The 121,896-nt window shown below is 40.7% G+C and overlaps 6 protein-coding genes and 1 long non-coding RNA gene across 13 annotated transcripts in view; 6 read left to right on the top strand and 1 right to left on the bottom strand.

Annotated features, from left to right (window-relative positions):
- The first annotated feature begins 4,697 nt into the window (after nt 1–4,697).
- ip6k2b (inositol hexakisphosphate kinase 2b) lies at nt 4,698–11,035 on the top strand. The gene is made up of 5 exons (XM_035382388.1): nt 4,698–5,288; nt 7,807–8,038; nt 8,420–8,577; nt 9,006–9,181; nt 9,418–11,035. The coding sequence occupies exons 1-5, from the start codon at nt 5,075–5,077 to the stop codon at nt 9,979–9,981; spliced, it is 1,344 nt and encodes a 447-aa protein (XP_035238279.1). The 5' UTR covers nt 4,698–5,074; the 3' UTR covers nt 9,982–11,035.
- A 14,741-nt stretch (nt 11,036–25,776) lies between these two features.
- chchd4b (coiled-coil-helix-coiled-coil-helix domain containing 4b) lies at nt 25,777–29,312 on the top strand. The gene is made up of 3 exons (XM_035381195.1): nt 25,777–25,930; nt 28,416–28,514; nt 28,707–29,312. The coding sequence occupies exons 1-3, from the start codon at nt 25,909–25,911 to the stop codon at nt 29,057–29,059; spliced, it is 474 nt and encodes a 157-aa protein (XP_035237086.1). The 5' UTR covers nt 25,777–25,908; the 3' UTR covers nt 29,060–29,312.
- Nucleotides 29,313–31,197: 1,885 nt separating this feature from the next.
- On the top strand, nt 31,198–42,439 carry uroc1 (urocanate hydratase 1). 2 transcript variants are annotated; one of them, XM_035380593.1, is made up of 20 exons: nt 31,198–31,489; nt 32,521–32,651; nt 33,343–33,436; nt 33,771–33,830; nt 34,236–34,364; nt 34,670–34,731; nt 34,980–35,046; nt 35,365–35,508; nt 35,963–36,051; nt 36,204–36,266; nt 36,568–36,747; nt 37,076–37,173; nt 37,575–37,647; nt 37,905–38,029; nt 38,153–38,223; nt 38,735–38,833; nt 39,914–40,013; nt 40,502–40,583; nt 41,284–41,383; nt 41,774–42,439. In XM_035380593.1, exons 1-20 carry the CDS (start codon nt 31,364–31,366, stop codon nt 41,912–41,914), a joined length of 2,034 nt encoding a protein of 677 aa, XP_035236484.1. In that variant the 5' UTR covers nt 31,198–31,363; the 3' UTR covers nt 41,915–42,439. The 2 variants fall into 2 exon arrangements, with proteins under 2 accessions (XP_035236484.1, XP_035236485.1); XM_035380594.1 differs by having other exon boundaries at nt 31,210–31,489; nt 37,905–38,023.
- A 7,173-nt stretch (nt 42,440–49,612) lies between these two features.
- Nucleotides 49,613–93,571, top strand: nkain4 (sodium/potassium transporting ATPase interacting 4). Of its 2 annotated transcripts, XM_035383224.1 has the most exons (7): nt 49,613–50,006; nt 67,629–67,766; nt 70,661–70,741; nt 76,184–76,381; nt 84,485–84,545; nt 89,137–89,221; nt 90,958–93,571. In XM_035383224.1, the coding sequence occupies exons 1-7, from the start codon at nt 49,953–49,955 to the stop codon at nt 90,965–90,967; spliced, it is 627 nt and encodes a 208-aa protein (XP_035239115.1). In that variant the 5' UTR covers nt 49,613–49,952; the 3' UTR covers nt 90,968–93,571. The 2 variants fall into 2 exon arrangements, with proteins under 2 accessions (XP_035239115.1, XP_035239116.1); XM_035383225.1 differs by lacking the exon at nt 89,137–89,221.
- A 238-nt stretch (nt 93,572–93,809) lies between these two features.
- On the bottom strand, nt 93,810–100,177 carry birc7 (baculoviral IAP repeat containing 7). The gene is made up of 8 exons (XM_035383223.1): nt 99,479–100,177; nt 98,665–98,764; nt 98,068–98,149; nt 97,933–97,978; nt 96,409–96,618; nt 95,792–95,857; nt 94,486–94,704; nt 93,810–94,142 (listed from the first exon to the last, which is right to left on the bottom strand). Exons 1-7 carry the CDS (start codon nt 100,023–100,025, stop codon nt 94,505–94,507), a joined length of 1,251 nt encoding a protein of 416 aa, XP_035239114.1. The 5' UTR covers nt 100,026–100,177; the 3' UTR covers nt 93,810–94,142; nt 94,486–94,504.
- Nucleotides 100,178–102,793: 2,616 nt separating this feature from the next.
- LOC118208111 (YTH domain-containing family protein 1-like) lies at nt 102,794–116,884 on the top strand. Of its 3 annotated transcripts, XR_004761515.1 has the most exons (7): nt 102,794–103,193; nt 103,866–103,890; nt 105,429–105,508; nt 110,869–112,425; nt 113,009–114,935; nt 115,339–115,383; nt 115,709–116,884. XR_004761515.1 is itself a non-coding variant. In XM_035382421.1 (6 exons), exons 1-6 carry the CDS (start codon nt 103,167–103,169, stop codon nt 115,733–115,735), a joined length of 1,761 nt encoding a protein of 586 aa, XP_035238312.1. In that variant the 5' UTR covers nt 102,794–103,166; the 3' UTR covers nt 115,736–116,884. The 3 variants fall into 3 exon arrangements, 2 of the variants coding, with proteins under 2 accessions (XP_035238312.1, XP_035238311.1); XM_035382421.1 differs by lacking the exon at nt 113,009–114,935; XM_035382420.1 differs by lacking the exons at nt 113,009–114,935; nt 115,339–115,383; nt 115,709–116,884 and having other exon boundaries at nt 110,869–112,974.
- A 4,791-nt stretch (nt 116,885–121,675) lies between these two features.
- The window catches only part of LOC118208642, a 33,748-nt gene continuing 33,527 nt past the window's right edge, over nt 121,676–121,896 (top strand). For 2 of the 3 annotated variants that reach the window (XR_004761606.1, XR_004761607.1), the window contains exon 1: nt 121,685–121,896. This exon is cut by the window's right edge and continues 213 nt beyond it. This is a non-coding gene — a long non-coding RNA (uncharacterized LOC118208642). The other variant, XR_004761608.1, reaches the window with a different exon arrangement.

The following is a 121,896-nucleotide window of genomic DNA, read 5'->3' as shown; positions in this document are numbered from 1 at the left end:
TTTCCATTACATTACAACAGTCCCAATAAAAGAAATGGGCTGATGTGGCACCCCCTTGTCTTGCACCGCACCTCCAGTTGGCCTGCATGTTTCAGTGCTAGCTGGATTCAGCTTTGTTTTATTTGGAGAGCTTGTATCTTGGGACATGTGTACTCCCTATTTTAGTCCTCGTGTGCAGTTACCTCCGCCTGATGATGCCCCGGCCACCGAATTGTCATGCGTGGAGAAGTTCAGTCTGCCTGTATTGTGTCAACGTCCCATAATGACCTCACTGTTTTGGGCTTTGCACAATTCTAAACCCGTGACATACCAACACATCAACACTGACAACCTTCCAATGTGTTGTGGCTCCTGAAGGGCACTTTTTTGGCAAAAACAATGTAAGGGTCTTAGTGAATATTCCGCCATGCACTGCCGAAGTCTGCGTCCATTTAATGGATTCATCTAGTTGTGGAAAATATCTTTGATAAGCATAGCTTTCTAAAGGTGGGGGTGGGGCACTTAAAAACTGATTTGTCAGGAAACTAGTTATATTAAAATTAAGAATCACAGCTTGGTGTGACGTTCTGTATTTGTATAATATTTCATATCATTTGGCCTCCAGTGCTAAAAATAATCAAAAGTACCTGTCTCAAAATTATTTACTCCAGATGCAGAACAAGGTGTGCATGTACTAGTGCAATGATAGCGTTTAAGTGTTTATTGTTATGCAACAGGCACGGCAGTAGAAATGCTGGTGAAAAGAAAATGTCCTTGACATTGTTTTCAGGAATGGGTTTTTTAGTTTTGTGAGGAATAAACAAAGGAGACTTAAGAAAAGCTAGGAGTCAATATTGTATATGCGAGAGGCAGGAGTACACCCTGGACCGGCTGCCAGTCTATCGCAGGGCACACACACCATTCACACACCATTCACGCACCATTCACTCCCACACTCATACCTATGGGCAGACAGAAACTCCACACAGAAAGGCCCAGGCCAAGATTTGAACCCAAGACCTTCTTTCTGTGAGGCAACAGTGCTAGTGACAGTGCTTTGTCGCTAGCACTGTAGCTTTGTTTGTTTTTGTTGTTTTTTTTTAGCCAAATGTATCCTAGCTCATCTTTGTTCAGTCCCCTCATGTTTTAGCTCATGGTCATATTCTTAACCCAGGGCATAGACACTGAGAACAGGAAAAAATGTGCATTTATGTGTTATTAAGACAGGTATAGCTACATTCTATTGTGGTCTCACCCTTTTCTATACAATTCAGTTTGGGCTAAAATTATAACGTGGAGACTATCTAGGAGCAGAGAATGCCTTCTAAGTGCAATATGTCATGCATACTTTAACGGGGAGTGCCTGCAAGGTTTGACAGCTTGATTCAGTTTTGACTATGAGATCATAACCTCACCACACCTGTGTAACTTTCTGAGCAATGTCAATCTTGGCATTGCTCGAGGGCTCGCCAGCAAATTGGCATGTTAAAAAATTGTAGCAATGTCATGAGTTATTGAGAGTTTAACATAAACAAATACGAAATGTGCTCCTGTTCTCAGTTTCAGGGTTGTATACACAAGGAAATCTTAAAGGAGACAAAATCAAAAATTTTTGTTCTCAACTGAAATTCTCAGTGCCGAATATTCAGACAATATTCAGATAACAAAATGTCTGCCACTCTGGGGCTTATGCCAGGTGAGTCACTGAATGACTCAGTACCTCCTTACTTTAAGTATCTGTTTCCTTCCCAATGTCAAAAAATTGCTCACAGCCCTGACAAGGGGTCACAAGATGATTGTAAAACTAACCGGCTAAGCCTGATTTGAAGGCCTAAAAGAAGGCCTTCAAAGTCACACCATTGATTTCAGGTCGAGTTAGGGTCAAAGAGTATAAGAAATGAACAGGACTGATTCATAACTGGCAAAATACAACTCTATGGTATGTATGTCCTGCAAAAGTTGTTGCAGTTTTATTTTGCCTAACTTTTAAAGCTTAAATAAGTGTATTAACTTGTGCTGTCAAAAATAACTTAAGATGACATGCAAGGGGACAAACAGTTTGGAATACTGTTGGAAACACTGTGATCCAAAATGGTTTGTGCTTTCTGGTACACTTTCTCACACCTGCCTATCAGTCATTCTCCCGGAAAAACGCCATTGATTGAAAAACATATTTAAATCTCTTGTTCTCAGTCAGTGGGTGTTTATTTAAGCTTTTTCTGTCACTTCTGACAGCATTATCTGCTCCTGGTGTAGGGCCTAGCAAATAAACCTGGGAAACTAACCAGCAGGTGAAATTTGCAGAGAAAAATATGTAGTTCTTAGCTTGGGGTGAATTTAGGCAATGCATGTAAATTCATATTCTGTGTTAACTGAATTGAACTCAAGCCTGAGTCTAATCCTTCACCTACCTGTCAACTTGTCAGTTGCTGTACCTCCTACAATAAGATTTTTTGTATTTTTATACGCTGTTTCAAGTCTCTTATTTTATAAAGGCTTCAAAAGGTTTCGAAATGTATTTTTGGGATTTATGTTTTTTGGAAACTCCCTAGATGACATTTGGCCATATAAAAAAAAATTATTCTGGATCATTTCATTTTCTTTGAAATGTTTCATAAATAAAATATCGTGGATTGAAATCTGGCCCGAACTTGTCTGGCTCGCTCTGTGTGAATGTGGTGTAGTCTGTGTGTGTACGTGTGTACGGTTTCATGCGCATGTGTGTGCATGCGTGGTGGTGGCGTCAGATGGGGGTCATGTTACATGGACAGTCTGTACAGCTCGTCAAGATCACAGCGCGCTGGTGGTGAATGAAGTTGACGTGAGGGGAATATCCCTGTTATACAGGAAGTAATGCTAACACTAATTCTCTATTTCAGCCCCAACTGAAGGGTGTTTCTGTTCCATCCCTCAGGTCAATTTCACTGTGTTTTTCCCTAAAATGTTATTGCTGTCTGTCCTGTTCAGTAGTTTTCCTGATCTACACCCACGCACCGTCCAATAGAATCTGTCAATGTGGCCGTTTTTCCTGAGAAGTTATAGAAATTGGGAGGCATAGAAAACATGTTTCAGACCCAGAATTCATTACGGCATTGGTGCATATTGGTATCGCTATGAATCGGTGCTGTGGAAACCTCCAATCAGGTCACCTCCGGTACTCCCGCCGTCCAGTGATGTGTAAACCCTCTTATTACCCACCTGCGTCAGGAGGCTTTGTCTGAAAGACAAAGACTATCAATCCGCCGTACCTGTGATTGCTTCAATCATGGTGGTGGTTCCTAGGAGGTTTCTTGTGGTGTAAAGATTGTGGGCACAGATTGGCTGCCCTGTCATAACAGGGCCGTGACTGCGAAGGTGGCTGCCATTGTTTGTGTGCGCCCAGTTGTGTAATCGCGTGTCAGACGGTGCCAGTGGTTATAATAGAAGATGTCTCATTGGATTGGATGTACAGTAGGGGCCCACATGACTCAGTGACATGCATAGCTCAACCCATTGTTGCTTGCTGCATCTAGGTTAGGCGAATTAACCTTTTCTTCTCCTTCCAGTGTTTCAGCAGGCAGGATTAGAGCGATTTGTGTGCCATTGTGCGGCTGGGTCCGAGGATCAGAGCTTTGGGAATTCCAGAGACTCCCTCCTCCTGGCCCTTTAACCCCCAGTGGGGACACTGCAATCGGCCTTCTCTGGCTCTTCTGCTGGAGAGTTCCGTGTATAAGAGCACACAGTCCGTTGGTTTGTACATGTGTTGTTGATCCCTCCTGTGAATGGAAACGGCTTTCTTTAAATCTAATCCCCATTGAGCACTAGAACATAGGCGCTTAGGCTGTCCTGAGTTTTCAGGCAGTCTGGCGGGCTTCCTGTTGTCTCATGCAGCGCTCCTTCATGGCCTGTCTCTCCTTGTTTTGTTCGGGGTGTGAAATGCTCGCACCCTCTGCTCCGTGTTATTTCCACCATTTGTTTGTAACGTGTGCATGTGTTTGTGTGTGTGCATATATTTTTTCTTGTGCAGGCCAGTGTGTATGTGCGTGTGTGTATGTCATCTCTTCGAGATACTGTGCTTCTAGTGTAAGTAATAAACTGATTTCATGTGCAGTTTCTGTCCCCATTGAAGTTTTGTTTGTGTTGTTGCATCTATTAGAGTAACTGAGATTGCTGATAGAGTTGGATCAGAGTTGCTGACATGCCCGCAACATTTAAATTTGGGCACATTAGAGCTCTTCCCTAACATTTATCCTACATTCTAAATTGAAACCTACTAATTAGTGTCAGTTCCCCACCAGTGTAAGCAGCTCCTTAAGGCCAAGATAATCACAGAGCGCCCTCTATCTTACATCCTCTCAGTGCTCAAAGAGGTCGTCTTCCTCTCCATCTCTGTCTTTTTCTTTGTCCCTCTGATTGTTTTTAACTGCAAATGGACTGCTGAAATCACATTAGCTGTGTGCCAGGTCATCAGACTGTGGCCCAGTAGGCCAAAGAGACAGCAGTCTCACTGGAGAAAGGAGAACAGCTGAGGACAGCAATGTTCTCTTTTCTTTCTGTTTTTGTACTTCTTTCTTCCTTTTCCCCTCCCCCACCTCTCTCCCTCCCTCTTTGTTTGCTAGCTCCCTTCAATCAGTTGGTTCCCACCCGACAACAGTTCCCGGCCTGTGATTGGCTGAGAGGAAAGCCGGGGGAGGGCCAGGCTGGCTTGTTGTGATATTTTTCTAGTCTCCAGCTCGCTCAGGGCTTCAGTTCCAGAATCGACCAGAGAGAGTCAGACACGTAGTCGCAGTCGCACAAAAATTACAGCGACGATTATAGCTGAAACATTTTTTTTGTGCCCACCGTAACGTGAGACACATAGGGAGATCAATCTGAGAGCTGGGAAAGCTCGACTGGGGCTGTTTTTATTTACAGGGTAAAGGAATAAAAACGGCGAGCCACTTTCTCTTTCCTTTCCTGTCCTCCCCTTTGTCTAGTCGTGCCGTGGCCTGGAGATTTCAGTATCGCTGACAGAGCGAGGCACTTCCTCTTAGTCTCTCAGCCGCCTCCCTGCGCCTCCGTACCGGATCCCAGCGTGGCCTCGGTCCCTGCACCTGGAGTCTAATGCTTGTGGAGGATGAGTCCCGCACTAGAAGCTATCATGCAGGCGGAGCAACAGAGATATTCTAGCAAAGGGGTGCTGCTTGAACCCTTTGTACACCAGGTGGGGGGTCACTCCTGTGTGCTCCGCTTCGGCGAGCAGACCATCTGTAAGCCCCTCATCCCACGGGAGCACCAGTTCTACAAGAGCCTCCCGGCCGAAATGAGGAAGTTCACCCCGCAGTACAGAGGTAAGTTCCCCCCGCCATGATGCTGTGTGTTCCTGCTGCTGTCTTCTCTCTACCCCCCCTTCTCTTCCTCCTTCTCTCTATTTCCAGTAATGCGCTCTACTGGGGGTTAGGGACTGTTGGGTATTGCGGTGTTGTTTGATGAAGGGAGATTATATCAGGGTTTGTTGGGTGGTGTCATTGTTTCTGTGAGCCACAGTACCAGGTAAGGTTCGAGCGGAGGGTCGGCTTTTTGTGAGCAGGTGTGACTATCTTTAAAGGTAGCGGGCATTTATCTGGATTGGCGATTTGGGAAAACCATGTTAACACACTAGGCTGCCTTCCCACCCTTCCACAAGAAGTGTAGCTGTAGTATGATGACCATACTTCATCATGAAGGTGGCTATATGTAGGACAGCAGGTAAGTCACAGAGACAGGTGGGATTTTTAAAACATCTTATTTTGTCAAGTTCCATTGGCACATTGCATCATGTCTTCTTAGACTTACACAGAGGCCTAAATCCCACTGTGTGTAACTATGATACAGTCCTTCAAGACTGGGCTCTGTAGTATTCCATAATGGATCACGGAATACTACAGAGCACTGGAACCGCTGTCTGACACCATCCTGGGCCATAGCCTAATGGGATCTGGGCCATAGAGCCGGGATAGTGGCACACTGTGCTGCCAGTGTTCTGAAGGAGTCTCTGGTTGTGGGAAAGGAGAGACAGCGAGAGAGTGCCGGAGAGATTAATGTATAAGCCGGATAGGAGCTGGATTACAGGACTCTGACTAGTGTACCGCAAGGGCATGTTGTGCCTGGACATTGGTCAAGTCAGAGCCACTTACTGTAGATCTCCTGTTAATGGACCTGAAAGCAGGGGCATATCTCCTGTGTGTTTCAGGGTCTCAACCACACACACACACACACACACAAATGCCCCACATGCACTGACGTACAAACAGACCCCCATGCCTACACGTCATTCCTGCGCCATGCGATAAGGCAGTGAAGTCGCTGCCTAAGCACCTGACCCCATAGCAATGTCTTGGGTGTCTATAAAAAGAATACAGTGATGTGGAGTATTAGTGAGAAAGGCCAGCGCATTGAGGGTGTTTCTAATGAATATGGGACAGGACAGTTTGTTCCCAAGCCTTCCAATTCAGCATTTGGAGTTTTCAGTGACAGAGGGTCTCGGGTCCACTGAGATGCAGCAGCTACCCCAGGAAAGGGTTAACTGAACATACAAAAGGCAATGACATCACTGTCTCTGACATCACTCTCAAGGGAAGAAGCTGCAGAAGGCTACAAACTGATGGGTCCTAAAGCTCAAAGATTCTTCAAATTTGAGTCATTTTTTGTCCCTTCACTGAGCAAGCTTGTATTTGCAATCCTTACTCTTTTCACATACGTTTATTGTGATAAGTACTTTTTTTTGACTTATCAATTAATGAATGGCTGACCTTGCCAGACAGTTTTGCATTTTTGTGTGAAAATGAGTTTGATTTTCATACGTTGATGCTGTTGTAAGAAAGAAATTGAAACTGTGTTGCTGTCAGGGTTGGGCCTTGTGAATCATGTGTTGAGACCCAGTTTTCTCTCTCATTCCCTGGTTTGCTTTTGTGCCAATGACCCCCCCCCCACTCCCCCCCCCCCCCCCAAAAAAAAAGATCTCAGTGTCCCTCTAACACCCCCATCTATGGACATGACCTTGCTGCTGTTACATTGCTTTCACACCACGGAAGAGACTTTCATAAAGGACATTTGTTATCCTTGCATTTTCGATAAGAGACTCCTGCTGCTTTAATATGAATTGCACAGCAAACAGGCTGGAACAAATGGACATGCGTCTATGAACAGAGGCGCTGAGGCTGGGACATGACATGATTGTGCTTGCATTCAGACGCTTCAGTTATGTGCAGTTGTGTTGTTTTAAAATTCTGTCTATAGATGCCTCCATGTATGGTCTATCTATGGTGTGGTCTATGGCACTATGTATGTATCACTATGTTTTCTCTGGAATTCTGTGTCTGGTGTTGTCACAATGTGGGGTCCAGAAAAGCATATGTATACATATATTCTTGTGTCTGTGCGGCTTTGTGATACATTGCTGTAATGAACAGTTGTTCATTGCAAATAAAGCTGAGATTTTCATCCACTAAAGCTTCTTGTGGTTTTTGGGGGTCTCTTTCTGCTTGTTGCACTAATATTTGTTCTCTGCTACACACGTTGCATACATAAAAACATTCTCTGGAGTTGTTGTCTTCCCATCCCCAATCCTCTCTGAGCTGGAGTCTGTGTGTCCTTGTGTTGTGTGTCTGTAATGGTCTTCAAATCCCTGCCAGGGTTAAGATGTACCTGTGCAGGCAGAACATAAGCTATGTCAGGCTGCAGGCTGGAGGGGTAAGAGCTGTTCAGTTCCCAGCTTCAGTCTTTTTGGATGTGATGTGTGATTTTGAGTTTCTCTTGCAGGCAGTGCCTTTGTGTTGTTGCGGTTGATGGTACTCAATCTCCCTCCCCCTCTTTATTGCATTTTTTTAGGTGTTGTATCAGTCGGCTTCGAGGAGGATGAGGAGGGGAACCTGTGCCTTATCGCGTACCCCCTGCACAGCGAGCCAGGGAACCTCGAGAACATGGACCCCACTTCCGACTGCGAACCCAAAAACAAGATGGTGAAGTGGGGCAACAAGAAGCCATCGGGTCTGCTCCTGGAGAGCGACAACTATGGCAAAGACAGAGCCAGGCTGATGCGCAAAGATGACAAAATGAAGAGGTGAGGGGCCGGGGACCCACAGAGTCGACAGACCAGAAAGGAACACAGAGTTCAGACGCATTAAGCTGAAGTGTGTCCGACTGATTTGTGTAGTGAGAAGCAGCTGTTAGGAATCAGGGTTAACGTGAGATTGCAGGTTGCATAACTTTTCTAGAATTTCAGACTGACGCAGGCATGACCTGCAGGGGGCATGTCGGCCAATTTTGGGAGTGCTCTGGTGCTGATGGTATTGGATGAGAAACAATGACCTACTAGGTCATGTACCCTATATATATGTATGTGGAAGTCAGGCATGTACCAAGCCCCTTGCTGTCACCCACCACATGGCTAGGTATTGCATTTTACTGCTGCCACTGATCACTTTACTCCCCCTCTCTGCAGTCACAACCGTGAGGACCTGCAGCAGGCTGAGGTTCTGTACTACAGCCTGGAAAAGGGCAATGTGGTATCACAAATCAAGCACAACCCCTGGAGCCTCAAATGCCACCAGCAGCACTTACAGAGGATGAAGGAGAACTCCAAACACCGTAACCAGCACAGTATCCTTTCTGTCATAAACCATCATGTCCTCTCTGAGGAAACATAACACTGTGTCTCAGTTTTTACGTGGAAACTTATCTGGGCCTTCCCAGAGGCAAATCAGCACATTGACTTATTCACTTGGAAACCATATATTTGAACATTTAAGAACAGTAAAGATTATTTAATTATTCTTAAATAGTCATACTTTGAATGCAGTTCTTAATTTAAACCTCATGTAATTTGAATTCCACCATTTTTACTTGGAGAAAACCTCTAAAATGCAGTAGATTCCAAAGTCCACAAAGTTTCAAAAGGTTGCCGCAGTATCCATCAGAAGCGTAGAAGCTGATACTGTAGATTCATATCCGCATAGGCTTCAGAGAGATGAGAGGTGATGGTTTCAGTTTTCTGTCGATCACTCTCCTTGACTCACTGGCCTTTCAAGAATTCATCCTACTGGAGAACCTGACGTGGCGGCACACAATGCCCTGCGTGCTGGACCTGAAGATGGGAACACGTCAGCATGGGGACGATGCCACGGAAGAGAAGAAGGCCAACCAGATTCGAAAGTGCCAACAGAGCACGTCAGCCTCCATTGGAGTACGGCTTTGCGGCATGCAGGTAAGTTCGGGGAGCAAGGGATGGGAGCATGGAGGAGAAAAACAGTGCAGTCCCACAATTCTTTCTTTACCGGGTGAATCAGGAAATCATTTCAGGTTATTTGCGCATATCTGTCCCTTTGATATTACGTGAGCCTGCACTGTAAATCTAAATACTGAGTTATGAGGTAAATGAGTGGGACCATAGAAGCTTGGCAACTAAATCAGAGCAGTAACCCCTCCCCTTCTTCCTCACAGGTATATCAGTCAGAGTCAGGGCAGCTCATGTTCATGAACAAGTACCAGGGGCGCAAGCTGACACTGGCGGGCTTCAAGGAGGCACTCTTCCAGTTCTTTCACGACGGGAGCCGCCTGCGACGGGAGCTGCTGTCCCCGGTGCTGCGGCGGCTGCGTGAGATGAAGGCCGTGCTGGAGTCCTGCGAGTCGTACCGCTTCTATTCCAGCTCGCTGCTCATCATCTATGACGGCCAGCCGCCCCGCGCGCGTCACCCGCGCCACCGAGGGGGCGAGGAGGGCGAGGAGGACGAGCTCTCTGAAGAGGAGGAAGAGGAGGGGCCAGGCTTCCCCTGCGGCGGCGCGGCAGCCGGCGGGGGCGGAGGCGGGGTGGGCGTGGCCGGCCGCTCCCCCATCGGGGAGGGGAGCCCCTCGGTGGACGTGCGCATGATTGACTTTGCCCACACCACCTGCCGACATTACGGTGAGGACAGCGTGGTGCACGAAGGCCTGGACAGCGGCTACATCTTCGGCCTGCAGAACCTCATCACCATCATTTCTCAGCTGGAGGAGCACAGCGCGGACTAGGCCCCACTCCGTCTCTGAACTAACTTATGACATGTGGTCACATACCCACTTCTCCGTGTGTGAGTTCACAAATCACGGATTTCCCGCCTTCCCCCGAGTGGGCCTGCGTGCGGGACGCAAGAGCATTTAGGAGAGCGAGAGGGGATGTCCCTAAGCCCTGGTGGCCGACCCAAAGGGACAGAACTGCTAGAGCTCTGCCAGTGCTCTGCCAGGTTTCTATGACAGCACTTGCTGCTCATTATGTGCAAGGGATGGCAGCAGCAGCGATTTTAAGAGACTACAATCTATGGTGTCTTCACTTGTTTACTGACTGCTCTTCCTCTACTGTTACAAATTTCAGGTCCTTGGTAAAAAATGACGGAGTTGACGTCAAGTAGCAAGCAAAAGCTTAAACTAAAAAATAAAATAGAAGCCAGTTATGAGCTCTGTGACCCTTGAACCTTTGCTCACGCTGGCCATTCTGAAAAAAATGGTACAGTGGAGGTTCATCAATCAGACATTTTGCATGTGTTTTCATCAGCTTCCAGAGCTGTGCAGACATATACAGACTGGTCTGTACTGCTGAAGAGTCTGGAAGTAAAAAGACCAAGTGAGAGAACGAATGTTGAACTGAAAGGAGAAGCAAGATTGAGAGGCTCAAGGGAGAAATAAACTTCACTTCAACTCAGCTCTCCCACTTCCTTATCCCTTGTAAACCGATGAAGGGATAATCCTAAGGTGAATGAGAGACTAAAATATTTAGTATTTACAAGGGACAGCATCAGCACAGTTTATTTTTCCTGATATTCTGTCCCAGCTCTTCATTCCTGCAATGGTGGAAAAGGAAGAAGATATATTGAAATTAATAATAGAACTATATACAGATTTTTATTTATTTGACATATTTCTTAAAACAAACTAATTGAATGAAGACCAACTACATTCCATATTACTGTTATTCGTGTTATAATAATAATATTAATTAATATTGTTATATGACTGATACCTTTGTCTTATATACCTGTGTCGACAGTATGTTGGGAGAAAAATAAAAATATGATATGTTTCCTGTAAATGGCCTTCTCTGTTCATTTGTGTGTGGGGTATGTATTAAAGCAGTGAGAGGAGTGGAATGAAGCATTTGGGGGGGGGGGGGGGGGTCAGTGAGTCTCAGAAGAGAGACCGGGGGGCCAAGGAGGGGGGAGTAGTTAAAAATGGTGCATGAAGACACCACAAATAGCATTCAAGATTTTCCAGCAGCCTGAAGTCTGCCCCAAATAATTAATTCTTGGGAGCAGAGGGAGGTGGTGGGTGGAATTAACACACCCATCCGTTTTCAACTTATCAATAAAAATTATTTTCAAAGTTTTCTTTATATGTTATATAGCATAGATTCATCTAAAAAATGCCTCGTGAGTTGCTGTTTATGTAATTCTGCAAAAGCAACAATTATCCTTACTGTTTGACTCTCTGAGAAAATCTATGCTTAAACCAGCTTAGGTTGCCTGGGCCGGTATTAAGCTTGTATCGGAAGCAGCTATTTCCCTCCAACAGCTCTGTGTGTGGCTCAATGAATTTTGTCCTATTTACCGGTATCCATCTGTGACTAACACGGGTGGTCCAGCACGTTCCATGAATGATAATCCACAGGATTAATTCCTGAGTTGTTTAAAAGTACTAACATTGGAAGAAACGAGAAATGAGAAGGTGGTGTTTGGGGCACGAGGCATCGAGCATCGTGAGGTGACGCTGCAGGATGCCATTGCCATTTGATCCTGTTGGCGGTGCATTCTGAACTCTGAGCTATTGGCTCCTTGATGGTGGAACGCTGAATTGCAATGTGATTCATTCCACTGATTAAAATGGAAAGTATGAGAGGAATCCAGCTCGATTCCATTCTTCCACCCAGGGCCTGTTGTGATGTGATTAAATCCCCAATGAAAAGGCAGAGCAGAAAATATGTAAAGTAGGAGCCTGATGTGTACTGAGAGAGGAAATGACTGTAACAGGGTGTGCACAGTGAAACTACAGGAGCCCAGCTTTTGAAGAGTGTGAAAGGCCTATAGCTTCTGAATAGGTTAGGGCAGGACAATTGATGTCTCACAATCATCAAACGCTGGTCAGTTTCACTTGTGGTTCATCCAGTTTCCACAACCAGAATATTCAGTTCTTTTGTGTAGAGTGCACACTGCCATAGCAGAGTATAAAGCAGTGGTTAAGGCCCTGAGCCAGAAGGCTAGGTCAGTTTCATTAGAACTCAATTCAGGAAATGAAATGAAATTCAGTTAATGAATTGGAAAATACCTAAAATCTTATGTGGGTATGTTTAACTCTTGAGTGCAATTTCACTTAATTTCTGAAAAATGCCTTGAAATGGAATTGACACTAACACTGTTGAACCGAGAGCTTATACTTGATTGCTTCAATCAAATGCTGTTTAACCCCTTCTGTATCTGCCCCTTTTTTAAACACAAGCCTGAAAATAACATAGCCATAACAAAGCCAATAAAGTGGTTACTTGAACCCTTTGGACTACAGGCATAATCCTGCTCTCTTCTGAAAGGTAACCATTAGGAGTTTTCCAAGAGACAGAATTACTCCAAATGTTTCTGAAAAAAAGTAACAGAAGCGCAAGCATAGTGGAAGTGAAAGTTTTTCTTACGTAAAATATTATTTTTTGATGGATACAGATGCTTGTGGAGCCAATGATGCCACAGCCATAGCACTGGAAAAATCCTGGTTCAAATTTGAGAACAATACCACTAAAATGAGCATTCTGCATTGTTAAGTTATGCACTGAAATTATGTCTAGGCGGGTTTCAAAAAATGCCATTTGGAGAAGTTAGCAGAAAATGAGGTCACTTTCTCCCTGCCTGTCACTCTACCCACTTCTCCCCCATCTCCACCTCCCTCTCCTTGCTCTCCCTTTCCCACTGGCAGCAACAGGTCTGGAAGATTGTAGAAAATAACTAAATAACTATGTTAGCTAATTGATTACTAATCCATTGATTGAGGTTTATTGATTGAAGTTTTCACCAAATACCCCACCCCCATCAAACATGTCCCACAGTTTCATACACCACATTTATTATTCAAAATCAGGCCTACTCTTTATTTATAATCCTACTGAATAATAATAACTGAAGATAATGGCATTCATATGTAGGCTACACAATACTTTCAGCATATTTATAACTGTGAAACAGACAAAAATAATAATAGTTTATAAAGATAGAATCGTGACACTTTCAAATGGTATATTGTGTGACCAGACTAATTGAAAATGTCACCATAAAAAACGCAAATGAATGCAAATAATCCACTTCGGATAGCTGTTTAAAGCCTTTAAGGGGTGAGCTACCCTTGCCAGTAACTGACCTACATTCAGGAACTGTAACTGTCCTGGTACACTACAGCACTCATCTGATTATTATCAAGGCATATTAAATGTTCCCATGAGTAATCACCAATAATCCACCTATTGTATGCACTATCAGTTATGCAGGCTTGTGGAACTCATGGTGCAACAATGGATTCAATCATGTAGTGCATCAATGGTTGTTTTTCATCATTTTTCTTATCTCTTGCCTTTTCTCCCACTCATCAGCCTGTATTAGTGCTTCCTGTCATAAGCCTTTGAGGATTTTAGCAGTCTGTCCGTCCTTGAGCCAGACAGCTTTCATCGCATAACCCTGTGGATTGACCCAGCTCTGGCAGCTGCAGGGATGTTATGGGTATTTGTCATTTGTGAGAAAAGAGCAGGGGAAATGAAATCAGGATTACTCAGGATAAATCGTAATCACAGTACAATCCCTAAATTTTTATTTTTGTCTTAATCCTTAGTGCACGCTCAATCTCTCTTAAATTCCAATGATGAGCTTTTTTGTTAGTAGTGTTGACATTTCTCTTGCTAATATGTGTTGAACAAAAGTTAGGCATGATATCCAAAACTTCAAGTCTTGTCATTCCTCTTGACAGCTTCCCTATATTACCCTCCACTCAGGTGAAAAGTCTTGACATCATCCTTGACCCCTCTCTCTAATTTCAGCCACACATAAAATATATAAACTGCCATCTTTGATCTCTGTAAAATATCCTAACTCAGGGCCTCCCTATTTTACATTGCAGACATGCCTTTGCTACATCTTCTCTGGTGTAACCTTTACCCATTCTCACTGTCCTTCTTGTCAGATCCATCAACAAACTACTTCAGTTAACCCAAAATCAGCAGTTTGAATACTGACCCATTAAAAATCACATGATCATATCTCTCCAATTATTTAAGTCCCATGGGAGGCCTCAATCTGCCGTAGTGACCTACAGTAATCTTGGACTGGTCACCTGCTCACTCACTGTGCTTTACCTCTGTGAAGGTTTTAACCATCCAGCCTCTCCACTCAAGGTGATCAAGCTTTCTCTTGTACAGCACCAATGCTTTAGAACTCTGTCCCCACGTCCATAATGGTGAGTCATTCCAATGTAAGAAGCATATAAAAACAAACCTTTTCACTCTAGCATATATGCGAACAGTACATAATCCCCCCACCCAACCCGCCGCCCCTTCTCTGTACTTGTAGGCGGTTAATCCTTTCCTGTGCAGTGTATTAGCATAATCCTGTCTGATTGGGGATCATTTGTACAGTGTTATTCGTACCTTACAGTGATGTTTGTATGTGTTATTTGTAGTCCCGTAAGGTGACTTTGAGTAGCTAGTAAGGCATTGGATAAATACTGTACATGCATTATTATTATTATTATTATTATTATTATTATTATTATTATTAGTAGTAGTAGTAGTAGTAGTAGTAGTAGTAGTTGTTGTAGTAGTAGTAGCAGCAGCAGCAGCAGAGGCTGCAGTAGTAGTAATACTATTGACAGTACAGTTATCACTCTAGAAATTCCACCTGTAGTTTTATAATGCATCTTCACAAGGACATAGAAGACATTGTGTCCCAAATAAACAGATGTTTCAGTGCCTTTGTTGGGAAACATATACTGGAGTCTTTTAACCTGTTTGCATTTTTAAAAATCCTATTGGCCAATTTCTGTATTCATCACTGCCATAATAATGCAGACTTGATTTCTGTACCATAATCAGTTACCATATCTTAATCTCTGATGGTGTCATTAGTGTACAGATTATAAAGACTGTAGCACAAAATATAAATTATTTTTTTATAAAGAAATTATAGATACTCTGATACAATTATAGCTGCACTGTATATTTGTGTATAAGGAAACATACCTATACAAGTAACAGGTGTTGGCCTACAAATGGAGTAGGTAGAGCATGTACCATTTTTCATAATTGTTCTAAACATGACTGTTTTACATTAATATGTGTGCCAGTTTAAATGAGATACAAATACTGGCAGCTGATTCCTTTTTAATTTGATTGCATGTGGTATGTTAGCCTTTGTCCAATTGACAGGGAATGTTATTTGCAAAAACATAAAACAGAATAATCAATATAAAGGGATTTCTATTCTCTTTGCTAAAATAAAACTTGTAACCCAATCTCCCTCATTTTGTTATTAAAATGGAAAGAGAAATTGCTGCTGAAATATTTTTAATGAGAAAAATCCCACTGAGCCACTAAATGTAAAGTTTCTGCTCAATGGGCGCCTCTGAAACAAGCTTTTACATTACATATCTTTCTGTACTCTTTAGAGCTAATCCCTTAATCCTCATTACACTCAACGAATGCACAGTACACTCTAGCAAGTTCAGTATTTATGCTTTTAAAAAATATTGACATTATACTCCACAACAGACGATTCACACCATGCCCTATCAAATGCGTCATTCACACTACATCTTTGCCAATGAACCATTTAGTCCACACTGCAAACAAACTAGCTAGTGTTAAAAATGTTCCATTACTTTGTTCACTAAGACTGCAATCTTGCTTTAAGATTTGTCTTGAGCTTTAGGTCACTGGAAATGAATTGCTCAAAGTTCCTTAAAACTTTATCTTTCCACTGGATTGACGTCATTGTATTTGAGGACTTTATCACATGCTGAGGATCAGATTCTTTGCATTGCTAACTGCAAATTCAGGTGTGTGCACGAGCACGTACACTTACAGATAAACTTAGAAATTTTTATAATATAACCTCAGTTTATACAAAATTTCACCAAAAATTGTGCTCCACTTTAGGCACACGTGTACCCTGATTCAGTAAGAACGCTGCAGCGATAACATTTGTATTGTATTTGTATTTCAACATCTAACAGTAAGATGATCAGGTTTTCCACAGACCGCCATCCCTCTGGAGAACAACCTTTGCACAGCACATGACAGCCGCTCTCACCAGTGGGGCACCAACATACAGTAGCTAAAGGCAAAACAGCCAGATCCATGTATGGCAAACACAGAGGGCTACACCACAAAAATAAGCACTATCAGCTAATAGCTTATCGGCCGCCTCTGTGGGCTGCATGGAAAGCTGCTTGTCGTCCCTATTCAGTCATTTCAACCTTCGTACCAGCACCAGTGCCCTGATTAGCATTATGTAATCAGCTAATTGATGGCCTGACCAGCTGGTTAATGAGTTTACTTAATAATGGTGGAGTGCTGAGGGATATGACTATCAGTTTGAAGTTTGGACCACAGTTCAGGTGGCTTGACAGAACCAGGAACATATCTCAAACCATATTGATTATTCTCAGAATGTAGGTTATTCGCCCATAGGACAAGTTTTGCTGTGCTACCCTGCTTGTTTCACTTAATTACAGTTCTGTATATCTGACAGTTAGTCACATATACAAATACACATCTACATTACATAAAGCCACCTCTGCTGTATATGGAGGCCACAGCCAGGTACACTGGAAATGTAGCATTTAAAAGGTGTAATTTCATCAGGTGTGTGTGTGTGTGTGTGAGAGAGAGAGAGAGAGAGAGAGAGAGTGTGTGCGTGTGGCTCAGTTGGCAGTGATACTGAATGCTCAGCCTTGTACATTTTGTTGAGCAAAGTGCAACAGATTTGTGCTGACGGAGATCTGCTGCTCTGTAGCATTCAGCCTTTGAGTCAAGGATCAAAGTGTGATCTGATGAAAGAAGATTAAATAAAAATGAGCAACCCTGTGCTGTAATTTCATACAAAAACAACACTGTAACCATTTCTCACAGACAGAATAAAGTATATGCATTGCTACACTTCCACATAGAGAAGAGAAATGCAGAATAAAACAGGCAGTGCATTATGCTGCCATGTGGCTCAAGGTCATGAGATTTACTTTTGCGAACTGCCCAGAGCAAATGTCATAAGTGTACTGTACTGTAGCAGCACGACCATTAACTCAGAGATGGCAAAAAAAAAAAAAAAAAAAAAAAAAAATTTAATAGGGGTTTAAATGAACTGCCAAATTTTCCGTTAATTTGCCAAAAGCTGCTGAGGATTAAACAAATACACCTGGGAAGTTTTGTTTGTTTTGTTATTTTTAAAATGTACTTATTTTTAATCCATTTAAAGATTAACCTGAATTTCTGATTTAGCAAACACAGGCTCGGATGGCACTGTTTGCCTGAAAGTCCAGTCGGCTGGCCAGGGAGATAGATATAACAGTGCCCTGCCACAGGCTCAAATGCCCCGAGCATAGCGAGGTTGTGTCCATAAGGATGGGCTGAATGACCAAAGAGAAAGCAGAAAAGAAAAACTTTTGTGTAATGTTCATTTTGAAGTTGGTTTTGCTGGGACAGAAAGCCAATGGCCACTATCTACTCAACACCAAAAAGGTTATTAAAATTTCAAGTATTTAACTGACATAATTTATGTGATAAAATCAAAATAATAATATCTTGTCCCCCACTGTACATACACTCTTACTATGGCTGAAGAGGGTTAATGCAATAGGGTGGTAACAGTGTCAGAGCAAGCAGACTGAAGAGAGAAGTACCCAACAGCCTCTTGAACATTTATCAACGGAACAGGGAAAGTCTTCTGACCACTCTTATGCTACAAAACAGATACGGTAAATCTGGCACCACAAATAACAACACAGAAACCCTAAAGATATTTATGGGATCCTGTCACTGGCTTGGTTCCATTCCAGCGGCTTTCCCTTTTCAGTGGAAATCTCACTTAAGGAACAAGCCTAATTTCCTGAACTGATTGTAGATTCATAACAGGAAAAGGTGTGCAAAGGAAGCTGAACTTTGAGCAGCACTGGAATGAGAAGACAGCTGCTGACAGTGAAAGGGGAAGTTGTTCGTATTTTTAATTTTCTTTTTTTAATTTGTATGAAACCTGGACGAATAGTTCTAACTAATTCATTGTTTTCTAAATAAATATATTTTTTTATGTTATTTGGGATAGAATGAAGGTGAATTCAATGTTGAACATTCTGAAATGTGAGCAGTCCTGGAACTGATAAAGGAGATCTTGCTGAATGCCAAATCATTTTGGGATGAATTCCAAAATATCACAATGCCAGCATAGCGGTAGAGCACAGTATATTTAGTTGCCACTAAAAATAAGAAACAATGGAGAAAAACAGTTAATCCATTTGAGATAGCTGGGTGTCTTCGTCATACCAGGTTGCAAGTCAGCACCCACGCTTCATCCCTGAGAAGTCATCTGCGTATTTCTCTGCATGCATGTTGCTTCATGTGTGAGCGTACTTGTGCGGGAGTGTATGAGCCAGATGTCAATGAGCTCGATGTAGCTTATGGTATTTGTTGAACTTGGCTGCTTTTAGAAACTTCACCTTGCATCTCAAATGACTAATACCTGAGTGGCTTTCTTTCAGTGACATCACACCACTGCTCCTTTATCTCACATTACATCTATTCCTGCATAATCAGTGCTGATGTCACACTAGATTTCCTGTGAAATGGGGTATTGTGCCTCTCGGTGATAAATACTTAGTGATTCATTCCTGCGGGTAAATCTGCATGGGCATTTACTCGGTGTGAAAGTAGCCCAGGTGATCTGATGTACAGGACAAACCGTGTTCATATGACAGCATAGTGTAGTATCACAGTCAAACAACTCTAATTCCTGTTGGAATTTGTTAAGTACATGTCATCTGTTACAGAATTCGTTGGGGTGTCTAACATTTTCCTCAAACTCTTCTCTTCATCATTCCTCCGTTACCTACATCTTTCCATTGCGCAATTCCTGTTGCATTCGCTTTATGATCCCTGTTCTTTCTTGTAACAATGTTAATCATTCTCTAGCTCTACATTATTACATCAAACACTCACACACCTGTTCTCATCACCTACTCTCATTATCTGCTGTAATCAATGATAGTAACTAGAATATGTGATATGTCTGATATGTCATTTGTATGTTGTGTCACCTGATCTTTGCGTGAACTACTGGTCATCTGCATATTTTGTTGTTGTGTATTTTAACAGCTCACCCATACTCAGTAACTCCGATGATAATCAGAGCACTAAACATAAAGCAGCCATTTTAATTCCCCTGGACCCATGTGTTTGTATTTCTGAGTACATGTAAGTGTATCTAAGGTGCTTAAGTACAGTGAATGTTACATTTTATAACACTTTATTGCACTGAATAGATCATTTCATACAGATATCAAAGATCTTGCTATTATTGTATTTCCCATTTTTTAGTGAATGGAGGAAATGTAAGGATAAAGATTTGTGTATTTAGTAAGGTTGTGTAAAAGGTTATTTAATGCTCTGATGAAACATTGCCATGTGGGCCATGTTGTTCTTCATTAGAGGATGATGATCCTGAGAGAGGTGGGGGAGGGGTGAGCAGAGACATTGATCCACAAGATGTTTATGTATCTGGAGGTCAGAGACACAATGTTCTCTTGGATGACCAGTGAAGGGAAATAAAGGACAGGTTAAACCTCCTGAGAAATGATTGGCTCTCCCAGAGCCATGACTCGTCCCCCTTGTGTACAGAGCGGCCCTTTAATCGAGACATGCTTCCTTCCCCAGGAGAATACTGGCTGTTTGTTTACCTCACGTCTCCCATCAGGAACACAGTCTGAAGCACCAAACTTGTAACCAGCAACAGCTGGTTTGGGTCGTACCCAGAGGGAGTATAGAAACAGGAAGCAGCTTATTCAAGGCAATAAAACTACAGTTTACTGAGCTTACAAAAGGGCCAGAGCGTCGCCTTTTCTCCAAAGTTCCTCTGTGTTACTGATTCCTGAGTTTAGTCAGTGTTTGGGGCATTTTACACAGATGGACCTCATGCAGGTCTTGTGACTGCTGTGGTTACTGCTGGTTACTGCATGGTAACACTGCTGGAGCCTTGAACTCACACTTTTATACTCATACACAAACACACATATGTACATGCACACAAACACACACACACACACATATCCACGCATGCTCACATACAGACACACACACACGCACACACACACACACACACACGCACACACACATATACACAGACACAGACACACATACACACACACACAGAGTCCAAAAAAAACAACAGGGGTGATTTTGTAACAGGTCATCTGTATAAACACACCCCAGAGAGCCTCTTTCTTTGAAGTCAACTGCAGTGTGCCCTGATCTGGCCTCTGCCCCCCTTTCATGTCAGATGACTTAGTAAATTCTGCTGCTGGAAGCACTGCTCTGACATTCCCCTGGGGGCATTGAGAGTTTTAGTTCAGTTATAAGCACATCAGACTGGTGCTCTGAATAGTGAGGTGCATGATAGTAGCGGTGTGCTGAGCTGTCCCAGTCTATATCAAACCCTGGTGCTTATGGCCATCTTGGTGGCGTCCATATTGTCTATAGGCTAAAGGAACATATTATCAGGTAAATAAAAAGAGAAAAAACAATAAACTCTAGGTTGGTCCAAAATGGAAATAACAGCCTTGAAGTACAGAAATGAATAAACACACACTGTAGCCTGTTCACCCTGCAATGCAGGTCCAAAGAAAGGGATTGTGGTGGAAATTCTCTAGATCTCCAAGTTCGGTGAGAAGAGTCAAATAGACTTTTACACAATATTCAGTTCAAACATTTATTTGGCCATATTGGAGAGTTCACACAGAGAAAAAATTGTATAGGTTTCTAAGCTCCATGTTATGAAATAGTGGCAATCAACTCAAAATTAAAAAAGGAAAAATCATCTACAAACTGAATTATCCAAATTATCTAAAACATCACAAACCCATCCGGGGCATTTTACAAAAAAATCTCCATCTCCTAGGTACAGCTGTAGTTCTACAGTCTGATGCTATTACAGGCCCCAGCTGTGAGTGAGATAAAGCCCAAAGAGATAAAATGTGGTGGGGGTGGCTGAAGATGGCCTGGGGGTGGTAGGATGTTTATATTGATAGAGTTCTCAGTATACCTCTTTCTATTGCACAACTGTTTGTGTGAGTCCATGGTATTCAGAGTCATCATTGACAACATAACAACATCTACGGCAGCGCCATTCAACGGGCAGCCCAGGAACTCTATGTGGCCCTCGGCTCATTGACAATAATATTGTTTTTTTTTTACCATAGTAGTCTTAAATGAGCTCTCTCACCCAAGACTATAGCTCTTGATCTTCCTTTCTCCTTCCTCTCTCAGCCATGTCTCTATATCTTGCTGGGTTCATCTTTACATAAAAAAGAATTTTGAAAGCTCTGTTCACTGAATGCATTTTTTGTCAATGAAAGCCCCTTTGTACTTTGGTCCACATAGACTTCTGTAGTGTTAACCTTGCAAGGAGTTCAGAAAAATTAAAGTTGCTATTGAGAAATGCTTGTAACTAATTGTAAAAAATAAAAAATAACTGTCACTGTTGGGCCAACCCACCTGTTGGTGCAGAGAATTGAAAAGAAGAATTGAAGAGAAGAGAAAAACTGAACTCAGTATTGAGAAATGCTTGTAACCAGTAAAAAAAAAACACAGTAATAAAAAAAACATTATTCATATATACCCTGCATCAGAAACTCGGAATAACGATGTCCTATCCAGGTCTGTATCTGCACAGCGTTAGCAATCCTACAATTATTCACTGAATATTTAACCAGCTGTGCATATTTTGAGAAGGCATCTACTTTGTTTTGACACATCTTGTATGTACTTTTATGGCAGTATGTGTAAAATGTTTGGCAGTTAAACATCATTTTAAAATTTCCTGGAAGTAGTTGAAGAATCCTGATTTGCAGCGTAGTTCCTAAAAAAAAAAAAACAGTTCAAAAGGCAAGGTGCTATGACCCTCTTTCATGGAAGAAGTGATTTTGTGAGAACAAAGAAGAAAGAGTGACAGGGAATGAAGGAATCACATACGTCAGCAAGCAAGCAATGTCACCAGAGGACAGAGGGGCAAAGGAAACAAAAAGGGCAGCAAAGCGTTGGACAGAGCATGCTGGGGGTGGAGTAAGAATGTATATATTCAGTCCTCTGACTGTTACATAACCAATCGGAACAAACAATCTTTGTGAAAGGCAGAGATTTTGAGTGCATGCCCCTATGTATGTGTGTATGTTTGTTTTTGAATGTGTGCATTTGTACAAGCAAGCATCAGTGAAGATACTGTTTGTGTACGAAGTCTATGAACTATGTGTCAGCTTTATCAGTGTCACTGTGGAAAGGGGCCAATGTCATGGCCATGCATGTGAGAATTGATAATGTATAAATGTTTTGCCGTTAAGCACACACGCACACATGCACCCACACACACAACCTACTTTTGCCATTCATTTATTCATTTGATTGTTTTCTTAGTTTTTATTTTTATTTTTTATTTTTTACCACAAATACATTCCATCTGTTTGCATGCTCTTTCTTGACCCCACAGTGGTTCATAAATATGCACTTATCTGAAAGTGGTCCTGGATGAATGCAGATAATAAAATGTATTATGATGTCCATCTCTAGCTGGGGCAGGTGCTGCATTTGAGTTTATCCCATGCTATAGATGCATAGGCAATAACTGTCCCTCTACTGGCTATTCCCAGCATGCACTATTAACTCAGTTCCAGTCATTTCCATGGTTAAATCATATTTTATGCAGCTCACTTAATAACTACCCTGTATACTGCAGAATGTTGCCATCTCCATCTGGAAACTAATGTAGTGTTTTGCACCTTAGCTACATTAACCTTGCATTTGGTTGCCTGGCAACAGGGTTGCACATCCTACCCTGAGGAACCAATTTATCTCCCCTGTGCTGCTAGAGGGCACAAACCAGCATTATATTCTACTCAATTTCATGCATATATTTTTATTTTGCAAGCAAGATTCTCACCTTTAAGAGTCTGAGCAAGCTAATTAAAGGTGTATGTGTTATATGAAATAAATAAAACTTTGAAGGGAATACATACAAATGGCCATATAAAAAGCATTGCATTTTGGACCTGAAATACACAGTGGACAGGATTTCATGGATGTGACTATATCTGCATTGTATTCTTTATGTATGGATGAAACCAATAACTGCACCAAAAATTGTATACTGCAAGGAGGCTAATGGAGTATGCCATTCATTTAGGCCTACTGTTACATTTAAATAATGATACACACATTTTTCCAAATTTATAGTAACATAGTTGGCTACCGGGCCAGGAGTGCAGAAGTGAGACACAGAAAACAAAAAATAGGCAACTCCTTTTTCCATTGTTTATCCAATATTTTAATATGTCCTGCAAATGAACAAATTTGTACCAATGCTAAACTAAGTAAAGGTCTCATAAAGTCATAAATTAGAAATTTGTCTTTCTCCAAAATTCTGTACATCTCTTGTTATGCATGACACAAAACCTCAATTATTTGGTGGTTTTGTTTCATAATAAAATTAGGTATTATTTCTGTGTTGTCTATATATTTAAAATTTGTTAAGGACATATATATATATATGCTTATATCCATGAAAATCCTTTTATGAAAATACATTGTGCAAGTTAAAATAGCTTTTTGAAGATTTCATTTCAGGAATTATACAGCAAATTGTGCCACCTTGTGGCACTATATTAATATGAAATGTAGAATTTGTTTTATTGATTTTCAGAACATGAACGAAATATTGATTATATTTTGCTACAGGGAAGTTCTTGCTTAATATGGCTGATACTTGATAGCATGTGAAGTTCAGTTAGCACCCTCATTTAATGCACTCTAAAACACTAGCCCATTGGAACACACCATCAAATCACCATCAACTGGGCAGTGCAAACCTCACTTTTACAAATAAATAGATTGTACTTGAGAGCACTTCTATTGATTTTGGTAATAGGACTTTAGTAATTTCTTTGCAGATACTTTGTTTTGTTAAACTATGAAGCATTAATGCAATGGACAACTGTGTTTACTTGTAGTTATGCATTGGTTGGGCATGCCCCATACCAACACAGCACCGAGAGTTTGGTACTTTTCAGTTTCCTAGAGAAATACCTACAATGACCACATACGCTCCGCCCTTATGAAAATTAACTTACTTAACTTACCTTCTGACCTCATGTAAACAGACTATTATTACATTAAACACATTATTTAGGCCCATTAAACAAATATTGAATCTTACAAACCTATTCAGACATATGTTTGCCCCATTAATATACTATGTGTTTGTGGGTCAGATAAAGATTAGCCAAATAACTATCATAGTATAATTTATTTTACAATGTAAAAATAAATAAAAAAATTTTTAAAAACTTTACAAGTTTAAAACTTTAGAAACACAATTTTCTAAATAATAAACAAATTAATAAATTATAATTATGATTGATAATAATAATAATTTCCATATGCACAAAGCATTAGATGCAGACAATCTTATAAACATACAGTGTAGTCATTTAAACGTTTTTATGTGTAACAGTTGAATTACTTATTTCCACTACAAATGATAATGACACTTTCATAACACACATAAAGTCTGAATGACCATTTTCTCTTCAGAAGGTAAAATGAAAAACAGGGCCAAGTTAGGCTATATTTGCTAAATAATTTAGGAAACATTGGGTAGCATTGCTTTGGAATGGAGCTTATTTAATTTGTTCAGCTAAGATTTTAAAAAATTATATTGTTTGTTGTAACTTGGCCTCATTTTACTATCAATACTTTTAACGGCAAGCCTAGTTTTTGCTAGTTTCATTAATGATTAAAGACAACACTGTTTTGTGTGTGTGAGTAAATCACAGACATGCATAGACAGGCAAACACGCCTTCAGCTAATCTAAACTTGTGAAGTCCCGGAAGTAAGCCTGTACCGCGCGTGTTGAGGACAAAACATTGGAGCTCCCATTAAAATTAGTAGGGGATATCACTATTGAAGGCAAAATAAAACACCCTCAGTGGTATTTTGAAACTCGACTGACGACAGTCACGTTTCATATGAAAAGCAAATTGAAAAATATGCATTATGTAATAAAATTTATACGCTCATTTTATATATTTTCCCATGACTTCTGAACCAAAACAATCATTGTTTCAGAAACTGCTGCACATAATTTATGATAACAAAAAAGGACCGATGAGGTTTTCTTTGTTACTTAAATCACCTTGCATTTCTACATTGAATTCAATGGGCAGCAAGCGATTTTGCCCGGTACTTCCTAGGCTTCACCGCATGGCCTGTACACATTTCTGTACCTTGAAAACGTGTTTTTGTTGAGACCTGCCATAAATAGGGCCATCTCAAAAAAGGGAATTTTTAATCTCATTTTGCAATCGTTATTTCACAGGCGGAGTAGGATCGAATATTTTTTTTATTTTCTGAAGCAAGTATCGCGAGACACAAGCCAAAATGTATTTTTATTTGGATTTTGATCATTGAAATCAATTGCAGGAACAGGCATTGCTAAGATAGCTTCTACGTATAAAAAGACCTGTCTCCGTCTTGACGTAACAAAACGCGAATACGTAAAGGGAGGAGGTTGAAGGTCACTAAGTGAGATATGTAATAGAAATGAAAGCTTGTCCCTTATGAAACCAGGACGAATTTACAGTAATAAAATAAATATACTAGGCTTGCGGAGCAAACGGCTGCGACAACAGACATGTCATATTGCAGAGAAGAAGGTATGATTACATTGGTCAGCTATAGGTAGTCAGACAGACTTGAATACAGAATACAGTAGACTACTGAATGAGGTAGTTTTGACGGTTTCATTCATTTGTAAGATAGCGTGTTTGAACTAGCTGGTACTTATTACATGCAAGGGAGTGACTGCAGCTGTAGCACAAATCCAGTCACATAACGGCAGGGTTAATGTTGACCTTGTGTCTGTACGGCCAACAAAGACGGAGCAAGTGTCCATGAATGTTTGCTATAGTTAACGTTATGCAGGACCTGTGTAGGAACACGGATGCACTTAGTCGACTGTAAGCTGGTAGCCTGCCTGTCCGCATCAATACATTTACTAGCGTTGTATGCATAATTGATTCTCGTGGATTTGCGCATTTTGTGTCACACCCCGTTCGTGAGCAGCCAGCGGTTGACAACCGGGTGGAATTCACCACGATTCAGTGTTTCCAAAATATGATTTGGATATCCGCAAACATTATAGCACAAACTGACTTCGAGCAAAAATAATTTTGTAACAAAGGTAGCTGTTTAATTTAGTCATATAGTCTGAACTATAATAATAATACTCTACTCACTACATTAGTACGTGAGCGGCACATTTACAGCAGTCGTATAGGCACCTCGTGAAACGACGTTAGCTGCAATCATATTTGAGCAAACCTCTATTTTGGACCTGATGTTCTGATGAGGCAAGCAAGCACTCTAGAACAGCTAGCTACACTAATAAAGGAGTCATTATCAACAAAGCCTGTACAACATCTAAAATGCAATGTAACCTGGCTGACTCATTCTGTCAAAATGGCGTGTGCAGTGATAATGATTCCTTTATTTAAAAGTGTAGACTCTATTAATTTCCCCTGAAATACTAGGCAACTTAGTGTATTTTTTAAAATTCCAATGTACCGTTGGGCTCCTCTGCATTTAAAGTGAATACTGTATTCTAAACCCTTAAAATGCAAAATAGCTCATTCTGTCAAAGAGAAATTACCTGTAATACTAAGAGACCCACACAATGAGAGAATTGTCCTTGCATGCTTTATGTCCCAGCTCAGGTGTATTGGTATAGGTGTACATGAATGGACATGAGGTGAAAAGACCTCAGTATGTACGCACATGCCCTCTTAGTGTAGCTAGCTGTTTCAGAATGCTTGCTTGCCTCATCAGAACATCAGACGTAGTTTTATCAGTTTAGGAATAAATTGAATCCATGCTGGTTGAGCCCCCCTGCGTTCTACCTAAAAATACAGTTGAATTCTACTACTACTGTCAACACCAATACCAAGTTTTCATTCAAAACTAAGATTAGATGGTGCTGCTGGGTTGCTTACCCAGATAAAGAATTTACTCTTTTTGTATGGATGCATGCCTGTGCTAACTGATCATTAGCCTCACAGGGTAGGCCTAATGCATGATCATCACCTCACTGAACCAATCTGCCTGTGACAGATGTGCATAAAATGCAGCTCTGCAGCAAAGATGCTGCACAGATCAGCTTGTGCCTGCAGACTGAAATGTCTGTGCTCATCTGAATTGATGGAAGATGCTCTAAGATAACTTCGTTCCATTTCTAGGGATTATGGAGGCAGTATTACTTTTTCAGTCCACTGGGTGGCGCCCAATGCCAACCATTTTTTATTACACTCGTATCGGAATTTGAAATGGTATTGTTGATTTGTTTAAAAATGGCAAACCAACATTTAAATGTATTTCTACTGTTAATCCAAGGTTCAGTTTACAAGATCTCCTGAAAAATAATACACAGTGCCCTTTGCACATTGCGCAAGTATAAGCCATAAGAAATATAATCTTGCAACTTGAGGTTCTGTTCCATCTCCAAAGCAATTGTATATTAAAAGCTTTGTGTTTCTTTGAAGCAGGACAGCAATTTGCAACAGTTTGGTTTTTTTGTTGGAACACTGAAGCAGAACAGCAAACTCTGGTGGTCAAAGGCTATATTACATTAAACTAGACATTATAACAGTATAAAACTTAATTTAGCATTTTATCATGAAGGAGTTATGGAAGGGTGATATCCACAGATCATAGCTCATCCACAAATCATAGCTGATGACTATGTTGTGTATTTTATACATACTTTTTGCTCATCTTTATCTAGAGTGCCAGTAATATTGAAGAGCACTGTTATTTATTGTGGAAAAGTGTGTATATTTCTCACAGCTGTGTGCTGCTGCCTGTTAATCAATGTTTCAATGAAAAACCTCTGAAGTTATTTAGTAACTGGTTTCGTGAAGGAATGCTTGGTGTTTGTTATTGCTCTGTGGATAGCCTAGAGGTTTGAGAGGGTTGAATACTGGCATATTATCCTGTATCACTGATTCAAAATTCAAGTAATTTTATTAACACAGCAGCATGTATATCTGGAAGCACAGCGAGAACATTTCCTTTTGAGCTGTGTTATGAGCACAGAAAGGGTGGCTTGATCCCTATGAAATGTAACTACTTTGTCTCCTGTGGCAGGTAAAGATCGTATTATCTTTGTAACAAAGGAGGATCATGAAGCCCCTAGCAATGCTGAGCTGATAGCTGAAGATCCCGATGACCCCTATGAGGAGCACGGTAAGGAGGAGTGAAGGAGGCCCAAGAGGGCAGGAGGAGGGAAAAGAGATACTGAGGAGGTCAGGTGCTCAGGGTGTTTAAAGAGTATTGATCAACTCCACCCTGGTTTTGTCATTCTAGTTTGGATGGGGTCTTCTCTGTAATTGGGAATCAAAGAGTGTTGACCCTACCCACCACTTCTCGCTCCCCCAGGTCTGATCCTGCCCAGCGGGGATATCAACTGGAACTGCCCGTGCCTGGGGGGCATGGCCAGTGGCCCTTGCGGAGAGCAGTTCAAATCAGCCTTCTCCTGCTTCCACTACAGCAAGGAGGAGCTGAAGGGCTCGGACTGCCTGGACCAGTTCCGCGGGATGCAGGAGTGCATGCAGAGGTACCCCGAGCTGTACCCCCAGGAGGACGAGAAGGAGGGCGCATCCACTGACGGGCCTCCTGAAACTGAGCCTGCCGCCCCCACTCAAGACTCTGCCCCCGTTCCCGCCTCGGCCCCCGATTCCCCCTCTTCCTCTAAAGACACGCCCCCCACAGACAGACCAGCCAATAGCTAACACCAAAATCCACTTGCATTCTTTAGCCAAGCCCTGAGCAGTCAAAGAAGTAAGAAGCCCTGATGAATTTGAATACATGTATATGTCCGTATGTATGAGCTTCCCTGTCCATTTGAATTGTTTTTGTAACTGACATTTTTCATTAAAAAACCGCAAAAGTCGAGACAAAGGCTTTCATTTTCAGCCAACTTGTATCTTACATCAGGCGATTTCAAGCCTTAAGAGGAGATGAGAATCATGATTTTTTTTTTGGGTGGGGGGGTGCGGGTGGGTGGAGCCCCCCTCCACCCACCCGCACCCCCCCACCCAAAAAATAGTAAAAATCTGACGACGTGTATAATGACATATTTCTGAATTACACATTTTGGTATGCATTTTTGCATATGAGGTAGCAAAAACTCTCCAATTAAAAAGGCAAGGTTGTATTACCTATTGATAATGGTGGTATCACCATTTGATAATATTTGATTGTATTTGAACTTACACGATGGGTAAGATTGATCTGATTAATGTTGGCCATTTTCGAAATGTTGGTCTCCTTATGAACAATGCCACTTAGTTGGTATTCCTATGTTCGTATTCCTGCTCTTGGCTACTTGTTGTCTTTAAGACTTCAAAATCGAAAGTCTCTTAGTGTGTCCTCTGTCAAATTCTGCATGTCATGTCTGTCTTTAAAATGTTCTCTTGAAAATGATTTTACACTGCTAATCTTGTGTTTTCTTGTCATCAAGCTCCTATAGTTTTTTTTGAAAAGTTTTGTCTATATTGTCTGTGTGTTGTTGGTGAGTTGCTACATTGCAATTTAATTACAATGCCATATCAGAAGGTTTTAAAGAGCAATGACACAATTTTAAAAATATTTTTACATTTCTGAATGAAGCAAGCTATATGTTACTTATATTACTAGCACTATAATTGTGTTGAATTCTACCATTGTCTGAACACACACTAGCTGCTATATCACAGAAGGCACAGGATGTTGTACCTGCCGGTCAGTATGCGTTACTAGTCCCAGTGTAATCATGTCTTGCTCTGAGCAATTCAGTCTCTTCACATGCAAATGGTTTAATGAATCTGGTATGTCAAAATGCTTCTTTGTCATTTTTTTGAAATGCGGATAAATTTCATTTGTTGTATTTATTTCTTAGTTTATGTAATTCTTATTGTGATGTTTTTTTTATTTCTCAGGTGTTTGGTCACCAAAGTGAGAATTAAACTTCTGTTCAGAAGTATTCTCTGAAAGATATGGTGCTGGCAGTCCAATGTTTTGGGTAATGAATGGAATTATGATTTCAGTGTGGCAATGCAAGGGTATAAAATGTATTTGGGTCTTGTCTGGAACTCTTCAGTCTTCGGTCACAGTTTAATATATCACCAAAGAACCAGTTCCTGGCATTATAAATACATGTTCTGCAAATCTCCACATGGGTTAAAAGGATTTGTGGGTAATTCTGAATAAGGCTTCTCAAGGTAATTCAAATAGCCTATGAATCATTTCAGAAAATGTGTAAGTGCTGTCACAAAAACACACAAGTAAAATTAAATGCAAATATTTGTAAAACGTGGGATTAAAGAACAAACCAGTTGGAGATTGCCCCAAAGGGTTTTAATATTCAGCTCTTCAACATGCAGTCAAGCCAGTACAAACGAATGGAAGCAATTTCACAGAAGAATTTAAACATCAAATGGCCACGCCAAGTCCATTTTCATTTGGATTTTTTTTCCAGTTTAACCAACATTTACATTATAAAAGAGTGCAGAGGACTTGTTTGGTAAGATCAGTCATTCTCATGTGACGACACCTGTTGAATAATGCGTAACCTTGCGAAAACTGCAGTACTGTAATCGCAGTAGGGCTGAGGTTTTCAATGCGATTGTTTAAACTTTAAAGGGGAGAGCTCTAGGAAAGAAGATTTGATTGTAAAGTTGTCTTAAGGTTAGCAGGTGGGCCATTGTCTTTTTTTGCCATGTCTGTTTCCATCAGGAGGAAAGTTAGTAGTGTACATTTAGAGAAGCTTCACTGGGAATGTGTGACACAGCATGTTATATTGAATCAATGATTAGCAGGACACCTAGCCTGCCTGTGTTTGGGATTGGTGAAGCACAGAAGGGAGCTGGGGTTGAATGACCAATGGGTTGGAGGGGAGGGGATGAGGGGTGCACACCCCGCCCCCACTCACACACAGACACTATAAGCACATTGACACATGTCTTGATGTATTGCCAGTTTGCCTTTCTGTTTCAGACTAGTTTTTCAAGCTCATTATCTTGGCATCTCTCTGTCATTCCCTCTGTGGAAAGAACATGTCCACTCTAAAGGAGCTGTGTGCAGGCTTGCCCCTGGATCCACTTCCCCCAAACAGAGGCAGAGACCCCAGCGTCCCACATGCGCCCATCCGGTCACCCAATCTTTCACAACAGGAAGAGAGGGTAAGTGCTCAGCTCCTGGTTAAAAAAATAAGCACTTGGCCACGTGTCAAGGAGTAGATGTCAACCGAAAACATGCTTTCGGTGTTTATAGGGAGTCTTAAAACATGCGTCTTATGTTACATGATTTCACTTTGAGTGATTTCATGTGGAATTAAAGCATTACAAAAGTTGAATGCACATCTCCAGTTCCTCAGAAGTACTTTTACAGTGTAATTTAAATTTTTACTTCAGTTAATATGAATCAAACATTCAAATCTGGCTCAATGGATACTGTTGCACAACTCGCTGTGGATTCAAGACTACACGCTGTGAAGTATTAATCTATTAGATGTCATTTTTGACACACCAATGCTCACTTCCAGTTATGTCTTTTTTAAGGTCTGTACGAATTACATTTTTAGCATAATTAAGAATAACATTACACCTGTTAATTGTTGCACAGTGTATAATAAAATAATAATACATTCATAAATATCACTTTGTTCAGAATTTCCGTATGGATGTTATTGATATATCCAGAAACTGGAAAAGCACAAATTCAGCTTCATGGAAAGGGCTTAGGTCTCTTCAGGACTGCTAAGGCTGAAACAGAATAGTTTATTTCAGAACATGAAGTGTTTACCTGCCCAAGCAGCAGACATGTCTGGTCAATGATTAGAAGAGATAAAAGAGTTGGAACAGGAGAGAGGGAGAGAGAGAGTGCAATCGACACATAGCTGTACTTCATAAAGAAATCAAAAAGTGTCAGGAGATGAATGAAAAATGCTTATTTTTCATTGTGCATTTGAACTAGCAAGCAAATTGAAAGCAGAATTAGCCAGATCTGTAAACAAACAAGTTATCAAACAGCTAAATGTTGAACAGATGAATGTACCAATCAATCTATTACATTTTCCAGAGGGACTTTTAAAAAACTAGAAAAGTTAGCCAATTTGGGAAAAACTGGAAAATGTCTCCCCAGCTTCCCCAGGTGATAAATCCTATTGTAATTGGAGTAAAAGTGGTGTTCTCTCCGGACCTCTTCCTCTCAGCTGGCACTGAGGAATGCTCTGCGCTACTTCCCCCCTTCCCTCCACTCCACCCTGGCCTCTGAGTTTGCCCAGGAGCTGCGTCAGTATGGGCACATCTACATGTACCGCTTCTGCCCTCCTATCCGCGTGAGGTAAGGCCACGCTACCCTGCTCCACCCTCGGGCCTGTGCTTACATGCCTTGACACAACCAGTCAGATCAGAAGGTCTGTCGCAGGTACACTGACAACCCACAAATACCCAACAGCAAGTAAGCTGCATTCCAACCATGCAGGAGACAGAATGCTGAAGGTTCAATGTTAGCTTGAATCTTTATACACTGACCTTTGTAATTTTCCCTTGGCCGTGGCTCTGCCTGGTTTAATATTGGACTCTCTGCTGTTAGACTGTTGATATCATCCACATTGCTTCACTCACTAATACTTCACTAATACATTTTACTTTTAATCCACCTTCAACTTCTACTCCCCCCTGTGTATATAACTCAATTTTATACCCCTGTTCTTCTCCTAACCCTCTCTGCACCCTTTATCTCTCCATAAAATCTATCCCTTTGTCTCTATTGTACATCCATTTGCACTACATCTCAGACAAAAGAAATTAACTATAGTTTCTGCAGTTCTTGTTATCATAGGGTAATATATATATATATATATATATATATATATATATATATATTATCTAAGAGCTTAATGCAAAAATGTCACATTGTTTTTTATATCAGTTTGCTTGTGTATGCGTGCGTGTGTGTGTGTGTGGATCTGCATCTGCGTGTTTAGATGTGAGCATGTGTGTAACGCTGTTTGTATGTACTCCACTTTAAGGGCATATCCCATAGATCAGTATCCCTGCCGCACACGCCAGGCAGCGGCCATCATACACATGATCATGAACAACCTGGACCCTGCTGTGGCACAGGTAACTAGCCCTGTCCCCCTGTCTGTGTTCTCACCTTAATTGTGTAAGATCTGCTGTGTCGTTGTGCCAGGGATTCTGTTTTGTGTGAAACACAGAAATATAGACACTGCATTTGGCAATACAGTGATGTAGTAGCCACCTACTACTAGTTATTTCAGAAGGTTTTTCTTCATTTGTGCATAGCTTAAATGTTAACTTCTTTTTTAAATTTCTGGAATATTACTAATTCAAATAATGAAAAGTCATCATTGTTAGGTAGTACACCAGTTTTTCCATTCATGAAATGAGTATGTGTTGAACCACTGCACTCCTGTCTCTCCTTCCTGTATTCCAGTTTCCTCAAGAACTGGTGACCTACGGTGGAAACGGACAAGTGTTCAGCAACTGGGCCCAGGTGAGGATACGGACGGATTTTGAGAGATGTTTTTTTTCTTTCATTTTTTAATCAATTTTTTTCTCAGACACCACTGATTTTAATTAGTGCCACTCAATGCATTTCCTTCTGTGTGATTAGGCCTCATGACCCCTTTGCATTCAAAGGAGATGTCATCAAGTATTTACATTTGCATGAAATTGAACTATAGCAAAGCAGTATTAGAGGGTCTCAGGCACACAGGTATTGTGTCCACACTTGGACTTTTCACTTTGATGTTACATTAATTAAGGTGACACATTTACTGTTGTTAAGGGTAAATACGGTAGTCGTGTTGGTGTACTTATTTTATGTAATTTGTCCACAGCTGTTGGAGAGCCTACAGTTGTAAATGGGGTACCTGTGTGTGCTGCATTGTCTCTGTAGTTCTGGCTGGAGTTGCACTACCTCAGTGAGATGTCAGAGGAGCAGACGCTGGTCATGTACAGTGGACACCCCCTTGGCCTCTTCCCCAGTCTCCCCTCCTCCCCTCGCCTGGTCATCACCAATGGCATGGTAAGAGCCCACATGCCATCCATCCGTTTGTCTGTTCATTAATGTGCTTTTGTTACTTTTTATCCCTCCCTTTGCACACACAAGCCTCTATTTTAGTTTACGTGACCTTCAAGTCACAATAATAGTATTGTTATATTTGCCAGACAGCCCTCTCTGCTGGATTTTCTCTGTCAGAGTTTCGGTTATTTCTGATGAATTTAACTTATGAAAGGTCTGTCTGTTGGCTGTATTGTTCCACTGTTTTGGGTCTAAGATCATCCCTCATCTCTCCCCCTCTGTCTCTCTCTCTCGCTTTTGCTTTCTAGGTCATTCCAAATTACTCCTCCAGAGCAGACTATGAAAAGAACTTTGCTATGGGAGTTACAATGTGAGAACTCTTGGTGTTTTTACATAATACAACAAATTCCATAATAATAATGTAAAACAGTATTAATGTGTTGATTGCAACCCACCCAATTTTTTGTTTTATTTTCTTTAATGTGCATGAAAAATGATCCCTTATATATGCTAAATAGAATATGTGCTTGCTTGAACTTGAATGAGCAGAATTGAGTACGAGTCAATATATCAATGTGGCTAATTTCTGTAAATGAAAGTGTTTGTCTTTTTACGAAGGTATGGACAGATGACAGCAGGAAGCTACTGCTACATTGGACCACAGGGAATCGTGCACGGAACCTTGGTGAGTCTCAGAGTCCAACTGTAGAGGGCGCTCTCATGTGGCGTGCACATAATCCAGAGATACCAGCCATAAGGGAAGGAATGAGAAAGTCTGTTAGTTCAAATCCAAAGCCTCCGTCTACAATGTCAGAATGAATGAATGAATGGTGGAAAGAGAGATACTAATTCAATTGCTTCATGAAATTCCTTGTTGACCCGGTCGTGTACCTCATGTTAATGGTAGACAGCAGTTCCCAAAGACTCACAGCTTTTCTTCCTGAGGAAATAATTCTGTGACGTCCGACATGTTTTCTGTCTGTCCGTTTTGTTTCCCTGCCAGCTGACGGTGCTGAACGCCGGTCGGCGGTACCTGGGCACGGGGGACCTGGCTGGCCGAGTGTTTGTGACCTCTGGCCTGGGAGGAATGAGCGGGGCTCAGGCAAAGGCTGCGGTCATCGCTGGCTGTGTGGGGGTCATAGCCGAGGTTAATACCAGCAGCATTTCACTTCTGAACTGACGCCATGTGTAGTCAAGGGTCTTTTATTTTACATTTCAGTCATAGATGTGTTGCACTCTGTGTATGTACTGTTTTTACCCGTGTGCCCTGTGTGTGTGTGCCTTGTATTTGCTGTATAGTGGAATGTTGGTGTGTGAATGTGTGCTGCTGTTAGTCTCTTTAGGTTTACTAGATTCTGTGTTGTGTGTATTATGTTACGGCCGTTGGTTATACTGTTTTGTATCTGCTGAGTGTGTGGTGTAGGTACGTTTTGTAGCTCTGTTGTGTTTTCTGAGGGTGCATTTCTGCCTGTCGCCCAATGCGTGCTGGGATAGGCTCCGGCACCTATCCCAGCATGCATGGATGGATGGGTGTACTTTTTGCTGTGTTTATAGTGAGTGCTGCACTGGGTATTGTGTAGCTAACCCTGCTGTGTGTCCAGGTGGATGAGGCCCCTTTGAAGAAGAGGCATGAACAGGGCTGGCTTATGGAGGTCACCGCTGATCTGGACCATTGCATTCAGCGAATCCGGTAAGTGCAGTTGGTCGCTCGCTCATGTGGCTAAATAACCAGGGTGTGTTATTGTATTTTGATGTGAATTACATTCAGCCAAAGTACATCTGCCATATGCATGTGTTTTAAGTGTATATTTGTTTGTGGTTTTGCCATTGTGTGTCCCACAGAGACTCAAAGAAATCCAAGATGGCCCTCAGTTTGGGTTACCATGGCAACATTGTGGATCTCTGGTGAGTATTTCAATTTGTGTTTATGTGCAAACGTGTTTGTTGGGAGAGAGCTGGAATCTTGTATTATAAAATCAATTTGCATAAATTTTGTGATTTGCAGTGGACTGAATCAGTTATTTATTTTGCTTAAATAACACATCTGCACAGACTAGGAGTGTTTTATTCTGGGTATGTTACGGGAGCAGATCTGGACAGTCTCCTGACTGGTGTAGTGGAGGGCTGCCCTCAGTAAACGCAGGAATGCTGGGAGTTGTCAGTGTGTGTAGAGTGATGGGGCCACGCACCATCGTGTATCTTTCAGGGAGAGACTTGTGACTGAATATGAGTCTACAGGGGAGCTACTAGTGGATCTGGGCTCGGACCAGACCTCCCTCCATAACCCCTTCAGCGGGGGGTACTACCCAGCCGACCTCAGCCTGCGCCAAGCCAACCAGCTCATGGCCACTGACCCCACCCGCTTCCGTGCTGCTGTCCAGGAGAGGTGAGCTCAGATCCAGAGCACCCAGTGGATAACCATCCCTACGCCTGTTTCATGTCCTTCACTCTCTTATCTCACTGTTGCGTGTCTGTTTAACTGGATATTGGAGACAAATTTTCATTCAGTTCATTCAATTCAATACACGGCAGAATTCAGTTTGATTTCTCAATCTGTCTGCCCTTTTCTAGTTTCTATAAGTAGTTTAGTGCTTTGGGGAGCTCCATGTAAAGTATTTTATAAGGGATTATACAGGGTTACACTTATATCACCATATCAAATATGAGGACTTGCCCATCTGACCAGCAACATCTGACCTCCTCCTCCTCCACAGCCTCTGTAGGCAGGTTAAAGCTATCAACAAGCTGGCTGAAGCAGGGATGTTCTTCTGGGACTATGGTAACGCCTTCCTCCTGGAGGCCCAAAGAGCAGGTAAGTGACATGGATTGAACTTTCCCTTCTGTTATTTCAGCATTCCTCTGATATAATTTAAACAAAACAAAGCATGGAAGAGATCAATCCCCTTTCAATGAATATAAGGAGGAGCCAAATTAGTTCAGGAGCTGCATCTTCACACATGGAAAATTATAATGGACATATGTTGCCTTTGGCCCTTATAAATCACTATCAAATTCTGCCTGTAATTATGTTTTATAGATTGAATCAATTTCAGAATATAGGAAAGATTTAGATTTACAATTTAAAATGTAAAATTTAGTGGCCATAGGTCATTGCAGGTGATTCCTGTTCCAGCAAATGTGGGAGCAGTAAATGAGTGCATTGTGGGTAAGTCTGGCTCTCTTGTGCACTCTGTCTCCCTCTCTCTCTGTCAGGTGCGGAGGTGGAGAAGAGTGGAGCTGGGAAGACAGAGTTCAGATACCCTTCCTATGTTCAGCACATCATGGGGTGGGTATCCCAGGCTGAGTGTCAGCCTGCTAACATGAACCAGTTCACTGAACAACTTAGGTAAATGTCCAGAGGAGGCACAACACTCTCTGTTAGAAAAATTCAGCTCAAAGTAGCAACAGAATGTTTCAGCCTACATCAAATAAAACCTCAAGAGCTGGACTGGTTATTTGGAAGGTAACGAGACACATCCCGGGTGATTACTGAATTACACCCACCGCAACTTCACTGCCTCGATGTTTATGTCACTTCTACAGGGATATCTTCTCCCTTGGCTTTGGGCCCTTCCGTTGGGTCTGTACGTCCGCTGACCCCCGTGACCTGGCACAGACTGATGACATCGCTGCCGCCGTACTGGAGGACATCAGTGCCTCAGGTGAGGGTATTACAGTGTAGTCGGCCAGAAAATGTGTGCATGAGATTTTTTTCAAAATTCACAGTGTCAATATATAATGGACATCAGTTTATGTGGGAATGATCTGAAGTATACCTCCTTGTGTTTTAGTTTCAGAACGCGTGAAACAGCAGTACAATGACAACATCCGCTGGATCCACCAAGCAGGGAAACACAATATGGTGCGAGCCCCTAAACCCCAGTGAAAATAAATCTCAATAATGACAGAGACACAACAACACAAATAAAGACACAACAAAACATACTGAAACATGGCACATATTAAAATGCAACACATGTCTAGTAACACACAATGACACAACACATATACAACAGCACATGTGGGTGCTAACACACACAAATAAGCACCTATGCACTCACACAGATCTCCAGACCCACAACACAACCGCACAACACCAAACAGGAACATTTTGTAAATCCAGACATTACGCTTGAATGTCTGGATTTTGCTCAAAGTTAACCACAAAGCTTAATTTTGAGACACAATAACGATATCTCACAAGATGCAACAGCTTACATTTAATTGTTCATATTATTGTTCATAAGCTTTTCTTTTCATACCCAAATGTTGACCTACTAGGATTTGTAAATTCAGGAGATTACGTTGATTCTATCTGAGTGTTACTGAGTGTGGATAATAGTTTGTCTTGTTGGCTGTGTCTCTGTATGCAGGTGGTTGGCTCCCAGGCACGAATTCTCTACTCAGACCAGAAAGGACGAGTGTCCATAGCCCTGGCCATCAATCAAGCTATTGCTGATGGGAGAGTCTCGGTAAAGACTCTTAACTCTTAACTTCAACTAACAACAATCCCCAAATGGTATTCCTTCACGTTGTCCCAAACAAACAGGTAGTTCTAGCTTTTCCAGACAGTCAAATGGCTGCTGAAACACACCAAGCATTTAAGTGTGTCCCCCGTCCATTAAACAGTTGCAATTAACACTGAAATACTGCCCATTCCCCCAGTGGAATGGGGGAGTGAGGCTTCATTGGCCCTAAAAAGCATAGAGTGCTGTGCTCATTTGTACTATCACTTATTTGATTGAATCACAGTGTTTTCAATGCAGAGCAGATTCATATGGTTCACATGAGTGACAGCGTATGGTACCTCCCTGCACTATGAAATTCATGTAGTCTCTCTTTCCTATCGTTAATTCCTTTAGTTTTGAGCAAAGTACCATTTTATCCATCAGTATTGTAAATCCCATAAGTCATTTTTTTATTTGGCTGTTGACAAATACTTGAATTATTAAACTATACATAATTACTCAATTCATCAACTTAATCACAACTACTTCACCATCAAGTCAGTTAAACTAATTAGAACTTCAGCCATTATTTAGTGCAGTTTTAAAATCTGCACACATATTTTGATCTATTTATTAGCCGCTGTGAAAGCTGATGGGTAAAACAATTTTCCTCACTGTTGATGGTATTAAATTGATGTGATCCTTCAAATGTAGTCTACATCTCTCAGGTGATGGCCAATCACTCGCATTTGCATTTTCTTTTTTTTAAAAACAAGGGAAACACACACAAACATGCTGTGGCATTAGCTAATTTTTTGCATTCTAACTTGATCTGCACCTTTGGGGGGACACTGACTTTGGCAACATTTGGAGGTTAGCCTACTCTGATATTCAGGTAATTAACGGCTACTTGATAAATCTCAAGTGCCTAGTCACCTTATGTACCCACTGTGGCCAGACTGAGGGATATCTGTGTGAGGCCTGTGGCTGTAATTTTGGGGTGTGTGGGTTTGTTCTGTCTCAGGTATGGGTGATAGTGTGTAGTTCCATGTTATGGGATTTTGTTGAAGGCAGCTTTTATTGAGTTTCCTTTTCTCTGGCCAGGCGCCTGTGGTTATCAGTCGAGACCATCATGATGTCAGTGGCACCGACAGCCCCTTTAGAGAGACCTCCAATGTGTACGACGGCTCGGCCTTCTGTGCTGGTAAAAAAGAAACACCTTAATCATCAAAAGAAACTTGTTTTCACCAATAGAACTAAATCCTTTGTGCTTATCAAACAAAGCACTTTGGAAATCATGCTATTATATATCCTAAAAACCATAAACACAACCTTAGCACAGTGTCCATACAAATCTCCCTCAAGCATAGTATATCTCAATCAATTTTATACCCTCACAAGTAATCACTTATGGTCCCTAATCATATTACTTACAGTATCAAAACATTCATCTAGAGCACCTAAATTTTGGATATCACTTTCTTAACTACTGAATGCTAATTATACTCATTTGTAAATACTCTAATGCTCTTTAAGTACCTTGGACAACTAGAAAATGTATTTTAGGATACAGCTGTTTAATTTCCTGAATTTAAAGGAGGTTTAAACTTGTCCTTCCTAACCTTGATCCTCCTCATTTAGAATCCTCATCATTTGTTTGAGAACCACTGAATTTCACTCTCTCTCTATCAGACATGGCAGTGCAGAATTTTGTGGGCGATGCCTTCCGTGGGGCCACCTGGGTATCGCTTCACAATGGAGGAGGAGTGGGCTGGTGAGGTTTAAAACATCAGTGCACCACAGCATCACAACAGTGACCGAGTACTCTCAGCACAGACAAATAGATTACTCTCAGCACTGACAAAAATATTACTCTCAGCGCTGACAGATTACTCAAAGCACTGACAAAAGGATCAGTCTCAGCACTGACAGATTACTCTCAGAACTGACAAAAATATGTCTCTCAGCGCTGACAGATAACTCTCAGCACTGACCAAAAGATCAGTCTCAGCACTGTCAGATTACTCTCGGCACTGACAGAAAGATCAGTCTCAGTACTGACAGATTACTCTCAGCACTGACAGAAAGAGCAGTCTCAGCACTGACAGATTACTCTCAGTGCTGACAGAAAGAGCAGTCTCAGCACTGACAGATCACTCTCAGTGCTGACAGAAAGAGCAGTCTCAGCACTGACAGATTACTCTCAGTGCTGACAGAAAGAGCAGTCTCAGCACTGACAGATTACTCTCAGTGCTGCCATGAGCAGGCCACTGACAGCATTTCGTGCTCCTTGAGTTTTTGCCTAATTCTTCTGCATATTCTACACACTGGTTACAGAGTATATATACTGGCTGCATCAATTCTAGAATATGCATATTTGAATTGTATGGATAGATCTTCATCTATTCATACAATTCAAATATGTCTACTCCCTTCTGCTAGGTCCTCTGAATTTTTGTTTACTGTATCTCCAGGGGTGAGGTTATAAATGGAGGCTTTGGGCTAGTCCTGGATGGGTCAGAGGAAGCAGGTCGGCGTGCTAGCATGATGCTCAACTGGGATGTGTCCAATGGGGTAAGAGAGCGGATGATGTTGCCCTTAATTAGACCTGGGTCATATATGTAGATTAAATACACTAAGGCTTATGATGTAATGATGGTTTTAAAACACGGCTGCAGAATTTCAACAGCATGTTATTATACAAATGTTACAATCAGAGAAAGATTTAAAAAGAAAGAATTTTGTTCTGAATATTGCTGAAGATAGATGTTTGTTTTAACTGTCAGTAATCTGAAGAAATACATGGGTCTAAAATGTTAAAGTATTTCTAAGAAATTGTTTGCTCAGATCTGCCCTTAAGACAAAGATTCACTAAGAGCATGTCTACAGATGATTCACTGGAGATGCTTACAGGACCACAAGCCTGATTTTGTCCTGTGTGCACTTTGATCTTTTGACCTCCAGGTGGCGCGGCGGTGCTGGTCTGGGAATGCCAATGCGTATGACACCATCCAGCGCACAATGGAGGAGCACAGCCATCTGCGGGTCACCATGCCTTTCCCCGTGCAGGACGAGCATGTGCTGGACCGGGCCCTGCAGGGCTAAACCAGCTTCTGAACACTCACTCACCTGCTCCATATACAGTACACAGCATAGGATTTCCACAGAAGTCAGAACATTACAATTATATGCACCTTCTGAAAATTAATTTATGAATGACTTTTCCTGACAGTTCCTTAGGACACCGTCTACGCTGCAATGTTCTGTACTACAGTATAGTATTTGAAACACCTGCACCTTCCAGAAGTCGTCCTGTAGTTAAATAGCAGAGAGCATGGTTGGAATACAAAAGTTGAGTATCTGGTGGGTCAGTAAATTCTATTGACCAAAGGCCTTTCTCACCTTAGTGCTTGTGCAGAGTTGAAGTCTACATTACAGATCAACATTTGATATGTTGTGCTTGGGTTCCAATGAACATGATAGTCTTGGGCAACACTGTGTTAATTCTATGATGTTTGGTTTTATACCATATTATTTATCAACTCATTTCACATGTAGTTTTGGAGTAAAGCCTTTGTACATATTGATCTTAAAGTTTAACAAACAAATTATATTCACCCTGCAATCAAACGTCTGTGTCTGCTGTCGTTACTGCCAACAAAACATGCAAAATAATATGACACTATTTCATATTAATAAGCCTAACAATAAGCCCCCTTCCCACACAACACGTTTACTATACCCCTCTACAGTCTACACTATGTTTCACAAAATCATAAGGGTAATTATAAAACTTATGGTTCAAGTTTTCAATCAATATAGACTTGTTATGTTAAATAAAAATGTATTCTTAGCACAAATCATTATCTACTGTATAAATCAGTTTTTGCAAATCATGCATAATATAAACTATTACAAAATTATTTAGTTTCCACAAATGTTGGCATTTATTTCAAGCAAGTGTGTACTGCCATATTTCTTAAAATGGCAGATCTGCCAACCTGCACGCATTTTGTGTACCAACCACGCAATTCTTGGTCAGAATACGCAGGTACGAAATGCCAGCTGAAACTACGCAAAAAAAAAAAAAATATATATATATATATATATATATATATATATAATTGCAATTTAATTACGGAAAACAGGCAATTAATACAAAACAATACCGTACATTTATTCGGTATTTAAACTACATGCCTCGGATTGAACCAGATGCTACGACCTTGTGCTTGTGGTTCTGTAACCCCTCCTGACCCACTCAACATCCACTGATACGCAGCGGTACTTTATTATCCACCTATGCGTAACGCTGCATTGCTGAGGTAAAATGGGAAGTGGGGAGTAATAATCAAGCACAAAAATGTCACCGTAATGTGAACATATAAAACGGTAAAACATGTTCGGTAACTTTACGAGATGATGCATTTCAAGGGGTATATCCTAATAAGATAAATTTGTGTATACAGTTAGCCGTAGTAGTAGCTCGCATGCGATTTAGGCTCATTACGAGACGTGTGAATAACTGAGTAATTTAGCTGCAGTAACTCAAACGCTACGGAGAAGCAAATAATTCCTATTATTGCAGCCAGTCACCCGCCCAGCCTTGCAGTTAGAAAATAATCATGACGTCGGATGACGAGGATACTAACAAGGAGAGAGAGAGGGAGCAGACCTACTAAAAAGTCCGTGCCCCCCAGAAGTTCCTCGCAAAATATCAGGAGCAATGGCCGTGCCTCCGCCCCTCAAAACTTCCGCACCATGCATTTTGCACATTGTGCAATTATGATTTTGACATTAGCCACCAAGGAGCTTCAGGTAATAATTTGCCTAAACCTCTAGTTACAAAAGCCTACATTCCTAGATATTTTTTCAATTGAATACTATTTTTTTAATTAGGCCTATATGATGTGTGCTTATATAAGCGGATTCAATTATTTAATTATTAAATAAAAATGCAAATCATGAACAGAAACTTGGTTTTATTCATAATTGACAGTGTTTTACATCGCAACATAAGCTTCTTTTTTTTTTACATTACAACATAAGTTTCTGTAAATACTTGAAAATGAAAACATATGTTACAATATACAAAATAAATTATTTCCATTTTTATTAAATAAGTGAATGCAATTCACTTATGGTTATCAGTTTATATAAGCACACATATCATATAATGAAATATTAATCATGAAAAAATTGCTTTAAGCAGGTATACTCAAACTTTTGACTTGAAAGTATATCATAATATAGCCCAGTGCAGTGCAAGTGATATTTTAGAATCAGGTCAAATTATACAATTTTGCCTGATCACTTTAACAGTCAAATGTTATGTACATTATTATCATTATGTACATAACACTACATATTTCTTATGAAGAAGCTATGTAGTGCTTAAGTTATATAGCTCTTATGATGGACCAGCCAAAAGAAGTCACAAAAATGCAATAACAAGCAGTGTAATGCATTTTTAAAACATGCCATGGAACCATTTTAATTTTTTCATAAGCATGTGTGATACTTAGTTCCTGCAATTCATCTCTTACAGCAGAAAATTCCATTATTATTCCCATTGAGCATTGAGAGTTTTGATTGTATTATTCCCTTTGTCCCATCCTCCAAGCTGTTTAGAATTATGTCCACTAGGTGGCAGAAAATGTTTTTAAAAAAGGTGGTGAAACCTCACCGTTTCAACTTCTGCATTTGTAATTTAATTTGAGTTATTCTCTGGAAAAAAAATAGAGTACTCAAAATAATTAGGAGATACAGACCAAAATGAATTATATTTACTGTTTTCAGTACATTTTTAACAAATGTGGATTGTACTCATTTCAGTCATTAGAATAAGGAATTGAGAAATGCAGGAACATAAGATGTATGTCAAAGAAAGGTTGGCTGAGGAGATCTGAAAGCTAGGATAGAACAGGATCAGACAGACTGACAAAGCAAGCATAATCTATCCCCAATCACAGACAAGTAAAATTAAAAATAAAATAAAATAAACGGTATCCTCACTCTCAGACTTATCAAAAACTAGTTTATCACTGCCCATGGACAAATCAAACAGACAAACCAAGAACAGGTGCCAAGACAAAAGAAAAATACAGTATCCTTGGACTGTCCTCCATGCCTTGAAACCGGAAGAGGACATTTTTATAGAGTATGAAAAGGCACATGTAGATCTATGCCATTAAACCAGGCCTCAGACCTCCTCAAATGCCTAAAGAAATGTGACACAGATTAATCAACCAAACAAGTGCGACAACAATTGACTCAGGAAAAGTGCTGATCTATAGCAATTCACAAAAAAGCCACAGCATTGGCTTACAGTATTTGTACCACTTCTGCTGCATTTTCTTGTAGAAGTATCAATAATGATGACAGAAGAAACCAGTCCTTAGACAAATTCATATTTCTGTCGTTTATATCACACCAAAAGGTGGTATTTAAAGACTAGTCAGTTTGATTGTAATAATACAGGTAATATAAATTAAAGGCTTACATGCATTATTTTATCATGGGATGTGGTAGGAGGTTGTATTGTAATAGAATAATAATAATAATATTAATTAAAGCCGCAAGCGGCGTTGGGAGGGGTCCAAGCATTGGCAGCATCGCGCCCCCTATGGAGCGATTTAAAAATGGCTTTGTCCTCATGATCATATGCCTTCACCCAACATATCTACTGAATATCATGATGATCGTATAAAATATTGATGACTTGCGGCCAATTTTGAGCTAAGAGACGCTGTCGGATGACTTAGTTACGTCGCCATGGATGTGTCCGGGCCGCTTCCCGTCAAGGCCTTTACTATGTCGTAACACTTAGATGGCATGTCGTAACACTTTGATGGTCCGGCGTGTACGCACAGCTGCAGCGTTTCTGCGCCGCAACTAAAAAAGGTGTCACACTAGTGTTGTCACGATACCAAAATTTTGACTTTGATAGTGATACCAGGTTTAGTATTACGATACTCAATACTGAAATGATATTTGAAACTTAAACGATGCTAATTAGATACTCGGTACCTAACGATACTGAAATTACCTTAATAGATCAGAAACGTAATGTCCACAAGGGTTGACCTCATTTTCGAATTCATGGTTTATGAACAACCTGGTTCATTAACAACCTTTAAGTTGAAGCCTCTTCAACATATTAATATGCATAGGCCTATAGTGTTACAACACTGAACAATAGAAAACTGTTAAAAATATTTCAAATATTAAACAGTTGTAAAGTACATAATTTTTAAAACAGGTCTTTCGCCTTTAAATAGATTGAAAAACTGCATATTTTAATAACAATACAGCATCTATCTATAATAAAATATTTCCAAATTGGAACACCTATTGCTACTGAAGTGAACTGAGTCAAAGCTTGCGCTGTATCAGGGAAGTGAATGCACAAGCGCAGGTCACCTCACTTGGCAACCTTAGTTGCTACTGCCATCTAGCGACGATTCTGACAAACTACACTTTTCATCCTCTAAATCAGTAATGCGGGAGACACATTTCCCTGGCTTTTACATTTGACACAGAACTACCGAACATCGGGAAATTCAAATACGAAACCGTTTTTTTTTTCTGTTTTTTTTTTTTTTTTTAAGTACCCAGAAAGTGCTGAAGTTTTGGCATACCGTGCAACACTACGTCAGACACATATTCCAATCCATTGCTCAGTTTAGCAGAGAATGCACATTTCAGAGCGCCACAGAGACAGATAGAATAATGACACTAAATGCACATTTCAAATAATAAAGACGACATTGAGAAAAAACTAAAAAAAGGACTTAATATCAACTCGCGACCCGCGTGCTGACCGCAGAGCAGCCTACCGGTTTATTTATGTAGACATTGGCAGATAAGAAAATTTTCGGTTAAGCTGACCTATAAAACGCTATTCCAAAAGCTAAATCAGACATGTTATACATCGTTAGAAAGCTTATACTCTCACCTACTGAATAAATGAATTGTCAATCAAGCCAAATTAGACTAAGAAGAACGACAACGCCGTAAGCAACAGGTGTGGTATTACGCACAGCTATTTTTGAAAATATCCGACATTTCACAAACGGATTATCCAAGACAATATATAACCACTCATTCGCAAAAGGGACATCTCTACGCGTAAAACCGATGGTAAGATTGTATATTTATTAAATGTTTAGTCCCAGATATTGACTGTAGAATGACATGGTATAATTTTTGTTTTTAATTGTCTCGTTTATTTCGTTATTCAGTGAGCAGCCTTTTCACTGCTGTATTGGCATATTTTAGGGCTAATGTCGGGTTTATCTTGTTGCTACGGAATATTGCATTACATTACATTACATTACATTACAGGCATTTGGCAGACGCTCTTATCCAGAGCGACGTACAACAAAATGTATAACCATAACCAGGAATTAGTGTGCCGAAAACCCTAGAAAGAAATACCGTTCCAAGTGCAGGAAACATTCGCATAGTTCAACTTGGACCCAGTTGGTTAAACTGATTAACGCTAACACAAACAAGAACAGCAACAACGCAGTCTATAAGAACATTCAAGCAATAGTTAAGACGAGTTAAGACTAAGTCACCTACGGAACAACTACCTAGTTACAACCCTAAGCTTACAGTCAATTTAGAAATTAAATTGAGAATACGTTTTCTCAGCACAATGACGGATTTAAAGACTAAACGAACTCACCCGATGTTGTCTTCAAATGGACCGTATTATTTTAGACATTGGCAGACTACAGCGTAAAATGCGTCTTTTGTTTATATTCAATATTAGTAATTGCAGCGAGAAACTGCAGCTGTAGGTCGTTATGTTATGGTAGCAACGGAACGAAGCGGACCATATATGTATTAGGCTACCGTCATTGTTTCAGTATACCAGCGTGTTTTCGCGCGTTTGCACAGAAACTCGGAACCTATCAATAAAATGGTTTAGCTATTTCTCAGCATAATGACAGATTTAAAGACTTAACGAACTCACCCGATACTGTCTTCAAATGGATCCATGCCAAAGAAAAGTAATTATTCATCCTCTCAAAGCTTTACCGGAGCGTATTATTTATTTAGACATTGGCAAAGTACAGCATAAATTGCGTCTTTTGTGAATATTCAATGTTTGAAATTGCAGCGAGAAACTGCAGCTATAGACACAAGATAGTCTGTTATGTTATGGTAGCAACGGAACGAAGCGGACTATATATGTATTAGGCTACCGTCATTGTTTCATTATACCAGCGTGTTTTCGCGCGTGTGCACTGAAACTCAGAACCTATCAATAGAATGGTGTAGCTATTTCTCACCATAATGACAGATTTAAAGACTGAACGAACTCATCCGATATTGTCTTCAAATGGATCCATGCCAAAGAAAAGTAATGATTCATCCTCTCAAAGCTTTACCGTAGCGTATTATTTATTTAGACATTGGCAAAGTACAGCATAAATTGCGTCTTTTGTGAATATTCAATGTTTGAAATTGCAGCGAGAACTGCAGCTGTAGACATAAGATAGTCTGTTATGTTATGGTAGCAACGGAACGAAGCGGACTATATATGTATTACCGTCATTGTTTTATTATACCAGCGTGTTTTCGCGCGTGTGCACAGAAACTCAGAACCTATCAATAAAATGGTTTTCTCAGCATAATGACAGATTCAAAGACTAAACGAACTCACCCGATACTGTCTTCAAATGGATCCATGCCAAAGAAAAGTAATTATTCATCCTCTCAGAAAGCTTTTACTGAAAAACTTTTGGTCGCCTATCCTAGCATGCACGCTAGGTGGCAGTGTCAGACCGTGCTTTCACTGATAAAAACTAGCGTCGCCATGGTTGTCGCTTGCCGTAAAGAAGTTTACTCGATGTCGTAATCGTTTGGATTTGGAGCTCCAAGCTTTTCCGCACCCCACCTAATGAAAAAGTCCAAATGGTGTGCAAACCATATGGCGGACATAGGTGCTCCCAATAGGAAAGTTGGAGAGCACATTCAGATGCATCAGTCGATGAAGTTTTGTGTTGATCTGACTTACGGTGTGGGAGTTATGGCCTTTTAAAGTATGACCCTCGTGTTATAGCGCCACCATCTGGCCGACATAGGTGATTTTTAGTGCCTGAGTAGTGGGGGGCCATAGGAACCCACCTGCCAAATTTGGTTGGTCTACAACTTATGGTTGCTGAGCCTCAGACATTTTAGCGGAGAAAACTGCCACGCCCCAACTAAAAAGTCTAAATTGCGGGCAAACAATATGGTGGACATAGGTGGGGCCAATGGCAAAGTTGTAGAACACGTTCAGATACATATGTCGATGAAGTTTTGTGTTGATCTAACTTATGGTGTGGGAGTTATGGCCTTGTACGCGTTACCCTTTGTTATAGCGCCACCATCTGGCTGACATACGTGATTTTTAGTGCCTGAGTAGTGGGGGCCCATAGGAACCCACCTGCCAAATATGGTTGCTCCAGGACTTATGGTTTCTGAGCCTCAGACACTTTTAGCGGAGAAAAATAATAATAATAAGAATAATCCTAACAGATACAATAGGGTTCCACCAGCTTCGCTGCTTGGACCCCTAATAATAATAATAATCACACACGATCATTTAGGTTAGGCTACTCATATTAGTTAATATTGAACGATTATTGAAATAAGGCCTGTAAAAAATGATCTGGCCATCATAAAGTTTATATATAGTGGTGCTATATTTATTTCACACCTAACTGAAAAACAAACCACAACCGGAAATGTATTCAAGGGGGTTGACAGAGAAATGGAGGAGCCCTTTTCTCCTTTAAAAGCTCAACCCCCCACCCCCATTACATTGGAGCCCCGACTTACACGTCTATCACAACTTAGAAGCACCACAGCACAGCTGAGCTGCAACCGTGACACGATCTCTCTTTCCAGAGCTTCACTGAAGTAGCCTATTGCATGTCTGTGCTGTTTTGGAAAGATCATGGGGAATCAGCGCATGGAGCCGATCATTTCCACTGAGTTCAGAGCTTGAGCCGCCTGCTTTCGTCTGCATCACTATTATGTTGGAAAGGGCTCAATGATATTTTCATTCTAAACTCAGCTATTTTGGACCACAGTCGATACAATACTTCTGTTTCTCGCCTCGCGCTCGTTGTAGCTTGCTGGTACAATGGGGTGTTGCAGTGGACGTTGCACGTTGATTTTCCTTTGCATTTTCCAGCTGGTAAGTAAATTCACTGGTTGACCTCTTAAGACATATGAGAACGATATCAAAATAATACGAACTTTGAGTGGATTTAGTTTAGTGCTTTAAAAAGTGAATATAAAATAGCCAGCGTCCAGTGATGTCAATGGGTTGCAACATCCCATATTAAGTTGTTCTGTTTAATTGACAAAACATATTCATGTTTACTCAATAGCAAATGATTTAATTGCATCATTGTTTATTGTGCATGTCGTATTGTTAGAGAGAGGATATGGTGGCATCCATTGTGGAATCTTTTAACATGATGCTTTTTAAAATGCGTGTTTAGAGGGTTACTTTGTTAGAATAAGTTGTACAAGACAGATGATGTTTTATTGCGCAAATGATGACGACAGAAAATGTCAGAAAAATGCGGTTTTGGTAATGTTGAATTGACGATAGATATCCCTTTGCACAGTACCGTTTACTCACTTATTGTTAATAGTTGATGAATGGAAGAATTCGATTCACGCTGTATGGTGGGTGTTAAAAGGGCAACAAAGCACCGTGAATATTGATTCACAGTTACTTGCAGAACTGTGGGGCCCACATTGAAAGCGGTCGATATGATTTTGGTTAGGTGACAGGGTTCACGCACGCAAGGTACAGAATTGATGGAAGGATTGCCATTCGTTTATATTGGTTTTTTAAATTCGATTTAATCCTGCGTGTATACATATTACAGTATCTTGTTGCTTCTTTGTTATTTATTAGTTATGGTCTAATGGTCAGTGTTAATGATTTTATGTTGCCAAAATATATCGCTTAAAGTTTCATACAAACATTTTAAATGTAACATGTCTTAGGCACCAAAAAAAAAAAAAAAAATTGAAGACAATAATTAGCCCACTTTGGAAATAATGCCTTGTTAATGAAAGCTTTCTCTTTTATGACCTGGAAACTTTTTTATTATTATTTTAAACTTTAAAAAAAACTGCATTCAGAATTTTCAGAGGAAAGCCCGTGAGCTTGGAGACATGAAACTCCAGAAGCAGATACAATAACTGATCAGGACTGATGGCAGCATTGCAGCTGATACCTGGGAGATTCCAAGCTACGACTTAAATTGAAATACACTCTATAAACCCATTCACAGGGGGGGGAGACAAATGGTGTTTGTCCCTTGTCTGTTGCCAGGTTTTCAGGTGGAAAGTGTATTGGTAGCTATCAGACACTGGTGCCTTCCCTAATTGTCCAGATTGATTATCTTTGTCGGAGGAAAGTGGCTTTGCCTTGATGCAGGAGCAGTGGTTCCCTGGGAATTTGGGATCCATTTAAAGCAACACTGGCAGAAAAAGGCATTGCCTCCTCTCCCCCACAGAGTTCAGTGGAAAGACTTGGCTCTTAAGGAAAAAGCAGTGCACTGAAGGCTTTCTATTTACTCCCACACACAATGAGTGGGACTTTGTCATTGTGCTCTCTTGTCACACACAGCACAAAACTTACCCACTTACTAAGAACTTTACTGCTTTTAACTTATGGCCCCACCAAGTGATTGAGTGCAAGGAGATCGTATTTTATTCTGTTGTCATGGGCAACACATCCAGCAGAAAGTTAGTGGGGTGTAAATGCTGGCAGCCAATGCATAGGTCTACAGAGATGAATGCCAAAAAGCGTATTATCGTTACATTCTGTATCAGAGGCAGCTGTCTGAGCACAGGAGTAAAGTTTTCCATTTGTAGTCCAGATTAGAATTCAATAGAAGGAAGCTGTGAAAAGAATAATACCTTTCTCTTATCTGTAACAGAAGAGTGTGTGGCGCTGGGGGCCCTTTTATTTTTTACTTTGAGAACAGGGGAGCAATGACCATAGGGGAGAAAGAAAAGACGGCGTTTCTGGAGATGTGCTAGTTATTTGACCAGGGAAATGGTAGTGTTCCCAACTGAATAGCACACCATATGTTTTATGAAACAAAACTTGTGTAAACACTATTATTATTACAGTGTTGTCTAAACTGTAACATGATTGCTTGGCATGTTTGCTTGTTGGTTAGGATAAAAAAGTGCATTTTTCTAAACTCGAATTACACATGCCACTGGCCGTGTAGTGTTAGCTGGGTAATACTGGATGTGTGTTTTCTGAGATGCCAAAATTGATCTGTCTAGTTGATCTGTCAAATGGAGTACATCTCATAGAATACACAATGCGTTTACTGATCCGTTTAAAGTGTGTGTCCTTCATAAATTGTCAACTCTGAATATAAGATTGTAATTTAATATATGCAATAAATCTTGCATAAAAAATCTGTGATTGTGGGTGTTTGTTCTGGATGACCTAACAGGTCACTGAATCTCAGCAGTAGCTATCATGAACCTGGCATTTACTCAATTATCAATAGTAATCAGTGCTTCGGTTTTAACAAGTGCTTATAAGCTTTTGAATTTGAATGAAATTGCTTCTGAGGGACGCGAGTGGTGAAGTTAATTTTGTGTTGTTATTTTTGACCTTCAGTGCAATTCTGCGTTAGTTCTCCAGTTCAATTCTATGGGCTTCAGTTTGGTCTCAGATTCATTGAAATCCAGCCAGGCTCTTTCATATGGAATTCAAATTATAACCTGTCACCTTCTGATGTGTTTCTCAAGGTGCAAATGGGGTGAGAAAAGATAATTTGGTTTCATGAGTGAGATGCATGGCATAGACTCGTTTTTTATTTTACAACTCAAAATATGATAATATGGATCTGAGAGTCATGTTACTCATACCAGCATTCCTTGCAAATACAAATCCAGCTCACTCAATTATCTTTCTGATGACTTAAACTCCCGTGCAGGTATCACAGCCAAAATGATGCTTTGTAGATGCTCTGATTTGTCACTGTGGGCCAGTATGATGCTAGGTCACATTATTATAACCTGCGTAATACTGCTAAATGTCATGAATTGTAGTCCCATTAGTCCAACCAGCATATAATTACAAATGTCTCTGCCATTTTTATAACATTTACATTCCATTTATTTGCCAGACGCTTTTGTCCGTAGCGACGTGCAATAAGTGCATACTGAAGATCATTGGAATAACTACAATGCACAGGTTCGATAAAGGTACAGCACACATTATGTAACAGTTATCCATAGCCATGAACACATTAAGTCCAGTTCACACAGGTCAGAAGGCTAGGTCAGAAAGTTATGGTAAGTCAAATTAGGAGGCATGATGACGTGCTACAATATCAATATAAGATAAATAATATGAAATACAATTGCTAAATGGAAATACAAGTTAGCATGAAAGTGCTACAGGATTCAAGTGATGAGAGCGATCCTAGATTGGGAGTGATGTGTAGAGTAGTGATGGTTAGTCGTGTAGGGTTGAGTCATGTCCTGTAGGTAGGCATGGCCAGTCCTGTTGGCTACAATGTAAGCCAGGGTCAGGTATTTGAACCTGATCCTGGTGGCAACCGGTCGCCACTGGAGTGACCTCAGCAGGGGAGTGACATTTGAGAACTTTAGGAGGTTGAAGACAAGTTGGGCAGCAGCATTCTGAATCAGTTGTAGTGGCTGTATGGCATAAGCTGAGATGCTTGCAAGGAGGAAGTTGCAATTAATCTAGAAGGGAGATTACCATAGCCTGTACGAGTAGTAGCTGGGTGGAGTACATGGTCAGGTATGGTTGAATCCTCCTTATGTTGTACAGAAGGAATCTGCAGGACCGTGATGGTGCCATAATGTGCTCCTTGAAGTTCAGCTGGTCATCCAGGACCACCCCTAGGCTCTGTGCAGAGCGAGAGGCAGCCACTGTGGTACGATTGACAGTAATGGAGAGCTCTTGTAAAAGTGAGGTCTTGTGAGGGATGAAGAGCAGCTCCATCATGTTGAGGTTGAGCTTCTGGTGATGCCTGGCCATCCATGTCGTGATATTCTCTCATTTACCTGTATGGCAGAGGAAGGAAAAGAGAAGAAGAGTTGTGTATCGTCGGCATAACAATGATAAGGGAAGCCGTGTGAATTAATGACTGAACAAAGAGATTTGGTGTAAATGGATAACAGCAGAGGACCCAGTACAGATCCCTGTGGGACTCCTGTAACAAGGAGATGAGGTGCAGAGATAGACCTCATCCAGGTGACCTGGTAAGACCTATCTGCAAGATAGGAAGCAAACCGAGAGATGGCAGTCCCAGAAATGCCCATCTCATCCAAATTTGAGATGAGTAGTTGGTGATTGACTGTGTTGAATGTCTTGGAGGATCTGGACAGAGCAGAGAGATGAGGCTATTGCAATGGCAAGTGCCTCCATCACAGCCAGGAGGGTAATATCTGTTGAGTGCCATTATAATGCCATAAATAGCCATGTTCCAGTATATTCACAAAATTCTATGAATTTCCTTATTTCTGATGTTTTAATGGTAGCTGTGTGGTTTGAGAAATAAATATATTAAGTGAATCGTTCGGACTGTGTTCCCCAAGCAGCATCATCTTCTTTTTATGTGTTCATTGGAAGGACTGCTAATGTACTTCAATACCTACCATAAGGATAGCAGACAATGTCCTCCAAAGAACACCTTTGCTGCTGAATTATTTGCAGATGATCAATTGCCTCCGCTTCAGTCAGTGGTTACATTAAACCCTATTGTCTACATTGAGAATGCAAAGGGATGAGTGTTTCGATGATGTGGGTATTGTGTGACTGTCGAGCCTATTCCCTGCTGTTGACAGGGGAGTGGGGCTAATAGCCACGCATGTGTCCTTGTGCAAGGACATAAGGCGCCCCTGTGTATGGAACACCTCCCCTTTAGTTCATCTCTCACCAAACAAACCGTATTATTAGCCCAGTTCTTCCCTTGGATGGCTTCATTTGAGCAAATTGCTTGAGTGTGATTGGTTTTTACTGTCAAGGCTTTGCTATCATCGGATTGCTCAGATGACATTGTGAGCGTATATATAGCTGTCAAAATGTATACCTCACCCTCTACAGACCATTAAGCTTAAGCAACAGTTGTATATCTTTGATGTCTAGGCCCAGCATCGGACCTGTTAGAGCCAGAATGGCTCACCACTGCAACACTACGTTATTATCTAGGAAGAGAGCGGCATTGCTTTATGATAGTTTTTCACATAATAGTATTTTCCACTGTAACATTTGTAAACATGTGAAGACATCATCCCTAAGCTGAAGTGAGAGGCCAGCACAAGTGCCACCAATACTTGTTTGACTAACAGCCTGGGGTTAGTGGGATGTTTTACCATCGAGTAGACCAGAGGGTGAAACACCAAAGCAGTCAGTCTCTCCTAGCTCTGTGCAACACCTGTTTTTGTATTTTTTTCTCCTTCTCATTCGAAAGGAACACAATGGAGTTTGTTTAGTGGCACGTACAGCTGTCAGCAGCCTATTTCCAGAGTCCCTGTAGTCAGATAAAACCATTTTTAATGGAGGGCTTGGTGCATTTAGCATCGATGGAAAGCAGTGCTCTATAAGGTATTACTTCTTCCTCTTTGGAGTCAAGATATGATCTGAGGGTCAGGTTTGAATTTCCCCTCACCGACGTCACTGTGCTGTGGAGTGCTTTCTGAGTGAACTTAATGATTATATTTCCTGTGTAAGCTGATGGGCCACAAGGGCATTGACACCACTTAAGGTATCGTAAATTAGGAAAACTGGCCTTTCGCCTGGTCTCTCAACTTTTGCCGCTGGATATTTGACCAGTACATAACCAACTGTGCAGTATACCTCTGGCTCTTGATGCAACAATGCTTTGCATCTGTGTGAGCTAAATGTACAGAAATAGCAGTGCCTTTGAAATTCTTTTGCAAAATGTTTTTCTTTATTTTTTAATGGACTTTAATGCCTATTTTTAGTCATCTGGTATAGTTTGCTGGTCATTTCTTTCCTATAGAATTCGATACTTTGTTCTCTGCAAACTACATTTGCATTGAATGGTTTTTCATTATTAGTGTCCTCTGTTAGATACAGCAATCAACTGTTAGAGCAGTAAGCTAGATCTCTGAAATATGGAGACAGAGACACACACACACGCACAATTTTTCAGTGGAGTGCAACCATGTACCATCTTAAGACTTTGATTGGTTTCTTTATCTGTACTCAGCATGGTTATAGAAACCAGTATTTCTGAGCTTTCAGAAGAGAAAGGCTACAGAGAGATTTGTGACAGTCACTGAAAATGAAAAGGCGCTCTAAGGCAGGAAAAAACACTGTATATCGATGGCAATGTGGATGGCGAATAAGCTACCGTGAATAACATGATTGATGACTGGGGACCTTTAATTGGACATGGTAGCTTTGTCTACTCTATAAAAGGGAACCAAGGCTGCCACAGGCTCTGAGTAATGAGGTCAGAGCTGAAGAGAACTGACCACCCCCCCCCAACTCCCCATGATGGTCTTAACTTCATCCAGGGCCTTCACTTAGGGCCTTACTGCCCTAACTCTAGCAAATGTGAGGGAGTTATGTTGGATTGTCTGGGGATCCAAAATGAACTTTGCATGCCAATGTTGTGAAAAAAGCATAGCTGCTCACTCTGTGGTGGTTTGTGGAATTTCTGAGATATGAGAGACATCTGTAAGAGATTTGATAAGATGTAGGCTATCAGTATCATATTCAAATACTCTTAATATGTAGAACTCATTGGCCTGGAGAAAGGATACAGGGCTTGTGTGAGGACCTGATCGAAGCTGTGATTGGCGGTTGGTGAAATGCAGGCAAGCGTACTCAGTGCTGGGTTAAGTGGACATGCCTATTGTTCTGGGGGGGGGGGGGAGGTGGAGAAAGCGGCTCTTTGTGTGTGGCTGCTTGGGGTGGAGTGAGCAGTGGGCCTGCTATCTCGGCACCTCCCCCAGCATTTTGGCATCTTCATCAGGAGAACCAGTTCATCTTACTGCTGCAAACACAGTGTGCTTTCACAACACCCTCTTTCTTAACCATTAAATGTATGGGTGGGGTCGTTCTGGACCCCAAGAATGGTTTTTGTCTCTAATAAATGCATTTGATTATCTGAAATTCCAAATTTGACATTTGTAATTTATTTATTTATTTTTGTGATAATTGTGCTTTAATGCTCCTCTTGTTTAGGTTTGTGGGTTCTTTTTTGACCCCAATTAATTCCGATGGGAATTATTTTCAAACCATTGATTCCTATTTTATTCATATTCTATTTTTTAAGGCATATTATACAGGATTTTGCCTTGAAAATATAATAAAATAACGATGCTAAGGCATATCTATGATGCACTGGTAATCTCTGTCTTCATGCACTTTTGCAGAATTTTTGCACCTTTGCTTGTATTTTGATGTTCTGTTATGTGTTTGGGATGTTTCTGGGCGCGGCACTCTTTTCTGTGTGGAGAGGGGTGGGTGTGGCTACAGAGCCTGTTGTTGGGGTCAGATTTCAGCAGAGTGTATGGTTGCCAGTTAGCTAGCTGCTGCAGGGCTCCTTCAAGAACTGGAGTTAACCTTGGAATTGCTTTCCCTCGGTGGGATCAGCTGAAGTTCGCCAACAGAAAAAAGCAACGTGGAGTTGGCTTGTTTTCTGTTGGACCTGTATGTAACATTACCTCTGGCTATCTATCTGGCTAGCTATGTCAGGTAGCTTGATGATTGAAGACGGGTACTCATGGTGAGTGGGCGGCATTGAAGACGGAGGTGGAGACTTCTTTGATTGTAAACACAGGACACAGCAAGGCCAAAAAAATCATGCATGGTATGCCTTTAAACACATGTTCCTAACGGCAATTCAAGTCACCGAAGAGATGTTCAAAATGTTGAGGAATTGATGAATTCTACTATTAATGAAAAAATGTAGATATTTTCTTGATTGACATTATGATTTATCTGTCACAATGTATGAAAATGTGAACAAATTATATTATTTTGTCATAAAAATCTTTTTAGATTGTCAAATTCATGACGGAAACAAATGAGTAAATATGTTTAAGTACACGTGTTACCATTAATAAAGGAAAAGTTTGTTGGATGGGCCAAGCATCTGAGGGTTAAGGTAAGACTCAATGTGCAAAGTAAATATTAAAAGGCACAGGAGGTGTCTGCATGGAATCATTCCAAGGGGAGATGGGGGGCCAGATTGAAACCTTATGATATGCACAAAACAGTGAGATTAGCTGCAATATTAATGTACCTGTGCGGTGTTGTCAAAGGGAAATGCAAGGAGAGGCATTCAGGGGCACGCTTATTCAATTCCCAGCTGCAACCAGAGGTTTACCTGCCCCTGGCATTTGTAATGTGAAAGAACATAAAAGGCACAACCCCAAAGGCAACTTTGAGCAGACAAAGCTCATATTTACTGTGGGTAAATGGGTTCCAAGATGCAGTTCTGGATTTCTAAATTTATTCTGTGGTTCCCTTTTGTTGTATCTCTCAAATTACAGTTGTCTAAAAGTCAACTGGAGAGAGAGAGTGCTTTCCTCTAGAATTTGTGAAGTATAGTCAATGCCAGATGATCAGTTTATTCCAGGAATGTCCATGAGCAAAAAAATGTTAAACAGTTACTGCCTTATTTTACAAAAATCAGCTACATGCAGGCTGAGCTATAAAGGATGTATCCACTATATGCTCAACCCTGTATTGCTAACAACACAACTTATTATTAATGCATCACAACTGTCAGTAAAGGGTAATTACAACAGCTGTTATAAATGAAACTGCAATAAAACAGGCTCCCAGTAGACCTAAGACCCACAGGCAGGAGGATGTCTACTGTTTCCTCCTTCACATGAGAACTCAGGAGGTCTCATGGGATAATGGTGCATATAGTATTTCCAGTGCTGATGGTGGTCCCATCTGAGGAGCATTTCTTTCCATGTATGCGATCTGACAGCCGTAAACACGTTGAGATGGGTGGGGGTTGCGGGTGTGGGGGATGTGCTTTAAAAGTTAGCCATGCATTCATATTTTCTGCATGCTGTGAGGTCGGTTGTGTGGTACGAGAGTGAGTCTGAGCCGGCACAGACTCTCTCAGCTGTGACAGTGTGATATTAGCTTTAAAAAATTGCAGCGCACAATTCATATCTCGATAGGCAGGGGCATATTTATTTATGTGCTTCACTTTTGTTTCAGTCTGTGAAGCTAGGCTCCCTGAGCAATGCAGAACATGATTAAGGATAAATCCAATATGCCTGTGCAGCAGTGAAATAACTGGTAATGCATATTAAATAGGGCTGGCCGTGCACAGTGCAGGGAGGCTGAATGGAGAGCACAGCGGAGACAGTGACCTCAGTATGGAGCTGACCCTTTGGCTCTGGCCTCGACAATCATTCTGTTTCTAAAAGGGTGCTTTCTGTCTTTTTTTTTTTTTTTTTAAAGCCAGTGAAAGTCAGAGTCTTTTCAGCACTGGGATACGTATGTGATGTAGCTTCATGCTGTCTCATCATGTCTTGTGTGAATGTGGACAGTTTCCCCTTGACTCATGTCTCAGGCATGCTGTACAGGGCACCCAGTGCTTTGTTTAAGTGTTTTTGCTTAGTGAACCTTTTCGATTGAATTTCCTTCCAAAATTGCCACATTTTAATGGGAGAGTTGCAGGCTCCTCTTGTTCTGGCTGACTGTGTTTGGCCTCTGACTGTGTGTCTTATTACTTCAGGTTTTTCGCTCAAGTTGTTGTGTTGAATGGAGACCATTGGGGTCCCTCCAGGCCTTATGCTAAAAATGAACAGACCCATTATGTGGGCCCTGTTTTGGCTGGGTCTACTGGGAGGGATAGCGTGAGCTGTACACCATGATTTCGGGAAGTTACAAAAGGCTAACACTGCAAGGAATCCATAAAGGGAATTCCAGGATGTACTGTGAATAAAGAAAGGGAATTGACCTCCACTAAAAAAACCTAAAATGTTTGTATTCTGCCAAAAGAAAAACAACTTATTCACTCACAGTTGTTACTTTTGGACAAACTTGTCATGCCTCATTAGAGCTGAACTGTGCCCCCTTTTTAAGGAGTCGGATCCACTGAGGAAACAGCATTTGTGTGCCATCCATTCTCATCTGCTGTAGACCCTGTAATGGACTGAGGATTCCTGTCATGTTGAAGAGCTGTGCATGAATATTTAAAGAACAGTCTGGTCTCAGTGTGTTTTTAGCATGCCTCTGGTGAGCATCAGAGCGTTCCTCTCTTCTGGTGACAAGGGGAAGCAATGGCCAAACGTGCCTAAATTATTGATTGAACCTGTGATTTATCACCATTCATGCTGGGGAGAGGGGGATCCCTTGTGGAAGGCCTGCTCCCATGACCAATTAAATGAGTGACCTCATAGAGTGAGGTGGATAAGCACCTTTTGACACATTTTGCCCTTGAAAGTGTTTTTTTTTTCCAATATATTTGAGTACATTTAGTTTCCATAAGGAATTTACTCATATGGATTGCCTATACCATTCTTCCAACATTGCTGTAAAGCAGTGTTGCAAGAATGGAATGCAGTATTAACCTTACAATGTTGCAGAAACGTTGTGAGAACGTTATGTATGAGCAGGTTAGCATCTCTTTTAAAGAAACTGGGTGTCTCTGTTTACTGTTTGCTCCTTGGCAATGGCTGCCTACACTTGGCATTAGGTCATCCACTATTTTTTCACAAGGTGCTAGACTTCCCGTACCCGTTTGGTTTTTTTTGCAGGATTTCTTCTTTGAGCAGTTGTCTTGGACATCAGACTCACATGTGTTTTTATAGATTTTTAAACTAGAATGTCAGTAGCTCAGGGTAGATCAATATCTGATGTTTTTGTGTGGAATACAAGTCTTTGTCTCCATTTGGTTGATTTGCCAGAAAAATCAAATAACCCCTCCATCTGCCCTATCCTACTTCAAGCTTGCCAGGTTAGTTTGAAAATTGCGGTCCCACAGTCGTCCGTCTGCCACACACACTGGGTGTGCTGGCTCTCCCCACATGGGTAGCGGTTGAGAATAACGTTCCTCTGTCCCAGAGCCTACACAGGAGAGACCCTTTCCATCATTCTATTATTACAGTTTCATATTGATAACGATGAGTGATTTGAATACTCACAGTTTTACTGTCTTTTGATGACTGGGTCATTAATCTTCTTGCTTGGAAACGTATCATTACTATCTAATTTGCGTTGGGGTATCAGACGAGCGAGAAACATGTAATCAGAAAAGATGATGCCTCCTTGGACTGGGTTCAAGGAGAGCACAGCTATTCTGCTGGCAGTGTTTGAATGAGATTTACACTAGAAGGTGCTATAAAGGCTTTAGATGTAGGTGTTAGGCATTTGCCTTGAGACATGGCCTGTTTTCAAATCCCGACCTCAGCCCAAAATGAGTATGTGCTTGCATGTGCACACGTGTGAATCTATGCCTGTTGTGGGTGTGTTTGTGTGTAGTTTTTTTAGTAGATGTGTCTCATCTGGGCCATTTATTTTGTTTTTGAGTTCCAACATGATTAAAAATTATTCTGAGAAGATGTGTTGTCTTTTTGGATTGAAATTGAACTGTGAAAGCCACTCAACTATGACATGTGGCACTGCATTGGAAAGCAATGGAACACTGTCTTTTTTCTAGGGTTCCCCTTTTAAAGGTTTTAACACCCAGCCAGCTAGACCCACGAAGAACGGGGATGAATAGCCACCATGATGTTTGAATTGATCCCACTGATAGTGCTGAAAGGGAGGAAAACGGCTATGGTGCCTATGTCTATGGTATCCTGTCTGTTTGGTTTTTGTTTACTTTTCCAAACATTTTCTGTTAATTACCTTATTTTAAGCAATTAGAAACTGGTTCATATCAGGGATGTGCAAGGCTGAGGCGTGATTGTGTTAGGATTAAAATATTTATTGCGTATAAGACTGATTCACTGGAAAAAGAACACATCACCAGCTGTATATATATATATATATATATATATATATATATATATATATATATCGTCTAGTAGATGTTTGTTATCAAGAGAGAGATTACTTTTATGACAAGCCTAAAATCATTTTGGGTTGTCCTTGTTTTTACAACTTTCCCTTTCAACAACCTCCAGAGTAATGTAACTGTTATGTCACATTCTGTCTTAAGCCAAAGGCTGCTTGTGTATTTCTTTTTTTTTCTTTTTTGTCGAATTACCCCTGGAAGTAAAGCAGACACCAGAGAAAATAATCAGACACATGCAGAGAACTGGTACATTGTTAGGAGTATATGCTACCTTCCCAATTAATCCTCAACACTGAGCATATCAGATGCACGGAGTGATTCTTATGAAAACATAAATGTCATTTCAAGAGAATTTATTCAACATGAGACATTTTTTGTGGCCATAATGAGAAAATAAAATGAGGAGAAATGTCTTTTGAAAGTAATGTTCTTTTTTTTTTTTTTTTTTTTTTAAAAGGCAGAAAGCCCTGCATTTATTTGGATGATAAATTACAGTTTTCTTTATATCTCTCATTAACAGGGCAGAGGAGATGGAGTAATGTATGTGGGCTGGTAGGAGAGGGTTGAATGGCTAGGAGAAGGAGGAGGGGGATGATTCGGTGATGAAGGTAATAAGCTGTGATGGGGATTGTGTTTTTTTACAATGATGAATAGGATCATGATGATGATGTTGGGGGTAGTAATGAAGATGACAAATATGAGAATATGGATTAGTATGACCGTGGTGATTATGAAGATGATGAAATGATGTCTGCACATCTGATCTTCGGGGGGCTGGAGGAGACTGAGGCGCACAGTGAAACCGCTTCATTGGTCTGTCTAATGTTCACATGTTTGTCAAACCCAAAGGGGAAGGAGATTAGCTGTTTTATCTGCAGGCCACTCTGAACCATATAGGACCTGCAGGAATTGGTTCATGGGAGAAATTCCTCAGTGTGCATGGGAACCCCGTTCTTTTACCATCACACAGAGCTGTTACATATCATTGAATTGAAGAAGATAAGAAACTAATTAACTGTCTTGTTCTGTGTCAGGGGTGTGTGTGTGTGTGTGTGTTGGGGGGTATCACAGGGAAAGTGATGATAATGAATTTTACAGAGTACAGACAGTTACAAGATCCATGACAGGATTCCTCTTAAGACACCCACAGAGAGACGGAAATGGGGGAGATGGAATATGGGGCGTGGGAGGAGATAAACTCAATCTCCCTTCTGCTTTTCACAAATTGTAATGTGCTTTAGCAGAAATGGTACAGAATAGGCTATGACCAAGGTCTTAGCATTTTTTCACAAGGCATTTAGATGGATATGGGTCATCCTACCAAATGCACCGTATACTCATAAAGCAAGCTGTGCTTTACAGGGTTTAGTTATGTGCTCAGTCACTCCGAATTCTTCAGTTGCGCCCTATAAAGACAAGTTTAATTGTCTTAAACGTAGACTTACTCTCAAACTATGATACTGTATTTTAAAGCAATGTCACCATGCATTCATTTGAGTTTTTTTAACTTAAAGCATTTGCTGTGAAATACAACCATGTCCTGATCTTGCCTGTGCTTGGGAATGTTTATTCAGCTCACATGGTGGAGTAGAGCACCATAATGACTGGAACCAACTTTCTGCATAGAAAAAACTCCCATTTGTATTCATTTAAATTCCATTTGAATAAGAAGGTCTGTAGCATTTGATTGTAATATAATAGCTTTATTGATGGGATATTGAGTAATGAGGGTCTCATCAACTCAACAAGAAATGGCAGTGTTTTTTGAGAGGGCTAGTATATCTGAGACAATTTCTAGCATATTGTAACTAGATTCCAGCCACTTATGGCATTGTATTGCATCCAGTCTGTAGCAAGGCACTTTCTTTCTTGCCAGCTCTTGGCAACTCTCACACAGAATCTCTCTCTCTCGCTCTCTCTCTCTCTCTCTCTCTCTTTCACTCTCTCACTCTCCCTCTCTCTTACTCTCTCACTCTCACTCTCTCTCTGACACACACACTGACACTGTCACACGGCCACACACGCACTGAATTTTAATGCCTCTCATGCACCTTTTTCCAACTGCCGTTCTCATTTTCTCATTGTGAGCATTGTTAACAGCATGCTTCATGTCTGCCTGTTTAAAAAAAAAAAAGAAGAAAAAATCTATTTTGTGGTTGCCCATGTTTCAGCAGTGGAAATGTGAGTCCAGCCTATTAAAAGGAAGCTCTGACTGACCCAATGACAGACCTCACTCGGAGAAAAACGATGCATTACTGTCATTGATTCATGGGATACATGGACCTAATTCATGGAATTGGATTATTTTGAAATTGGTGAATTTGATACAGAAAAAATCAGTTTCCAGTACTCTCCCTGTAATCTGTTATTTGCTATCTATCTACCTTTAAAAGCATTGACCCTCTCCGGTGAGAGTTAATGAATCCCTTAGGTGGCTGATTCAGTGTGCTTGTTCCTCTGCCTTGTTCCTCTCTCGCTTCTTTCTCACAGATGGAAGCTTTGCAGCAGGTGTCTTCAATCAGGATGTGTGAAATAGCAAGATGCGAGCAGAAAAAATAGACCTCGCCACTTTTGTGTCTTACTCTAGTGCTGCACCTATTTACTCTATGGACTATGATGTTTGCACAATTATCAAAAAAACTATTTTCATTTCACTCACTAGATATGTTGGTCTGCTCTGTGCATTTCTTTTTCAAGAAAAAAGGCAACAGACATTCCATAGTAATTGATAGCATAAATATGTGCTGCAGAAAGTTCAGTTTCTCTTCTCATTATCAGTTGCATGGCTTGCTTAACACGTTTATAATTGCGCTGAAGGAGAGAACTCTTCCCAGCTAATTTTAGGGTTTGTATACTCTTGTCCTTGCTTGTGATAAGTTACTCAGGAGACTTGAGTATTCATTTGGGGCTTCTCAGCCCCTCGTTTGGTCATTAATATTTTAAGATTGAAAACAGATGCTGCATTGTGTATGCAAGATACCCAGAAACTGTCTGTCTCAAGATTGCAAGTGATTCAACCACTGCTATATATCACAGAGTTTGAACTCCCTCCAGTGAAAAGAAATTTCATTAGTGTGTTATGTATTGCTTGTTTGTTACTTATTTAAAAACGCCATGAATTAGGTGGCATATAGCATGCAGATGTATCAATTATGGAGCCTCATTCAAGGTAGTTATGCCATCATCACAGACAACATCACATTAGATTATGAAATTGAGCTCTTGCCACGGTTATTTCTTTCCTTTTTTTGGCGACTTTGGAATGTGAATGGTGTCTCTTAGAGGAAAATGGAGGGAGGAATTTGTGACTAAGTGACAACATTTGCACGGTCTTGCCCATCACTCTGGCACAGAACAATGGAGGGGAGAGAAGACATTAGCTCACCCGGCTCCCCAGGGGGCGTCTGTACATGGCCACACTTGAGAGCTGTCGGTGCGATGAAAAATTCATGAAACACACGTGCACGTGTGCACAAACACTCTGGCACGCATTTACATATGCACACAGACACGTGCATACATGTGTGCACACATACACACGCATACAGTACAGACGCACAGATGCAGCAGCCTCAGTGTAAGGAAGGCGACCTGGTGTCCTTCTGACTAATGTTTTGGCTTCTGGGAAACCTCTCGGGTTGTCGTCACTTAAAAAAAGCAAAAAAAAAAAACAACAATTCAGATGATTCATTCGCCAGTGCGGTGAGAGATGTGCACTTGCCGTGGCTTTGTGCTTTTGAGAAACATTTTTCTCATTTAAATCAACCGTCAAATTGGGGAAGAGAAGAATTAACAGCTGAACTGAACTTAAAACGTGAAGTGTTGTATTGTGCATTGATGAATGAAACAGATCATTTTAATAGAGCTCTGATCTACTAAATTATTTACAGCAAAAACTATATAAAGTAAATGTATAAATAAGTAACAGTCATGTGCTGCTGAGACTTGTGAAGTGTCTTCCTAGTAGTAGATTGCAATGGATTCAAGGAAGATTCATTATCTCACACCCAATACTTACTCAATACTTTTGATGGCTTACACAGAGTTTATAGGGGAAAAAACATTCATAACAACATAAATCCATTGAAGGATTTATAGCTTACAAGATAAAGGCATGTTGTAGCTTGTCAGGAGGGTGCTTCTCATAAAAAAGGTTTGGCAACTGAACAGTCTTTCAGTGGTATGACCTTAAAGTGAGTCATCACAGTGAGACCTCCAATCATGTATAAGTCTGTTCCTTCATTTCAAAAAGATGTCTCAGGAAATGCCTAGTTGGTATTTAGTGACAGAAATGCCATTGTGAAGTTTTTTTTGTATTTTTTATATTTACAAGTCACATTTTAATAGCAATAGGTCTTTGGTGTTTAATAGTGGCTGTTAATAGTGTGGCTTTGTGCATAAGAGATAATACTGTTATCTGTGATTCTCAAGTCTAACAGCAAATTTGCTCAAGCATGCCAGTGGTCATAAGAGATTTCAGTGAGAATTATTGGAAAGCAACTGGGGCAACCGTCAACCTTTCATAAATAAGCTGGATTAAAAAAAACCTGTCCTAGCCTGTTTTGAAGGATTTCAGTCTGTCGTTATTCAGCTCTTAATTGTCCTTAAGAGAACAGACAATAAATCTCCTCTTAGCACATAATTCTTGACTCTGTCTCAATGGGTACACAAGCATTATACAGACTACTAGAATTTATCTTGAAATCGCTGATTCCATATGACTCTCTGAGCAAGCCAGAAGCATTGGCTTTGTTTAAATGCCTGCTCGCTGTACTGCCTGACAGTCTGTTACTGGCCTAGCGCAAGGTGTGGCTGTGTCAGAGTCTTCCTCTCATTCATCATCATGGCTTTTCACACTGCTGACACATCAGATTTCCGCCTGACTCTCTCCATCTCAACAAAGCAGTTCCAATTAAGCGTTGTGCTCTTCCACACGAGGACTTCGTGTTTTCAAACTGTATTTTAATTAAATTGATGCAAATTGGGACTCTCCAGTCAAAATTAGGATTACTGCTCATTATTTTGCATGCTGAGGTAACAGAGGAAAGTGTTGGATGTGGGTGTGTAGAAGCCGTTCAGTCAGTGTGATTTGATAGCCCATCTCCCTTCTAAATGAATGACTGAATTTCCCAGGGCTGTTATTATCAGAACAAGAAAGGATGATCTGGGCACAATTTCTGGGTGTGATATTTCACAAGTGGAATGTTGTTTTTCTGAAGGGGAATGTGTATTTCTGTTCAGTTCATTCAGTTTAGAGCAGTACTTATGTTTTACTATTATTAATCTAATAGCCACTGGCTTAGATTTGAGTTATTTGTGAGAAAAGCTTTTTGTATTGCCAAGCACATCTACGCAACAACTGCTTTGGAAGGTCTGAGTGAGTTTTAGCCAGTTAATCCATTATTGGTCATTTTGCAAGGCTCCTACATTATGCTATTGCTAGGAACACCTGACTGAGTCACAGGACGATATGGTCCATACTGTATATGAATTTAAAAAAGGAAATCTTTTTTTAAATTGTGGTTGAGGCTATGACTGTGAAATGGAGATATGGGTTTACATCTGACCTGGATACGTTGTTTACTTCTGAGTGAAAATGTTATTGATTAATTATTTAGATACTACTTTTAGACCATTTGAAAATCATGTTTTTTACTCCTACTATTGCCATTATCAGTCTAAAAATACAATTCTTAAAAATAGATTGATTGCGTATGTCATATGAATGGTACTTGCTAACCAAGCTGTTCTCTCTTTCCCTGTGGCAGATGGTGGCATTGGAAAGGCAGGTATTTGACTTCCTGGGGTACCAGTGGGCACCTATCCTGGCCAACTTCTTTCACATTATCATCGTCATCCTGGGCCTCTTCGGCACAATCCAGTACAGACCACGCTACATTGTGGTGGTGAGTGCTTGTGCTGCTTGGCTTTCTTAAAAGTAACCGTACAGACAGACAGACAGACAGGCACACAGATAGACCCGCAGACATACAGGCACATAGACGTGTACGTTTACACCCGGACTCACCTCCTCGTGAACAGCAGCAGAAATCATATTTAAATGCCCTGCATATTTTAAGGCTCGCTGAAGATGAGCAAGGCTGGTTAATAGACAGGATTTCATAAATCAGCTATATGCCTGCTGTCCCATGAAAGATAATACTAAAGGTAACAGGAAGTAGCAACTGACTACATGTAGGCAGTTTTTCATTCCCCCCAGATAAAGATTGCATTTCTCACACGGCATCAACCAACTTCATTTTTTTTTTTGGATGGATACGATTCTAGTTATCAAGGGAAAATAAATACCTGTCAAGGCAGATACCCGAAGCAAACCTACATCAGTTTTCATCAGTGACTTCACAATGAAATTGTTTACTTTGTGTATGCTGTAATAAAAATATAACAATAACATTAAGAAAAACATTAACAGTGTTTTATGGAAATAGTTATTGATTTTATTCATCATTCTAGTGGGAACTATTATATGAAATACTTTGGACAATCTCCTTTGTTTAGTGCATGACTACAGCACAACACAAAATAAACAGTATTCTTGAAGTGAGTGGGATTCTTATAAACATGCCTGTTAGATAATTTTTTCACAACTGAAAAATTGGCATCTTAATGTATTCTTTCAGAATGTGAACTATGGGAACGATTTTCTGGCAAAGATTTTATTCAAGGTTTATTCCAGAATGTCATGTAGTTGAGAGAGCTCAACCATACCATGTATAATTCTTCGTGCAATGTCTGTAGGGCACAGCAAGAGCTTTAATCATGTTTCATCTCTAACTCAAACAGAACCTGATGCTTGGCCTGCTGAAATAATGTTTGTAATCTTAAATCTTTTAAATCTTCTTGTAATTACAGTAAAAGCACTAATTAGGTTCATAGTGCCAATCAGAAAACCCAACCCTGCGTAAAGCCAACCCCACCCTAGTTTAATGGGTTTAAATGCATTAGGAACTGAAAGCTATTAGAAGTAAGCTTGAGTGTCCTGTTTAAAGGGCACACCTTAAAATGTTGACCACATTACCTTAAACACAATTGTCGGTGCCCTTGAAGGTAACCAGTGCCTTACATTCCTGATTCAGATTTGTCCTCCTCTCACTTTCCCTGATCCAGATATAGAGGTAGGAGATTTAATATTCTACAGGCTCCCCACAAAGAATGACAGACTGATTTATTTTTTCCTTTGGATGACCTGCCCCTACATGCAAATTACAGCACCGACTGTAGCGACCTGCTGTGGAAGCCAATTGACCAGGTGAATTATTCCATCAGTACAGTTCCTCATCTGGTTCAATTTGCACCGTCAACATTAGCCTGCTTGCACTGCCTTGGAACTAAAGTCTCTCTAAAGCGCCATGGGAGTGTCCCTTTGGGGGGGTGAACGCCCAACCCCCCAGGCTCTCAGCACGCCACTGAGCCACCCATCCATTGCAGATGGTTTTGTCACAGCCAGCAATGGGTGTTGCTTCACAGTCTGTCATAGTATTCGTTAACACATAAAGAAAAAGAATGATTGACATCTAAAAGTTGGCAATCGCAGCTAGTCATATAGGCCAGACACGGTGTTGATTAGTGGCTAGACAATGTGGCTCTGAGTCTAAGGGAGTGTTGCAGAATTGTTATTCCGCTAAGCCTTAAGCTACTTGACCTCAGGTACTCAAGTAAAATTGCTGGGAAATAAATTGACTGCATGAGATGCAAGGTATCAAGTCTTAAAAGTAATGACTATCTCTAGGTGATGTTGCCTTTGTAAACAGACGTTTGTTTAGCAATTCAGCATGAAAAAATGTATTAGTTTTTTTTATAACTGCTTTGGATACCATAAGATTGAGCACCAGTAAACTTTATATAATTCTCTCCTACCTCAGTATTAGAAATACTTTGCCCTCATCTCTTCCATTATTACACACAAGTAGATCATTATTATGAATGATTACCAATATCTTTTCCCCTCAACACACATAACAAAAGTGGTCCAATGGTGGTGCTGGGCAATGTTGATTCGCTTTATTTATGAAGACGCTCTAATTAGTTCTAATTGACTAATTATAAACAAGATTAGGGAACAATGGCCCTCTATCTTTTCCTTGTGTGAACAGCAAGGCATTATTAATGCATGCAATCAGCCATCAGATGAGCATGGTTGCTTAAACTTTAGAGGAGACTGATTTCTAATGTATGACAAACAAAAGTATCAACAGCAATAAATGGCCTCTTGCTAACAAGATTTTTTTTATTTGCTAATATGCTTGCTTATTCCTATGTTTTTCCTTTCCTTAATGCCATAATACCCTGGAGGCTGTGGGTTTAACCGTTCATCACAAGATGTTAATAGTCTGTGGGATGCTGACTGTGGGGCAATTATAATTCCTGCTGTACTGTGCTCCATAAGCAATAGGCATGCATGCATTAGTTGTAGTTCTCCACAGGAAACTGACAGCGCACCAGCAACTGTGATAGTATTTGTGGTAAAAGGGTGGACTCTATGGAACTTTTAGCACTTTATGAATACATAATAAGATTAGGTCCTTGGCGTTAAGCATTGTTTCTATGATTTCAGCTTCAAAGTTTTGGAAAATATTGTAAATTATGTGTAAATTATGTGCAGTGTCTGGATGTACTGGCTATGTCTGTGTGTATGTGCATGTGACCTTATCTAAAATTCTATGGGTACATTGACCTTTGGCCTCAGACCTTAGTATGATAGATGTGTCCTTAGCATGAATATTGATCACTCTGTGTGTCTGTGTGTTTGTATGTGTGTGTGTACCCATGTTTCTTACAGTATGCTATTTGGACAGCACTCTGGGTGGCATGGAACGTTTTCATTATCTGCTTCTACCTGGAAGTAGGAGGTCTCTCCAAGGTAAGACATGTTCTGTTTGTCTACTGTCTTCCTTCACTGCTCCCCAACTGCGGGTCAGTGTTATCACTGTCTTGACCACTAATGATAAACGAACCAGTGTGACAAATGGTAATCATTGTTGCTTCAGCTTGTGTCATTTTTGTTTAAACTTGTGTGAATTATTCACCTGGAGTGTGTGCACGTGTGTGTGTGTGTGTGTGTGTGTGTGGTTAAAGGTGGGCATGAGTGTTCATGTTTTTGTTTGAAGTGGTCTACCTTGCAATCTGTCATTTTCACAAACATCATAGAAACTGCACGTTTAATAAGACATGAGACCCTTCCTGAGATTTCAGCAGTGGTCCACACTAGCACGATGCGCCTTTGGAAAAACAAGGCTGGCTTCTCCCCTGCTCGCGCCTCCAGTATTTCTAGTAAACCACAGGGAGCAGCTGAGCCGCAGGGCCGAGTGAAGACAAGCAAATAACCCCTGTGCCCCCCATCCCCCCGCCCCACCCCAGACCCAGGAAGCAGACTGGGTTTCCTGCGGCGTTTTCACAGGAGAGCGTCTGCATGTGCGTGCACGCAGGGCCCTCCGAGTTTGCTCTCACACGTTGTGCCGCTCTCAGGATTATGGTAATGTTTCCTCTTTCCTCACAGCGTGAGGTGTGCACTGGGCACAGAGACCGCCCCGTAGTGTTTGATTTACATGCTGTTTCTGTAGTGTCCTCCAAATACGAGGGCGGTTAAGTCATGGGGGAGGCAGGGGGTGAGGTAGGGGGAGATACAGGTGGTGTGAATAGGGCTCAGAGCTGTCACCTAAATCTCTGGCTGTTGTCTAAAAAAGAGAATAATGGGATGAATTTAGCTACAGGCACACTGATTAGAGTGAGGATCTGACTCATGGAATGGTCCAAGAAAATGGCTGCTCTCTTTGTGTGTGTTTTTGGCAAGTTTTTGGACCTTGAATTGCGGGGAATTAATCAGTTATTGTGCCCCTGCCTCCTGCATCAGAACAGGAGAATTTGCATAATTCACAATTGGGGCCACAAGTGCCATTTGTGAATACATCGGAACCTCACTTCCGCAATTCAAACATCTGAGAAGAATGCTTTAGAGTAGAGTCATGCAGCAGGCAGTGTAACCTCTGTGAATTATACCAAGTGTGGAGAGCAGAAATTATTCAGATGTGAACTAGTGCATCAATGGGTCAAAAGTTATGGTCAGGGCTATTGCTCATTAACAGCTTTATTGGATGCTCACTGGCCTTTTCAACCCTGCCAGAGATTCTCATCACTCTTTTATGAGAGTCAGTCATGATGAAAAGTTAGTCCTTCCTCCACTGACCTTCTGATGGCAAGCGCACAGGGGCTAACATTCTGTTAATAGCTATTATGTGTGTCTACCAGTGTGTCTGTTTTCGTTTAGGTTTTTTAAATTTTAAATTGAACATTTTATACTGTTACTCCTGCTGAAAGACAGCTCCATAGTCTGATGCTGGCACAGCCTTGCTTGGTAGGTGATGAGCTGAAAAACATGCTTTTAGAGTGTTTGGTCTTTGGTCTCGTCAGATCACGAAATCTTCTTCCAGAAGTGGCTTCATCAAGCCTTGCTCCCAAAGAGGCCACATCTGTGAAGTGCTATAGAACTTGTTGGACGGTTTCTCCCATTTCAGCCAATGAGCAACTGTCTGTGTTGTAGCTTTCCTCATGGCCACTTCAGTTTGATAGGGTGGCCATGATCGCGATAGTGTCTGTTGTGCTCCTAAGAAGGTTCGTAACCTTGCCAGTTTTTTTATAACCTTCTCCTGCTTTTTGCCTCCAAATAACTTAATTTTGAAATTCCACCGGCAATTTGTTGGTGTTCATGACAGTGTAGCTGATTTGATCTGCAGTTTCATTAATGAGACCGTATGAAATTGGTGATATTTATTCTGTAATCATATAATTGGACCCAGGTCAATTCAAAATCAACAGGCGGACCTTTAACATATAGTGTGATCATATACTAGATGGAATACACCGGGCACAATTTAGGTTGTTAATACAAAGGGAGGAATACTTATCAATGAAATAATTTTATGATTTTTTAAATATATGTATAATTCTGACGTCGTCTAAATAATGTGCTTCTTTTGACTTCAATGAGAGTTGCTTATGTTGGCCAGTGGTGCCATTGGCAGCTATGGCCGGTGGTCTGATTGGCCCAGTCTTGCCCATAAATGAAGCCGGCAAATTCAGTTGATCTGTTATCTCTCTAGCGGCCATTCCTGGTCCAACCAGGCACCCGTGGACGCTCGAACTGAGAATATGCTGACCTTGTTATCCTCTGATGTCATGGGCAGCATATAATTGGTGATACGTCTGCGGTGTAGAAAAAGAAGTGAGAGTAAACATCGCATGAATCGGAGGAGTCGCATGTCTGCCATCTCCTATAGGTCGCTGCGGGAGATCAACAAGTTCATTTGAGTTTGGGTTGGGAATATTGGGGATATAACTGGGGATAAAATATAAAAAAAGAGAGTTGCCTTTGTTGGAGTATCAAAAAACCCCAGTTTAAACATAATTTATTTTGACACAACAAAATGAGAAATAATCAATGGGGGGGGAGGGGGGGGGGGGGGTGGTGACAGGAAATACATTATCTACCCTTCCATCTGGTCTGGCCGTCCGTTTTGTTTTTGGAATGCTGCCACTGTGGACATAAATTGGCATCCTTGACTACCTCAAGAAGTACCAGACTGCAGCCAAATACAGAGTAGTGCACAAGATGGTCTATATTGATGGTGGTATGAATTGTATCTTTATGAATTGGATGCTGATGGCATTTCTGAAGAAATGTCAGTTGAAAAAGGGAAATTTGAAACACATTTGCACTGTAGAGTAGTGCTAGTTAGATCCTGCTCTGCAAGGAAATTGGTGATGCAATTGATACAGATGCAGTCTGTTTCATTTATATTCGATTCCTCTGTTCCTTTTAAATAGTATGCACTAGAATGATGACCACTTCATCGGAGAATGACTTATAATATTAAATGCAGGCTCCTCACTTAGCTACCCTGGCAACAGTTGTAGTTTAACGCTTTCCTAGATCCTTCTTATGAGATTAGATGCCCATTAATCTTGGTAAGGTGAGTAATCGAAACTAGCGTTTTCTGCCACCCCTTGATCCTTTTCCCACTGCCGTTTCTTTGCTTATTCCATTGCTTCCCCTCCACTGCCATCCTTCACAGTCAGCTAGTGCTATGAACAAACCAACAAGGCACTCTTCACCGACTTCTTTATAGATCCACCTTGTGCTTTCTGCAAACACCAAGTTCCCCATGAAAGCTAGAACATTTATGGGAGAAATAATTTTGCTATAAGGAAAGCCTTTTACTGCTTCAGTTATTCCTGGAGAGAGTTCACGGTGGGTACTATTCTCTGGAGAAAAGTGTTTGTACTTGATGTCAGTGAAACATGCAGCCTACATTTATTTGACAGACTCGTTTTAAGTAAGATAAATGAGTCTTGTGTGAATCACAATGGATTTGTCATAAGCATTCTTATAAATGTCAGACCAAGAGGTAATTGCAAGAATATACCATAAACTGGTTTTCTCTCGCTTGGTACCCTACCACTCGGTACACTGTAAACCAGCATTTTCTCCACTTATTACCTTCTACTCCGTAACTGTATTAACTAACACCTTCCCTCCTCCTATACTCTGTCCCTGAAAACCTGATCCCTGCACAGTATAAACATATAAATCGTTCCTGTACCCCTCCCCTCTGTACCCCAGCTGCCTAAGAGTGGGATGCACAGCAGACAAAATGGTTGTCAGCCACCCTCCAATGAACAAAGCGCTTCTCTGTCCGGTCAGAGTTCACAGAGAAATGATGCAGTTGAGCAGAACCTGAGAATGGGGCCCTGGCCATTTCCAGCACTTTCGCATTCAGTAAAGGATGTGGATCTTGAGTTCTAAAGCAGTTGTTCTGCCAGCAGGACCGATGACTGTAATGGTGGCTCCCCCCTGTGAACGGGTGCACCGCCTCCATTAGCCCAGTCTCCTCCCGCCCACCATATGCATTAAGGTGAATCCAAGCTGTGTCCATCTGTTGGGTTAATGCAGGCGGAGCACTGGCAGCTGTGCTCCTCATGCCTAATTATTTACTGAAGCCCTCTACCGGCTGGCCCCCTCCCCCACTCCCCAAATCTTGCCGCACCAAACACTGCCTGACAGCTAATTCCCCCATAGATCATATTTAATTTCTCAGGCATCTGTTGGATGGAGCACCAAGCCACTATCTCTCTTTTGTTTCTCTTACTGTTGGTCTTTATCTTTCTTTCTCTATGATTATGTCTCTCCCTTGATCATTCTGTGCTCCCCCTGCCTCAGTCCTCTGCTCGTTTTCTCCATTTTCTTCACTCTTTTCTATCCTCCCTCTACTCTCCCCCTCCCTCCAACCTTCTCTCTCTCATACCCCATCTCTCTTTCTCACCCTCCCCCTCCCTCTGTCGTTCCCTCCCTCTGTCTCCTCCTATACCGGTCCTCGGGTAGATAGCAGTCTCTCTCCTTGTTCAGCTGGGGTTGAGCAAATCCGTTTTCAGTCCAATCCCGCGTAGCCCACATGCAGGCTGAAAGCAAGCCCAGAGCAGAGCCCCTATCCTCAAACCAAATCAAATTGATTCCTGAGAAAGTTTGCTATCTCCACACGAGCGTGTTGATGTGAGCTTGCTTTGCGGCCAAGCGAGACCTGTGAACAGTGGCAGTGGGACGGGGGTAGGGAGCTGTCAGTCAGGCTGGATGAATGTGTTTAATATGCTATCAGCACTGACAGCTCCCCGTGTCGCTTTTATTGATTCGCCGAAGCCAGACACTGGGCCTGGAGCATTGCCAATACCGTCTTGTCTGACAGAGCTGCTGCTCCTGCTCCTGCTCTAGCTCAGAAAGGACATGCCGTTGGTTTCTAATCAGATTGCTGAGGGAGAAAACTAAGTATAGCCGGCTCTGATGATGTGTGTGTGGTAATTTAAACTGTGCTGAAATCCACACAGACCCTGGGTGCAACGCTCCATTTCACATTTCTGTTAAAAAGTGTGGATGGGTCCATACGTTATGTTCGGCACACAAAGAGGGTCTCTGTGATGGTCTTTGCTTGTGAAAATGTTGTTTTTAGCCAAGGAACTGTATTCAGTTTTTTCAGGTGTTTATTCAGAGATTAGCCAATCACCCACAGAGTCAGTGTTCCAGTGGAAAATGAGAAGGGAAGGGAGTTTATCTCCCATTACCACCTTAAATGCTCCGTTTAATCTTGCTCACCTGTATCCATGTGTATGTGTGTATGTACTGTATGTGCATTATGTGCATGTGCTTTTCAGTGTATATGTGTGTGTGTGTGTGTGTGTGTGTGTGTGCGGATGTGGAGTGAGAGAGATGAATAATGATCTGCTGTGGTGAAGTTGCGGCCCCTCTGTGTCATTGTAGGAGAGTGACCTCCTGACCTTCAACATCTCTGCGCACCACTCGTGGTGGAGCGAGCACGGACCCGGCTGCGTGCGCAGGGAGATGCCCACCACGGGCGTCCGCAGCCTGGACAGCCAGTCCTACATCTCCGTCATGGGCTGCCTGCTGGAGTACCAGTACATCGAAGTCCTACACAGTGCTTTCCAGATCCTTGTTGCTGTGAGTTTGCTTGCATGAAGTGCACATTAACACAGTCTGCCTCAGTGTAGGGTTGGACAGCGCCAGATCTGATTCAGCACCAGATCAGGCCCCACACAGGTTCTGTCTGAATACAGAGACAGGTTTATTACGTGGCTAGGCTTCACTCAGGATCTGCCTCAGCATAGGGGCAGGCTTAAAATAAGGTCTAACTTGTCAGGCACCTTTATACACACCACAGACTGGGACAGTACGGTGCCACATGCAATTACATTATTAGGATTAAGTTGCTCAGTTGTTAGTTGGTTGTCACTGGGATCGTGATCAGTTTTGTCTGTCGTAAAGAGCATTGCTTTGCAGCTGAAGGAACGCAAAGGACACAGTTTCACAAGGTTCATACTCTCTCTTTTTCCCCCTACACTCATACCCTTTCTCTTGAATTTGCCCTCGATAAAAAATTGATTGCTTTTTTGTTTCGCTCCAGTGAATTGCACTTTGTGAGTCACTGTCAGGTCACTAAAACACTTTAATCAGAAAGCAGCTTCACAGTGCCATAAATTTAACTGTACTACCATGTCAGATAAATATAATAAAAAAAGATTTGTTGGCCTCTCGTGCAATATAGTCCTGTACCACCGAGTAATTGATGTTTGATTCATTCCTTCTTGTGAAATCAATTGTTCTCGGCTGTTTTCAGATTCAGCCAGATTCAGGGATTGTCGTGGTCGTGTCTGAATACAGCGCAGTTGATGTGATTCGTTTATTTATCCAGGGTTTTTGTTTTGAATCGAGTTTCGGCCTCACTTAGACACTGTCGAACAACATTATCGAAAATCCCCTACCTAAGGGCAATCTAAAACTGCTGAAAGGCACAGTGACTGTCATGTTTCCAGCCCTGCCCCATCAATGACTAACCCTTGTCAGAGGTGGAAGTTGCTCACTGGGCTCCCGGTGCTGTCGTACCGTACGTGGGAGAGGAATGCCGAAACGAGGGCGAGGGCGTGTTCATCGCTCACAGCTCCACATTCTCTCTCTCACGCCACAGTCAAGTACTTACAGGCCTCCAGTGGAAGGGAAAGGATTAGTCATTCGATAGGTAACTGTGCTACTCCTCACAGACGGAGGTACGGTATGAGATTCCTCTCCAACCTGCTCTCTGAGTCTCTCACATAGAGGCTTCTGAATGGTATTAGCCAACTGCATTTTCAGTGTCTCCCTGGGAAACAGGCTCAATAACCAGAAAGAGATTGATTTTTTTATTTTTTATTTGCTCCATTATCTTTTTGTGTAAGTGGAATCAGTTGTTCATAAGCTTGCTTGATGTTAAACATTTTGAAGAGTAAGGAAAGAGCTGTTACATTGTAAAAAATAAATGTAAAAAAGAAAGATGCTATCATCATAAACAAGGCCTCCTGTTGCTTTTTCAACAACAACAGGCCCTCCTATGGGGACAAGTGAACTATCAGCATGGCTTCTCTGCAGAGGCAAGTTGGTGCATTTGAAGTTGTGTCAGGAAGTGGAGGATTAAGAAGCCGAGTTGAGAAGCCTGGGCCCTTTTTAATAATGGTGCCAGGCTCGTTTCTGGCCTGCTTTGTGGGGTAGAGGCTGGGACTCTGATGAGGAAGGGAAAAGACCAGAGCCTGGGGCATTAAAATTCCTCAGACCATAATGAGAGCCTGTCTGAGCTCTTCTTCCCAAAGTGGGTCACTCTGGGGAAAGTGACTGATTAGAATGTATTCTGGAAAAAATGTCAACCAGTTAAACTGCTGTAACCCCATTCTCAAAGGGAATCTGGCAAACATGCTTCCTGTGAAGTGGCTAATAATAATAATAATAACAACAATAATAATAAAAATAATAATAATAATATTGTCTGTGCCAACCTTGTTTAATTTTCTCATTAGTAAGTGTCAACTTAATGCTTTAGCCCAGAAAAACATCTTGGCCATCTGTTTCACTTTCTGTTTAATTGCTCAATTAAGGCTTCAAAGGATACAAAATGGAGCACACCTGTAGTGTCACACAAACAGTGCCCTTCATCAGTCTTTGTTTTTCTGGATTTCTGGATTTTATCATCTCCCTCTTTGTTCCCATCCTTAAGTAGTTTTGGTTCATATGAAAGATTAAGGCTTTATGTCCTTTAACATTTCATTTCCTTAGCTAGACCTCCCTGCTCCTTAACACATTGGAACCCCAGCTCCTGATAAATAAAAGATTTTGGTAAGATAATGAGACATTCGAGAGATTCAGGGAAATGGTCAGACCAGTTAGAGGGATGAATATGCAGCGAGCATCAATTTCTTGCTCGAAGTAATTTATTCCAGTTGAATGTAAATGTAAGATAAAAATAAATATTAAAAAGACATTTTCATATTTTCGCATTTTCAATTCCGACAGTGTCCTTAAAAAATGGGAGAAAAGTCATTTCCCCAGGACTAGGTTTTTCCTTCAGTGTGTTATCACTGAAAGTGCCCCAGGAAAAGGAGTGCTCTCCAAGACAATTTCCATCCAGCGACAAGGAAGGGAGTGGTGCCTGGCAGCTCACACAAGCTGTAAACACTGCTGCTTTTACACAATGAGTACTGAGTGTGGCGACTGAGGTATGTTTGGCACTGGTAACAATCCCCCTACGCACGCATAGTGACAAATCCGGCTTTGCTTTCACTCAGTATAAAGATTTTCAAAAGCTTCTGAAGAGCCAGAATGCCAGAAGATAATATTGCTTAAATTATTTTAACGATGACTGAAAAAAGACATTTTAAGAAGTGGCACAGAAAGAAATATGGCTTCCACAAATGTTGAAGGACTGCTAAATAAATAATGTGTTCAGTTAGTAATTTTGCATAACCTCTTTCTCGACTCCTCCATTGTTTCTACAAGACTTAACTCCTTTCGGGCTTTCCTTGTGGACCTCTGCTAGTATCTATTGGTTCAATTAATGGATCTGAACCAGTTACCAATACCTATACATTTAACAGCCTGCTTTATTAACATGAGCCTAAATAGCCAAGGCTTTGTTTTAATTTTGTTGGGTTTATAATGATGGCAATGATGGCATTTACCCAAAGGTTGTAAGAATTAATTTTGTGAACCTGTTTGATAGGGTATCCTGTAGTTGTAAATCAATACAATAATATGTAACTGTTACAGATTTCCTATGTGAGTGTGCATGTTGAGTGAGTATTGAGTGTTAGTGCGAGTGTGCGTACAGTCTCGTAACTAGCCAGTTGCTGGATGTTATTTTTTTTACATGGATAAAAACATGGAAGGCTATTGTTAAGATTATCTGTTGTCGATCTGACAAACACACAAGTACAGTCATACACTTACAGGCATGTATTTGCTGATGAATTGCACTTTTATATCCTCTCTTTTCTTGCAATAAAACATGTTCAGTCCTTGACAGTTCGTGAGAAACTGGTTTAATTCAGAGGAAATAATATCTTTGTGATGGGCTGAGAGATGAGTAGCTGTCTTAAGAGAACAAGAGATGGCATTGGAGAGATATGTGAATACTTATTTGGCTTTAGGGTGATGGCGGTGCGCACATCCTGTGAAGACGCAGTTGAGACAACTAAATAAAAAGCTGCCTGCCTTTGTCACCACCTTGCATTTAGAGTCTGTCACTCCTCCGGGGAAAGGTATTGAACAGGACAAATGGTAGCTTGTAAAGAGTTGGCACCCTCATTAGTGACATCATTGAAATGATTAGTGTCTGATATTTGGCTTTAAAGGAGGAATATAAAACACAGCCCCTGCCATTGAAGAGAACTATATGGGAAATATGTTCGTTTATACTAGATTTTTGTCTATTCTATTTACCACTGTTTTGGGGGATAGACAAGTAAATTAAATGCAACAGTGTAATATGATTTTGCATAGTTGCAAAAGGGAGGTGGGAGTTACCGTACACTCAAAGTTAAAGCAGTGTGAATTAGTCTGGCCTAGACATATAGCCTCTGCAGCAATGTCACATAGTACATCTCTTTTGTTTTCTATTCAACTTAAAAGTAGCATGCTGAGAAGTATTACATCATAATCTCTGATATTAATGTATTGTCGAATTAAACTCAAAAGAATTGTGGCAAAGTTCATGACTCCCTTTCATGGGTCTGGTGCGGCTAGCAGAGCTCAGAAGAACAGGGATGTCTGCTGCAGAAGGTGGTGTTATCCCCCTGGGTCATGGGAAGAGTATGATTGGGTCCCTTGCCAGAGACAAGGGTATCGGCAGGCTAACCATATCTCTTGCATCTCTTTGTGATACTCTATCTTGGCCATGGAGCCTACAAGACACATACATACACACTCATATCTGGTGTACATACAAAAGTTGTAGTTGGCTTATTATCATTAATGTGATTAATTTTCCTGCCTTCACGTGCTTGGCAAGTGTGCCAGTCCTCTCGCTACCCCCTGAGCCCTGTGGTCTGCTTGTTTCTAAGACTAATTATGTCTGTGCTCCCAAATATAATCCCGCACAGACTCAGTGTGTCCTGCAGGGTAGCTAGAGGGGACGTTCAACGAGGCTGGGAGAGGGAGAAAATCAATGGCTGCCATCAAACCCTGGAATGGGATGGTTCTTCACTGCATGTAGGACGGAATCTGCTATGGTATAGATCAATGAAATGATTGAAGGCCAGTACGGCTCTGCTCAGTTCAAAGGAAGGAATCGCACTCTGTGTACTTATCTTTGTACACTTCATGTCAGAGTTCATTTGCCCCTGGCAAAGAAAACGGCAGAAGTGGAAAATTTCATTGCTCGCTCCACACAGAGTGGTCAGTCGACCCCAATATGTTCTTTACTATTCTGTCAGCTGGTATGGAAAGTATTAACTTCTCTTTGTTGTCATCATATTTTATGTTCAGTCCTGTTAATATATCACTCCTACCTAATGCATTTTTCAAGAATTCATTTTACGGTAATTGCATATGTATTCTCTATAGCAGCTGGCAAGCCGTTGTTTTCCCAGGCCTTCCCCAGCCGTACAGTTTTCCGCTCCTGTACCGAGAGGATGTGCTAGCAGTGCAGGGCTTACGTAGCCGCGCGCCGCCGCAGTGGCTGAGCTGGGCAGGCAGATGCGCCGCCCGCAGCCTTGGGCTTTCTCCCACTCGCTGTCATTCATTACGGAGAGCTGATCTCATTTCAGACCCTGCAGGGAAGCGGGAGTAGGCATCAGGTAATTAACCTGCCAGAGAAGTGGTGTCTTCCCTCCCCTGGTTCCTCTGGCACTCTGACAGGCTCGGGCGCGTGACGGACGAGGGGTTTATCTCAGCCCTTCTGTCAGGGTCGGCCGTGTTCTAAAACTGTGAAGTGTTTACCTAATTTTGCAGGCAGCCACATTTAGGGAGATTGGCTCCCTCACCAGTGAAATAATGAATTCCTTATCTGCTGCCCTTTCCAGGGAGTCTTAGATTGACTGAATTTTCTTTCACACTTGGGGCCCATGGCTGGAGGACTCCTATTCCAATTTCCCTGGCTGTGTATTGTAAATAGCTACTTAATGAAATATTTGTATGCCATACTTTTTAGGGTCATGTGTGTATGTGTGTGCGATATGATAAACAAAAAAATCATAAAGTTATGTGAAATATTGGATATATGTTGATTTTTATTCTAGTGAATTTTAAATTAATTTAAAGCAACTAATACTCATGTGAAATGATTCTGTTATTGGTTCACGTATTGCTCATTTTCCAGATAAAGAGTTGATATGCACTTAGGTTTATGTGCCTGACAACGAATTGCACGACTGTTGCAGAAACATGGGTGTATTTTGTTTTAGCAGGGATGTGGGGAGGACTGTGTGCCATTTAGGCTTGGTTTAGTTTAGTTTCGTTTATTAGGATCCCCATTAGCTGTTACACATTTAAGATCATCCTTGCCACATTATATGGTAGGTAAAGTCTTTAATTCCCCAGAAGATGCCTCACAACATTTGAACTTGGTAATATATTTCCCTGTGTGTGAAATTTTCAAATTGGCGATTAGATGGGTCGTTCTGGTTTATCACTAGTGATTTTTCCTATTGTTATTCTTATTTTGAATTGGTAGTGAGGGTCATTCATCGCGCTTGTGGTGGCGGATCACGACAGTCTGCTTGGCAGCTACTATTGGGGGATTTAGATCCATAGAACAGGCATGTTTTCAGCATCCAATCAGAGAGGGCCATGTGCAGAAGCATGGAGGGTTAATGGAGTCACAGTGCAGGTGGTAACACAGCTGAACAGATTTTGACAGTACCAGAGAGGAGGGAGGGAAACCCCTCAGATAGTGTAGTTTCATAAATTATACTATGTCGTCATGGGCCCTGAACACAGTGTGCATGCATTTTTAAAGGTTGTAGCCCCCATTCTTTTTGTACCTGTGAAATTAAATTGGTGGAAGGCATGTCAGTGTGTGTTTGTGTGGTGAATAAAGCTATGCAGTTGTCTCCAGCACTGTGAATGTGTGTACTTTCCCCTGGCAGTCATTATGCGAAGTCAAGCAGGTGAGAAAGATGACTATTGCACTTAGTGCATGCACATATCCCAGTATGCATCAGCTTTACCTGGTCCTTACTGCCCATCGGAAACCATGGTTATATATTCACTGTCCCAGCCCAGGGACTTGGGTGATTAGGGGGGATGGGCTGCAGAAATATCTCACCCAAATTCCCAGAATCCTCCATCGCAGAGCTTCCTGATCCCTAGCCTGGAGTCATAACTGTGGGTGGAAGAGTCTTTAGAGAATATGAAATCTCATTAATTTTCAGTGTGCCTGTTATAATGGCTGGCCTTTTAGGACTGGCCTTTCCTTAACGGAATGTGAATGTGCTCTTCTTTCTGTAGGTGAACCTCTGGGTATTGGTGGCATTTTTACCCCCGGATTGCTTTTTGAAATGTGACATCCATGACCATGTTGCTAAGTGACACTGACCCGTTGATTTTATGTTCACTGGGGAAAGACTTTGTTGTGATTCCTAATTAACGGTTATGATTCATACATATATACTCTGCTCAAATAACCTTAACGAGTTGTCAAAATGACAGAAAAGCATATGTAAATAAACAATAATGGGAGGTGAGACCACAGGTACACGTGACACAGGAGCAGTCAGGTGATTAATCCCAAACCATGAGAAAAGTTTGTTCCTCCCAGTCCCCTGTGCCTCTGTTGGGCTATCTGCCGAGATTCAAAACCCAGCTAAACTGCATGAGCATTTATTTATTTATGGCTTCATCATAACATGGTTTTTTTTAACTAGTTTCTGATGCCTGTAGAAGGAGCAGAAGGTTTTGATCAGTGATCGGCGCTGCCTTCAGGAGTTCACTGGTTTGCGGCTCTGTGCTTCTGGGCACAGGAAGCTGTCCACAGTGTTATTTTCTATTAGGAGATTAATTAGCCCAGTAGGCTACTGCTGCCAACACAGATATCGTCTTTAGTTAAGCTTCTCTACAGGGAAAAAAAGAGTAAAAAGTTAAGAGTAATTGACGCTGTTGAAAAAGATTTTAGTAATGTACCACCAATGCTGAAAAAGGCTGGGTTTTTTTAAAAAAATTTTATTTTTTTACTGGAGGGTGAAAGTCATTTAATAGGCAGTGATATTATACACATTGACACTAAGCTAAGCTAGGTTCTAACTTTAGTCTATTTGATGAGGACTTGAACTCCCACAGATTATGAAATGTGTACTGTATGTTTCGCTTGCTACCTCAACCATTATTATTTTATATACAGGTGAAAGATTTGCCTGACTGCAGGGTACGACACAGTAATGTGTCGTCAGTTGACCTCAACTGTTTCATACTTTGATTTTATATATATTTTTATATTTAGTTTGGATTACCAAGGAAGTTAGTATGTGCTGAGAAATAGATATTACCAAGGAATCTTTTGTTAATGGAAAAAATATATCTTCCTGCATTTCATTTAGCATGTTTTAAACCTGGGTGACTGACCAATCAGTCCACTCATTAGTCAAGAGTGGGTTCTGATCAGTGGAGGCTTCTGTTCTACAGCGCTGTGTTTAGTCTGGTGTGAAGGGCACATGGAGGGAGCGGCACAAAATGCCAAACTCTGCCAGCTTTCTCTTTTGCCTACAAACTCTCTGCCTCTGTATCACTATTTGTCTTGTGTCTCTGCAGCTCCTGGGGTTCGTGTACGCCTGCTATGTCGTCAGTGCCTTCACAGAGGAGGAAGACAGCTGTGAGTATGAGCGCCATAAAATGAGGGAGCACAAGGCCCTGTGCAACTTGCTGACCTCCCCTCCTCCTCCTCCTCCTCCTCCTTCTCCACTAGCCTCACCCACACTCCTTCCCCCAGTGCCACACCAGCTGGGGGGGGTTTCTTCCTGGAACCTGAATAGCTCATGTCCCCATTCCTCACCCTTTACCCCCCTTCTTCTTTCCCACCCAGGCTGTGACTCCCTCCCTCACCCCACCACCTCTCTCTTTCCTGTCTCTCCTTCCAGCAAACTGAGTCACTCCCTACTTTCCTGTTTGTTGACAAATTCTTTTCTTGATCCTCCTTTCTTTTCTTTCTTCTTTATTTCACCTAAGGGAATTATTCATAAACACTTCCTTAGAAATCCACAACACTACTTACTTTCCCTTAAGACCCGCATATGAATTGGAAGCCAGAGAACAGCAAATTTAGCATTTATTTTGTTAGATCTGCAGTTTGATTGCTGTAGTAGATGCACCTACTGTAGGTATCAATGGTGGGTCACATAATGACAGATTTCAGTGTGTCTTTTAAGGTCATCGGAACAAAAGGTGCGACTACTTTGCCTCAGCTCCCAATAGACTCCCCCCCCCCCTCGCACAAAGAGCAAGTGTCAGTCCTGAGTTCACCCATCTGAATAATTACTGGTGAAAATGCATCAATATTTGAAAGGTTTCTATTGGAGGCCTCCCCCGGTGTCTTGGAAAATGTACTTTTCAGTTTCTGTCCATTTACATGTCTGGAGCTGCAGCTACATTTTTTAATGTGCAAAAAGCAATAATTTCTTAGCATTTTTTTCAGCTGGTGAATGGTGTTTTTTTATTTATTTCAAATTGTAGATTTGGACTGGAGAAATCCTGGTGCAAAGTACCTGGCTTACATTAGTAAAGAGCAGCAGTAGACTTACACTGACCTTCTGCTGGGAGGTCAGAGGTCATCTTCAGGCATGGCCTATTGGGGGAGAAGCAGTGTGGGAAAGAGGACATTTTAAGTAGCATGGTAAAATGAGTCCTCTGTGGCTCCTCCCAACAGGACTATAGATCTGCTCATGCCTTTCTGCTGCTTATTTAGTACAAATTAAACTTTCATTTGGGAGATGTTTTCACTTTGCTTCCTCTTGCTTACATTTGTCTTAGTCAACCAATTCACAATAAAATGTAATCCCATTTAAACTGGGACCTAAAAGGCCATTTAGCAAAAAGTGATCATGGTGTAGTAATTAGAGTTAAGTGAACGGTACAGGTGAATAATGTGTGATACCATACTTGGGTGGTAGTGTGCATTATGAGTGTCCCTAAATAAAGCTGGATCAAAACGGGAGAACCTCAAATTATAATCAATCTTGACCTTTTTCTAGAATTTTCCAGTTTACATGTTTGTTAACATTTCATTTGTCATTTACCTTGGCTACAGTTTTCTGAATATTTAAGAGACTGTAAATTTCAGGCTATTTTTAGATACTGTCCCTGATCTCAAGGGAATTCACCAACTGCCTGTGGTCTCTAAATCTGATCAGGGCTCATCTTCCTGATGTGAAAAGAGGTAATATAATCAGGCAATCCTTGTCAGATTGAAACCCATTTAGTTTGGCAGTGTGTGTGTTAAACTGCCATAATATTTTCAAACTGGTAATGATATTGGGTCAGGTTAACAATGCCTACTTTATGCATTTCTGAATCCCTTTGAAAACTAGAAAAGTGAAAGGAGAAGTTGAAATGGGGCTGTTGAAGAATTGCCACTCTTTTCATGAGGTCACATACCAAGGATTCAGTGGTTGTGAATGTTTAAACCCCCTCTGGCATGGGCTGTACCATTGTGTAATCAATCACTTCTAAGTAATCTCTGGAGGGCTGAACCATTCTGGCTGGGGTACAAACACCAAGAAACAATTGACTTTTCCTTGCTGTTTCTTCCTTCTGTTTTGTTTTTTCATTGCCTTTAATGAGCATCAATCTGTCTATGTACCAGCTGCAATAACTAAGTAACTGTCACACTTTATGAAAATATGTTTTCCAACGTAGTTTGAAAAGACTATGAGCAATGGCTTATGGATTGTTATTAAATTTAAAATTATTTTATTAAATATTTTTTGCTACACATTTAATCTCTCCTAATGTATCAATTCCATCATAGTTTATAGTTCAGCCATATAGATCTCAATCATACTGCTCAAACTCAGGGACTTGAGAAATCAGGTTCTTGACAAACCTAAAAGCTTAATTTTCCACAATGAAATAGTTAAAGTTGGAGTCTGAATTCCTAATCTAACCTTGCAAGTCTGGATACCTGTTTTGTTGGGATAGTGTCTCCACTAATGTATTGAACGTGAAGGCATTACTCTCATCCTCTCCCTCTCCTCCTAATGAAAACTGTGGATAATAAGGCTCAGGTCTCTGACTGACCACTCATTCTCACTGCCTCATTAAGTATAATGGCACCTGCAAATTCCCTTGCCACATTTGTTTATGTGACTTGGGCAGCAGAAAGGGGAGGAGGGGGGGTTACCTGGAACAAATGAAGGGTTGATCAAGGCTGAATTCCCCTTGAGTAGACTGCAGTATGTTTTGTTGGAAAAGAAAGCAGGCTTATGTTCTTCTGGCAGGGAAAGAGGTGGCTCAGTGTGCTTTGAAGAACACTTAAAGAAGGAGCAAAGCTGAGGCATGCAGTAACAGTCTGGGTCTTATCCATTTGGGCCTCAGTATTGGAGCTGGAGTACCATCCATGTGTAGTTATCTGCCATGTGCAGATACTCAGCCAGGGTGGGGGTGGGGAGGGGTTAAAAATCCTCTTAAATCTTGGTTTATGTAGCTGTGTTCTCAGTGTGAGTGGGGCTGCTTTCTGGTGCCGAGTCACATTATTTATACATTATCATCGTAACCAAATAGGACCCACCGAGACTTTCATCTAATCACATGACACTAAGGAGGACTGGAACTGTGAGGGAAGGACACAGAGAGGAGGAGAGTGAAGGAAAGGGAAGGAAGAGGGGCGGGGGGGGGAGGGGTGTAGGTTTGTGTTATTAAATGATTCCACACCGTAAGCATGCTGAAACAAGGGGTACACTATCCAAAAGGTAAACAAATAAACTAACGAAGAGGGCAAACACACACTCAAACACATAAAGAAAAATGAGATTTCAGTTTCTCCGTGACTGAAGCTCTCTTTTTGCTGTTTGTAACAACAGCTGGGGGCCTGCAAATCCATTTACCTTAATGAGACGGAACTTTCCTGTGGGAGGCCCATCAGCTCTGTGAGCCGTGTGCAATCCGTTGATCCATCAATACAAGATCCACTCCCCAGGTGTAGTGATGGGGAATGATGGGGATAAATTCCTCCCATCAGTTCCACCACCCTCACTTGAAGATGAAGATGCTTTTACACACTTGCACGAATGCACACATGCACTCACACACTGACACACGTACTCTCGTTTGCGCACACACACACATACACATAAACCACTAACATCTAAACTCAGATTGGAATATGGCGTTCCAGCATTCAGGCAACATTCTGTTTGCAATGAGGCTTCAGGAAATTGAATTTAGAATTGCCACAAGACTAAAACAGGAGTATACAACAAAACATATATTATTATTATTATTATTATTTTATTATTATTATTATTATTATTATTATTCATTCAGGCAAGTCTCTCGCTCTGTCTGCATTTCTCTGTCTTTCTTTGTCTCATACTGTCTGATCTGACACGTATCTTCCTTTGTCCATACAAAACAAGGGTGTGTACCAAAGGACAGCTGAATTTGCAGGTTTTCATAGTAGCTGAAATCTATGGTGCTTCTTGGCATTCAGGCCCCTGGATTAAGCCCAATATCATTTCTGGCTGCTGGGTTGATGCAAGGTGGATCAGAACAGAATGGAGACAATTTGATTTCCATTTGACTGTAATTACTCACTTCTCACATTGTGATACATAACCTTTCATCCTTTGACCCAAGAATATCTCCTCTTCAAGAGTCTCCATTAGGGTGGATCATTTGAAAGCAGTGTCCATGATTGTAATCTTTATGCATTTTATTTGGCACGTGCTATATCTGGGGAAGATTAAACTGGAAGGCCATGATGAGAAAATCCCTGATACAGAAAAATATTGGTCTTTGTTCTTTCTTCGTGGGTGACAGGATTCATAAAAAAAACAGGTTCTTCCAAATTACTTGATTGTGTTGCTCTTTGTATTTGAGTGGCTGCTTTACCAGTGCAGGGTAATGAGGAATTATACAATTATACCCCCCCCCCCCCCCCCCAAAAAAAAAAAAAAAAAAAAAAAAATCACTGCAGTCTGCTGGAAGTGTCACCCCCTGTTAGGGTAGCTGATTATTAGTCTGCAGCAGGGACATGGGGTTCTCTGCATCACATATGCTCAACAACTGCTCCCTTCGTAAAGACAACCCACATCACTTTCATTTTTCTTCTTCCATATTTGCTGTCTGTTATCCTGTTGGTGCCTATTTAGTGGTTTGTTTTTTTGTTTGTTGGTATATTTATTTTATCGTGTCATGTTATGATTTAGTTTTAGATTTCATTTGATCCTTTTTTTTTTTTTGGTTTTCAGTTGATTTTATTGGTGGATTTGATCCATTCCCCCTCTACCATGTCAATGAGAAACCATCTCACCTCCTCTTAAAGCCCATGTACCTGTAAGTATATGATATGATAAGTATATCTCTTACTCAGACTGCTGCAGTCTTTCCTCCACCCACATAAAAATGTGTGTGTGTGTGCACGCGTTCTATTGGTTTTTCACTAATTGCTGAGGGGTTTCTTGAGGCACTGATATGATTGTAGCTTTGCCTCTCACTCTTATATTTACTTACCATTTTAAATACATTTTTGCAAGCCAAAGGCTAAAATCATCTGCAAAATGATGTTGTAAACTGCAAATTGGAAATTGTTTGATGTTTTGTACAGTACTAAAATACTGCCATTGTTGAATTGTTTTTAAAAAATATTTTAAATCTTTTCTTCTTGTGGCTGATGTGGGCATGCAGGTGTAATGTATATATATTTTGTATTCTGACTCTTGCTCATTGTATTGTATTGAATGGTGCCTTTTTGTTTTGGATATAATTTAAGTTGTACCATAGTTTTTTCACATTCCAGTAACTATAATAAGATCTTAATTACTTTCTCACTGTTGCGTTCTTCGAATGAGTCTGTACAGAAGAGTAATGATGGAAGTGTAGACTGCTTGTATGTGGTTATCACTGTTTTCAGGTCAAGGACGAGTGTTTGAGACAGTGAAGCTGTATGTTAAATAGGCGGTTGAGGACAACTACCTACTCAGAAGCTTGGGTTTTCTCTCTTTTTTGGAATTTTGTGTTTAAACATGGAAAGAAAATGCTATGCACTCCACACACAAGGATCACGAGATTGCGGCTGCTTACTATTTTCAACACCTTTGGGATAAACCACATAAAGTGTTGCACTTACAAGAGAATATGCAGCATCTTACATGAATCAAATCACTTTGAGCAGGCAGGGCTCTCAGAAGGGGAAATGCCCTGTGGTATTTCACGTGTTTGCATCACAAAGGGCTCTTTGAAATCCAAGTGAAGCCTTTGCTTGCCTTATCAGATTTAATCAAATCCAATAAGAAAACCCAGGACACAATTGTATGTTTATGAGATTTCAAGATAATTTTTTAACAAACACCTTTTCCATACGTTAATATTCTATTGCCCTTTTACTGCATAAAAAGTGAATCACACATGACCCATCCCAGAAGACATTTGTATTTGCATGGCAGGTGCTATGAAGCATTTGGAGGCAGTATGAACAGCCTGGAGTGTATGCACTCTAACTTAAGTCTAAAGAGCTACCAATATGTCTATTTGGCCAGGAGAGGTTTCTCCTCTCCCCATTTATTCCATTTAGTTGTTTATGTCATATTTCACTTCATATTTTCTGCAATATTTATAGAGCTACCTCTTTAAATGGAAATATCTGGAGGCCTGAGGGACATGCCATGATTTTTAGGTGTAAGAACATGAATCACAGTCACGCTTTCTTTGAGTATATGCTTAACATTTGGAAAAAGCAATATATTATGTTGGAAATTTTAAATGTGCTGAGCAATAGCACTTAATTTATTTTTGTGAATTGAGGGGAATATACTTGCCTTGAAGAATGTTTTTCCTGACAGTTTAATCATCTGTTTTTCAGACAAGACTTGGTTAAAGTTTTTTGTCAGGATAGTGAGAGAGATGGGGTGAATTTTATTCAATCAAAGGCAACGGCTCAGGAATGAATGTTTCATGGGTTTTTATAGGACTGTGTGCACACGCATGTGTGAGCATGCACATGCATACATGTGCTTTGTGTGTGTCAGCAGGTATTTTTTGCCCTTGCTGAGTTTTTTTCTTGCATATTTCAGGTCTACGTAAATAGAGCTTTAGGGTATGCAAAGGTCATTTCTGAAGATCGAGAGGAAGGTCTGACATGGAGAACTGGAAGAGAAGAGAGAGGCTGCGTAACTCAACGTTGATGCGGAAGTCCATAGGACAATGCAAAAGCATTCCTCTGCTTCACATTTCTTTTCAGTCATTTTCAGTGTTGTCAGTACACTGCTTCAAAAATACAACACTTCCAAGTTGTGTCCAATTCTCCGGGGAAAATGGTTTAGTTCTGGAGGGGGGAAATTTACAGTGAAACTTCAGAGCAATTTGGATGCACAGTTTTAACTGAAATATTAGCTGTATAACAAATGGGAGCAGTCAATAAGAATTCAGTGCCTGTGGCACTGTTTTCTCATTGTTGTCTCTGTCATTGTTGTCTGTATTTGTCAGAACTACAGAAGTGCACACTAGCCCAGCTGAGAAGTTCACAGAGTTCCTAGCCTCATTTTTATTAGTCTTTTGTTATTGTTTTTTTAAATAGCTATTGATTGAGTTATACTGTGCTGTTTGAATAAGGCCCAGGACCTATGGATACACTGGCCTTGCAGAAAGAGGAAGGAAATGAACATGCATTTGAAAACAAAGCTGTGAAACCCCAAGGAACAATTAAATAAAAAAGAAAATGCTTTCCGTTGGGTTAAAAAAAACAACATGAAATGTTGATGTAAATGGCACATGAATCAAGAACTAAAGAAGAAAAAAAACATGTCAACATTTATGTTTTGACATAAATATACAGTAGGGACCTTTTTTGTTAAAAGAAAAAAAAAAAACCTCTTCAATTTGTAAAAAGTCTTAAGCTATATTTTGACAGTGTTTTAATAGAGTGGGTGCTTTGGAGCTGCTAGGAGTGGAATTAAGGAATACCCATTATCTTCATACACCCATTCCCCATGGGTAAAATAGGAGACGCAGCTCGGGATGATGCATGGGGAGGAGGTATTGATATAGTGGGCCAATAAAAGCTGCCTCAATCTCCAGCAGCTCTTTACTGTATCTGTTTGAATGTGCCAGAAGGGCGAGGGGGGAGGGGGGGATGGGGGGTTATTGTGGTTAAGTAAGTCATAAATATTTACAGAGGGTGTTGGATAACATTGTTCATTTACAGCCCAGTGCAGTATTAGCACTAATACTCAGGTCACCCACCCACCGCATGGTTGCAACTGTACCGAACTGTGACTGTATAACTGTTTTTTTATAGTGGGTAAGAGAGAATAGGAGAATGTACATGGATCACAAAAAAAAAATCATGCAGGGAGCAACCCATGATTAACTGAGGTCAAGTCTGTTTTCGTGTTACCGTATATATAATAACTGGAGGCCAGCTAGTTGAAGACTATCTATAATGTTGGTAGCGCGTTTAAAGAAAAATGCAAGCAGCAGTTCTTCACTTTCTGTTTAAATTAACTATGCTGTATTACCAGTGTGCACAGAGCTGATCAGAGGTCAGAATAACTGACTAACCCGTCCTCATCATGGGTCATCTTGATGGTGATATAATGAGGAGGTGATCCCTCAATCTGTTCCCATGGCTTCATTATTGTCATGATTCTATACTGCCCCCTCGTGTTGAATGTGTGTATTAATTGTCTGGCAACTAAAGTCATTCCTCGCTAAATGTAAGCATTGCAGTTGTCTGTTTTGACATTCGACAAGATGCGTAGTTGAAATGTAAATGTTAAAAAAACAGAAAACTAAAACTGTGTGCTAAAAGAACGGATACAGGGACCACTGGTGCCAGTGTTTTCTCTTGCTCTACACATTCTCTTGAACTAGTTGTTCTGCATGTGCTTTCATCTGAAGTTAATGTATTTGCATTTCATCACAGCTTGTTATTGATGTAAAATAAATCATCACTACCCCATGCAGAAAGTATATATTTCAACTTTCAAATTTGTGTTATTCCAGTCTTAAATTCATTTTTCATTCTTAATCAACACTTAAGAAGAGATGTATATGATTTGATAAATTTGAGGAAAAAAATGTTGAAAACATTTGTCACAAGGTAAGTGATCTTGTATTCGTTAAATTTTTAATTAAATTATATCAAAGTTATCAGTTCATTTAAGCATGATTGCATGCTGAGAATCAGGTGAAGCATAAGGCTATCAGATTGCCCTGGCAGTTTACGTCTTGGGTAGCTAATGAGATAATGTTCAAGGCCCTCTGTTCTGCTCGCAGGCAGACATCATTGATTAAGTAATGTACATAACAGCTTGTGAATAGAACTTATGAGGGCTAACAAAAACTGAGTATCCTGGCAAGATTTTCCTTTGACGCACTTGTATGAGCTAGTGTGTAGGATGTTGTTTTTCAGTGGTCACACAGTGAACAAACCAAACTGTCATTGCTTTACATCACAGTGAATAGAGTCTTCTGTATCATTTTTTAATGGTATGATTGTCTTGCCTGATGTATCATGTTCATTAGATGATTTATTGTCTCAATGCTTTTTGTATTCCATAACATGTTGCCACTGTTACATACAAGTCATCCATCTCTTAATTATGTGATCCTGTTAACGTCTGTGGTTTGTACTCAAAAAGTGTAAATAGAAGTTTGTTAATAAATTGTGTACTTTTAATTAACCAATCCTGTTTATTCATATATTTTTCTTGGTAAAGCATATCATGCCAGAATATAGCCCTATTTTTGCATTTTGAACAGAATTCTAAAACGCTTTTACATCTTTCGTCTGGTTTGCAAAAAGAACAGTATAACTGTTGTTTTGTAGTAACATGTAAAATACCATCAGCATGTGAAAATGTCCTAAATGGTTGTCAGTACATTTTTATTTTAGAAAAAAACAGTATATAAATACAGTCTGTATTTCAGCAAAAAAAAAAAATAGTGATATATTTTGAATTGGTCATTATATTTACATGAATCATAATTTATAGCAGAATTGTTTCCATTTTATTTTGAAGGAAAAATCCACAACAGAAAGTCTGTACATTCCTGTCCATACTCATAGCCCACAGTAAAACTCTGCTTCTTTGTCTTAGCTCAGCACAACAGCCCACACAGGGTCTGACCATCCCAGCACACGCAGAACATTCTCACTATTTCCTCACCACACTGGGGGAATATTTTTTTTCAGTTGGGCATTTTTTTCTTCTTCAGTGGGAATCATCTAGCATGGCATGGTGTGGTAATTCTGTAACTGCGGAAGGGAAAAAAAGCCTTTCATCAGTGTGCAAAGTGCAATTTGAATATTTTATTTATCAAATCATACAGAAAGCTCTTGGATATTGGAGCTAGCATATGGTTGTTGGTCAGTGATATAAGAGGAGAATCAAAAATATAAATTATAAAATATAAAATATAAATATAAAATGAGCGTAATTTTTAATATATTTTCTGTTAATGTCAATTAGACGTTTACTCAAACAGGGATCACTTATTTGTATATATTTCTGCAGTACGACTATGGGTATAAATATAAATGTATACTCCATTAATGGAGTAAAATGAACTCCATTAGGAAAAGTAGGGGGAACTCATACCGTGGGTACTGTGCGGATCTTAAGACATGAAGGCTCGGACGCTCCCGCGGATGACAGCACGGCAGATGGGGCAGTGACGCAGGCTGGCTGCGCAGTCGGTGCAGACCACCAGGTGACCGCAGGGGATGAACACGATGGACACCAGCTTGTCCATGCAGACCTTACAGGTGCGCTCCTCCTGCAGCTGCCTCAGCTGTTCCTCTGGACTCAGGTCCCCCACTACTCTCTCACACACACACGCTCACATGCACGCATACACATGTGCACACACGCACACACACGCACACATGCACATGCAGGCACACGCATGGACATTCACACACACACACGCATACACATGGACAGCAAGAGAGAGACAGCACATAATAACACAAAATATAAAGGTCCTGTGCAATTTATTTGTATTCTCATTTTTTCCTAATTTGTAAGCATGATAAAAATCACATTTCCTTTTCACATAATATCTGATTTCATAAGAGCTGGACATTGGGCACAAAGTGACTGTCTGTAATAGATATTCACAAGTCACACTACTGATGCTAATGTGTATTACGATGTTACTGGTGTTTGCAACATGATCTCCAAAAGATCAATACCAAGTCCTCCTGTAGCAGACAGTATCAGGATGTTGTTGCTTTCTCAAATGAATAGAATACGTTAAATATCATCACTTGTTTTCTTTGGTTCTTTTTTGTATAACTATTAAAAATACTACTTTTGATTACATACATTTTAAAATATGGTTATGCTCTAACAGAGCCAAAGAAACATGGCAGGGGGATAGTGATGACATCATCTCCCGAGAGAATGAGTGGTGCATGTTGTTTCATCCACGCAGGGCTGAAACTTTAAGCCTATTGACACATGCTGAACGCACAGCTCACCTACTACACCGCATTCTTACAATGTTTATGCAATCAGTGTGATCATATTGGTAATATGTTCAGAAAATGTTGTGAGGATGCTATGCATTGGCTGGATACATAAGCACTGATTCACTTTCGACAGGTCTCCCATCCATTACTGCAAGTAACTCTCCCCAAAAGCAGACAGAAAATATTTTCAGTGAACTCTGAGAAATGTATTCTCTTGTATTATACCTCAGGAAATGCCATGGACAGGCTGTAACTACTGAAACTACACAGAGAGAGTTCATGACGTGATAGGGCAGGGGACAGCACTCCATATCATGTCCCATTACAGCACAGTGCACTGAGAAAAACTAAAAAGGCTCTTCTGTGAAAATAACCCATTTCTTTGTAGGATGTAGAGGTCCTGTATATAGATTGAGGAAGCCTGAACTCACCTTTCTCTTTAACATGAGGGTGTGTCCCCTCCACTCCTGCACTTGTGCCCAGCCTCTCTACAGGCTCTGGGGAATGACCACAAACAATGACATCATATGAATGAGGAAAAGAGATAGCAAACGGTTTGGGACTTAACTGAGAGCAGGTATGAGTTATAGAAAATGTTACATAGTGATGAAGGATAAATTATTTTTGAACCAAAAGATTCATTGTACCTCATTATCTATGTAATATGTTCATGAAGGGGAATGAGAGTGGTGTCAGGTCACAAAAAAAGACACCACAGGCCCAGTGTACAAAAACCACTTGCATCCAAAAACCACATGTGAACACCCAACATGTGAAAAGCACACGCGAAGTCTAAAAATACCCCTGCTAATATGGTGAGAGCAGGAAAAGCAAACACAAAAGTCACACGTTTCGTTTTACGCATTACGCATACGTTTAAATTTTCATTCACGTGAAAAAAGCCAATCACATGTGAAGATGTCCAGTTCAATTTTCTTTTCACATGTGAACGTAAATATTTGCATGTGAAATTGTTTTCATGAGGGGGAAGCTAGCACTTCCAGCCCTGGTTTGCTGCAGCACACTGCTGGGTGGGACACTACTGTACCTCTGGTCTGCTCTGACCCCTGCCTGTCCTCCTCCTCAGCCTGCAGCACGTCAGCCACCAGGTCGGACACAGACGTGTAATGGCTGCCAGTGAGCAGGTATTTGGTCTGCACTAAACTCTCCACCAATCCAGCATCAAAGCCCATCTGCAGCACCGTCTGGACAACAGGGGACAACAGAGCAGATGAGGAGCCCTGGCCCCGGCCCAGGTCTGTGGGGGAAGAGAAGGTAGAATGCGTGGGTACTGCTGGTCCAAATGTACACTGTCCCACGCAGCAATGTGCTGAGGAGGCGTTAAGATGGAATGGCTCCCAATGATAATGTCAATTTAGAAAGGTTCAAATAAACAGGTCTTTTTTTAAATGAATAATGTCAAAATTCACACCACAGATAAATGTTTGCCAGAAAATGCAATCCTTTGAATTACCTTCAACAACTGAAATAGCTTTATGAGTAGTCTATGTGCACAGCAATATTTTTTTTAATCCATCAAGGATACTGTTTGGACGTTAGATCTGTTAATACTTTTTGATACATGTTCAGTTTACTTCTTTGATAAATATGGCCTTTTTCCATGAATGAAAAACGGTGCAAATACAAATGTAGAGCTGTACAAATTAACACCTTGGACTGGAGAAATCCATGTCTGAAAAAGACTGAGTGTGTGTAACATTTTACACTGAACACATGTTTCTTTCTTACAGTAAGTTAATATAGAGGTTTTCTCTTTGGGGGCTATGTGGGATTGTTTGAATAGGGAGAAGTGACATTTTGTTTCCTGCCAGATTCACAGAGAAAACCAGAGTGTGGGCTCAGATAGTAATCAATGCCTGTTTTAGGAAGTTTGACAAATGAAGCCAAAATGGTGCTGGAGGGAGGAGCCCCTGAGGGTCAGCACACCAAGCAACAAACATGTAGCACTTACACTAATTAAAATGGAGATCAAAATAGAGTTGTTCTCCACAATACATACTCAGGAAGTCCAAGATTTCTTGAGACATCTTTTATATATATATATAAAACACTGTGTTGTGCTTTTTTCTGCTTCCCGCTGTGCATTCATGAGACTTTTCTTAATATGTCCCCCACTGTCTGCAGCTAAGGGCGTACTTGCTACCTTCAGCAGAAAATTCATATTTATTACATTTTTGAAGCTGATCCTGGTTTAAAACTATCTAAAGTAAAAGAATGTTAAAGAAGCACAGCCTGGAGAGCAAAGCATACATTATCATTTGTGCTCCAAGGCATTCATTGTGGGAGAAAGGGGAATCTATTTTCAATCTCATCTAAATTAAGATCTCATTGATGAAAGGTATGATTTCGAGTCATGACTTCATTATGTGCCTGTTTCTGAGCTCGTCCTGAAGATACCTTTTTTAAATTCTGTATTTATGCAATAGACACACATTAATTCCACAGACAGATTTAATACACTGAGATTGAATCCTCAGTTCTTTGCTACAGAACATACCCAACTTTATATTTCCTTTCACAAGACCACGAATGGATTATTTACTGGACTCACCATGTCCTGAGCTGATATCTCTGGCCAAAGCACTCTGTCCACTACCCTGGAGAAGGAAAAACAATGATTTTTGAAGTATTAGGAAATTTTCATATGCATATGATCTATGCTGCTGCTGAATGCCATTTCACTTACCCTGGTTTCACCAATATTGAAATAGGACTCTTGGATGCTGCTGACATATTGCTGTCCTCTTGTTTGAAGCAAAAACTCACATCTATGAGAAAAATAATGGGAGTGCTCATCTCAAAGGCCTGATAGAAGATCACCTTTGAATGCTTTGGAAAGAGAATAAGAACAGTGGATGGCAGAGGGAATCCTGGCCTGACTTTTACTTTACAATTGATTTTTCTTTCAGACCACGGTGATCCAATTAAAACAGGCCAAAAAAGTTATTATGCACATAAATGGCGCACAGGAAGAAGTACTGTATATAGCATGCAAGTCAGTACAATTTGTATCAGTTTCTAAGTATTACTTCTATTAAAATCACTTCACCCCATTTGTCACATTAAATGCCTCATTTGCACTTTAACAAATAGGGACCTGTCAGGAGTAGATTTTTGTTGTAGTTGTTGTTGTGTTCTGAGTCTTACTAGGTCTTTTCTTTTTAAGAGACAAGACAGAACATTTGAGATAATATTAATGCTTGACTTTCAAAGGGCATCCAAAGTGTTCTCTAATTCATTTCTTGTAAATCTTGTGCTATCTGCATTATATTTGGCTTGTTACCGTGGAAACCATTTGGCATGTTCCTGCCATGGATCATCCCCTGGCTCCCAGTTCCTCAGGCCTCCATCACAGTAGAAGCATTTGACATTGTCACCATGGCCTTAGAAGGAAACCAGCAGGAATTACCCATCAGCACTTGTGCACACTCACATTTCTTCACACAGAGACACATACGTACATATACCACTTACAGTATATATATATATATATATATATATATATATATAATCATGTTACTTGTGGTACATATAATGAGTCAGTGCCATACCTACCAAACTGCAATTTTGAGTTCAATGAGACTCATCTAGAACAATGAGTGAGCCACAATAGCCAATCATACAAATTAGGCATAGTATTTTTTACATAAATATCCATCTCAAAATTAGCCTACAGGGCTCCGTGAAGCTTTCACATGGTGATTCTATCTCAAAAGATAAAAAGCAACAATAGTAGCAGTCCTAGTTCTCTCCGGTGTTTTCTACCCATAATTCCATGACTCTGCAGCTCTATTGTAAAGGGAATTGGCACAAAGACATGGGGCTATTAGCATTCACTATTGCATATACCATTGCTGTCTTTTTTAACATGGTGCTGTAATTAATTTTGTGGAATTATATTACATTTTCAACAATTACCATAAATGTTAACAACTTCCGTAGAGCACAACTACAACCAACACAAACATCAGGTTCTAATTCTTGCGAGATTGTGAACTGCACTAAGTGACAGATGGATTTTATTGATATTAAACAGTATTTTATTTTAGTTGCCATCTGATAATAGTCTAATGCTTTACACAGAAGGGTGTGCGTACCAGTGTAGAAGAAGCCTGCGCTTGCCAGAACCTCTGGCTGGACTAAGGCACCGGTCGGCCAGTTGTGAAATGTGGTCAATCGTGACTCCTCAGCTTCCATCTCCGGATATACCGCCTGTCCAACGACCACCTGGTCATCCACTGTCATTCTCTGAAGCTGACTCAAGAGTTGCCCATCAACGGCATCTGAGGATCCAGGCGCAGGAAGCCGTTGAATGTTTCCAACGTTTCTTCCCAAAACGAAGCTACACGTTGGGAAGTGTCTTTTGTGCTCCCCCAACGGGCTGTCGCCATGGACCCAGAATCTCAATATTCCACCACAACAGAAACATTTCACCTTATCCCCTGGTCCAAGGAAGTAAAACCCAGCTTTGGCTAAGTCGACAGCGGTCACCGGTGCATCGCTAGGCCAGTCTTGAAAAGTTCTAAACCTCTCCTCCTCGCTCCTCATCCTGGGCTCCACCAGAATAAACAACAGCACGTTCCTGTCATCCGACATGTTGGGGTCCGTGGTGTTTTCGTTGCCCTCCGATCGTGTTCCTGTCATCCCCTGTGCGTTCCATTATGGACTGTGCGGCTGTGGCTCGCTCTCACCGCCTGTCATATGTTTGCCAGCTACAGTGTTGACAGCGGCAATACATCAAATAGCATTCCAGAAAACTCAATGGCCAGAATCAAGTCCCGTGTGGTCCAGCCTTGAATGGCGTAGACACAATAAAGAATTTCAATGGCATAAAAAGCCCATAACAGTGATGCGGAGGGGGAAAAAATCACAGAAGTTTGAAAGTTTATATAGTATATACGTCGAAGTTAGGATGGGGAAGTATAGCCTATAACGAAGGAAGTTACTTAAAATAAGAATGTTAGAATAGTCTACTTTATAAAGATCAGTTAAATTATTATCTGTCACTATAAATACATAAATAAACAAATAAATAATTAAGTAATCCCCGCACTATAGGTGAAAAACAGCAATGTGAGGTTATGCACTGTGGATGCATTCTATTAACAATTGCTCGTCCAGTTGCTTTTTACATACTGGCGACATCATCACAGTTTGTTATTTTTATTGCATTTATCGTCGAGAGAGTGTCGCTCTGTCCAATATTAATAAATAACTCCAAAAACGCTATCTTCATGATAACAACTCAGTTTACTCCATGGAATTACCGAACCACAGACATATGGATATTGAAATATCACTATAGCTTGGCTGTTTCTATGTTATAGTGCCATCCAGCGGATATGCTGTAGGCTATAAGAAAGCGTGCGTGTCCGAAGACCCAGGAGGTAGCCTAGACAAGCAAACGTTGTGGAACATGTCAAACAATGTGATAGCTACCGATTATCAAGCGTTTGCTGTATTATAACCATTTCCCAATTTGAACTTATTTCAAAATACACAGAAAGGAATCACAAGTTCTCCATTCTTCAGCAAACCATCCATGAAAAAAGACATTTTGGATAGGGCCTGTCAAAATCACTATGACTAGGTCCCAGCTATAGGACCTAAGCTATACGTATGGTAGGATGCTTATTGAAATACTTTTTTCAAATAACTTTAATTGTTAATTAGTGGACATAACAAAGATTATGGATTAGTTTTTTAAACAGAAAAAGTAATAGTATTCAAAGATTCAAAGGAATAGATTGTTTTGATGAGAAACAAAGTCCTATTTGATTTTAGACATTAAAGGCATACTAGCCTATGCAAGATTTTTACCTTGAAAATATAAAATAACCAAGGTAAGGCATATCTGTTATGCACTGGAAAACTCTGTCTTTATGCATTTTTTCTGAATTAGCGCACCCTTTGTGCTCCCGTGTCTTCCCAAGATGCTCCTCTTAGCTCTCCCCACTTGATACCACTACTGCCGGACATCAGTCCGAAGAGCCAATCGCATGGACCAACAAGCTCCGACAGTCCTTCCAGAGTGCACAACATGCCCTGTCATCCGCCCGCACCATCACATTTCCCAGGCCTTCAGACCAACTGTGGATCGTGAGAGATGGTGCGGATGTTTCTGGGTATGGCGCTGTTTCCTGTGCAGGGAGGGGTGGGCGTGGCTGCAGAGCTAGCTAACGAAGAAGTCCAGATACAGCGAAGCAAAAAGACAAGCCGACAGGGTTCCTTCAAGACAGTTAACCTTGAAATTGCTTTTCCTTGGTGCTGTCAGCTGAAGCCAATGGGCAAAGCTGGCCACAATAAGGACTTTGGTGAGTGTCTGAAATGTTCAAGATTAAGGTTCCAACAATAAAACCACTACTACTTTCAACAAAATGGAATAAATTAAGCTGTAATTCAATTTGCCTTCTTACTGTCATTCACAGTTGTCTGTGGGGCTGTAGCTGGGTACTATTGGAGTCATTTCAGAACAATGTTACACGCAGTGATCAAAATGGTCAATCATACATGCAAGATAATAGATGATCAAATTCATGTAAATTTGCAATTTAAGTAAGGAAGCGTTTATAACTTTATTTCCTTATATGATATTTACATTCAAATTATATCAGAACATTCAGTACAATATTCTGGAAAAGTCAGGAAAGGGGAGCCATAAGGATTTCATGATGGCAGGTTTATCAAATTATTAGTGACAATGATCAAACTGACTACTGTGGGGTTTCCAGTGTCAACTACTTTTCAACTATACTACTCTACTTACCTTGAAAATGGCAAATTTCTAAATCAATGTTAGCTAGGCCTATAGATCATCAACGGACATACAAACAATTTAAAAATATGACAAACACTTTCATGTATTTGTAATTCATGGCAAAGCAAAAATGACTGAATCCATACCTATTTGTTTCTTTGAGCTATAATGTATATGTGTTTGCTTATGAATATATAGGCTATGCATGTGTCTATGCATAAGATTTAATCATCTTATGGTTCAGAAATGTGCAGTATGCATTGTCATCATCAGATACTCATAACAAACACAGTAAAATAAGAAATTATATCTCAACAAAAAAAAAAACGTTTTCAATGTACCAAAATGGCAAGTTAGTCATGCATACAAAGCATTGTCTGTAAGACATGAATTAAACCTTGCTAAATCTAGGCCTGCCATTAAACGTATTGATATCAAAATGACGCCAAGTTACAACAAACAATATTGGCTATCTTAGCTCACACAAATTACGCTCTATTCCAATTAAATGCTCCCCAATGTTTTCTAAATTATTTAATGTAACTTCGCCCTGTATTTTGAAAACGTTTTTGTTAAGAACACACACACCGTTCACACTGTGTGATAGCTCTACGGTCATACTTTAAAAACCCCGGCGTTGGTGACGTCACTCCCATCTCTCAGACCCCGGATGGAACTGCCATTGGGGGAAGTGGACTGGGCTGCACAATACTGAGGAGGTTGTTGGAGTAAAAAAAAAAAAGAAAGAAAGAAAAAAGAAAACAGCAAGCGACATCAACTGTGAAAAGAGATTGTCTTACATCGGAAAAACAATAAACTGTTGGAATCTGAAAATACCATCATTGCAGTCTCCTCCAAACTGGACTTTGTTAATCCGTGCGGACTGGAGGAAGAATTAAATAGTGGAACTTGTGTTGGGGATACGTGCTGTGAAAAAAGCACTAGCTACTGAGTGGTGAACGAAACACGGGGCTTGGAAAGACATTGACTAAGGCTCCACTCCAGTCCAGGGGCTTGCTTAATGAACTATGTCTGCCACAAGCATTGACCCTCAGGTAGGCAGGACGGGATGTGCCGGCGACTAGTTAGACAGCAGTCTGTCCTTGTTAAGGCCTTTAGCTAGCTAAGTTAGCTTGCTATATGAGAATGAACGGAATTTGCATCAGAGTGTTGTCTTGAGCATGATCGTCATCGACGAAAGATGTATAGGGCCAGCTAGCAAGTGTTATTGCTAGCTTACAAACTGAATTTAAGTGGGAGGCAAATAAGGTGTTCAGTAACGTCCACTCTGCTAGCTACCTTGGGACCTGTTAAGAGGAGTGCTTCAGTTGGCTAACATTGGGTGGTGAGATTTCTGGTTACCTTGCCATGCAGCTAGCAAGCTAACTCATCTGTTCGAGAGATAACGTTAGCCGCTTGATTGTCCCTTCATTGGTGGATAGCTGGCTATACATATGACTGATAAGCTAGCTTCTTTTTTAAAAGGGACAGTTTGGTCATTCCTATCAAAGACTTTCCTGAGAAACATTAATAAAGTATCACTAGTAGCCAGTAGCATCCTGTTGTCCCACCTAGTTAATTGGTTGCTAGCTAACGTTAGCTACCTTGAAAACTAAGATCAAGTTAAAGTTAGCCTACCGTCTTTATTCACGCTAGCAAAAGAATCGCTAACGTTAGCTAATTTGTTGTTTCTTTTTTGCATGATATCCATCTGAATGGAAATTCAGAGATCAAAGGGACAAGCTTCGAAAGGTAAGAAAACATTGTAAGATTTCACAGTCCTTTAGTAGTACTATTGTGACTCAGAGTTAGCGGCTATGAAGTTCTCGGAGTTGGTTAGCTAGCCAGCTAGTCAGCTGTTAAATATTTTCGGGGGTTAAGTGGGATGTCACTGTCAATGAATAGCAGTAAAATAGCTAAATTGCTAGCAAGCTACTTGTTTACGCTGCGCAGCTTGGTATGAAGTTCAGGCGAAACTTGTGAATTGTGGTTAGGTTGCCAGTGAATCGTAGTATAACCTAGTTGGCTTGGCTACGATGATTTGCTCAGTTTACTCTACAACATGACAACAGCGAGGCCTACGTCATGACGTTTTATTCGCTAGTTACTCCTCCAAAGATGGTTAACTTAGCTAACGTTAGCGCGCTACACTTAATGTTTTTGGTTTGTTTCTTTAGCTAAGTAAAATGTACTGTCTTTCGAATTTGATCACCCACTCACTGTACAGTTGAACGTACTGTGCTGGACCACATTTTGGTTAACTAGCTAGCTCGTGCTGACCGCACTATTTATAGCGATGATATTGCGCATACATAGGAGACATGTTCAACTTTACTAACTCGGTGTTTGTAAGGTTATACCGATTTAGTCGATGGGGTTTCACGCTTTTGGTGAATTTTAATCAATTGAGCATTTTATGATTGTGCCTCAAAATCTCTTTATCTGATGGCGTTTATCTTGTAAGATATTACAAATAATGTGATCCACTATAAAATCCAGTCCAAATTAAACATTGCACTGTAAATTAGCTAAATTTCCAATGCCATATGTTTGCTTTTTTGTTGTTTTCCATGGTGTAAACATAATCATTTTTACCCACTAGAATTTAGTAAATATTTTAAGTTTTTGAAGTTTAGTTATGAAGGGGAGCCATGTTGCAGTCACTGGGTGAAGAGTTGGCTATGCATTCATATTAGGAATTATCAGAAATAATTGGGTGTGGTCTGAGGTGACTACCAAAGTGTTTTATAAACATCCAAATCCTAGCTGGTTGCCTGTATCTGATGATGATCTGATGTGTGATTGACGCAAGTGTGTCAGACAATAGAGAAGGTGTCTCAACGCCACAGACTGGGTGGGCCGGTAAGCAGACAGGCAAACACATCGGCCTTGACTCATGGTGACAGATGACTGGCGCATGGGTCATACTACGGCTGATTCATTTCCCGGTTAATGCTAAACTGGCCTTATAGGGACATAAGCTAGCGGATGTTTCTTATTTTTGATGTGCAGAGGCTCTTTTTTGGAATAGGACTACAACTGCACCAGCACGATGAGCTAATGATCAGGAGACGTTACCTACAATTAAATGCATACCCATGGTCCTGCGGTAGGGGCAGATGCATCCTTGTGGTGAAATCTTTTGAGTCATATAGTATGTATTGTTCAGGATTGACTGCTTTTTGATATTGCTAGGTGTATATTTTGTTTAGTTGAAAATTTGTCTTTCACATTCAAGGGCTGTGTATTTATAAAGTAATCACACAGTCATTTTTTGTTTATAATTTCAGTGCAAAATGGTTCTCTCCATCAGAAGGACACTGTTCATGACAATGATTTTGAACCGTACCTCACTGGCCAGTCTAATCAGGTGAGTATGAGCGTAAAGACCTCATCAGCATACATGTGAGAGATGGTAAAAGTCTCATCCTGTTAGCATTAGCAAAATCTTGGTTTTACACAATACCCATGTAATCAGAAAAGCCCCCAGAGATTTAATTGGCTACAGCCATTAGACAGTAAACAGGGAGGGGAACACCAGAAGAGATAATTATTGGGTACTCTGCTGCCACCCAACAAAAATTCTTCCTGGGTGCCTTAACTTCCAGTCAATGAAAATTCTAAAGAAGCCAGCTTCCTTTTTGAACACATTCAATTAAATGGTCAAGGGCTTGCCATCTGAGATTGAAATGCTCCATACCAAAGCAGTGTATGGACCCTGCACCTTCAGCACTTGGTTATGTTAAAGATTTGTATAATTTTTCTCATTGGGAATTTATTGCTAGGTGGGTACCTGATACCAAATTGACCTTACTTGCTTTGTAGACCATTCTCAGCTTAACCAGAGAAGTAGTATATTGCTTAGTAGAGACAATGCTTTAGAAGACCTTATTGTATCTTTTCAGTTATTCAGAAAATTAGTTTCTGAGATAATCTGATCTCTGAAGCATGCATGGGTCCTCTTTGGTGATTTGGTGTAAATTGTTAACTAGAGGGAATTATTTCCAACTCAGGGATTCAATTCTTATTTTGAAAGAACCCCCTAAACCTTGCATAGGTCACCTTTAATTAACATTACATCAAATAAGTCTGTATCCCTTATGAAGCAGTGCTTTAGCAGCCTAAGTTGTATTTAATAACTTTAGTAACAGCCTAAGGGGAAAAAAGAAAAGAACAGCGGAAGGATAGAACCAATTAAAACCTGTAAAATGCACACTCACACATATTTTACAATGTTTCTTTGGTTGCTTGGCATTTTTGCTTAATGAATACAGTAAATACCAACAAATGCATTTGCTCATTAAAGGCCCTAGGTGCCCCGTAAGGATAACTGTGACAGTTCATGCTGGAAAGGTTATTGGAGCCATTCATATAATTGCTAAAATGCAATAATGTTACCACTTGTGCCAAATCATACCCAATGATGGTACAAGACAACCTTTGAATTTAAATTAAATGTGGTTGTGTTGTGGAAAAGTTGAGCCTACATCTAGAATTATCTGACTGTTAAATTTTAGTTTTTTATTACGATTTCCCCAGTTTCTGTTGGCAGGAAGGCTTGATATGATCAGTTCCTTGGCTGAAATTGAATTTGCTTGGTTGGGCTGACATGAAAACATTAATTTCAACCTATACCCTCTGGATTACTTCCATTAAATATGGTTCATTGTATTGACTTTTAAGTGCAGAGAATGTCTTCTGCTTGCGGCCAATCTTGTAGTGGGACTGTCTGATTTATCCAGACTCTTCACCTTAGCTCAATGGCTGTTCCTTCACCTGTCGAAGTAATGAACACATTTAGCACCATTTTAGGAGGCAGTGCTGTGGCTTCAGTGTCTTGCAGTCTTCCAAAGAAAGTTTAGCCACTAAACAGCAGTACTTTGATTCCCACTCATTGTGACCTTGTTAGGCTCCCGAGAATGATGAGAACAATTTTTTTTAGGAATTGAGCAAAACATGTCAAAACGAGATGTAATATTCTTCAGTGAAATTCTGCAGTTGCAGAGTAGGATATGCTAAGTGATATTTGCTTGTAAAAGTTTCAAATAAAGTACAGGCAGGAAAATAATATATATTGGTTTGTTTTAGGAAAGTTGTCCTTCAAGAGTTTAATTAAGGACAGAAAACTTGTTCTTGTCAATTGGCTCAAATAATAAGAATGTAGCTTGTTCTGCAGCCAAAATGGCAACACACGTTGAGTGATTTGCACATGCTTGTGTTCTCAGAAATGTTTGTTAGTGCGACATATGTCCTGGGTAGAATATGCAGGATTGTTCCTTATCAGGCCTATGACCACTGTCCTGTCTGAGCATAACATGTGTGTTGAGAATCCTAGCGAAGTTGAAATGGAGTATATGATGTATTTAAGGTGTCTCTTTTATGGCAATGTGATATATATTTATGCCATACATTTGTCTTGGCATCCTCATGGAGTTGCTAGTTTAGGAGCTCAAAATCTGAGGTAATAATATTTATATTAGAATAGCGTTTTTGCTTATAAAGTGTCTGTGGAAATATCAGTGCTTCAATTAGCCTCCTTTGTGTGGGGTAGGCCATCACACATTGGTTTTCAACTGCTTACTTCACATGCAGGTTATTAAATGTTATGAACAATTGTGTAGTGATACATTTTGTCATAGGCTTGATATCTTCTGACTCGATTAATTAAACCACTTTGTTGCATTGTTTGTAGATGTATCCTCCTTTTAGGAACCCAAAGAGCTAGTGTGTCTCAGGTGGATTGCTTAGTTGTAGTGAATAGTATGACAGCGCAGAGTTGTTTAGTGATATTCACAAGAGAAAGGCTTTTCTTCCGCAGTATTTGTTGCAATATTAATTAAGAGGCTGGTTTGAATGGCGTAGGTCTGAGCATGATCAATTGTAGTTTCACTATTTATTTATAAGAATCGGCTGTACTTCAATTAACATGGTTTTATATAGCCAGGTTAAATCAGAAGTCATTAATGACAGAAAGAAAACATGTCACATGAGAAGTGGAAGCAAACAATATGCAAACATTTAAAAAATTTCGACCCTGTTGTGCTGTAGGTTACTTACACTTAAACTTATTTCTAATGTATGAACTATAGAGAGGCATAACAAGATATGTAATGTCATCACAAAGTCCTTCTACCATGTGCTGTGCATCAGAATATTTGCAGTAAGAAGAATAGACCATAAGGAATTTAAGGGAATGTGAGGTTCAGAATGTAGCAGTCAAACACATGGGTGTTAGGTAGGCCCAGATTTTCCAAAGCTAATGGAATGAGACTTGCCAAGTTCTCACTGAAATCACAGTTTGCAACCACAGCCCTGGGATTGTGTTCTCAGGAATGGTTGACGTGCAGGGCAGTAGTGCTTTTCTGAGACTGTAAACATTGACTGTGGAGTCTGAACCCCAAGACTCATGGGTATTGATCACTGACAGGCCCTTTTTGGTACCATTTTACTTTGTATCACTTTTCTCCTTGGACTGGAATTTAAACTGCAGAGAGTGGGCCAGTTATAGGCTATTTAAAGTGTGATAATAATTCAAGGAGATGATGCAGCTGGAGTTGGTTTAATTGGAAAATATTGTGGTTATAGGGAACTATCTTCCCCAGGAGAATTGAATTTATTTTTCACTGAGAAACTGAACTGGTGATGCATCATGGTACATATTAGGACTCCTTTTGAAAATAGTTGGAAACAATTTGTGAGAAGGGCAAGCTGCCCTTTATTTACCACTCGGATTTCTCCATTTACTTGGGTGATTTGCTGCTGTCTGGGCTCTCTCTCTGTGGTCTGTTTGCAAACATTCGCTCTCCCATCAAGTAGCCCAGGTGGAATATCAGTTTAGCAGATGCCTGTGGGGCCCTGTTACTCAAATCGGTCCTCGAGGGCATACAACTGCTGGTTTTCCATCCTCCCTTTACCTGGGAGTCAGGTGTGAGGACAGTCTGGCCAATCTGCAGCACTAATTGTTCAGTTAATTACCTTGGAAAACAGAAAACAGGGCTGGATTTGAATTTGCGCTCCAGATTTGAGTATCCATTCTAGAGGGCTTTATCTGTTCCCTGTAAATATAAAGGAAATCAATGCAGTCAATTTATAGTAAACAAGCAGTGATGTGTAATGAAAATTGTAAAATGAATGGTTATTGAATGATATTGGTTGTGTAGTGATGATTTATTTGTCTGCTCTCACCACTATGACTGTCTATCTGTCTGTATATGTAGAAGCATCTGTGCAACAGTTTGAATTGAGATTCATGTAATTCAGTTGTCCGCTGCTTTGTTTGTTAGAGTAAAGTTGGTAAAGATTATGGTGTCTGTGCAATTCATTGAGTCTGCCATCACGCTGATCCTAACAGCTCATATCTAAGTTTGACAAACACAGAATACCTGGCCTTTCATGATTTTTATCCTTACGTTTTGAGTATTCATTGTTACAGGAAATTGAGCCAACCTGATCTTTACAGGCAATAGAACACAGGTCATGGATAGGGGACTGCACTTTAATCTTTCATCACTGAGCTTGAATGGGAAATGCAATACATTTACAGTGGACAAAAGTGCAGCATCATATTTCAGGGATGCTTCCAATGGCTTAGAACTCATGAAATGACTTGTATGACATAAGCAATGTTTCTGTGCATCAGTATGCATCTGTAGCTTCCCATTGCCAAGTATCCAGAATAACTGTAAAGTCATTGTAATAGAATGATTTTGGTTCATCTGCATTTGAGAATCTTTGTTATGCAGGAGAGGGGAAAATGCTTTTGTTTTTTTTTAGGTTTAGGAAGAGATAAGTTGGGCCAAGAACTTAGATCAGTGGTAACCAACCCTGTTTCTGGAGATCTACCGTCCTGGTGGGTTTCACTCCAACCATAACAAAGCACACCTCATTCAACAGCTGAAGATCTTGTTGCGCTGCTAAATAGTTGAATCAGGAGTGCCAAATTTGGGAAATGAAAACCTACAGGACGGTAGCTCTCCAGGAACAGAATTGGTTACCACTGATTTAAACCATATAAAAAGCATGTTCGTTATTTATTTTGATGTGTTTTGTGTTTGGTGTATGGTGTCTATTGTAAGTTCTGTTAACTGTGCATCTGCGTTGCAGGTATTGTAGTGAGTCTTACGCTAATTTTTGTGCTCTTTCTTTTTTCCCTGTTATTTTTTTGTTGGTTAGATGGATGTTGTGTATTGCTTGTAGCAGTGTTGTGTTTCTGTGCGGTGTGTCCGCATTGTGCTGAGGCTTCTCTGCCCTGGGCCCCTCCCAGGAGAGTTATTGTCCTGTGACTGATGCCGTCTTTCACAGGCATCCATGCATAGCCCTCTACTCCAGTATATCTGTCCATGGCTCACTGCTTAAGAAAAAGGGCGAGGATGCAGTGGAGTGACTGCTCCCACCGTATTGCCGAAGAGGGAGATAAATCTGCAGTGAAGTTAAATAGGTTTCCAGAGTAGGCATATGCGGATGTTTATTACCTATTAGAGCCTTGCTGTTGTGTTTATGGTCCCATTCTGTGTGAGCTGAGAACAGTATGCTGCGGGGGACGTTCTGGCTTGAGGGTTTAAAATTATTATTATTATTGTTTTTTTCTGAATCAGCGCAGTCTGCAGTGCACCAGTTTTAAAGTAAGACCAGGCGTATCCTCTCCCTTCAGTTGGAACGTGATGCATTTAGAAAAATGAATTTGCAAAGGAGTGTGGATTGTGTTTAACCTGATAATGTTTCACTCCACAGAATAACAGCTATCAATCCATGACTGACCCGTACATGTCCAGCTACTACGCCCCTTCCATTGGGTTCCCCTACCCTCTCAGCGAAGCCCCCTGGTCGACCGGCGGAGACCCCCCTATCCCTTACCTGACCCCCTATGCACCCTTGAGCAATGGAGATCACCATTTTATGCACGACACAGTTTTCGGACAGCCGGGGGGACTGGGGAGCAACATCTACCCTCACAGGTTTAACTTTTTCCCAGAGAACCCGGCCTTCTCCACCTGGGGCACCAGCGGCTCCCAGGGACAGCAGACTCAGAGCTCGGCCTACGGGGGCAGCTACAGCTACCCGCCCAGCTCCCTGGGGGGCACCCTGGTGGACGGGCAAACGGGCTTTCACAACGACACTTTAAACAAAGCGCCGGGCATGAACAGCATTGAGCAAGGCATGGTGGGACTGAAGATCGGGGGCGACATGGCGGGCTCCGGGGTGAAGGCGGTGGGCTCCGTTATCGGCGGGGCGCTGGCGGGGAACGGCGGGACGCCCATCGGCATGCCCCCTCCCAAGCCCACCTCCTGGGCGGCCATCGCCAGCAAGCCCGCCAAGCTGCAGCTGAAAGCCAAGGTGAAGCCGGGGATGCCTCTCCCTGGGGGAGCCCTGCCCCCGCCCCCCATCAAACACAACATGGACATCGGCACCTGGGACAACAAGGGGCCCGTGACCAAAGTGCCCCAGTCGCACCCGCAGCTCCCCCACTCCCTGACGCAGCAGCCCCCCCTGCAGGCCCCGCAGTCGCTGCTCCAGCAGGTGGCCTTGCAGCCCCCCCCACACCAGCAGCTGCCTCCACAGCCCTATCAGAATCACGCCCCGGCCCCTCCCCCGCAGACCCGCTGGGTGGCCCCCCGCAACCGAAACCCGGGTTACGGCCTGGGCGGCGGGGACGGCTGCGCCTCCCCTTGCGGTGGCGGCCCTGGGGGGCCCCCCGGCTCGGGCGGGCCGGGCCCCGCCGTGGACTCCCACCCCGTCCTGGAGAAGCTGAGGGCCGCTCACAGCTACAACCCAAAGGACTTTGACTGGAACGTGAAGAACGGCCGGGTGTTCATCATCAAGAGCTACTCGGAGGACGACATCCACCGCTCCATCAAGTACTCCATCTGGTGCAGCACGGAGCACGGCAACAAGCGGCTGGACGGCGCCTTCCGCACCATGAACGCCAAGGGCCCCGTGTACCTGCTGTTCAGCGTGAACGGCAGCGGGCACTTCTGCGGCGTGGCCGAGATGCGCTCGCCCGTGGACTACGGCACCAGCGCCGGCGTCTGGTCGCAGGACAAGTGGAAGGGCAAGTTCGACGTCAACTGGCTCTTCGTCAAGGACGTGCCCAACAGCCAGCTGAGGCACATCCGCCTGGAGAACAATGACAACAAGCCCGTCACCAACTCGCGGGACACGCAGGAAGTCCCGCTGGAGAAGGCCAAGCAAGTGCTCAAAATCATCGCCACGTACAAGCACACCACCTCCATCTTCGATGACTTTTCTCATTACGAGAAGAGGCAGGAGGAGGAGGAGGTGGTCCGAAAGGTAACTCCACTCACCTGTCCCCACCCACCCCGCCACCACGAGCCTTCAGTTTTGTCTGAGCTTTGCTCTAACAAATAACCCCTGTTTTTGAAATCTTTGAATGAACATGTTTTCTTTTGTAATTGCCTGGCTTCTTTATTGTGGTGGTTATTAGGTTTTTTTTAAGAGGAGGGAGTTGGTGATGGGGTTACATATATTTATTTTGCTCACAAGACTTCTATACTACTCACTTGCAACTCTGACCTAACAGCAATAAGTACAGTATGAAGGTGATCATATTCTGCCTTGCTTTTTATTATATTTCTGTTATGTATCTATATGGTACTATCCCAAGCTGAAATGACTTATTTTTGCCTATAAATCTGAATTTATTTGAAATCTTAGCCCATAATACATGACATCTCCATAAACTTGCATTTTACACTGATTTATCCTTGCTCATTATGGGTGTTTTGGCCTGATACATGGTCTAATATAAACACTGGAATGACGTTTGTTTATTTAAGGTAACTGCCATGGTTTTTGCTGCATTAAAGGTGTAGCTGTTCATCTGTTTTGCATTTGGCCTTTCCTTCCTTGGTAGAGTCATTAAGCCATCAGAGAAGATTTGAACTGCACACACTATCCATCCTCAAGAACATGAATCAAAAATGGAATGCACTGAGTTGGCCGTCATTTAAAAATATATATTTCTGTGAAATAAATTATTAAAATGACAGTTGTAGTTTGCAGATACCCATTTTGGAAACCAGGATTACAGAGACGTGTTTTTGCCCCGTTCTTGAAATAGAAACATTACAAAGTGCAGCATGTATGCTTGATGTTGGTCAAGGTTTCAGGCAAAAAGAGTTAACTAGGTAGCTGCTCCAGCAATGATTAGCTGAGGTATTGGTTTCATCTGAATGGCTTCCATCACCCTGCCCTGAAATAACAAAAAAGGGTTCCCTTTATTCGTATGTGAAATATCCACAAAATACTATAAACTAGCTTGCTACCCGAGGATAGCCTTGAGAAGGCTTGTTTCAGTTCTGTAGTTTTCTACATAACCTGTTAGCTATGCTAGTTCTGTAGGTTCACTGCCGTGTGATAAACACAAGACACACAAAGCACATGTTTCCATTGCCAATGTTTTGATAACAACAGTTGCATAATCGATTAGATGTGAAAATCTCCGCAATGTTAGCAATAGCTTTGTTACTCACTGGGAATGTTAGCTAGCTTGCTCAGGAGCCACATTTGACTAAAAAAACAAAACGTGAACTTGGAAAATATGAAATGTAATGTTGCTTAATTTGCATGGGTGGGATAGATAAAGTAGAAATCATAATACAATAATACTTTCTGGTGTGCCTTGTCATTTGTGTGGGTTAGAAGAACACATTTTGTCTAATCCTTAAAAATTGGGAAAAATGACTGCTGCTTTCATCCCTTCTTTTCCACGTTCACCTTTTGCTTGTCGTCGCACACGATTTTGCTGATATCGCACTGTCTGATGCAGATCTGGACTTTTGTGCACCCAAAATCTGTATTACTATCAGACTTTTATATCTGTTGTAAATGCTGGTATCTGAGTGAAACATGATCACCACCAACTAATGAACAGAATGCAAATGAGCCTGTGTGCCGTTGGGTTGCATGGTGCTGAATTCTCTGTACAGCTCTACCTGTATGTCAGCGTGCTAATTTTGAACAAAAATATGTTCTAAAATATTTTTGCACCCATTTGCTATGGTACATGAACCCTTCAAAAACTTTTACTGAAACACTTGACCAATTTGTGTGACTGTTAGCCTGCAAGATCTGTGAGTAATTACCTGGTTTAATGTTTTTGGCAAACAAAATTACAGAGCAAATAAAATTGACAAGATAGTTGAACGAGTGTTAAACTGTTTGAATTGAATGTAACTTGACTGCATTAGGGAGCTTTCTTTGTGACCTTTTTTTTGTTTTTCTATCTTGTTGACCAGCCTCTCTATTGCATTTTGAACTGATGAATCGTCCATGAGTGATAGTGAAGATTTATACTTGTATTTTCATACATTGTCTGAATTTCCTTTAGTCTTCTCTGGTACCTGTGTATGGACAGAAATGAGTGCATAACTTGAATTTGTATTGAAGTAATTTCATTTGTAGTGTTTAAACTGAATTATTGTGTTTAAAAAATTGAATTTGAATTGCAGAACTTGATTTTGTGGTTCATGAATTTAAATCAAATTAAATGCTTTTAAATTGAATTTGGTCTTCATAAAATTCAGTCTTCAGTTGTAATGTAAGGTTAAATTCTAGTTCAATCCTTACAAATTCAGTTCTTGTAATTCAATTTCAATTTTCTGTAACACAATTCAAGCTACCAAGAAAAAGCATGTGAGCAAGCGTTCACTGGAACTGCAAACAGCAATTAGCCCCTCAGCGGGTGCCAATATTTTTCCCATCATCCTTTGGTACTGAGGTAATGCTTGGAGCAGACACTGACAATGTTTATCCATGGACGCCAGAGACCGAATTCACAGGTAGGCTATGTAAAGTTGTGTAAAGCTAGCCACAATTAGGCTTAAGTTTTAGGCTACAAATTCAAATTATTGCAATGCAAATGGAAGTTATGCAATTCAAATTCAGTTTATTTTGGCATACATTTCTGCCCATACCCGTGCTTTGCTTTGATTTACATTCATTCAGACATTTAAGTAATTGGACTTTTGCCAGGATTTTTGAGAATATAATTTCAATTTTTAATTTTTCAAGTTTAGTGCATTCACTGTTTTATGCCTAAATGTATGAAAAATAATTTGTTGCTGTGCATCATATTGAATCTTATTTTGCTTGTGTTTTCTGTTTTTATTCTGAATGTGAACCCACCATTTTTCATTGACTGTCACATGACTGAGTTTGTTTGCACCTTTTCTCTATTGATAGAACTTTGATCTGGCTCCCATCCAGAACCGGTCACGACTGGATCAGGTAAGGTATCAGTGTATGAAGCATCTCGATTGGGAGGGGAAATAAGGCTGTGAGAATTGTCTTGAATTTTTCCAGGACAGTCACAGTAAAAATCCACATGTAGTGGGGAGAATTTATTACGAACTCACTTATATGTTTTCATATGGTACAATTTTTTTTTGTATATATTTTTTATTTATTTATTGTGACACTGATTGAGATTTCATTTTCATCATCAAGTTATATCCTTAGAGATTACATTGTCTAAAGAAGAATTAAATTAAAAATTAAATATAAAGAATTAATATTGATTTCACCTCCCATTTTTGTCCCCACCCTCCTCCAGGAACGTCAAAATCGAAGCAAACAATAGAAGACTCTATTCTTGGCTTGATGGACGGTTATACTTGGACTGAAATTTGATTTAAGAGACAAAAGACAAAATTCAAACAAATCTTTTTTTTTCTTTCTATTTAATCCTGGTGATTTCAGCCAGTGTGGAGACTTAAGTTTTCTGCTCCAAGTACCTTTTTCTTGCAGGGATAACAAGCTGGTTTAAGAATCACATAGCTGCAGAATATTATTTTCAATTTGTTCCATTTTCAGTTTTCATAGCCAGTTCCCCCTGTCCCCTCTTCCCCCTTTATTTGAATCAGGGTTCAACAGCATAAATTCAACTTTGCCACTTTTTCTTATAAGTACAATCAGAAATAGATGTGTTACCCTCTTTTCCCATTAGGGGGTGCTGTTGATATGTATGGGATGTATTAAACCACCAGGTTTAGGATCCTTGTGGACATGCAATGCTATGACAGGATGATGATCAATTTTGTTGTACAACTGCTTTTTTTGGCTTATTACTGTTGTGACAACTTAAAGTCAATTCATAAACTATTTGTACAATTTTTCTTTTCCTATCTGGAGCCTTAACATGTTAAATAATGATGTGAAATTAACTGAGTAGTCTTTCTAAAGTCAACAGTAATAATCAGGGGAAGAGGCTCTCTTAGATAGCTGCTGCAGTGGAGCAGCCATTCGCTCTGCTCACAGGATTGAAGATGGACATGTTCTTTCTGTTGGACTAGTTTTGTTCAGCTCTTACTGGTGCAATTTTTATTTTGCCCCCCTCCCCCACCTTGTTGTTTATATGATGTGACTTGGAACTGTTTCATGTTTCCTGTCAGGAACTCTTCATGTGTTTAATCCATTCTGAAGAAATGTAGCATTCACTGCTTTTAAGTCAATGAGAAATATGCTTTTTTATTAGAATGTGATGACGTAATTACCACATTTGCGTGAATCATTTATATTTTATCACTTGAGTTACTTTTCACTTATCTTTTTTGGCCTCTCTTAATCTTTTCTGTTAAGTTATGTTTTGGCTATAAATCTTTCATTTGTCCTTATTAACGCCAAGCTTTGACATAGGAGCTTATAGCTATGAAGAAGCCTCAGTCGTGTAACCCGAAATTAATGTTACTGATTTATTGTCAAAAGCAAGAAAAATGAGAAAGAAATGTGGTTTGCGTGTGATTTCTTTTAAAGTTTTTTCTTTGTGATATTTGCCATTGCGATATATGGCCACTTTATTAGGTAAACCTACTTGTTGATACAGATGGCCAGCTACTCATGTGGCTGCAGCTCAGTATTGTATAAAGCATGCAGCCGTGGTGAAGAGGACTTGTGATCTAAGCGACTTTAACTGGTATGATTGTTGGGTTTCAGCATGTCAGAAACGGCTGATCACCTGGGATTTTCATGCACTACATTCTCCTGAGTTTACAGAGAGTGGAGAGGTTAGAGGAGAACGTGGAAACTCATTCAAGCTAACAGAGAGGCCGCAAATGCTCAAATAACCCTTATTTACAATCATGCTGTGCAGAAGGGCATCTCTGAATGCAGGACATGTTGAACCTTTAAGTGGATGGGCTACAGCAGCAGAGGACCGTACAGGGTTCCAGTCCTGTCAGCTAGAAACAGGAAGATGAGGCTACAGTGGGCATGTGAGTACCAAACTGGATATTTTAAGATTGGAAAGACATCACCTACTCACATGAATCTCAATTTATGATGCAACTTGCAGATGTTAGTGTCAGGATTTGGCATGAAAGATCCATGGATCCATCCTGCTTTGTGTCAATGGTGCAGGCTGGTAGTGGTGGTTTAATGGTCTGGGTAATGTTTTATTGGTGCACATTAGGCCGCTTAATACCAACTGAGCATCATTTGAATGCCACAGAATACCTATCATAACAGTGATTTCAGTTTACTCCAATGATCTGCATAGTCCCCACATCTCAGTCCAATAGAGCAGCTTTGGGATGAGGTGGAACAGGAGGTTCACAGCATGAACGTGTGTCTGAAAATCATGGATGCTATCCAGTCACCATGGACCAAAATCCCAAGGATTGTGTCCAGCACCTGGTTGAATCCATACTATGAAGAGTTTAGGCTTTTCAGAATGCAGAAGTGGTCATACCCAGTACTGCATAGGTGTGCCTAATAAAGTGGCAACTGTGTGTGTGTGTGTGTGTGTGTGTGTGTATACACCAATCAGCCACAACATTAAAACCACCTGCATTTCTCTGCTTTTTTCTGATTTTATATTTTATTTTCTCTGTTTGTAATCAAACAATTCACACGTGGTCAAAGTGCAGACTCAGAGCTTTTATTAAAGGGTATTCTTATACATTTTGGTTTCACCATGTAGTAATTACAGCACTTTTTTATACGTAGTCCCCCATTTCAGTGTTTTCAGACAAATTAACGTAATGTCAAATAAAAGAGTCATGTTTTGTATTTGGTTGCATATCATTTGCATGCCATGACTTCCTGATGTCTGTGACCTATCAACATCATCAGAGTCTGGATATCCTATTGTCAGGTTGTCCTACAAGCAATACAAAAACTCTCTATGGGATCTCTATGGGAATTGGGGGGTGGGACTAGATTCAGCTGTAAATTATGCTGATATGCAGTATGGAACACATTTGTTGGCTAAATGGCTTTAAGTCATCAAGGGTCCAAGGTATTAAGTGAGTCTCAAACCACCGTGCTGCTGCCAGATATGCAGTAGATACTACAAGCATTGTTTCTCCTGAATATTTTTTTTCCATTGAGTTCAACAGGAACATTAATCAGGAGAAACAATTCTTGTAGTATTTACTGCATATCTGGCAGCAGCATGATGGTTTGAGGCTCATTTGATACCTTAGACACTTGATACCTTAAAGGCATTTAGCCAACAAATGTGTTCCATACTGTATCAGCAAAATTTACAGCTGAATCTAGTCCCACACACACATACATATGTATGTACACACACACACACACAGTGCCTACCCATAATGTTTGGGACAAAGACATATTTTTTGACATATTTATTTTCATTAATTTGGCTCTGTTCTCCACAATTCTAGATTTGTAATCAAACAATTTACATGGGGTTAAAGTGGAAATTATAAGCTTTTATTAAAGGGTATACAGGGTTTATACATTTTGGTTTCATCATGTAGGGATTATATCAGTTTTATACATACTCCATCCAAACATTTGTTCCAAACATTATGGTGAGAATTATTTTTCATCAACTGTTTCCTTGGTTGTTCAGGATGGTATGAGAGGTATGAAAGGGAAACTCTCAGTCTTAAGTCACTGGGCAACCTACTAAACTGCCATTACATACTCCTGAATCTCATCTTCAAAATAAGATGATCTGATCATTTAAATGTTCTCCAAGTTGACATTGTGGGTGAAACCCCAGGATATTTTGTGGGTCATGGGAGTTTTCCTCTCCACGCTTACTTGTGTGGCTCTGATTCAATGACCTCACACTTTTGTGTATGATTTGTGGAGCAATCCTGCTATTTGGTGATGTTAATTTGCAAGATAATTCAGGAAGTCTGCACAAAAAAATTACATCCCAAGACCCTTTCTTGGAGTGCTGTAGCTGTACCATATTGTAGTTTGAACAATATTTAATTTAATTTTTTTTTTTTTTTTTTTCTGAAAATGGCGCTGTGACCTTTAACCTTGAGGGGGATATCTTGTTGCCTTTGAGTGTAGAAGCATGAAACGATGATGATGCCTGTTGCTCTAGTACAGGAAAACATGCACATGCTAATCAATAGAGGGAGTTCACTGCATGGAAGCTGCTGCTTATCTGTCTCTAAAAATAAAGTACACAAAAGGAACTAAATTAAATTTTAAAATAAGATGAATATGAATCTATAAAGAAATGATTTAGTAATTAGACCACTTTAGTCGTGTCTGTGGATTTTGCCTGTAAGGTTAAACATATTGATTCTATTCTTCCTCTACCTTTAGAATATTCCAAGCCTTAATAAAAAAAATATCTATTTAGCAAGTGATGTGATGTGTTTTTATTTATTTATTTATTTTATTTTTTTAAGCTTTCGCATGTCTAGGTTCTTGTTTTAAAAGTACATGGATGTACTCTGATCAGTCTATCTGTAGTGCTCTTTGTTTAATATGAATAACCAATTAAAGCATGTCCTACATTTATTGGACTTGTGCTATAGAAGTTTGATGGTCAGTGAAGTTGAAATTATTTTAAAATTTTAAAAATAAAAAAGCCTGCAAAAATTATTTTATGGGCTAATATGTATCAAGCTAAACGGATTTAACTCATTTTTAATTAAAGTATTCATCTGAAATGGACATTCTTCCTAAATGTTTGCACAGTGATCACCAAAAATATTTGTACAATTGAAAAAATATTTAAAATTCTTCTTCTTTTTTTTTTTTTTTTTTGCTAAAATACCATACATATTATTCATTTCCCCTTATCAAAGTCACATTATCTGTCAGTTGCTTATTCAAAAGACAAATGGGCAAACTTATTGTAATTATATCAAAATGAAATATCTATGTATGTTGTATTAAGTGTCTCTTGTCCTAAAATTCAATAGGAACTGCTGTAACAGAAGCTTTTAAAATCTGTCACCATCAAGTTTAAAAAGGCTGTGTACAAAAGTGACTGATAAGTATTGTCATTATCATTGCTAAAGTGAAGACAGCAGTCTGAAATGTTCATGCAAACAGTTGTTGCTTCCAAAAGTTGTGTCATGGCTTCTGTAACATTTTTGTTACGGAAGCCATGGCAGGAGTATTGGCAGGAGTTTTGGGCTTTTGGTGTGACTTGGAATGTGATGTTTGCTACTATGCCAAAAAGAGGACAAATGGAAACTTACTGTGTTACACAGTCTAAGGAATGGGTTTTTGCCAACCTCAAACTCAGATGCAAGCATGAGACAGTTTTTAATAGTTTGTAAGGTGGAAAAGTAACAATTATTTTCCATGACACTTGGAACTTATGCTTTGTGGTCCTGTGGAAAAAGAAGCAGTGTGGATGTGTTGGAGTTGAAAAATGTCATCCCCTTTATATATAATTTGCAGGCAGAACTGTTTTGACAGAGGTTTTGCTAAGACTACTTTGGTAGACTACTAGAAAAGGAAGGAAGACAATGTTTATGTTCAAACGTTTTGTCTTCCCTTAAACATCAATATTTTGTAAAGGGGCGGCGGCCTAGTTAAAGTTTGCTATATTAAAGTTGATCCTGGAAAACCCAGTGGTTTTGTTTATGGAAACGCTGAATTAATTGGGAAAAACAATCGTATTCTTTGGTGTCGTAGTAGTACCATATAAACGGCTAAAGCTACAGCACTTTGTTGCGGTTACAATCATGCGACAATAGATGGTGCACTACTCTTCGTTAAACGAGAGCTGTAGCTGTACGGATTTGGTTCCAATAAAATACATAAATTCTAATGCAAAGGTAGGTACATGTTGAAACCTAACACAAGTGCAACGAACTCCTGCATATAGAAAGTGTAAAACTGTGTTGGCTATATAATGCAGTTAATGCCAATTATTTAAGAGGGCAAGTGGATTTTCAAGTTGCCAAAATAGCTTAATACGTTGGAGTGTGTTGAAACGTTATCGATAATTGCGCGTTTAGAAAGAAACTATATAATTGCTATTATTCTTAGTTATTTATTCGTATTGGTATACATTAAGTGGCACGTATGTGTTTGCAATTTGTGGCATGAAAACAGCAGTAACGCAGGAATGAAGCCTTTGACAATGCCTTAGTTTACCGTGGTTATTTGATACAGAAAACGGTTGGCGTTTTAGCTGACGGTGACCGTCATTGTAGTACTGTTTTGGACGTGTTGGGTCCCACTAGCTCTCAAGCACACACTTGAGAGCTAGTCGGACTCGAGAGCTATCCAAGGTGCTGACTGGTGTGAGCAATACCGTTTTTTTTTTTTTTTTTTTTCAGGTAAAAACAACTCCAACTTCACTGTCAAACCAATTGGACATGATGCATGCGATTGTTCGTGGCTGATGAGTGTTCGGCAGTGTCTTGAAATGGTATTGAACATACGAAGCTGTGTATGACCAATTATAAATTCAAGGTTTTTGGTTGTTGACTGTTAATGTGTTTGGGCCTAGCGTAAAATGCGGATGTTTTCAAGCTGAATGGCAAAAAGTTGGCACGTGGCATGAAA

This window comes from Anguilla anguilla, chromosome 11, assembly GCF_013347855.1.
Source record: "Anguilla anguilla isolate fAngAng1 chromosome 11, fAngAng1.pri, whole genome shotgun sequence".
Taxonomy (NCBI): domain Eukaryota; kingdom Metazoa; phylum Chordata; class Actinopteri; order Anguilliformes; family Anguillidae; genus Anguilla; species Anguilla anguilla.
This window is presented reverse-complemented; position numbering and strand designations above follow the sequence as displayed.

Bases quoted from the DNA above. Each gene is read 5' to 3' on its own strand.
- birc7 (XM_035383223.1), bottom strand. From the start codon at position 100,025: ATGACAGGAACACGATCGGAGGGCAACGAAAACACCACGGACCCCAAC. The intron at 98,150-98,664 runs GTAACAAGCCAA...TTTTTCTCATAG, and splicing joins CATGCCAAATGGTTTCCACG to ATGTGAGTTTTTGCTTCAAA. The intron at 95,858-96,408 runs GTACAGTAGTGT...GTCATTCCCCAG, and splicing joins GGGGTCAGAGCAGACCAGAG to AGCCTGTAGAGAGGCTGGGC.
- ip6k2b (XM_035382388.1), top strand. From the start codon at position 5,075: ATGAGTCCCGCACTAGAAGCTATCATGCAGGCGGAGCAACAGAGATAT. The intron at 5,289-7,806 runs GTAAGTTCCCCC...GCATTTTTTTAG, and splicing joins GTTCACCCCGCAGTACAGAG to GTGTTGTATCAGTCGGCTTC. The intron at 8,039-8,419 runs GTGAGGGGCCGG...CCCTCTCTGCAG, and splicing joins AAAGATGACAAAATGAAGAG to TCACAACCGTGAGGACCTGC.
- uroc1 (XM_035380593.1), top strand. From the start codon at position 31,364: ATGTCCACTCTAAAGGAGCTGTGTGCAGGCTTGCCCCTGGATCCACTT. The intron at 31,490-32,520 runs GTAAGTGCTCAG...TCTTCCTCTCAG, and splicing joins TTTCACAACAGGAAGAGAGG to CTGGCACTGAGGAATGCTCT. The intron at 36,267-36,567 runs GTGAGTATTTCA...TGTATCTTTCAG, and splicing joins GGCAACATTGTGGATCTCTG to GGAGAGACTTGTGACTGAAT.
- nkain4 (XM_035383224.1), top strand. From the start codon at position 49,953: ATGGGGTGTTGCAGTGGACGTTGCACGTTGATTTTCCTTTGCATTTTC. The intron at 50,007-67,628 runs GTAAGTAAATTC...TCCCTGTGGCAG, and splicing joins TCCTTTGCATTTTCCAGCTG to ATGGTGGCATTGGAAAGGCA. The intron at 84,546-89,136 runs GTGAGTATGAGC...TTTGGTTTTCAG, and splicing joins CACAGAGGAGGAAGACAGCT to TTGATTTTATTGGTGGATTT.
- LOC118208111 (XM_035382420.1), top strand. From the start codon at position 103,167: ATGTCTGCCACAAGCATTGACCCTCAG. The intron at 103,891-105,428 runs GTAAGAAAACAT...TTATAATTTCAG, and splicing joins AAAGGGACAAGCTTCGAAAG to TGCAAAATGGTTCTCTCCAT. The intron at 105,509-110,868 runs GTGAGTATGAGC...TTCACTCCACAG, and splicing joins TCACTGGCCAGTCTAATCAG to AATAACAGCTATCAATCCAT.
- chchd4b (XM_035381195.1), top strand. From the start codon at position 25,909: ATGTCATATTGCAGAGAAGAAG. The intron at 25,931-28,415 runs GTATGATTACAT...CTCCTGTGGCAG, and splicing joins GTCATATTGCAGAGAAGAAG to GTAAAGATCGTATTATCTTT. The intron at 28,515-28,706 runs GTAAGGAGGAGT...TCGCTCCCCCAG, and splicing joins TGACCCCTATGAGGAGCACG to GTCTGATCCTGCCCAGCGGG.